The sequence below is a fragment of the Rattus norvegicus genome, chromosome 2 (genome assembly GCF_021556685.1).
Source record: "Rattus norvegicus strain SHRSP/BbbUtx chromosome 2, alternate assembly SHRSP_T2T, whole genome shotgun sequence".
Classification (NCBI taxonomy): domain Eukaryota; kingdom Metazoa; phylum Chordata; class Mammalia; order Rodentia; family Muridae; genus Rattus; species Rattus norvegicus.
The window spans coordinates 57,895,369-58,017,264 of record NC_141535.1 but is presented as its reverse complement, the minus strand read 5'-3'; the positions used below and the strand labels follow the sequence as shown (position 1 = coordinate 58,017,264).

Here is a 121,896-nt window from a genome sequence, read left to right as displayed (position 1 = left end):
GATTGATCTCCTAAGCAAAAAATCATCTCCAATTTAATCTTGAATCAGTTCAAGTCGTCTCTCATTATCCATTTCCTTGGGTTATAAAGACTGAATGTCTTGAAATTAGTTTTACTGCCGGTCGTGTATGGGAAGGGGACTGGATCAAATATACGGGTCATTTCAAATGGATTCTGTAGTTCTTCTGTAAGGGACTAAGGTTTGCTATCACGACACGCTGTGATGTTGGATATCCCACATTACCACTTCTCATTCATCTCTAGGTTTTCTCTTCCTAATGAGCACATGGTTCTTCTCTTCCCACTTTTTAGCTCCTGAAGGTAACAGTGGTATATATTTTGGCTTCAGAAGTCACCTTCTGGGAACAAGTTCTGCATTGAGAATTCCCCAAAGCGCAGACCATATGTGTGAGCTTTGCTAGCACTTAAATATTAACACGTGTTTCACAACTAATTTACAACTGGCTTGTACTTTTACAGGCTAAAAAGTCAGGCCTATTCATGCTGTGATTGATGTTCGTGGTAAGTCTGAGCTACAAAAGACAAAGACCATTTCTCTAATGCCACTGCGTACCTTTAAACGGCTGGAGTTTTGTTAAGTCCATTACTATATTTCAAAATTAAGTTGAAATTTTACCGCATTCCCAGAAACTCCTGAAATAGTCAGTTCTCTTAGGAGATAATATATTAAAACCCTGGCTTTAAGGATCAGAACTTTTCTCTTTTTTTTTGAGACAGTATGTAGCCCTGGGTGGCCTGGAACTCACAGAGATCCTTCTGCCTCTGCTTCCTTACCGCTGGCTGGGCCTAAAGGTGTGCACACCTGGCAATGATCTTGTTACTTGCTAATGCTGGGTTCTTACTTTGTAAAAATTAATTTTTTTAATTTAAATATAACGATTACTTTTTTTCTCTATAAATATAACAGGGATTTAACAGAGCAAATAGAGGGAGCTATCAAGAGCACAGCAACATCTCCAAGCACTAAAATCACCGGGAAAGCTTCTTGATTGCTTTAGAGTCTCTGTAATTATTATGGAATAACAGTAAAAACAAACAAACAAACAAACAAACAAAGACAAAGCAAGGGCCACATTCCCTAAATGTTTGAGACATAAGGAAAAGCACTCCAAACCAATAAATGTCCCAATTTACTAGAGTAAGACGTAAGAAAATATATTTATTTTTTCATGACAATACTATGATAAAATTGTTAAATACATGCATGTTTTAAAAACAGACATAGGTAACATCTTTATATAATTAACAGCCAAGCGATACTAATTTTATATTTGCAGTGTCTTAGTTATAGGTTATTTACATAATCTATGTTCTTGTGATAATCATGTTTCCCAAAAGGTATGGTAGCTAAATTCTGAAATTATGATATAAAAAGTTCAAATTTCCAATTTTAACAGCGACGTAACATTTCCCAAGGCCGGAAGTGCCCCTGCTGTCAGTCTCTGTGAGTGCTGTTTTATTCCACGCTCAACCCAGAGTCGTTTGAGTTGGGGTGAATCACAGAGACACACACATCAATCTCATTTACTTCCTGTGTGTGCGCCTTGAAAAGATTCCTTATAGGACTGAACATGATTTCAGGTATTGCACATCATAACCGATCTTTTTTTTTTTTTCTTTTTTTCAGACCTGGGGACCGAACCCAGGGCCTTGTGCTTGCTAGGCAAGCACTCTACCACTGAGCTAAATCCCCAGCCCCATAACCGATCTTTTGATTTAACACAACCAGGTCTGTAGTGGTAACTTTACAAGAAATGAAAATGGGAAAAGTTACAGAAACTGCAATTTCTATCCTCTTTCAGCTACATGGACACACACCTGACCAAACAAAGGTTAGTAAACAGGAGCTAGCATTTACAGAGACCTGAAGATATTTAACATAACACCATCTTTAAAACAACATTCATTCTACAAACCTTACAAAAGACAAAGACTTAGATCTGTTCACAGTATGTGTGTCTTGTAAACAGTAATGCACTGTAATGCAAATCTGAAAGGAAAAAAAGGTAATTTCTTAGTGTTACGGGGAAGATGGCTGATGGTCTGCTAATGAAAGATCTGGTAAGATAATTTAAAAAATTTTTTTAGTGGGAACACTGAGTATTTTTAGATAGCTTACTTTATCTTTGAACATGCCTGTAAGTTGGTATCAACTTGCACTTGCATCTCTCTCCATCTAGAACAATCTTTTCGAAGCAACTCTGAATACCAATGTCTTTGAGCAGTTGTGTCCTGGGGAATCCACTAACACCTACCCCACCACACGGAGCCCAACTGGGTTTATTTTTCAGTGCTTCACCATGCTATTCATACTTTGTTAAAGAATACGTTGGGGAAAGAGTCAATGGAAGGAACTGGTGCTTATAACTGACCTAATGGGGAAAGACGGTGAAAATGTTTGGATCAAACAGGGACAGTATCATCTGAAATCCAGCCTTCTAGCAGGGACAGTATCATCTGAAAACCAGCCTTCTAGCAGGGACAGTATCATCTGAAAACCAGCCTTCTAGCAGGGACAGTATCATCTGAAAACCAGCCTTCTAGCAGGGACAGTATCATCTGAAAACCAGCCTTCAGCGTTTTGTTCTTTGACCACCTGCGGAAGGACTAAGCTGCTCATGACTTAACCTAAAGATATTTTAATCTCTAGGACATGCTACCGGATCTTGAAGTTAGTTGTGAAGTTGAAACTGCCCACTTAAAATGGAATAATTAAAAATAAGAGCGCAGGCAAGGAAACAAAATAAATTTAAGTAGGCAGCCAATTATATGTACCAAATCACCTAGGCATAACTACAGCAAAACAGTCTGATTCCTTCTAATGTTGATTGTCTAGTACAATGAAGACGCATATGAATCAAATAACATTAATTTTCTTATCTTTTTTCCTCGGCATGTTTTTTTTTTCATCTTTAAAGTATTCGGTTCCAGCAACCAAAAACGGCACCCTTGTTTAATGTGCAATCAGATGTGGTTTGTTTATAATAAAAGTATGCCATGGTTAGAATTGGACTAAAGAAATTCTATTTACACGTTGGATACAAACTGTCCAATAATGCAGGAGAACAAGCACTACTCTGGTTAAGGACAACGGGATCCAGCCACAATCTCATACCATAATTAGAAGCATGTGGATACGCTCGACCAAATGACAACCCCGGAAACTCTAACAAGAGGAAAACCAAAATGAAACAAAACTTGGTACTGCTCAGCTGTTCCTGATCCTTTATGCAATCAGCATGAATTTGATCATGCAATTATTAAGATTTAATTATTATTAAATCGAGAGGGAGTAGAGATCTAACTACCCTAGAAAACTATGAGGCTTAAACAGTAAGAATAGCGCTGGGCAGAGCCCATGATTCAAGTTATATGAATCTGAAGAATATTCTAGGGTTATACCTGAAAGATTCATGTTCTGTAAGCTTGGCCACAAGTTTTCCGTCCCCCGCCCCTTTCGGAAAATTTTTTGTTCTGGACACAGAGCTAAGACAGGTATGACAGCATGAAACTTTCAGCAGAAAATATCAATTCAAAGGAAATGTCTTGAACTGTCTTACAAAGACGATGAGTTCTTCTACTGATCAACTAAGCTCACACACGTTGCTTGGCATAACGTACACCAGATCCATGCAAAAGCATCTCCAAACTGAGTACTGATTAGATAACAGCAAACAACTCTGTGGTTAAAAGTGTGCTGACAGTGTCTAGTGAAAGGCCTGAAGAGTCTTCGCAGTTTCCCCTCACACTGTGGGGCTGTTTCCACAGTATATCCAAACCTTTCAATCATTTCTTACCGATGCGAGTCACATCTGAATCGCTACCATCCTTCAAGACAGCTCTGCTGAATCTGTCACACTCTAGAAAGGGCCTCCATCAATCCAGCCACCGGACTCTCACCGTGTGCCTGGCATTAGCAGCTACACGGCCCTTCCCCCACACTTCACTTGAGATGCCAACTACTGCACTTTCGAGATCCTTTAAAGGGCCATTTCACTAATTCCAACTCAGTTCCAAACAGGAAACAGCAGAAATTACCTTAGTGCAAAAGAAAAGAAAAGAAGAGAAAAAGAAAAAGCAAAGAAAAAACCAACAAAAACCCCAAGTAGTAAGAGAGTTTGAGATAATACTTTCTGCATATTGATATATTGAGGGGTACTTCAAATGTAAAATACTATGACATTGACTTCAAATTTCTATCAGGAGGAAACATTCTCTACCCTTTCACTAAAGTAGGCTTATTGAGCACGGAAAGGGCTGTGGTATCCGATAAACACAGACAGGATTGCTGACAGGAGAGGTTTCTAACAAGGGTTCAGTTTGTTAAGAACTTCTAAAACTGTGACCTCCTACCATCCTGTCTGAGTGCGATGGTGCCGGGTTTGGAATGCAATCCTTCCAGTTCCCTGAACCAGGAACGCAAGGCTAACTGTGAAAACTGTGGCTGACAGTTCCTCCCTCGAGCTTCCCAATGAATGGCGGCTTCTGTTGCCAGCCTCAGGAACAAAAGCACCTCTATCTATCAACAGCTCAGAAATAACCCAACTTTCCAGATACGCAGGGCTGCCCGCTCAAGTCCAGGACACTACAGGTTCAACCAATGTGAGGATCATGGAGGTACACGTGCACTAATTAAGGTAGCATGGAACTCATAAAAAGCCTAGTTAAATACTTGAGAATGTCCTTTTAAATTAAATATAATTAAAAATGGCCACTCATAAGTATTGGGATACCCTCAATCTCCATTTCTCTCAGGGGAAGTCTGAATGAAACTGGCTTACAAGTAAGGGTGGCCACAAGTGCATGTGGTTCTGTCCAACAAATAGAAAGGAACCTAATTGAGGTATCTGTAGTTGTTTGGCCAAGGACTGGGCTCTTCTTAGGAAGGAACAACCTTTCTCCTTTTCCTAAGGGCTGGGAACACATGTAGCCTCCTCTCTCACAGCTACCTTGACTTCGGCATATCCATTGTGAGGCCCACAGCAGGGCACGAATGGCCCTTGCACTGATCCTGCAGCTCAGACTTACCAAAGTCCCAAACCAAGAGGCAGGTGATAAGAGCTTGCCAAAGTTTCTCTCCTGTCCTCTGCCTGCTTAGGTTACTCCTATACACACAACTCAGGGGGCGCTGCAGAGCTAAGATCACCGCCCAGGGATGCAGCCATATTCAGTTCAATGGGAAAAGACAAAAGACGCTTGCCTTGGCCTTCCCCAAGACACATTCTCCTACAATCATCCAGGGCTACCCCGCTTCTCCACAGTTCAGTGGTCCTTGAGAATGGACTTCAGAGGCGGGGTGGGATGAGCAGCATTCTAAACTTCCAAGGCTCTAGACACATGTCCAGGGGACATCGTTTGGACGGGCTGAGTCCATTTCTTCTGAGCTTTCCCTGTGTTCCCAGATTAGTGCAGTTCAGAACTATGAATCCTTCGCAGACACTCACCCCAGTTAGATGGGAATGTGAAACTGATCAGCTTCACTGGGGAACAAGGCCTGAGCTGAGGGCAAACAGAGTATTGCAGTAACAAGATGTGGCAGGGCGGAGGGGGAGGGGAAGGGGAGGGAAGGGGGGGGGGTACAGGGCTCACAGTGGCTGGGTGGAGGGAGCCAAAGAGGGTACAAGTAAGACAAGACTCTTTGGTTATGGCTCTGATTTGGAATATTTTTCAGTACAGACAATTTCTAAGAGCTACTCTCTACCTTTTATACACTACACAGTTGCATAATTAATTGTATTTCCTTCCACATACCATCATATCATGAAGCTCCAAAATGTAGCTGAATCCTAGGGTTAAAAAACAGGATCATGATTTTATCTCTTGTCATCCTGTATTTTTTCCCCCCACATGATCCTTTAAAAGATAAAATAAGAGGTCGGGCATGGTGGCACACACACCAGCGCTTGGGAGACAGAGCCGGGTAGATCTCTGAGTCTGAGGCCAGCCTCATCTACATAGTGAGTTCCAGGACAGCCAGGGCTACATAACGAGACCCAGCCTCAAAAAATAATAATAATAAAGTAAATGGATAAAATTTGAACTGAAAGAGCAATCCAATATTGAAAAATTTGGGGGACTTCAGACGATACAAAGGTCGTCTACCCCTCAGGTGTTTCAAACTGTCATGTACTTTGGCAACCAAAGACAGAACAAATACATGACATACACTTCAGGTTTTTACTGCTTTTCTAAGAATGGCATTCACTCTACCCATTCTGCTGATGAGAAACCAGGGTGTTTTGAGGGTGCTGTGCTCAGGACCTGCCTCTTCATTGCTGACAGAACAATCATAGGCCACCACCTACCAATCCCGTAAGTTTTATGACCTCTATTACAAAATCACTAACTGCTGCAAGGCGAGTTTGAAGGTAGGGTCTGAGACTCTGGACCCCCAACTGCTTGAGGGAGGAGGGCTGTGACCCATGAGCAGTAGAGAAAGCTACAGGGAAGAGATCATCCCAGCCATCGGTTAGGCTTCACGGCCTATCCCCAGGGGGAACTGAGCCTAATTGGACCTATGGAGTCAGCACACACCATCAGCTATTTCTTAGTAGTCATCTTACGTAGTAACCCATTACAATTATATACCTGTAAATAATGTGGAATTTGCTCTCACAAAGCAGACCCTATAACACAACACGGAGCAAATAGAGAGAATCTGGATACAGTTCTAGAGATTTCCAACATTAGGGCAATAGACTGTACTAACGGAAGCTATCATGCAAGCTATGAGATAGAAGAAAGGTTTGTCACACCTCTCGAAAGTGATGTGATGCTGATTTGGGCTGGTCAGTGTCACACTTGTTTTTTCCAAGTTTGTACCCCTGAGACGACTGTTTGATAACCACTATACAGTAGGCACAGAAATCAGCACGCTTTATCAAACAGAACACCAGACAGCTGCTGCTACATGAAAAACTGGACTCGGCCTTTGTGAACGCTGTGGGTAGAGACATCATAAAGGTTTTAAAATCTGTGCTTGGTTTTCCTCTAGACCGCAGTAAATGTCAGACAAATTAACGTTGTTTTGACTTGGATGGTTTTCTCCCTTGCCTGTAAATCCACTTGCAATTCCATAACATACAAAGAGGAGAAAACCTTAACAACAGAAAACAGTTGTGAGATTTGTTTTGTATGTATGTACGAGACAGAGTTAGTCAGTCTTGAGATCCTTCGGGAGGATTCTTTGGCTCAATCAAAAACAGCTTCAAATCTTGAGTTTCTGGGGCTGAGGGCTGAGTCACTGCACTCTGGCTTTTAGGATACATTAAAAGCACATTAACACTTCTAGTGTCACTTGCCCAGAGTGAAGGTCCCTGGCTATCAACATTTGCAGGGTCCTTCCAGAAATGCCCCAGCTGCTGCCGTGACAGCGGCAGGGAGGGCTTTACTGAGATGGCAGACTGAAGTGGCAAAGGGTGACCTGGTTAGTCATTTGGTTTGTTCTGGAAGAAGTTTGTAAAGGACCACCCTCCTCCATTAGATTTAGGAGAGTCTTCATCCTTAGGAGGAATCAAAAATTGCCTGGAATTGATGGAGCACGGACTTCCAAATGAGACAACTTCACTGTTGCTGTCTGTGGACCTTGGGGAATCTGGGGAGACCAAATTCCAAGTATTTACGTTGGCCTGAGGTCTGTAACCTGCGGTCTTGTCCGCTTCATCTTCTGCTGTTGTGTCTTCCGCTGTGGGGTTAATGGGGAGGCGCATCTGTGGCTTATAGCCTGCCACCATCACGGGGTCAGTGTCCTGCTCGTCCTCTGCTTTGGCTTGTGGCTGATACATGGACTGCACATCAATGTACACGACCTGGGAAGCCCCTCCCGCCTCATCTGCTGCTGGGTTTGTTATTTCCTCCTCAATGATGGGTGGGCAGTAAGACACGGCCGCCTGGTTCTCGGGGTCTGTCTCAGAGCTTTCGCCAGGACGCTCAGAAACTGGGGACGTTATTTCTGTGTCTTCTATTTTAGGGGGTATTGACCGAGATTCCAGGACTTCGACGTGATTTGGGGTGCATGGATTCATTTCCAATGTCTTAAGAGCGTTGCTTCCCTGGAAATAAATGTGGAACCGTGGTTAAGACAGCAACGTTGCACGCTGTGGGGCCCCTCTTACAGAAAGACTCGTAATTTTTTTTCCAACATCTGTTTATAAACATTTGCCTCTGCAGCTCTGGAGTTCACATCCAGAGCGAGGCTACTTTTTTTCCCCCTCCATGTCAATATTTTCCTTGCTATTAATAGCAGCGAAAGAAGCATGGTGTAAACGCGGAACCTCTGGACACCAGACAGAGTTAAGCATGCGTGCTCTGTTCTCCATGGTGAAACCCACACCTCCCAAAGCTCACAACAAACAGAGGAAGGAGGCCCTTTGTCCTCACAGACAAACAGAGAGAGGGAAGGATTACCTCACAGACGCTCTTCTGAAACTGTAACGCCTTACAGTTTTCTGGATTGGGAATATCAGGGTAGAATGTTTCTTTAATCCTTCAAAGAAAGAATGAACTAGGTTTAATAACTATCACTCAGCAACCACGGGACAGAATGCAGGAGTCATCTAGCTTGGCTGGAGACCTTTTGTGACAATGTCAACGAGCACCTGAGGCACAAATGGAAGCTCTTTACCACGGGACCACACGCTAGAGCCTCCGACACAGGGCTCCAGTGTGGACGCTGTGAGCCACCACTCTATGCTCTAACTAGAAGGCCTTATTTGGCTCAAAGAAAAAGTAAATAATTTACAATGATGGCTGTGATCATGTCTCACATGAAGTGTAGCCAAGTTTTCACCATGAACCGGATTGAGCAGGGTCAGTTACTCAAAGGGCCTGTCTGCATATGCAGGACTCTGGTCATCACAGGGTGTGGCCTGCACAAGGGGCAACTCCAGTGAATGGAAATGCTCAACCAAGTTGGATAAGTCCATGAGCATTTACATTAAAACAATTCTATTTTCATTTGTGTGTGTGTGTGTGTGTGTGTGTGTGTGTGTGTGTGTGTGTGTGTACATGCACACTTTTTGGTTTGTTTTTCTTTGGAGGTAGACACTCACTATGGTAGCCCAGGCTGCCCTTGAATTTGTGGCACTCACCTGCCTCAGCCCTCCAAGTGCTGGAATTGCAGTGAGTCACCATACCAGGTTAAAAAAGTAACAGAAAATATTAAAGTTGACAGCCATGAGTGGCAAGGAAACTGCCTGCTCAGGGGAAGCGGGGAAACAGTTTCAATCTTAGAAATTCAACATCAGTGAAAAGATTCGTTCACACTGTGTTCTTATTATACTTGAAAGTACTAAGGACGCTATTGTTTGGAATTCCTCAAGGACAGTGACTGTGTGGACCTGAGTCTGAATGTTCCAGCTTCCGAACTTCTCTGGCTTTTTGTTTCTTGTACTGAAATAGTTGTTTTAAAGTTAGAATTAGTGGCCAAAATAGGTTATTTTATTTACAAGTATTACTGGCTTCATGTAGGAGCCAGGATTGTTCAGAATATTCTCTTCTGTCACAAATGATAGCATTTTAAAGAATAGTGGAGCCCTTTCTATGATGACAGCAGCTGTTTGTCCTGTCCTAGCCAGGATAGTTCCTGGCAGTCACCCCAGAGCCCACTGCTTTCCTCTGAACCCCTGTCCACTTTAGCCCCACTCCCACCCCCCAGCTATACAGTGTCTCCAGTTTTAGACTCTCACTGAAACCACTCTCTATAGAATTTTTTCCGCCCCTGACCAACGTTACCCTAACCAGGGTTCTCCACAGGGCAGCCTTCTGCTTGCCTCTTCCTTCCCTGGCCCCTGTTCCTCTCACACTCTGTAGGCACATGTTGACAGATGCTCATGTGTCCCTCACGCTGTGCTGGGAGACTCTTAAGAACCAGGCTTGCTTTACTCACAACTATAACCCCATCCTCATGGAAGGGGCATTCCCATGGAATAAACAAATGGACAAAAGAACCAATTCTAATGGGTCCTCAGGACCTTTAGATCATAAACTTGCATTTAATCTTGCAGATAGCCATTGTCAATTTATATGTGAAAATATCTTTGAAGTAAATACGGCATTGTGATAAATTATTAGTAAAGACAGTAGGGAGAATGAACACTTTTACTCTATGAGTCCTTAAAAGTATTCAATAAAAATGTCATCTTCTTTCTTGATAGTGAAGGCCAATATTCTAAGTGAAAAAAAAATGTCCAATTTGTACGACATAACTGCACAATGAAGCTTGTCAAAACAAGACAGGGAGAACATACACAGGTACCATTACCATTCTCGCTTCCGATAGCAGAGGATGCTTGTTACCACGCCAACAATGACAGCCACAGCCACTGGGATGAGGATGGCAATAATCAATCCCACGGCTGAAAAGAAACAGTTATCAATATTGAAAACCACCACCTGAAGCACTGCGTACAGAAGACACTTATTATTTGAAGGGACAAAAACCTAACTGATCTAGGGGCACTGAAAAATAGAGGACGGTTACTCAATCCTGCCGCTGGTGACATGTAGGCCAGCTGCTTCTGGTGTGAGGAGGGGTGGGAAGGGCTGTTCTGTGCTCTCTGGGAGGCTCAGCCACATCCTGGTCACTAACCATGAGTTAGGTGCCAGTAGTACTCCAGTTACGAGAGTCAGAAACATCACAGGACACTGCCAAGTTGTCTTCGATGGGACAAAATCAGGTCTCATTGGAACAATGTTTTAATGCTCCAGACCTGGACATGAACTCTGTCCTGGTAGAGAGGAAGCCTGAAGCCAAATGGAAGTGCGAGCGCTCCCCACCCTCATGGTGAAGCAAAAGCTACCGCCCTTGTCTACTGCTATCTCAGACCTTTACGTGTGGCGTCTCACGGAAGTTTAGGGAGTGTCTCTTACGCAATTCCCTAGACCTATTCACCTCAAACTAGCATGGAAAATATTTAAACTGCACTTAAAAAAAAACCCAACTATACATTTAGGATTGTAGATTTTGGGTGTATCCCTAAATTAATTAATTTCTGACGTACTCCTAGGGAAGCAGCTTGAAATAATTGACAGCAAAAACAAAAACAAAAACGCCTTCTCATGGCCTTTAACACTCTGTTCTTCTGGACACGAAAAAGCAATGAACTGTGAAACCAGTGGCTCTCCGCCCATCTGGCCAACATCTACCTCTAAAAATATTAGCGTTACAATTCATAACATAGTAGCAAAATTACAGTTATGAAGTGGCAATGAGAACGGTTTTGTGGTTGGGGGTCACCATGACATGAGGAACTACATTTAAGGGGCTCAGCGTTGGGAAGGTAGAGAACTGCAGGCTCAGAGCTTGGAACAAAGACACCCGCATAGACCCCAGACACTAAGGACACTGTCACTTCGGTGGCAAAGGTGTTTCTAGGGCAGTGTTGAACTTACAGTTCTCCTTGGTCACCACAAACATGCTCTTCTCTGGGCCTAGTCCACCATGTGTATAAGCCCGCAGGACCAGGTGGTAACTGGTTTTACCCTGAAGGTCGGCAATCCGCAGTGTCTTCTGGGATATGTCAGTGATATTCTTTAGCTTGATGTCAGAGTGACCTAAAGCAAAGGATATTCTCACTCATTGCAAGGTCACTTTAGACTCAGGGACACAAGGCCTTAGGGAAAACACTTCCTGCTGGCCACGCCCAGCCAAGGCCCTGCAACCACACTCAAGTTCTTTCCCTGACGGTCACACCGCCTAAACTACTCTAAACTCTGGCTTCTCTGACTCTGCGAGGGGATAGACAGCGTGGCTTGGCTCCTGGTGTCCTGTAAAATTTTCATGTACATTTGTTACAACTTTGATCCCTGGCATACAACAGGCAATTCATAAAAATCACTTCCCTGAAACTCAGAGGCAGTCGGAACAGATCCCACGGAAAGCAGCAGAGGCTGGACAGGGCAAAGGTGCAGAGCGGTCAACACAACCTCAGTCCTGACGTAAGGACACAGAAGGACACACGGAAGGACACACGTGGTGGGAATTCTCAAGGCAAAGTGGACAGGGTGCCTTTGGGTTGCTTTGATGGGAGCGGTGAAGACCGTTTAACTGTTTGATTCATAAAAATCACCACCAAAATGATGCAAGATGAGAGTTTAACGAGCCAAGCCGTGACAAACAGTGGGCAACAAAAACAAAGCGAAGCGCTGTCCTTCTGTCCCTTCCCCTGTACTCTACAGCAACTTCAAATTCTTGATTTCAAACCAGCAAGCTTGGGCAGCCAGTTCTTGGCCAGTTCTTAGCCTTCGCGTCTTACACCCTGTCTGTTTGTGTTTGAAAGGATGGGTGAGGATTTAGCTCTTTTAGATGATCCCTGCCCCTCCCCCACCATACCATTCACATGGAAACATCACTATGCTGGGTGGGTGAACTCAGGGCTCGCACTGCTATGATCAGATAAATATTGGCCATTGGTTTATAAGAAAGAAGAAGATGCTTGCTAAATCTCTGTTTTCCTTCTCCTATTGTAAAAAGCCCTGCTTTTGCTTAATTTTCTTAAAATTTCTAAGCACTGATTTCTCAGTTCTTCCCGGTGAATGCTCAGGACATTTCCCATGTGTGGAACCAACCATTCCCCAGCCCCACACTCTCCCGCTGCCCCCCAATGGGAGCTGCTTCCCTAGACACCGGCCAACACCATCCCTCTCAACTGGCCCTGCCCCTAGCCCCAGATCCTTTCTCACTTCTTCCCCACATGCAAGGCCTTCTTTCTTCGAGCAGATTCCAGAGAAAGGAGAGGAGGAAAACACAGCCTTGTATGCCTAGAAAAGTCTTCATTCTATTCTGTACTGAGCTGCAGAGTACCAGGGCACAGAACTTTACACTGAGGATAACGGCATTTTAAAGACATTTCTGTGGTTTCTCTTAGTTATCTGTTGACAGCGAAGTCTGCCACCATTTTGATTCCAGGTCATAACTGGGACTCTGAACCCATTTTTTGTATTTTTTTCTTGCCTCTTTAGTTATTAAATATAAAACCATATTAAAATGAATAATATGCTATGGTGTGGATCATGTGACACTGGTAAGAAGTGGCCACCATTCGGTGGGGCTTATAAGGAAAGGATTCTTAAGTGATTTTGACTTTTAAAGAACTTAAGTACTATTCATTGTATACGTTTTCAGATAGTTTTTTGGAAACTCTGTTTAGCCTTTTCTTCCTGGCATGGCCAGCTTCGGAAGTCTTTTCTCTTTACACAGCACTAGAACCCAAGCGGTCATCTACTCACTTGTCTCTAAGCTCCGTGTCTTGGGTGTGTCTCTCTCTCCTTTCTGGAAGTAGAATAAATACCCTCGAAGGAAGCCTCGGAGCTCCTCCACGGGGATGTCGTCCCACTTCACTAATATCGAATCTGCAGATGTGTCTTCCACAGTAAAGTTTGGTGCGACAATTGGAGCTGTCAAGACAAGCAGTCAACTGCTGAAGGCAGGGGAGTAACCACTTGGGAGACTTCTAGCCTCAGAAACACCCAATCTTGGAGTTAAACTGCGCTCTTTACTCAAGCATGAACTCCTCAGATGATTCAACGACATTTCTACGCTAATAACCAGGCAGACCTCAGGGAGGAATCAGCCTGTACCCAAAACAGGCATCCAGGGATAACCTGTGCCATGTCTTTTAAGTGACCTCTCAAACAGACTTCAGGAATACTCCCCCTCTTTGCTGTTGGTCCTGTACATTTCTAAGTTTTTAAGCTTCTGTAAACACAAATCAAGTATGACTGCCATGATATAACTTTCCCAGTGTCAAGACTAAAACTGTGAAATCAACCAGCAGTGGAGAATAAGTGGTAGTAATTTTGACAAATTTGTGATAGAAATTATTTTATCTTCTTTGATCTAAACAACTAAATTCGGCATGTTTTGGAGAGTAACTCTTGGCCACTTCCCTATTTATATATAACTTCTCATGTTAGCCAAACTTTAAAAGAACTCACCCAACTAACTTACCTAATTCTTCTATGTATCCAATTGTAGAACGTAACAGTTGATATCCCTGGTTAGTACACCCATAGAGGTAAAAGTTATACCTCACTCCTGGCTGAAACTGATCTGTAGGATAAACACATCAGTGAACTTTCAGAAGCCTATGTGGGTAAGCAAGAATATTTATCTTAGAAGCATAAAATTTATATCATGCTAAAATTTCCAAAGCTAACTACATATTTATTATAAAAATATATTGTTTTTTTAAAAAAATTGGCAAACATTTAGGAGTATTAAGAAAACCATGAATACCCTCACATCTATAACAATTCTTTGAAGACACAAAGGAGGCTGAGTCTGACATCTTCTTCCTGCCTCCCAGGCACCACCATCAGTCAGCTCACTGTGCTACTGCATGGTCACGGCATGCTAACCAATGCTTTCCCTTCCCTATGTGTCACTGTTTTGGGGTGGTTAGAAATGAGGTTTCCCCTAGTTCCAGCACTAGAAACCCTGCTCAGCTTGAAGCTTCAGGGACAAAGGAACCAGGCCTTCAGTGTTTGCTTCTCTTTGCAACACTCACTGAGGAAGAGATACAGAAGACATATCTGAAGGTTTTTAAATTACTTTAGGTTAGCATACAAAGTAGTGAGCTTCATCCTGGCCTTTTCACACAAGTGTCCTTACACTCTGGTCCTTTGCTGCCCCTCTTCCTTCTGTGCCCCACTTCTAGTTGATTCTCTTTAAGTCATGAAGCACTCTTTAATGTCTCATCAAATATGTAAGATGAGACATGAGAAACCCAGAAATGCACAAAGCTTTTCTCAGCACAGAGAAGCTAGCCAAGCGTTGGAAAACACGGGACAAGAGTAACCACGATTGTCATGTAGTAAGTCCAGGATCTTAAGACAAACACAGAAAAGGCCCCTCAAAGCGCTCTTTGAAGAGGACTGTGGAAAGCAGGAGGAGGCTCATCTTGGAGGAAGACAAGGGCTTTGTGAGGTCCTAACCGTGCAGGAGGTATCCGTTTCTGGGTGGAACATATTCCGGTGTGGCTAATACAGTGCTTCTTTAAGCCATACCAAAGGACACCTGAACCCCAGAGGCCAAAGTGAGGAGGTCAGCCTAAAGTCACGTGCTCTAAAGGAAACCTGAGCTTCTGTCTCCAGCTACCGTTCCTCCCTACCCTATTTGTTCTAAAGTGTTTGCTAAGTGCTTCCAGGTACTAAGTAAATATTGATGGCAAGTCCAACTCAGCCAAGGGCATCCAATTCTGTGCCTTTCTTCACCTGGGGGGGGGGGGGGGACACGACACACTTGAGTTTATGATTTCATACTGCACGTGAACCCATACCTCCTATGTTAAAACTGCCTATTATGCCTATTATCAATATTGAAATGGAGTGTGTCACTCAGAAGGGCCTGGTGGGTGATACAAATACCCTCAACCGGGGTGGAGAGCTGAAGGAGAGGAAGACTGCACAAAGGGAAGACTGAGAGAAGGGTCAGCACAAGCTCAGAAGGGAATACCAAGATCCCCAGCCTGGGCCTTGTGACCCAGAGCACTTCCCCAAGTCCTTGGTGCCTTTGTTTTTCTCAGCTACTACAGAGAGTCCGCTCACACGCAGTGGCAGCCATTACAGCAGCTTCTCCCCACCCTGAGGGATTCCAGCCTGGACTTGTTCTCCCAGAGACACTGCAATGTGAATTTTCCTGACCTAGGGCATCCCACTCATTCTGCAAAGCCAGGAGGGAAAGAAGAAACCATAGGCTCAGGCTCAGCCAGTCCCCCATGAGAGGGCAGGCGTAGGAAGAGAAAGATGGAGGTGACCAGAGGAGGAAGGGAGCGACTGAGAAGACCACCAGCACATTAGTCGACTGCACAAGTGTTGTGGCAGAGGGGAAAGATGGCTGAACGCTGTGATTGATCACCACACACGCAATCCTTCACCCTTTAACAGTGGAAACAGCAAATGAGCAGAACCCAACGTAGGGAGAGGAGCAACTGGGGGCCCTGTACCCTCCAGCTTGCTTCACCAGCACAGAGGGTAGAGCCAGCAGCTGATGTCTCTAGAAGTATCATGACCTACAGGCCCACTACTGGCTCAAGAAAAACCCCAAAGGTGTAGGCTCACATTTAGTTCAGCAGAAGGCAGGGCAGCACTGCTGGGAAGTGCTGCCCTGGAAGGGGAAGCGCAGTGGGTCCTTAGCACCAGTCAGGACTGGCTCACTTGCCAAGACTCACAGCCTCACTGGCTGACATGCACGCAATCACAAAGCTGAAGCCATTCCACACCCACTTCCAGAGTTACCCTGTGTCCTCTTACCAGGGAAGTGTTGGTGGTGGCTTCGAGGCGTCAAGGACCCAAGTCAAGGACAAACTAAAGGGGCAACAGGGCAGAAACCACACTGTGTCTGTTGTTCAGAAGTGTGTTCCTGAACTGTTGCCTCTTTGATGTAACTTTTACTCCTATTGAAGTCTATTTTATCAATGTGCCACCACTCACGTGCTCCCTTGTCTGCTATTTATGAATTTTCAGAGTACAGACAAAGCTATCAAGAGCATTTTCAGAGCTGGGTGCGGGGAAGCACACCTTTCATTTCTGCAGAAGCAGTAGCCAGACCTCTGAGTTTGAGGTCCTACTTCAAACGACAACACCACCAACAACAAAACCCACAATTACTCAGATACAAATCTATGCTGCTCTCTGATGACCTATCGGAGTGGGTTTCTGGACAAGGAATAACTGCAGTTCCAAGGTTTAGTCTTTTCCATACACATGCCACGGTTATAGCAAATGAAACTAAAGCAGGTCACGCCTGCCACGGCATGTAGTCACATCTGTGTGGCTTTTCAAAAGCCCCCTTGGAGGTCTCAGAGAGCCACGGATTCTTACCAGACTCGATGACAGTCCCCGTGCTGTTTGAGGGAACCTTTATCCAGTCCAGGAGGCAGGGCTCAGACCATGACGAGTTGCACCATTTAATCACGTAGTCACAGGTCATGTTGGGGTTGTGCTGCCAGCTGAGGAAGATCCTGTTTCCTATTCCAACCGCTTGCTCTACCGTGATGTCATCTTCAGCAAGAAGAAGGAGGAGGAGGAGGAGGAGGAGGAGGAGGAGGAAGAGGAGGAGGAGGAAGAAGAAGGAGAAGGAGGAGGAAGAGGAAGAGGAAGAAGAGGAGGAAGAGAAGGAGGAGGAAGGGGGGAGAAGGAGGAAGAAGAGGAGGAGGAAGAAGAGGAGGAAGAAGAGGAGGAGGAGAAGGAGGAGGAAGAGGAGGAGGAGGAAGAAGAGGAGGAGGAGGAAGAGGAGGAGGAGAAGGAGGAAGAAGAGGAGGAGGAGAAGGAGGAGGAAGAGGAGGAGGAGAAGGAGGAGGAAGAGGAGGAGGAGGAAGAAGAGGAGGAGGAAGAGGAGGAGGAGAAGGAGGAGGAAGAAGAGGAGGAGAAGGAGGAGGAAGAGGAGGGGGAGAAGGAGGAGGAAGAGGAGGAAGAGAAGGAGGAGGAGGAAGAGAAAGAGGAGGAAGAGGAGGAGGAGAAGGAGGAAGAAGAGGAGGGGGAGAAGGAGGAGGAAGAGGAGGAGGAGGAAGAAGAGGAGGAGGAGGAAGAGGAGGAGGAGGAGGGGGGAGAGAGAGAGAGAGAGAGAGAGAGAGAGAGAGAGAGAAAGAAAAATTAATTTTACTGGCAGTCAAAGCAATACCAGACGGCAAGCCTCAAGAAAATGGGCAGTAGTTATAAAAGCTATTTCACCGTACACAAATTTTAAAATAGTGGTTGAACTAGATAGCAATGCTTAGCAAATACAGTGTTAGTTACTCTCTTACTGGAATAACTATAGCACTTACCTTTATTCAGAAAATAAATCACAAAGAAGCTGAGGAGAAAATATAGAAGCTTCTAGAATCCAGTAGACACAGAGTGGGGTCTAGACTGGCTCTGGGGTGAGGGACCCCTTGAGTGTTCAGCATGGCCATGTGGAGAGAAGAAGGCAGGAGTCTGGGAAGGACCAGGGGACAACTAGCTCTTGCTCTCTCCATTCAAAGTGAGCAGACGAAGCATCCAAACCTGGAAGAGCTAAGCATCTGCTTTCCAGGACTCCTGCATCCCAGACCCAAACACTGGGCTCGAGGGACTCTCCAGGGGTGATGTGGAGAATGCAGAGGGGCTGGCGTGGCCAAGCCATGAGGTGGGATGAGCAGTGTGGCCAGAGGCATTTTCCAGAGACCATGGGAGACTGGGTGGGTGGGTGGGGGGTGTGCACACCCTGGGAAGTGAGAGCAAGCACTGTGGCTATGGGAGGTTCACTTGCCTGTTCTCCTAGAACTGGGCCTAAGATAAGTGAGGATGGAGGTGAGGTGGGGGGGACCAGAGTAGAGGGCAGCCCAACATGCCAAGAAAAACAGGAGTCTCCCACGAGGACAGGAGACAAGAATGACTTCTTCAATTAATCTATACTTAAGAGTTTGGTTTAGAAAAAAAAGAACAGCACTGGGTACAAATGAGGGGCCATTAGACAGACGCCCTGCTCTGACCCCTGCTTCCCTGCACCGCCACACCATCCATTGCTTCGCTTCAAGCTGTGCTGAGGTCTGGGTGTATCCAGTCTTTGAAACAAACCTGCTACATTCCTGCCTCACAATTCTCCGTGGGCACTGCCTAGGACGGATGAACAAACCAGGTCAGTACCAAGAAATAAGAAACCACTTCAACACAGCGCTGAGAGACACTCGGAAGACCTAACAAGACTTTTCCTTTCTGTCACAGTGCACTTGTAAAGAGTTCTTTCCATACTGAAGAAGCCACTGGAAGAGGAGAGGGAAATAGTCATTTTTTTTTTTAAAGATTTATTCATTTATTATATATATGTATACTGTAGCTGTCTTCAGATACACCAGAAGAGGGTATCAGATCTCTTTACAGATGGTTGTGAGCCACCATGTGGTTGCTGGGAATCGAACTCAGGACCTCTGGAAGAGTAGTCGGGTACTCTTAACCGCTGAGCCATCTCTCCAGCCCCCGAAATAGTCATTTAAAGCCCCTGCTCTCCAGCTCTGGGAAGGGGAAAGGTTAGCAGGTGGGAGTGGGAATAAGTGAAGGTCATCCTCAGATAAAGATGTTATATATGCCTGTGTACAAATAACCAGTTAAATCACTAGTTTGTACACTGAATGAAGACTAATAAAGTCTGTGAAAAGCTGAGAAGGAACGTGGTAAGTCATCGACTGGCAACCTGCACAATTTAGAGGAAAACACAAGAAATTTCAAATTTCATGTGGATTTTTGTTTTTTGAGAACCCCTATTAAAAATCTAATTTAGTTTTTAGAAAGGCTTTTATTATTATTATCATCATTAATGAATTTCTATGCTGGGCTTGGAGACTGGAAAATCAGGAGTTCAATGTTATCCAGGCAAATTCTAGGTCAATTTGGATTATATAGACCTAAACAAAAACAAAAACAAAAACAACCCCCTCCAAACAAAACACAAACAGAAGGGAAAAATTCACCACAAAGCTGTCAATTAAAACACATATCTTCGGGGGTTGGGGATTTAGCTCAGTGGTAGAGCGCTTGCCTAGGAAGCGCAAGGCCCTGGGTTCGGTCCCCAGCTCCGGAAAAAAAAGAACCAAAAAAACCAAAAAAAACCCACATATCTTCTTTTGCTGCCCAACAGGCTGCACAACTAGAATGACAACAAAACCTCTTACTACTGAAAAGAAACTTTTAAACAGTCTTTGACCAAACATTTAAGTACTTCTTCCTAAGAGTACTGTTGGCACCCAGAGCTTTTCATACTCTGTGTCAAAATAAATGGATACAGTCATTTTTACCTACCACACACTCTAGGCTTCAAATCAATCCTGAGGACATCTGGGCAGTAGAGGCAGGAGACTGCCTATTCAAGTCCAGCCTGGTTATCTAGTGTATTCAAGGCTAGCCTGAATCACATAACAAAATCTTGTCTCAAAACAAATTAAAAAAAAAAAAATACTACTGGCTGCATCTTTCATTGGGCAGCAGACTTTCAAGGACTTGGTTCCCTATTTGCATATTATGCAAATAGAATGGGAGGAGCAGGAGACTCCTCCCATCAGGAAATCGGGGACCACTGGGTTTCTGCTTCCCTGCTCTCCCAAGCACTCACCATTTGGGATTTCCATACTGGCTATTTTTGAAGGTGGAGATGAACCGGCAGAATTTCTTGCCACCACACTGATGATGTAGTCATTTTTATTAACCTTTATCTCTGCTTTGTGTTGTGGATCGAGGATCTCGGAAAGGGACTGTGTCTCCTCGCTTGATGAACAGGACACATTGTAGGAAAGTATTTTTCCATTAGCTTCATTGATGGGTAAAGGCTATGAAAAACAGAGAAGCAAATTCTGTCACTAAACTCAAGGAAAGTTCTGAGGCCCACGGCTGAGTTCACATTAAATGGGGACAGCAGGATATGAAGCCGTCAGTGCAGGGTGAGACTCAGATTCTATAATCCTGACACAAGGTTAAGCAGAAATGGGAGGAAATACTTTAGAGTTAAAAGCTTGTTGTTAAGTATTGAAAACACACAAAATTTGAAACATTAAGTAATACAAAACAATGTTTATTTTATTTTCCAAAAGCAAAAATGTAAGACACGTGGCCTAAAGGAGTAAACTACTGAGCAAAAGCAGCAGTGTGGGGAGAAACATGATGTTAGGAGATGGTAAACTTAGCCAGACTGGGGAGCCTCAGCTCCTTGTACACATTTCATATATCACTTATCAGTATTGCTAAATAAGCAAGTAAAATCGGAAATACTCACCAAATCCAAGCTACTGTTCGTACATTAAGCACTTGGGCAAAATAAAAATTTTAAGCATCCCAGAAAACAATAGATATTTACCTTCCAGTAGATGATTAAGTTTTTCCCATCAGAACTCCACTCTCGCCAAGTATCTGGTCCCTTTGAAGGAGCTAGGAAAGAGAATCCTAAGTTAGACTTTGAAGATGCAAACTGCACGGCAGGGGACAGTATCGGTGACCTAAATGGAGGTGCTTGAAATATGGGTATCTGGAATTCCCCATAAAAGGTGGCTTCCACTTGGAAAGTGCTTCAGCAGGGAAATGCTAAAGTGAAGCTGGCCTTTCAGCATCTACAGAGCACAGGGGCCCAGAGATCAGGTAAAATGACCCTGAGGGCCAGGCAGCTGTCCCTCCCTGTCATCCATCCCTTCTCCCCACTCCTCATCAGCCAGGGCACCATGGCTTCACTTACTGGCTTCAGTGGTTAAATATCGCTTTTCATTACTCCACTTGCTCCATTTCCAGAAAGTTTCGGAAGAACAACGAACCCGGAAAGTATAGATAGTATATGGGTTTAGTTTGTCCACAGCAACATGGTAGGTTGAATCCTCAGCTCCTCTCATTGTGACATTCCGCTGTTGGAAAACAAGTAAATATACATGGGCTCTTATGCGTATGAATATGTGATATGCCATACAGTCTGGGGTATAAAACTTGTGACACAAATCAACTGAGTGCCGTACTTAATGCTTGCAATTACAACAGCAGAGTTCATCGTGTTTAAGTCGTATGAACTAATACGCTAAGAGAGTTAGGCTTCGTAGTGAATGAAGATGAGTATAAGACCACGCTTGGGTACAGTTAAGGAAAAGGCTTTTATTATAGAGATGAGGGAGAGAAGAGCTAGAGGCATCTGGAAGAGTCCAGACTGAACATGGCCAGCAGAATAGGCCGAGCTATAGACGGGGTATGAGTGGAGCAAGAGAGGGAGAGAAGACAGGGGGAGCAAAGAGAGTAAAAAGCCTGTAGCCAAAATGGCTGAGTTACACAGGAATCAGAGAAGCTTGGGGAAGGGACAGACGGGAAGGGAAGGTAGGGGTGGGTGAGGTGTAGAAATTTAGAGTAGGGGTAGAGTATGCCAGCCAGGAACACAATAGCAGGTACTTGGAGTACAGTCAGAGGGAACCTAGAGGCTAGCATAAACCTTGATATGCTAATAGGAACCGAAAGTATAGGTTAATGGGAGAGCCCTATGTCCCTTCTTGCCAGAAATCAGGAGAATGACTGAGCAAGTGAGGACTATCTTACTATCTTAAGTCCCTGAGAGAATGCCGGCTTTCGTCTAAAAGCCAGACTTCAGGAAAAGGAGGACTTACACATAGCAGTAGTCAATAAAATATTGGTATGCTTTTAAATCTGATTATTAGATCTAAATGATTACAGTCAGTTAAATTATACAGATGTTATTATTTTGATAATTGGTGAATAGCGAGTGACCATTAAACTTTAACATGATTTGGTAATTAGAGACGAGCTTGAAGATTAAGTGTGTTATTGCAAGGATACTGGGAATCATCCTGAGGGCAGTGGCATGGTTTGCGCATGCGTCACCTAAGGCCTCTGGTATGTGCTGAATGTGTAGTAAATAGACCAAAATAACTTAATCCATCTAAATAAAGTTAAAATGAATCAGTTTTACACAAATCTGAGGGTGAATGTGCCAGGAGAGCCTCTGAGCACCCAGCTGCTCGTTGCAAAGTGGCTTCTCAGGTCAAACTGTGCCCTTCTGAATGCTTTCACAGACACCAGTGAGTTTCCAAATTAACGTTCAACTACAGTACCATTTACTTCAGGGTTACCACAAATTACAGAAGGGTACAGTATAAGTCAATCTGATTATTTAAAATGTATTAAAAAGTCCTGTTTTGACTTATAATTGCCTATTTCAGCTTGCTTCCACTGATGCACTTAATAATTTAAAATTCCCTCCTACTCTCTTGCGCCAGTTAGTCAAAGCCTACAGTAAAAGACACTTTTTCATTCACAAACTTAACGAGCACTACATACATGCAGCTATTACACACCTACATACATGCAGCTATTACACACCAGGCCTGAGAACATTCTGAACAGTGACAGTTCAATTTATACTCTTTACTGTCTAGTAACAAATGCCCAAACATAAATTACAATGATGCCATTTCTTTGCAATTGTAAGGTCTTTCTTGGCTTGGTGACTCTGTAATAAATGTTTGGATGGTTTATATTTATATACATATATACGTGTGTATGTGCATAAACACACACACATATTTGCTTATTTTTGAAACTGGGTGTTTTATTCAGAATAACCAAAAAGAAAGCTATGGGAGCATTTTACTTACCACTTCTTTCTTGGAATTAGCTTTACAAATTTCAATCTGACATACAAGATTAATCTTTGTAAAATTTCCTGGCAAGTACCAAGAAAGTGTAACGACTGTTGAATTGACGTCCTTCACTTTCAATGAAATAGGAACATGAAGAGCAACTGTGAACAGAATTACAAAGATTAATGCCTTTAAACGTTGAAGAACGAGAAAGGTCTCTCTAGTAAGATAAACTAGAAGCAAAGTATATGTGTATATGGTGGGGTAGAGAGGAGCAGGGAGGTATTATTAATGACAAAAGCCAATACAGTCTGGGTGGACCTTTTTGTTACTGTTGACATATCATACCGTGATCTTAAAGAACCAACTGTGCTCAAGGTTCTTGACCTTGTGTTGAGGATGGTAAGAGGTGGTAAAATCAAGGTACCTTTAAGAGGTTTGTAGTGCACACTGGGAATGACAGATAAAGAGTAACTGACAGCCATATGTACTAGGTGTGTGTGTGTGTGTGTGTGTGTGTGTGTGTGTGTGTGTGTGTGTGTAAATGATGCTGACTACTACAGGAATTCAGTGTGGCTCGGGAGGGGGAGTCTTACAATGGCTGTAGACTCTGAGGTTCAAAGGAAGAGCCATGTACATAGGAACGGAGGGAAAGACTCAGGTCAGACAAACACAAACAAAACCTTCAGCTCCGGTGTCACTTCTGACTCTGGGATGAAAAAGAAATGAGGACAACAGGACGGGGTGACAGGATAAAAAGTAGGGGCTGGAGATGGCTCAGAGCACTTCATACTCTTTCAGCCAACCTGATGTGAGTTCCCAATGCCCACACAAGGCAGCTCAAAGCTACAGGGATTGGGCCCCTCCTTCTGGCCTCTGCAGGTACCTACATAAGGGGCACACTTAGCACATACATACCCACATAAAATAATATAAAATGAAAATTCCGTTTATAAAGTGATGGAAAAAGAACGAAGCAGTAGTACCCTCTACTGTCCACTTGTCGGACTGGGGACAAAGGCCTGGCTTGTTGTACCCATGAGGTCTCAAGGAGGTGTCAGAGCCTAGCATGGAGTTAGTACATTGGGCTGATGGAAGGACAACCACAAAAAGACTACGCGTGTCTTATTTCTATTCTGAGCTGTTACATATTCTCCAAAAGAAAAAAATATCAGAGATCTGGCACACTAAGAAACGGACGATTTAGATGTCCTTCAAGGATACCATCCTAAAAAATGCCAGCCTAGAATGGTTACACCGTGTGGTTTCATTTATAATATACTCCAAATGACAAAATGGGGGTGAAGGACAGATAGAGCTGGTGCAATCTGACAGAGACAGAGACAGTGGTGGGATTCATCTGTGTAAAGGTTCAGGTGACGGCCATCACAGCTAAGATATATACCGCTCTGACAGAACAAAGGAACTTCTCTGTTGTCCCTTCCACATGTTTAAACATTCTAGTGAGTACATGCGACACGGAGCAGGCCACCCCTCTAGATTACTGGCCTGGTGAACAACATTCGCCAGGGTCACTGTCCTGGTTTTGGTGTCATCGCTGAGGAAAGACTGAGTTGTGAGTCATTATTTTTGCAATGACTTGTGAGTCAGTAAGGTGTTTTAAAATGAATGTTTTCAAGAACTGGGCAGGAAAAAAAAAGTTCAGAAATCAAGAATGAGTAGACAAAGCCATATATCTGGATGAATCAAATTTTTAACTCAACTAAAAAAAAAAAAAGGTCAGATTTGAGATAATTCATTTTAATTCTTTAAAACAAAACTATAAATAAATATACTAATCAATTAAAAAATTGAAAAAAAAAACTCCAAAGAAAATAAACAGTAACCACTAATCCGTACAGTCACTTCTCAGGCGTGCCACGGCGTGCCACGCGTTATTCTTACTATGGTTATTGACAGGTGTGGGCTGGTAACAGCGGCCCGCTCACCTCTTTCAGTTGCGTTGATGACTATCGCTGATTCTGTCTGGCCCAGTGGATTGCGAGCAGTCAGGGTGAAGTTATGAATTTCTTGGTCAGGAGCCATTTTCAAGGTTAACCAATAGGTTTCATTTGCAAGTTCTTCAAACCTGTGGAACACTGCCGATTTTCCTGAAATGCTGTCAGTTAGCAAAGAAGAATTTCAAGATAGTAAGATGTAAATATTGTGGGGGGAAAAAAGAAGAGATTTCTACTGATCTTTCTTTATAAAAGTCTGTTCTTCGTTAAAGGCTGATTGTAATAAAACTGTGCGTGACATGTGGCCCGCCTGGGCCAACTATCTGGGGCTCTTCCTTTTAGGCATTGGAGAGAGGAGGCACAGAAGTAGAGATGCATGCAGGTCAATTGCAGCTATTACAGTATTTACAGTACCCATACTCCCCTGTGTCACTCAAATGGGCCCTTCCAAAGTTTTTGCCACCAGCACTCTTTCCTGGTTAACATTACCTTTCAAATAAGGTGTATTCTGTGTTGCGTGGGCCCACCAGTCCCGTTATCCTTCCTGGATTCCAGCTACATATAATCTCTTTCAAGTCATGTGTCTCACAGCTCAGTTTCTGAGGAACATCGGGTGGATCTAGTAGGAGAAAGAAAGACAAAGGGGTGATTTCTGTCTTCTCCCAATCTACAGTTTTACGATTGAGTGAGATCTTGCATAACTCCCGTAAAACAATTTGCTGTTTACACATCTCTGCACTTTGGAATAGTGCAGAAATTATCACTGTTTCTGCAAGATGTGTTTGTTACAGTTTGCACTGCATTCGAAACAGTGTATTACGTAAGGCACTCTGGGTTCTCAACTCAGCCTCTGTGCAAAATTCCCAACAGCAATTCGGGAGATGAACCTAATTGCTTTTTCCTTAAACTTGACTTCCAAGTCTTCTAAGTTAAACCCTCAGAATCTACAGTTTGAAATTGCTACCATGTCCCATCCATTTGCACAGTGTGGCTGAGAAAGAAGTATCAGGATGCTTAAAGTCATACAGTCACTCACAGGAAACATTCGCTCTAGCGTTACTTTTGGGCAGAGGGTAAAGGTCAATTTCTGGGGAGGGCGGTGTAAAAACATTAAAATGGTATCTAAAGCCATTACAGTCTGGCACCTGATTATACAATCATGTATAACCAAACACATAGAGGTGGTGATCTAGCCTAAAGTAATATTTATACAAATATTTTTCATTTTCCCTTTTTAAAAAAAATTATTTATTTTATGTGAGTACACTGTTGCTTTCCTCAGTCAAGCACACCAGAAGAGGGCATCAGATCCCATTAACGATGGTTGTGAGCCACCGTGTGGTTGCTGGGAATTGAACTCAGGACCTCTGGAAGAGCAATCAGTGCTCTTAACCACTGAACCATCTCTCCAGCCCTTTCATTCTCTATAAAAGTTAAAAACAATTTATCTGCCTGTTAAAATATCCTGTAGAAATAATACTATTTCTGAGGGAACTGAATTTTTCCAATAGGACCTAGATGTCAACCAAAATGCAAACTGTTCTATAAGCTCCCAAGAGATCCCAGTCACAGTTTACTCAGTTTAAGTTTTTTTATTTGTTAATATTGGATGTGTGCACGGCATGTGGTTGGGGGGGGGGTGTACCACAGAGCGCATGTGGAGGTCAGAGGACAATTAAGCGGAGTTCCCTCCCCTTCTGTCTTATGTGAGTTCCGAGGGTCACACTGAAGCCGTGGGACAGTGGGGCAGAGATTTCCCAGGCTCCTCTAATGGCATTTTCCCTGACACTGAGGATGATGAGTGAATGTTTTGATGGCAGTTTTACAATTAGACAATTAATTAAACATTGACATGTTTATTTTTAAAGTTATTGTAAACCTAAGGCAAAATTATCTACCACTTTTATTACACTCTTATTACACTCTTATTACATGCTGAAACTTGGAATACATTTATAGTGATGATTATTTTAGAATATACACATTAATTTAAGTTCAATTCATAAGAATGAATTGAAAAGGAACAGGAGTGTAATGAGAGGAAAAAAAGAGGACAATGTTTGGAATGTAATGGTTTGCTTTTCAAAGAAGTTAACTTAGAGAAGAATTCAACTGGAATTGGTAAGTCTTGATTCAGATCATCTGTTTTTAATACACCAGTAAACATAAGATATAATTTTTTTTTAAAAAGCTAGTAAGTGGTGCCGTGGTGACACACACCTTTAATCCTACCATCTAGCAAAAGAAGACTGACTTCTGTGAGTTTGAGGCCAGTCTGGCCAACCAGAGCTACATAGTGAGACCCTGTCTCCGGAAACCAAAACCAAACGGACATCAGAAAACACCAAGTTGCTAGGAATAAATTCAACCAAAGACACTCAAGACCTTGTATTGCTACAATAGTTACTAAGTGGTTCTGCAAGACTCGTAAGAATAAAAGTCTTGCATTGATCTACATTTGAGTCTGAATGTGTTCAGGTCAGGGAAAACAATTTTAAAGGTCTTTTTTTTTTCTTTTAAGGGAAAGCAAAATAGAACAACAACAAAAACAAAATACCAATCTTAATCTGTACTTTAAACTAAAACTTGTTCTGGAGGTTTCTGACTTGCTCTCTCTGTCGGTAAAGGCTACTATGGCACTGCCCTGAGCTGATGAACACCAAGCCATATTCCCACCTTCCAATGTTGCATGCAAAGGTTAAGTTATGACTTTAAGAGGCTTATTCCAGGGGGGTTGGGGATTTAGCTCAGTGGTAGAGCACTTGCCTAGCAAGCACAAGGCCCTGGGTTTGGTCCCCAGCTCCGAAAAAAAAGAATAAAAAAAAAAAGAAGAAGAAGAAAAAGAGGTTTATTCCAGTGCCATGATGATTAAAAGGTTGTCTGAAATAACAGAGATGGAAGGCATACATCTATAGTGTGTACTCTCATGTTTTAACTTTTCTTTGTTGGGAGACAGTGTCTAATGTAGACCAGGTGAGCCTGAAACTGGCTGAGGAGGAGGGCGAGCTTGAAGTCCTGAGCCTTCTGCTTGTACAGTGGAGAGGAGAGGGTCGTATGACAAGCCTGTGTGTCTGCCACTGCCTAACCCCATTTAGCCAGTCCTAGGAAATGACCCCAAGGCCAGTGGTCTCCCCACTGGGTTACTTTACAGCACCATTGTCTCATTTTTAAAAAGTTTTTGTTTTTCGTGTGTGTGTGTGGGGGGGGTTATATTAAAATTGTATTAGTTTTTGTTTTATGTATAGCAGTGCTTTGTTTGAATATATGCTACATGTGTGCCTGGTGCCCGTAGGTGTCAGAAGACGGCATTAGATCCCCGGAACCTGAGTTACAGATGGTTGTGAGCCACCACGTGCATGCTGGGAAGGGATCTGAATCCTCTGGAAGAGCTGCAAATATTGTGAATCCTGGGACCCTCTCCAGCCCTCCTTTTACATTTGTAAGTGGGTGTGTCACTTCGTTGTCACCTCTGAAGTGACTTCACTACATTCCTGCTGCCTCTCATGTCAGGCTCCCTTTCACTTGGAAAACTGTTACAAAGAATTCCCCCACATCCCGTGAGGAAGAAAAGGCAATCTGAAAAACTTAAACCTGATCCTAAGCTGTCTGTGCTTTGGGTTCCAAAAGGAAATGCTGCCAAGACAAAAGGAGGACCAGGCTGATAGGCAGCCAACTCTCTCAGGTCTTGGAGACATCCTGGTTCTTCACTCAGTGTCCTAAAGGGATAAAATCCCTAAAACAGAAGAAACATCACAACATCCGCTCAAACCGCCACACCCACCTTTATTCCTGAGTCCCAGAGACCAACCTCAGAACCTATACGTTCTCAGCTCAGGATACAACGGTATCATCGTTGCAGGTAGCCCCATCGGGAAGTAGAAAGTTCAATGTCAAAACTAAAAGCCCTAAACACGTAATTACCTACAGATTATGTACGAGCAGCCCAATACCACAACTTCTAGACCTATTTTAGGACACAGGAGTGAGCAGTCACCTCCGGGAGGGAGGACACCCACACTACAGGCAGAATGCGTGAAGAATGAGACTTCTCACCCCGTGTCTTCCACTGCCCTCAAATATGCTACTTCAAACTGGATAACCGATACAGTGTGCAATGTTTAAGCAAATATTAAAATAAAATATTAATTTAAAATTTCAATATTAAAACAAATGCGTATGAAATCATTCCTAAGCAATGTCCAACTAGGAAATTCTCTGTACACTGAGGACTTCGAATCAATCCTGAGGTTAAGAATTTAAACTCAACTAAATCCTAGTTGCTAGGTGTCTCAACCATATTATGAAACTTAGGACTGGTATAGGAACAGGTATGAAAGAAATAAGTTCCGGGCTCCTATGCAGACTTTGGAGACTTTGTATAGTATTTTTACTAAACAAGGAAATAGAGAATCGGCTTACAGAGAAGAAATTAAGGTTGGAAAGGGACAACGTGGGTGAGAGGAACCATCTGACATACTTACAGCCTGCGAAGACGACCGTTCCATACACATCATCGACTGTGCTGAAAATCACATTTGAGCCGCTGTTTTCAGAAACAGGTATGTTCAGGATGTGGATGGCGACAGTCTCCCCATAAAGATGGATAAGAGGGCGGAACGTATTTCCAATCTGTCCTGAAAGCACCTTCGTTGTACTTATACAACAAATTGTCATGTTTGAGCCTGCAAGTACCACTTTGTCTTGAGGAAAAACGTTAGTCTCGGTATTACGCGTCCCTAGAAAGGAACAAGAGGAATCACAAACACTTCAGACATCTTTTACACACCTGTCTCCTGACAGCATCCTTCTTATCTCCTGAGAGGATTTTTATATTCACTTATTTACTTACTTAATTTCTTTCTATTTCTTTTTGTATGAGTGTATGAGATACATGAACGTGCCTGTTTACGTGTATGGAACTAAAGGTTGACGTGGAGTGTCTTTCCCGACGTCTCTCCACTCTACATTTTGAGATGGGGACTCTCGCTGAACCTGGATCTCACTAATGTAGCTAGACTGGACAGAAGTCGAAGCTCTGTTATCTACCCACCCTAGAGACTTAGGGTTGTGGACGTTACCATACCCAGCTCTGAGGGAGGGGCCGAGGATCCAAACTTGGGGCCACAGAAACTGCTTGAGTGGAGGGCACTTTTCCAACAGAGCTCCTCACTTTTGTAATTTTTAAACAAGGTGTTACCCCGTAACCCAGAATGGCTTGGATTTCACCATGGAGCCAAGGCTGGCCTAAAGCTCTCAGTAATCCTGTCCTGCTGCATGCTGGGATTACAGGCATAAACCACCACATAGGAGAACTTAAAATAGTTGAGTGTCTACAAAACACACTGTGGATGTTGTGAACTAACGCAGACCCAAATGCTAAGCACAACACTCAGGTTTTAAAGGAGCAGGGCACAAATAAGAAGCAAACTGGTGGCCTTATTTACTTATGCAGGGACAGAACCAGATCACAGGCCGTCGCCGAAGGTCACGGGTTAATTTTTAAGGGTTTATAGACACATGCAGAGGATGCACACAGTATCACTCAATAAGTTTCTTTTGAAACTCTCCCGTGTTCTTAGAGCAGGTGTACTTTTCATCAGCAAACTAGTGGGGAGCACTCCACACCCTGACTCACAGCTGCTGCTTTAATCGAACCCTTGCAGGTCAAGGTCATGCACCCCAGCTCTGCTCCTAACAGCTGGTGTTTACAGTGACCTCTGGTCCCCTTTGTCCCTCACTCTTCCCTGACATCTCGCTTCTATGTCCACCATTCTACTAAAGGGACTCACCGGGCCCATGTTTGATCCAAGGGCCCCTTTGATTTACCGCCCAAGTACCTCTTCAAACTCCTTCCTCTCTTGGGTTCCACCATATGGAACTTTCCCTCTCAGTCCTCAGGCCACTGGCCCTCTGTCAGTATTTCTACAGACAGGAGATGTTCCAAGGGGAAGCTTCCATGTGTCCTGATTCCCTCTCCCAAAGACACATTGGCCTTCATTCACCATTTGAGCACTTCCCATCGCATACATCTTTGTGACCCAAAGGGATGTCTCCAGCTACACCCATAACTCTGGATGCCAGACTGCCTCAAGCTCAGAGTATTAAGGATGAAACTGTCATTTCCTAACCAACCGGTTCCTGTATTTTGCATCTCTGTGGACGGCCTACCCCTCAGCCAACCCAAGTAACAGACACTGTTGGGAGACACAAGCACCCCAACCCCAAGTCTGATTCTGCAGCTCCCCTCTCGTTCCTCCCTCCCTCCCTAAACTCAGCTTCCCGGGTTATATTTACAATGTCTTGCTCAACTGCCCCACAGTCTCCTTATTTATTCAGCTGCTTCCGGCCCTTCCTTATCTGATGTTGCTCCACGGACTGTCCACCTGTAATGATCGCTGGTTTCTGGACTTCATTTTATTGACCCTGAAGACCCAGGGCCCCTGCTGACTCTGCCAGAATTTTTTTTTTTTTTTTGGTTCTTTTTTTCAGAGCTGGGGACCAAACCCAGGGCCTTGCGCTTCCTAGGTAAGCGCTCTACCACTGAGCTAAATCCCCAGCCCCGACTCTGCCAGAATTTTACATCTCCCTGTTAGAGGAGTTGTATTTAATAGACACGTGGTTTTCAGCACAGCCTTCTGGAGTAGGTCTCAGCTTTCTTTAACCCACAGTTCTGGGGTGAGCACTTTTGGAAGACAGCTACCCACCCGGATTCAAAGAACCAAGGGCACATCTGAACCCTTACTCTTAAGCAAACTAAGCCATGTGAAACAAGGGTCTGTGTAGGTGAGCTTACAGGAAATGTTCTTCAGCGGGCTCCACTCACTCCACTCTTTGTACCCAGAGAAACGAGGGTAGTCAATGTGCCATCTAATGCTCACAGAGTGAGTGGCACACTGCAAGGGCAGCTCTGAGGTCCAGTTCCAGTGGTGAACTTTATCTTTACCACTCAGCACTGTGTTGAGTGACACCTAAAAAACAAACACAAAATTATGCTCCCAAATAACGCTAAGGTTCTGCCTTTCTCCAGGATAAATTGACAGAAAGGCCTCACGGAGCAGCCATGGGGTACGGTGAATGAATGGTCTGTACCACTGCACAACGGTCTGTTTCTACATAGTGTAACAAGGAAGTTAGACCAACACAACCATTACCCGATTATATGCCCTTGTCGACAACTGGTCCTACGGGATTCCCCTCTGTTCCCTTTCAGGAGTTGATACTCGTCAAAACGGTCAATAAAGCAACTAAGAAAATACACTGCTGTAGAAATGATTTCCATACTCTCATGGAGGGAAAAAAAAACCACGAGATCTACTATATTAAAAAAAAGTAAAGTTAAAGAGGGAGTGGACAAAAAGAAGACAGAGCAAGGGCGGATGGGAAAAATAAGACAGTCTGAAAACCAGTGGTCCAGTTTCTCAAGAAGAAATGTTCTAAGAAAAAAAAGGGGGGGTGTGGAGAATCAAAGAAATTGAACAAGTTCTGGGGGTGACAGATTAGACTCTGATGAGCCACTCCGTGTTTAGCAGTATGGATGAAGCTAAAACCCACAATTAAGGAACATGGAGCACCCCCTTCAAAACCTTGATGAAACTGTCCAACATGTAAACTACATCTAGTTAAACCAGCAACTCTGCCATAGACATGCTGTGCCTTGCTCCCAATGCTAGCCTTTCGTGCTTCCAAAAATAAGAGAGGAAGCTTCTAACTGTCCTCGTCAAGCTTCTGATAGTTAAAGTTAGGCTCTCTCAGCAGTGTACCGCTCTGCCATCCACGTCTATAGAGAAGGGTCAGCCTCGGGGCCACAGAGAGAGTTACACACAACGGTAAACAGAAAAAAACAAACAAACAAACAAAAAATACCTGATACGTTGGAACATTTTGAGGAGATTCATTTGGCCCAGAGAGGAATTAGTATTGAACTAATTAAATGCAAAGATGAAACTTAGTAAGGCCTAAGAAGCTCCATTAAAAAAAGAGGAGGTTGAAGCTGGTATTGTGCTAGTTCAACTACATTTAAAGAAGGTAAGAAATTGGGAGGGGAATGAAGAGGGGAAGGGAGCAGGGAGCCGGAGGATAGTGAGTTAGGAAAGAAGAAAAAGCCTCCCATCTTCCACTGCGGGAGTTAATAAAACACTGCTGGGGACTATAAAGGAACAACTGTGGCGTGAGCCTGCCACTGCCTGGGGAATGGAGTTACAGAACAGGAGTGAGCTGAAGGAGTTAACAGAGCTGCTGCAGTCCTATCACTGGGAGGGCTGAGACCAGATTGCTGCACTACAGTGAGGCCTTGTCTCCAGACACAGTGCAAGCTTGTTCCCAAGGAGCGACAAGTGGGAGCTAGAGGGCCACTTCAGGACAGCTCAGGGGCTCCCTGTGTCCACCTTCAGCTGTGAGAGCATTTCCCATGGCTCTGCACCTTAAATGCAACACTACTGCCTAGCATCCCTCTTGTCCCAGGATCCACATGGCCCCTGTCCAACTTCTCACACCTGCTCCTCATGTCTTAGAACAGTGGGAAGTAATGTGAGTTACAGAAACCCATGGGGACTGAGTAGGGAGAGGGAGAGACATACTGTATATGCCAATGCCACTCCAGACTGCTAAGTTAAAGCTTACTGGTATCTCAATTATTGTTTTATTATTATTACTATGGTTAAACATGTTTCAAATACTCATCTTATGTACAGTAATGGACAAAGAAAAATAACAGGTTGGATAAAACAAACTTTTATTTAATTTATATAAAGGTATGCTTAAACGAAAGGCTGGGCAGTTACTATATCCAAGTAGGAGAATTAGGGAATAGCTCTCCCCTTAATTTCTTAAATCTTGCTTTATTGTTTCGAGTCATTTTTTTATTTTATTGCTAATTATTCTGTCATTGTCTGTGTGTGTGTGTGTGTGTGTGTGTGTGTGTGTGTGTGTGTGTGTGAGAGAGAGAGAGAGAGAGCGCACACATGCCACAGTACACAGAGAGGTCGGAGGAGAACTTTCAGAACTCCATTCTCTCCTCCCACCAGGATTCCAGGATCAAACTCAGGCAGTCAGGCTTGAATGGCCACCCCATCAGCCTGTGAGTGAGTGATCTTTAAGTTAATCATAGAGTTCTTAAAGAACCCCTAAGGATGGGCTGGAGAGATGGCTCACTGGTTAAGAGCACGGACTGCTCTTCCAGAGGACCTGAGTTCAAATCCCAGCAACTACATGCTGGCTCACAACCATCTGTAATGATGCCCTCTTTTGGTGTGTCTGAAGACAGCTACAGTGTACTTATATATAATAAATAAATCTTAAAAAAAAAAAAAACCAAAAAACCAAAAACAAAACAAACAAACAAACAAAAAAACCCTAAGGACACACAATCTATTTCTTCCATAATCCCAACACTCAGCGATGCTACCTTGAAAGCTTTAAGAGCTGTGTGATTTCGTTGTACCACAGGGAAATGTATTTTTTTTACCCAAACTTACTAGTGCTACGGGCTCCGTCCTCGGATTCTGCAGAACCTTAACCTCCCAGGTGGCATTGGAGGGGTAAGGGAGAGCAGACCCTTTGTCATTCCACTTCAGTTGTAATGTGGAGGTCGAGAAGTCAGCAGACAAACTCAAGATCTCAGGGGTATCCGGAACTAAAGCTTAAAACAGGAAAGAAAGTAAAGGCGTGTAGTTAAATAAGTATTTTCCACAGTGTGCTCCAATTTATCAGTAATTCTAAACTCCATACATAAATAATGTGGCCTGCAAACAAGCCCTTGTGGGGGGAAAACTTGTCACTGGGAAAACACACAAACAAACAAAAAAGGAACAGATCGGGGTTTTTATTTGTACAGGCAGCTCCCGGTAATTAAAGGGACAAACTTGAGAAAACTGTCAGCTGCTCATTTCAAATACATGACACATTTCCTACTGCAGGCAGCGGCAGCGTTCCCACAATAACAGTGTCACCTGGCTGGGGACCTGAAAGGAAGCAGCAGAAGAGCTTGCTTAGGGTGGCAGCGGCGGTGGCAGCGGCGGTGGCGGCGGCGGCGGCGGCGGCGGCGGCGGTGGCCTGAGCCTAAGAAAAGGATAGCATCCGGGAAAGGGCTTATGTGCTTTCACAGAGCGCCTGTGTCTTCCGGCAGCAGAGCCCCTCATATGAGGGGACGCCACCCACTTAAGGAATTCAAAGAGCTGCTCCAAGCTGTGGGTGTCATTAAACGACAGAGACTGTTCTAATGATTTTGGTACTGAGTGAGAAGCCAAAGGCTAACTCTGAAGGGTGGGAGAGAAGAGGCCTACAAAGGCTGGTTCAGCAGGGTATGCAGGAGGTTGAGAAGCAGCAAGTGCCAAAGAAAGTCCAAGTAAGACGGAGTCCGGGCAGAGGAAAGGAGAGCACAGAGAGGAGCCGAGGCTGTGGTCCTTTTGGTTACTTTGCTATTGCTGTGTTGAAACACCATGGACAAGGCAACGCATAGAAGGAAGGACTTGCCCCGGCCTTACCGCAGGAGGTTGGGACAGCTGTGGCTCTCACACTGAATTGTAGACCGTAAGAGAGAAACCTTGCTTGAGAATTCGGGCGTGTGTGGAGAGAAGCTGGAACCTGACATGGGATGGCAGGAGGGGAGATGTTTATGTTTGCTGGTGTCCCTGCCCACGACACATGGTCAGAGCCTCGGTGGGAAACAGGGCACACGTGTGACCTTGCAGGTGCCAGTGGCAGAAACAGACACAGCCGTTCCCGCAAGATTCTTCCTCAAATGATAGGCGCGTGAGGATAAGTTAGAGGAAATCCAAAGGTGTGCCCTCTCTTTTCTTTCTTCTATTTATTTCTTAAGGAATTCCAGGGCCATTAAAATAAAGTCATGGTAAGTGAGAAACTTCGAGAGTAAATCAATGTTCGGGGGTAAGTCAGCTGACTGTCAAATACACACAGAATAGCCATTATCACCTGTTAGTCTTGGAACCTAAAAATAATTTGTAAAGTTTGGTTTTAATAAAATTTACTGAACACAGTGTTTTTATACTAGATTTAATAGTAAGAGTTGTACATGACCTGGAATGTGTGGATTTAAAGTCTGAGCTACAGAGCCGAGTCAGTTACAAGTCAACTATATGAGGGCACGGAGCACGCATGCGTCACAGAGAACCCTGAAGTGGTAGCTGCGTGCGAAAGCAAGGATAAGTGAGAAACACAAAGTAGACCTGGTGCCTGGAGAGAGCTGGTTCAGGTGCCAGCACAACCAGGGCAGAGCCAGCAGCAGTCAAGGCTGGGATTCATGACATCAAAGCGCAGTGAGTTAAACATGATGACACAGGCACTCTGCAGCAATGCTTAACCCAATAGGAAGGCCTCCCTCCTACAACTAACACTGGAGCCTTTTGATCAGCCATAGAGCCCCACTAGTGCAGGAGCTCTCTAAAACACACATATGAATGGAATTCAAAGGAATGGAGTCACCATATAAAGGGGGGAGACAATGCCCCAACTAGACATATTGTGCCAACAAGTAACACCTCCAATACTAAAAATTGGCTTATATCTTATTGAGTCATTGCCAAAGAAGTCACATATCACCACCACCACCACCAGCAAACATCCCAGATGATTGCCAACTCTGCAGTTTTTCTCTATAACTTAATGGTAAGGCCCTATCTGCTAAAGACATGACGTCCTTGTGCCATTGAACATGGGGAAACTGAGTTGTACCCAACTAGCACCTTCCTCCCCACTGACTAGCATTTATGCTACTGCAGGAGACGTTTGCACACTACTGGAGGAGAAAAGTTATCGTAAATTTCCAAATACAAGCCCTGTGACTTACCAGCAACCTACCTGTATGGTAGACTGGTGCAGTAGGGCATGAATCTAACCAACCCTATTTTGATTGGATTTTTAAGGCCTATCCCATGAGAGGGAACCCATATGTGACATTCTAGAGTAGCCACTAACCTGAGACTAGTAGGCCGTGGGCCCTAGGGGAAACCTGCTGCTACTGTTCTACTAAAGGATCACAGCAGTGAGATGACTCCTAACGATGTATTGCTATACCCACAGACCACAGCGCTGCTTGATTGATACTCATCAGGAAGCTCATTCTTGCAGTAGACAGTACTTAATACAGACACCCACAACTGGACAACGTTCACAGAGTGAGACAGTTTAGAGCACTCAGTCATAAATGGGATGTCTAAACCCTCCCAACAAGGACTGTGGATCTGTGAAAAAGAAGAGGTGAGAAGACCGTAAGAACCAGGGGTGGTGGTGCCCTGACTTGAAGGGAACATGTCCTTCAGACACACCTGACTTATGTGAACTCAGAGGCTGTGGCAGCAAGCACAGGACCTGTACAGGTTCAAAGCAGACAAAATCCCAGCACTGAGAAGGTGAAGTGGACACAAAGTTCCACCTTAACCAAGAAACCATTTGCAATTGATGAAATCGGAAATGGGTGTCCTTCAGTAGAGTGTCACTGGGCGTATCAACTATACCCCAGGGCAGGCCCCAAGCCCGGGAGCAGCTGTCTAAAACAAAATGAACTCCATGGGGTTTTTTGTGCGTGCTTTTTTGGTTTTTGTTTTTTTGTTTTTTTCTTGATTTTCTTTTTCTTTATTTTTTCCAGTTTGTTTTAATTTTAGGGTTTTTTTTTTTTTTTTTTTTTTTTTTTTTTTGTTGGTTCACATGAACTGACTAAGTAGGGAACTGGGGATCTGGGAGAATTTAGGAGAGAGAAAAGATGTGATCAAAATACACTGTATGATTTTATCATTGGATTTACTTTTAAATAAAACGTTTATATATATATATATATATACACATATATATATGGAACATGAAAGAAAGAAAGAAAGAAAGAAAGAAAGAAAGAAAGAAAGAAAGAAAGAAAGAAAAAGAAAGAAAGACAAGATACTCCCTTCCCTAAGAAATCCATGTAATTTACTCTTTAGCAGGTGGGTCATCATCCCTATCTTCACTGAGAGACAAGGAAGGCCATGATTACAAATGAAAGTATCTAAAAGACAAAAACCCACTTGTCTTTTCCTTCTCTTTGTAATGGCAAAGCAAGCTGCCCAGGGGGGCCGTGAACTGCCATCTTTTGGACTAAAAGGACTAAAATGTACATCCGGGAACAGTTTTAACCTGCTCTTTAGAAGCTCAGAACTTTCCAGATAGAAAGGAATTTGCAATGACAAAATGGCTCAGCTAGCACCCCACCCCCACCCGTGTGCAGGGCAGAAGACAAGCTGTGGGATCTATTCTCTCCTTCCACCTATGTGTGAGCTCTGGGGACTGAACACCACCACCACCACCACCACCACCACCACCCCAGCAATCAGGAAAGACTGTCTGACATAGATCTTTTCAATACATACACTCCACGGAAGTGGACAAATCAGAGTTAACTATATCTTCTTCCCCCTGCCAAACAGTCTTACACAGCTCACCACGTTACCATGACGCCAACCTCTCAATGGTGAAAAGCTCACAGACCTCTTTGCTGCAATGAGAGAAACCTGTGAAATTCAAGTTCTAAGCCTGTCTGCCGGAGTTGCCTCTGTTTGTCCTCTACACTAGTGGCCAGTCAGTGTCCTAGGTGTTCATGTAGGAGACCCTTGCCAATTGCCTGTACACAGTACAAAACACAAGGTCCCTGTCCCTTCCCTCACAGAACACACTTCCTATGACGAAGACACATAGTAAGCACCGAACTACACAATGGACGGACTATGAATTCAACTGAGGGAACTTGCCACGAAGGACTACAGCACTCGCAAGTGTGAGTGGACAGTGGGCCAGGATCACCGCTGGGGCGGTCAGTGACTACTCCTAGAACAAAGTACACCCAAGAAATGCTACGTGCAGGCATCGAGGCTAAGGGAGCTAGGATAGCGACAGAGAGAGGGAAGGACCTCCACTTCTTCTACTTTGACTGGAAGATACATTTGTTCCCTTCCCCAGCAAGGATGCAGAGTGAACGGCAGCAGTAACATAATTCAACGAATCACAGCGACCCAGCACCACAGCATCAACGGTGACTTTGTTCACTTAAGATTAATTTCCAGCCGGTGTGTGTCACCACACCGCTGAGCCCGATCCTCTGGGCCTGAGGCTGGAAATCACAAGTTCAAGGCTAGCCTGAGCTACATGGCAAGCTCCTGTGTCCGGAGGGAAAAAAGCAAAAGCGGATGATGATAATGAATAGAACAGAGCTTTCTTTTAAATACTTACAAACATCTTTTTCATTCAGTGTGAATTTACTCTGAAAGCCGTTTTGGTAATTTATTGTTACTTCGTGATCACCGGGTGAAAGAGCTGGGATCTTAACGTTTGTTGTCTCTAGTCGATGGCAGGAATGGGGCCTGTAATGAAGAAAGGGGGCTTTAAACGGCAGATAAAAACAGTGCCACGCTCACAAAAGCCTGGTAAACATTAGAAGCGCTAAGGAAAATGCCCTACGCTTCTGTGTAATGTTGGCTCGTATGTACTGTATGCAACAAGCAAGCAGTAACATGAGGAAGAGTTAACTGGCCCGCCAGAACGCACAGAGCAAGCAGGCGTGGCTCAGAGGAACCTCGAGGTTCGCACGCTGTTCAAATCCTACCTCAACCTCGCCAGTTCCCTTTAGCACAGAATATGAAGGGCACATCACCTAGTGCCTCATAGTGGAAGCAGGGCTCATCAGAGGCCATAGTGGAAGTGAAACTGGCCCTGTGCACACACCCTCTCTTCTTACCCACTGGGCTCACAGTTAACTTCAACAAGGCCTTATCCATTCGGATGTGGAAGACTTCCGACCCCTTCTGAGTCTCACAGACAACCGCTGTTTTTCCTCTCTGGTTTCACCGCCCTTTGAATCTCTATGGGGCACACTCACATTCACAATGTTTTTTACTAATAAGAACTTTCAGGTCTCCTGCATCTCTCATCCAGCACGGGGCACAGCCCTCTCTCTTCATTGCTTAGGACTTTGGACTTGATGCCCTGGGCTTACTTCTTATAACCGGAGACCATTAGAATTCTCCAAATCACACTGGTTCATTAGTTTATCCTGGGTACAAGGTCTCACTCTCTTCCTGCGCGGGTGTCTTCTAACATATTCCATGGTTTCTGCTCCTTTCTAAGTCACTTTACACCTCGGCCAGCAAGCCACCCACAGTGCTGCTGGGATCTGTTGTGAGCCACTGGTGAGCAGGACCTAACTTTCTCCCCAGTGTACCACAGCCAGCATTCATTTACCCAAAGTTCCAGATCTCCTCCCTAGGACTCAAGATAAGACCATCCTCTGTCCCTTGGAAAACAAGGAGTGGCCATGTGACAGTATGTGGCCAGAAAAATCTGAAGCAAATTCAGTTACCCACTCAATGAAGAAAGTTCTAAAAGCCAACACAGGCTATGTCCTTTTTTGTCCCCTTCCAATGACCTCATAATAAGAAGAGGTTCAAGGTGAAAATCACAGCTGACACCAGAACTTGAGCAGAAAACAGCCCTTCATTCTCATAAGCAAAACATAAAGGTTTGAAGGCTCTTTCTGCAATGTACTCTAACGTGTCTTAACGGACACGCCATCCTGGTGTCTGCATCAGTGCTTGGTAAATGTCCAAAGGGGGATGTCTGGCTCTGCTTAAACATGTTTCCATTTATGTCAGGACCACTTGTTCATAAACTGGGACTTGGAAATAAGCCTGCTAAACCTGTGGGGCTTTGCTAAGTAATTCACTGTCCTGCTGGGATTCGGGAAAAGCAAGAGACACTGTGTGGGCCTCCCCTCTAGGAAGCAATGTGTGAAGCCCACCCAAGGTTACCTGAGCTATGAGGTGATGTTGAGAGCCTTCCCCTACTACCCAAGGCCCATTCACCCTCCTTCTTAATAATGTGGACTCAGTGCCTGCTGAACTTTGTCGTCCGCCAAGGAGAAGTCATCTCCAAGCCTCTAGAGGAGCCAGTAGTATCAGCCATCTGACTAGATCTGGCCAGGGTAGGTGTTTTATGAGACTTCTTATGAGCCTTTTAAATACAAAGTCATCCTTCCTTTTCCTTCTTGCTTCTTCAAATGCAGACCTAAGGGCTGTTCCTCATGTAGCATGAGATTCCTAAGCCATTAGACTCCAGACAAGAGATGGCAAAGAAACCTGATGAGAAGGACAGGCTCACTGACAACCGCACCAGCCCGAGACTGCCCATAGCCAGCCCACTTCCCCCTAGAGTCAACGCCGATGTGTGTAGCTGCTGTTTCTGGCGTATTCTATAAGGCACAGACGAACCTGCTACAGGCAGACAATGGCTTGGGGTAGCCCTGTAAACCCCCCTGAGCAGATCAGAACATGGTGGGTGGTACCCCGCCTTCACACTGTACACAGCGAAAGAAAAGCGCTTCTGGCTAGAAGATCGAGTTTCTGTCTGGACTAAAGCAAGACTTGGAATTTTTAAAAGAGGACTGAGTGCAAACGTCCTTTAAAAAGTCCAAGAACAAAACTGTTGCACTAAAAAATAGCTGGGAAAGAAGCTCCCGGTTACAGCTTCAGGGGAACCCCAGGACTTCATACCTGTCTTTAATGCAAATGTCTTTAACAGTTCCAGGGCTGACCCCGAGGGGTGCTGGCCATGAGCAGTCCCACACTCGCATATTGTTGGTTGTGCATTTCAGATCTTGTTGTACCCCTAAAGAAGGAAAAATGACATGTACATGCATGATACAGAGCACACGTGGTGACTCTCCGGCACGCTGAGGGGCAGTGTCTCAGTGGTGAGACAAGTACTGGCCCCCAGAGGGCCACTCTCTAGGAAGAAAGGCCTCAGTCACTAGATATTACTTTATGGGTGCTTTTCTAAACTTTTGTGGGTTTTTAAAAATACTTTTCAAAACTTAAGATTATAATACAACCACATCACTTTCCCTTTCCTCCCTCCAAACCTTCCTGTGTATACCTCCCAACACCTGCTCTCTCTTTCATGGCCTTTCTCTCTTCAATTGTTGTTAATTGTTGTTACATTTACATGTGTGTATGCATCTGAATGTGTGTATGCCTATATGCATATACATATTTTTGAATCCTTAAATACAACCAAACCTGTGTAGTCCACATAATATTACTTTTATGTGGTTTTCAGGGCTCACCATTTGCTCCTGGTTAACCGACTGGTATGCTCTTCCCTGGGCAAAACTATTTCTCCCACTCTCAGCTACCTTGGCAGTAACCAACAGCTCTCTAACTAGTCTTCAGACCCACTCAACCAGAGGGAAGCCATGCCTGCCACTGGGAATCTAACCAACGACCTGGGCTACCAAAGTCAAGGATATTGTAGGAGAACCTACAACTGTCACTAAGCCAGCACAATCCCTAACTGCACTGTAAACATCTGTCCTTATGCCCACGGGTAAATGTAGTCCTCATCCCTCATCAAGAAACCTTCTCTTTGTGACAGTGACCATTGCATCGAATTGCAACAGATCCAAAGGAAGAACTCAGGAGACCAGGGCTAATGGATATGTCTACAACACAACTCTGGCACCTAGGCTCAGGGCCCACTGGAGAAATGAGGGTGGAAAGAGTGTAAGAGATGGGGGAACAGGGAGTTTGCTGTGGGACTGCATCTCCCAGAAATGTCAGAGGCTACAGCCTGGAGGTCTCACCATGGCTGGCTAGGCATGATGGAACAAGGAAGATACGGATAGATATGTTAGCATGGGAGACCGCTCAGGAAGGAGGCCCCACCCCTAGACAAAGAACTGCAGTCAACTAAGAAGTGTGTGTGTGTGTGTGTGTGTGTGTGTGTGTGTGTGTGTGTGAGAGAGAGAGAGAGAGAGAGAGAGAGAGAGAGAGAGAGAGAGAGAGAGAATGTTCTGTTTTTGAAATTAAAAAGCCAACTATAATGGGGTAGTGGAATAGTAGCTCATACTATAAGCAAACACTTCACCTCTAAGGAAAAAAAATATCGCAGAAAACCTCGAGGTCTATCCCACATCTGCAGACCCACCTATCTGGGGCTGCTACACTGCTCGCAGCAGACCGCAGCTCCATGGGAAGCCACGGTCAATCTTTTCGTTATTGCAAAGCCCATTACATCCAAATAGTGAACTCCCACTGACCTACAGAAAGTATTCTTTTATGTGTGGCTTAAACAATGGGGAAGAAACAACTCAGGAGATTACGTCCTGAGAGTCTTTATCCACACTGTGCCATGACGGGCAGTCACGGAATGTGTGCGCATAAGAATGATGCAATGAAAAGTCACCCTGGAATAAGGAGAAAGGAAGAGAACACAGAGAGTGGGAAAGGGGAGGGAAAGGGGAGGGAAAGGGGAGGGGCACAGACTGAAAGAGGAACAAGAGACAGGGAAGAGGAGCAAAAGGAGGAAGGAGAAAACTAGACATTATCTTATACTCTGTAATATCTATGGAAGAGCCAACCCTAACCCTAAATAAGAGAAGCGTGTTATTTGCGCTTCACATGTGAATTACAGGCATGATATTCACTGTTGCCATAAATTACAAATCCAAATAAGGCAAAAAAAAAAAAAAAAAAAAAAAAAGCAGAGATGCCTTAGAAATGCTAGCATTAGGAGCCAGCAGTTAATCACAATCAAGTTATTTACTCAATAACCTTGGGGGAAGCGGTCTGCTTCACTGTGTAAATCCCATGAGGACAAAGTCAGTGGGCAGCCGGATGACACCCCTCACAGAAATAAGCCAGGTGGTATCTGCAGAAACATTCTTAAAGTTTTAAAATAAGACACAAGGGGCACAGGAAGGGATTTTCGATTCCATTTAGAAAACTTTCTTAAAACACATTTGAGACAGACCAGAGCATGGCTGGCTGGGCAGGGCGGGGCAGGGCGGAAAGAGCTGGCGACTGGGACACAGTGGGCATTTTCTGTGTTCTGGAACAGAGCCAGATCTTGATGGTGCCTGTGGTGAGCCGATGTGTATTGTCAAAACTCAGAGAACTGTATCCTAAAGGAATGGCAGCCCTGTACAAGAATTATGCTTTATTATTTGTATAGGGTAAAGGAATATTTTGATTGCCCTTTAATAAAGGGGCTTTTAAAAAGCAACCAGAAACACACGGGAAAAGAAATGCAGAGAAATGGATGGTGAGCAGTACCCAGAAGAGGTCAGCAGAGAAACAGGGCTACTCTCTGGTTTGCTGTGAGGATCACTTACCTCTCTTAAGACCATTCACGTGCATCATCAGATGCAGAAGAGTCAGAGCCGACAGGAGCCATGGCAGGCTTGGAGTCATCCTCCCTCTTTTATTGTCCGCCATCCAAGATGGCTGTCTCCACCATGAGAAAGCTCCCATTGTCCGTGCTATTCAGTCAGTCCTAGGATGAGAGAGAAGGAATACAGAGGCTGTTCAAATGGCCCAGAAGACACACCTCACTCTGGGTGCACAACAGCAGATGGAGTCATGACACGACACACAGCGAAGCATGCCGCACACTCCTGAGTAGAGAAGCCAAACTCTGCTACTCTGGCTGTCGGATATCAAAAGCTGCTTAGAGATGCTGTCGCCACAGTCAACAGTCCAACATCCGGCTTCCCATTTGAGATTATACCTGAACACTCATGCATCCACTCTACCCTAATACTGCTAATAGAGGAAGTTAGCACAGATTGGGAGGGAGGCCTAGCTCTCCACTTACTAGGTAGCCCCAAATATATTGCACAGGACCCCAGCCAATCGATAACTGGGCACTCCTCTGCAAACCTGAGGTGCAACTGTAGTGATTAAACACACGAGAAGCAGTTGAAATGTGCAAAGCCCGTGGTCAGGGCTATATGCTTAGAGTACCGTGTGAGGGAATCAAGAGTGACCAGATTAGTGGCTAACCGATGGTGGATGGATGATGTAAGTCATCCCCGGGCACATGAAGAAGCAGGCAACGAGATAGGAGGTGCAAACTAAAGGGTTCAAAGATCTGTTTCCAGCCAAGTGTTAATGTGCTTCCACGACACGTCCCAAAGAGAGGCCTCCTTCTACAGAACTTAAAACATTGCCCAGGAGAACCAAGGAGCTCACACAGACACAGGTGGTTCTGCTACTGAACCCAGATCCCCTAGAATAACTGCACCCCTCCCACAGCCCAGCCACAGCCACAGCTAACAAAGCCTTCCACTGCACTGACATCCTGTCAGACCTAACAGTGCCTGGCTTCACACTGCACAGAGAACCAAGGGCCACAAAACACACGAATGTCTAAAGTGTGAGGGATACTCGAGATAAACAAGGAAACGGAGTAACAACATGGCTAGAACCTTCCAATGTACTTCCCAGATAAGAGTGATGCTAAGAAACGTCTCCCAGAACACGTCCCAGACCACGACCAACATGGAGAACTGCAAAATTCTGAAGATCACATTTTTCTTTAGAGCTGAATAGTATTCCATTACACACACACGCACCCCAAATTTTCATTATTAATTCATCTGTTGATGTACAACTAAGCTGATTATCATTTTTTGCTATGGTAAATAAAGCAGCAACACAACGTTACAAATATTTCTACAGTAGGGTATGGAGAACTATACAGACATTCGCTGAGACTTAGAGACCTGAGGGCTGCTTTAATCTCAGTATGTGGTAGTTTTTGTTTGCATGGATATTTTTTTTATTAGAAAGTTAATAAAAGAGAAAAGCCAAAAACTACACAGAGTTTCCTATAAGCCCAGGGACAGCCATAAAAGCAAGACGGCCTTGTCATAACTAGAGCAATTGGAAACAGAAATAGCTCTACAAAGGTAAGTGTATTGGCTGATGTCACATTTTAAAAGACGTTACATTTAAAAGTGTGTGTGTGTGTGTGTGTGTGTGTGTGTGCGCGCGCGCGCGCACATGTGCAAGCATGTGTGTGTGCGTGTGTACCTCCACATGTCTCTGCATGCATATGGCTACCTGAGGATGCCAGAAGATGATGTCAGACCTGCAGGAGTTACAGTCACATGCAGTTTTAAGCTGCATCCCATGGGTGCTGGGATGGGAACTCAGATTCTCTACAAGAGTGGCAGACGCTCTTAACCACTGAGTGATTTCTCCACCTCCCTTTGAAAATATAAAATACTGGATAACCATGAAACAAAAATAGGAACTGGATGAGAGATGGAGACTTGATAATAAAAAAAGATCCAACATCTGAGTAACTAAAGTCCAAGAGAGAAGACATGTGTCACTGACAGAACAAGGAACTCTCTTCTTGGCTACTGTCGAGTGAAAAGGCACAGAAGTGAATCTTAGATACCTCATGACATTATAACCCACAAGTACACACTTCTGGAGGGTTTGCTTATTTTCTAGATGAGCGAGCGAGTTCTTGTCAATCCCAATGTCCCTGAGCACACTTATTAGCATGAAAATGTATTCACAGAATGTCCACTGTGCCTGTTGCCGAGGTTACAGAATTACCCGGCTGTGCAGAATGGCTTGAATGACCACAAACTATACCACCAACTGGCGGAACGTATGTTGAAAGAATGCCTCAGTAGCAGCTTACGGTTACTCTAGAAGGAAAACTCAGGTTCCATTGCAATGCCAGGAAGAAGGGATGAGAGGGGCTGGGAGGAGGTGGCCAAGGACGGGCTCAGGACCAGGTGCTGCCAGACAGGGACTCTAATCTTGGCTCCATTACTAATTAGCAGTGTGACTGAGGGCAAATCACTTAATCCTTCTGGCTTCGGCCTCCACCAGTGCAGCCCAGAGGCAAGTTCTGTTTACTGGCCCCAGCAGGCTCGGAATGCAGTGCCCCATTCCTGCCAGCAGGAGCAGGCAGTGCAGAATGCTGGGTTGGGTAGCCAGCTGGCTGCTACAGACCAAGCACAGGTAGAGCACTGTGCGTTAGGATTAGGTGATCCAGCAGAAGGAAACCAATGTGCAGGTAAGGCCTGCTCAACTTAAGATAGGCAGGCAATACAGAAGATGGTGCTTTGTCTTAAGGTTTACTTAGTTAGAACACTGGGACCAAGTCCTTTGGGCGAGCATCACAACATAATAATAACACATTCAACTTCTCTTCCAACCTGGACTTTCAAATGAACTCATTCGAGGATCGGAGTAACAACATGGCTAGAACCTTCCAATGTACCTCCCAGATAAGAGTGGTGCTAGGAAACATCTCTCTCCTCACTTCTGGCAGAACCCAACACATTAAGGATTTATTCTGTGACCGGTGTTCTAACATCCCACCATATCCCCGACCCCACTGCTATTTCTTGAAGCAGCCACAGAGCTACTACAAATATCTGGTGGCCAAAACAAATAGCATACGGCAGGTGGGAACCACAGTCCCCAGCCAGTTAAAGGAGGGAGCCAGCAGGTATGCTTTGCTAAGTTCATTAGATTTTCAAGATGACACAGCAACCTGGGATTTCTTAAGGAACACTCAGATTTTTAAACACGGGCAACCGATCCCTAACTTTTAAGTGTTCTGGACTCCAAGCAAAGGACACCTTCAGACTGAATACCTGGCAAGATTATTTCCTATGTTTGGTTATCTTAAAAGATTTTAAAGTGTGCTCTTAAACCCTTCTGTTGAAGCCAAGTTACTATATAGAACCAACGTATCCAACTGTTACATGGAAAGAAGAAAGTCTGGCTTTGTCCTTAATGTACACTCTGACATCAAGTTCAGGGGTCTTGATGCCCAGGGCGGGGTTGGATGGAGCCTGGCCCCAGGTGGCTCGGCACTTGTCTGTCCATAGTGTGACCGGAAGCCTGGAGTTCCTTCCAGAGAGGCGGTGCATCTGTGCATATACTCTGCCTTGGTTTGTACTCAGCAGCTCAGATTCTGGCTCCAGGACCATGAGGTTTTGGATTCTCTGCCGAGGCTAATCAGAAAAATGAGCCGAGAAAAGTGAAGCTTGAGCCAGAAGCTATGGTCCTAATAGAGTTTGTTTAGTCGGTTTCTGGTTTTCCTATTTTTATTTGGGGGGAGGGGGGAGGGGAGAGAGGAAGCTGGAGGAAGGGAGGACCTAACGGGATCAGAGTGTTCCCGTACCTTTCAGGATGTGAGCCTTGGGCATATAGGCCTTTAACCCTGGTACGGCAGGAAGAGTCTGAGGGAGTCTGCTGCCCAGAGCATCTTCTAGCTCCACCTCGGTGAGACACCCTCTTGTGATTCACAGGAAAAACTACACCTAGTTAGAAACTTGGGAGAGCAGCCCTAACCCACTGGAAAGCAGAGGAGCACGTCACAGAGGTCACAAGGCACCCAAGCAATGGGAGGATACCTTCCCGCTCCACTCCAGGATTCTCCGTCCAGAAGCACAACTCTGGGGAGCTCGCCAAGTGCATCTGTACATACACCCAACCCTGCACCGCAGGGGCCTGACGGTACCATCAGTACCATCACCTCAGCTGGTGACACTGTGCAGGAGACACCCGCACCGGTTCCCACTAGAATTCTTTACTGGGCAATGCACACCAGACTTCTTAACACTGGAAAATTGAAAGGAACATTTTCGAAATATAAATAACTGTTTTCAGACTTGATGAAAACACAGAATGAGCGGCTGATAAGATAAAATGCATTCAATTATCAAGACCCTTAAGACCGCCAGAGGTGTATCCCCCGTTGTTTGTTCTTTGGAGGGTTCTGAAGAACCAGGCTTACAGAAACAAGGCAGGGAGTATGAAAGACAAGAGCTGGGGGAGGAGAAGAAATAGGGGAAAGGAAGGAGGAGGGGGCTGAGGAAAACAGGACTCCAAACTGCACTCCAAGTCCAGCAGGGATCTCCTTCCAGACTGTACCAGAAGGGAAACTGTGCCTCCCCATGCCTTCTGCCTGTTCCTCTTTGGAAAGTTCCCTCTGCATCCATTTCTATAAACTCCTCAGGCTGCTGTACCAAAAATCTAGCAGGAGGAATGATGTGCTCATGGCCGCTGTGGAGGCTCTACAAAAAGGCCAGTGCTGATGTCTGCACAGTCGCATCTCCGCCAGAGCGGCGCAGGGGCTGGCCCACAAGCATAAGACCAGGTCCACACACTGCTCTTCTCGTTCAGCCATATCACATCCCAAGTGTTGCCCGCACTTGGAATGGAAGTTAGAGGTATGGCTTACTGCGCATGCACTGAGGCAAGCCCAGGTACCAAAGCAAACTGACAGGGTTATCACGGGGTTGGCTGACTTTCTGGAAAAGCAGTTATCTACCCAATGCTTCTAAGAGCCTTGGCCCGGTGCTACTGGGCTTCCACATTTGGTCGTGTTAGATGTCCTTCAGTGACAGTATATCTTTGGTGACTGATGGAATAAACCCAAAGGATCATCCCCAAAGATGTACGTGCCAATGGAAAAGAGGGTAGTGTGAAGTCTGTTTCCGAAGTCTGAGAAACTGTGCTGTGCCCAACGGGTTCACATGTCACCTCAGTGAGTGTGGCCCTGGGAGAAGGAAACAGGGACATTATTTTCCCTTTTGAGGTAACACACATGGATTTCTCCAATCAGTGTTGATGGTCTAGGTCATCGATGACCTATTAACATGGTTTGACTTGGCAATTTCAGATTGTTGGGTAACTCTTCTGACTAGGATACTATGAAAACATTAATACAGAACTCTGGGCACGAGAGTGCTGAGGGATTCCACTGCATCAGACTTTAACCAGCATTCTGCAGAAAAGGACAACAGTGAAATTCAACCTTTGCAATATTTTAAAAGCACATATCACTGTGAATGAATATTATAGGATATTCAGTCCCTGAAAGAACGTGTTGGTCTATGATTTAAATAGAATATTTTTGTTTATTTTTTGCTTCAGTTTATCTCAGTTTTCAAGAACTAGCACACACGTCTTTGAGATTTTTTTTGTTGTTGTTGTTTTTTCAAGATCTTTCACGTCAGGTTGGCTAATTTTCATTCTGTTGAGGCTTTTTGGCTCATTCAAAAGCCTGTCTGTTATCCATTCCAGAATATCAAAACAAGAATGAAAATCCTTTAAGGCTTCCCCTGGTCTCTACATACAGCTCGTTACATGTGGTGAACAAGGCCCTTCTGGATGGTTGACTGTGGGCCTCCTCCAGACCAAAACAAGACACACGCCAATTGGTCTCAGCACCTCCCGCACACCCTAGCTCCTATGGGCTGTTCCTTGCGATGTCTCCCAGTCAGTGTTCAGTGCCTGAAATACTTCCCACCCTTCAGGGCTGGAAGCTCCAACACCCCCACCCCCAAGCTTCAGCCAAGCTGTAAGGGTGACTGGCATGCAAGTGCCTCAATGAATATTACTGCATCTCTTATGAAATATAACATGGCGAGGGGGTACCTCTGGTGGGCCCATGCCAGGTGTACCCCCCTGAGAAATTACGCCATGCAGCAGATCTGGTGTAAAGGGGGTTTACTGAGAAAAGGGAGAGAAGTGAGGACAGCAGATAAAAAAGGACCTCCCGACATCCTAGCTCTCTCTCCGTTCTCCACACATGGCCCTCCTCTCTCTCCTTCTCTGCCCCCTCTGTCTGTTCTCATGGCTCTGCTCCCTACCTGTCTCCATTCCTTCCCCTGGTCCTAGGCAGCAGGCCAGTGGAATTGCCTGTACACCAACACTATCACTACCAAACAAATGAACTGCAAGAGCGAAACACTCTATTATTATTATACTACCTAGCTAGGGAGATAGCTCAGCCGGTGAAGTGTGTGCAGTGCAAGTATGAGGCCCTGAGTTCAATCCTTGCCATCCATGTAAATCCATGGTCACGGTGAGGCACTCTTACGCTCTCAATGCTGGACAGGCGGATATACTAGGGCTCTTGGGCATCTGAGAGGATCAGGTCCCACTGAGAGACATTGTTGTCAAAATTCCAGGTAGACAGCTCCCGAGGGACACGCCAGAGGTTGACCTCTGACCTCCACACATGCATATTCATGCATGTGCACTGGTGCTCATTATCACAGATATAAAGTTAAGGAAAATAAGTGAATAAGTAACCCGGAGGACATTCCTGTGTGATTAAGCATGAACAAAGCTTACATCCAAAACAATTGAGGATATTCCCATTCCTCAGAACGGGTCACATCCACGGCATCCAACCGGGTAGAAGCTGAAATGTTTCAGGGTCTGGGCTGGTCTTCTTTCGCAGCTTGGCAGCACTCGTGTATAATGAACTATCTCAGAGAAGGGAGTCCAGATACAGACCTGAGGTTCTTTCACATCTCATACTGAGTATGAAATGGGAATCTTACCCAAGGTTTTTGGTGACTCTGCATTTTGACTGTAGCCTGCCAGGTGCAGCCTTCCCCACTGTGGCGGCGTGCTGGCATTTCAAGTTCCCAAGTTAAAAGGTTGCAGCTTTCTGACTTTTGGATTACAGAGAGCTAACATGGCTGTTTCTGTTCCCCCACCAATACCAAGGATCATGTCTTTCCAAATCTCACCTAACGCTTGGGTTGTGAAGGTAGCAATTCCTTGAGTAAAAATACTTCTTCACCTGTAATTGAAAATGTTCCCTTTTGAATCACTCATTCTGGATGAATTTGTTTTCAGTAGCTGGGTGTTAATCATCTTCCTGGTACATGGCTAGAATCCTTTGCTTCAGCCCCATGGGTTACATACAACACACGTGAAGATTGTGTTAAATAATCTGAAGCACTCCTCAGCGTGGTGATGGCTGGCTCTTCTCACCCTTTTCCCCCCTCCAGGAATATTATCCGCTCTTGTGGCTTCCACCACCACTCAGACACTAATGACTTCCAAATCTGTTTCACGGAATTGGCCCCCGCCCAGTTACGGACTAACCATTTACCAGACTAGTGTGTGCTTATCTACACAAATCCACTCAAGTCGGCTCCCAAACCCATGTGGAAATTCTTGGATGCTGCATGTGTACTTGGATGCCTCGGAGCCCCTAAAAGTCCAAAAGGAAGCAGGAAATTCACTTTCCCCTCTAGGCCCCGGCCAATTCAAGATTACTCAAGACACTCATCATGTCTTCATCCTTCCCACCTGACCGACAATCCTACCACAGACGACCCTTGTTTTTCCTGTCCTCTCTCTCCTTTGCTATGACCCACATCACTTCTGACACAGGTAACTTAAGCCATCACTTAATTCATTTCAGACTGCAGCAAGGACTTCAGCAAGCCACCTTCCCTGTGAGACTCCGGGCTTTACAAAGCAGCCACACCCCATCCTCCCACCCTCTCCTTACTAAAGGCATGGATGCTTCTTGAATCTGACCCTCAATTGGAAGGACATTACCAGTACTTTAATTTGCATTTCCACATTTATCATAAAATAAGGAGATAATAGTCCCTCTTTCCACTTGCTTTTTAAAGTCTTTTAACAGAACATTGCCTTTAAGAGCACGTTATACCCTCGGTATACTCAAGATTTACTTGACAATTGGACCAAACTTATTAAAATGAACATCTTAGGGAGGAGATACAATAGCTTGTCTGCCCCCAACCCCAACCCCCCACAGTTCCTTTATATCCCCAAGAGTAAGGTAAATGCATTCATTTAGAGATGAACCAGCAACTTGGCTCAAGTTGCTGTAAGTTTCTTTTTTAAATATGCAGATCAAACCCTCATCTAAAGGCCCGCTTTAATTGAGGGAGGGAAAATGCTAGGTATGCAATCATTTCTTGGGTTTCAAATGCTGACTCTGGCTAACTCTATCAGACAATAAGCAATTAACATTTTCAGAGAACACGCACTGTATGTGCATTTGGGTCTAATCCTCATGCCAACTCTACGAAGCCAGAGTCTATGAAGCCTTTACAGTAAGGTGCTGAGGCACAGAGAGCTCATCTGAGGCAGAGCTGGGGACCTGAACTCAGCACCACCTACCAATCTCAGCTCCGGAATAATGCATTTAACTGAATTCACAACAGAAGACCCCCGAGACCTGAGGAGTCCAGGGCTCCAGCACCCCTTCCGGTGCTAACATGATGACAGCAGAACAGCATCAGTGACAAACAGCCGCGGTGTTAGGCTTAGCTCTCAACTGACCCGACTCTGACTCAGAGTAGTCCTTCCTTACATGGCATCAAACTAAAAAAGACAAACACAATCATACAGCCATTGTACTTTCAGGATACCTCAAGCAACCAGCAGCAGTGGAACGTTCTCTCCTTCCACCCTGTCAGGTGAATGCTGTCCTAGGAAACATCACTTGCTACTGTGGGCACGAGATAATCATATCCTGATCTGACGGTCTGCGCCAAGGGGACAGCATGGAAAATAACTGCCATCTTCCAGTCCTCCTTCCAACGCTAAGTATACTTTTGATTAGCTGAGCTCTTAACTGAGCAGGTGCAAACTCAAACGCAGTCCAAATGCCAGACAGAAAGTGGCTGAGACTTGCCAAGGATAGTGGGGCGCTAGGTGGCCAGCAGCTAACAAGCCAGAGCCTCTGTCTGTTTTATACAGGAGATAGACAGGGCATCCCACAGCCACTGGGCTTCTGACTGAACTGCTGTTTTGTGTTACACAGACCCAGAAAGAAGAGGGAGGAAGAGCTGCCTCCCACAGGGCAGGCACCTTCACCTGCATGCACTGCAGATCTATCCAGGCCTTTCTTCTCACTCTCAGAAGAAGGCCTTGCTATCTTTTAAAAACAAAAAAAGCCCGGAAAAACATGTGAAATCTCAATTTAAAATGCTAGCAGCTAATTTAGAGGGGGTGGAAATACCACAACAGCGTACAAGCCAAACAAAACACATTTCTACGCCAAAACACTTCTTAGGGAGCCAACTAAGAAGTCTGCTTTAAAAATGAAAAAACAAAACAAAAAAAACAGACAAACAAAAAACCCCACAAAACAAACCAAAACTGTCTTAAAATACAAATGGTTCTAACATTTGCATTTCAATGCATGCATAATAACTTAAATGTGCCCTAATGGTACATTTTAGAGTTATAATCTGAAGCTATTATGTCAACCCCCCCCCCCCAATCTCAGAAATCAAAGTCCTAGGTATCAGTTTAGACGACTACAGCTGCTTTTCAAAAGAAAAGGAGGTAGACAGAGGAAGAGGACTCTCCCCACTGTCAACCAAAGAATGGAACAGAAAAAAAGAAATGTTTGGAAATAATTGGCATTTGGCAGAAATAGTTCAGTCTTCTTTGTCGAGAAGTGAGAAGTAGACTGTATTCGATGTTTGTGACAGGCAGCTGACAAGAAGCCATTTAAGGAAGGGAGGGTTTATTCTGCCCATTTCAGGGATCAGGCCAGCAAGGGGGGGGAAAGGCAAGAGTCACTGGTGGCAGTGACTCTTCCGGTCGCTCATTAGCATAAAGGCTCATTAGCATAAAGCTGAAGGTCGCTCATTAGCATGAAGCTGAAGCTCCAGTTCTGCCCCCTTTCTCCTTCAGACCAGCCTGACTGGACCCCAAGGCATGGTTGTACCCTGCAGGGTGGGTCTCCCCCCATCACTAGCACTTCTCTGGAAAAGCCCTCATGCACACACCCAGAGATTTGCTTCCTCCTCGAGGATCCAGAAGAAGCATCAGCATGGGCACAGCTGTGATCTACATTCCCAGAGATCGATGGGCCTGGCACTGCTCCCGGATCCGAAAAGTATTGAGAAAGGGATCTGGAAGGGAGGTCAGGTCAGTGCGGCCAGCTGCACCCCTGACCTGATCAACTGTTGGACTGGGAGAGGATGAACCTTCTATCAGCTGACTGGTTCGCACAAGATGCTACTCAATGGTGACAACAGGGACAAAAGTGACAGAGGACAACTGTGCCAGTTGTCTGTGAGTCACTTTTCACGAATGTGCCAGATAGAGGAATGCCAGGCATTAAATGTGTGGAAGGAAAAAACAAAAAAGGGACCTGGCAGCAAATCCACTGAGTGTGGCGATGGAGATGCTAACAGACCAGTGCAACCGATCTGCAAACTCACAAAAACAGATGTACCACTGGTCATTTCACGGTCCTGATGAAAATAGTGGAAACGAACAGGTACAGGCTGGGGAGAAAAATATAACTTAGCAACACTATGTGGGAAAACGCTGTGAAGAAAAAAAGTTGACCCATGTTGTAATATGGCGGCCGAAGTAACGATGTAAGTAGCATTTGTGAACCCTGTCCTCAAGGGGTATTGAAATCGGAAGGTTTATTTTTAGTCTTAAAAAAAAAAACCACACAGCAACAGATAAAATACACAAAATGATTCCTCGAATTATTAGCAATTCTTAGCAACCTTACCCTTACCCTTACATACTCTCATCCCATCTCTGCCCAGGGACGAGCTCCTCCCTCCCTACAGGACTCCTCTATCCTAGGGACTGAGGGTGAGCAAGCTCCAAAAATCTCCAGTCACACGCCAAATGCTTCTCGATGCTCCAGCCCCGAGAGGCTTTATATAAAGGACATGGTAAAGTGAGCACACAGGGACATCATAGTCCCTCTCTCCTTTGAGGCCGCAGTGGTACAGGGGAGATAAAGTCAGGATGGCTGAGTCCTTCTCAGTCCTCACTTACCACAATGATCCCAGCCAATTCCCCAGGGCTGGAGGTCAGCCATACTATGCTGAAATCGTTCATGGCTCTCCCTGGCCTGCGGGAGTCCCAATCTGAACAAGGCACAAGTTCTTTGCCATTTCCTGCCAGCTGCACCCCTGAACCCCATGTTTGTTCTACCCCTTCCTCCACGGCCTGTGGCTCAAGTCCAGTAAATGTGCAGGGCTCTGCCATTGCTCCACCCACGATATCCTTTTCTTATTCTCCCAAATCTTCTCCTTTTTTCCTGTCTCTAACAAATGTCAACTTGTGCAACAGATCCCAGCTCATACCCTCCAAATCTGACTCCCGTGTGCCCATCCCTTTAAGGCATACTATTGGAAGGCAGAAATAGCTCACGGAACTATCTTGCTCAGCAAGGTGGATACAATCATTTTCCCCTTAAGGAAAAGGCCATGCAACAAATATGACAGCTTTAATAGGCAAAAACACGGAGGGGGACAAACAAAAATTAAAAAGCTACCAAAGCAAGATGGCTGCCTTCAACAGCGGTAAAGACACACAGTTCAAACGCGAAAACATCGATGGACAGGGAGTTGTGAGCGTGGTGTGAGATACAGTTCCATGATGGTTTAGCTAGGGTTAGAAAGAATGAGGCCAACAGTCACTGGGTGACTGTATGACCATCTCTGGTGCCATCGCAGTGCTTGGGGGCAATGAGGGGCTGGGTGCCCTTCATATGACACCAATGAGGAAACAAAGGAGCTGAGTGACTTGCCCAGAGTCTCGTGACCTGTAAAGGACAAAGCCAGAACAAAGCTTCTGAGCATGACTCCAAGGTCTGAGTCATGTTATGATGTAATTTTATTTGATGTTGATGGTGGTGATGATGATGGTGGTGGTGTTGATGGTGATGATGGTGGTGGTGGTGACAATGACAGACCAACCTCAAAAATCTGATAAGCATTTATTGAGCATTCGCCATCTGCTCAGTCAGCACCAGATGTGCTTTAGTCAGAGCAGTAAAGAGGCAAAGAGGCAAGAGAATATTTGTGAGTTTGAGGAGGCCAATATCCTAGTTCTCGGATATCCAGGACTGTGTAAACAGACCTTGTCTCAAAACAAAACAGAACAAAACACAACCACAACAAGCCCCACATACTTCTAGAAACTGTTCTGCAAGAGATACTAGACAAGACTGCACGTCCCAAAAATGGCTCCCAGAAACCGTAAGCCAGGTATGGTGCTTCATGCCTCTACCCTCGGTATCCGGGAGGGCAGAACAGGAGGATCACCTTAGTGAGCACAGTTCAACCAACGAGGATCCCGTCTCAGCCTCCCCCCAAAGCAGAGGCAGCAAATCTCCGAGGGCAGACCTTGATTCAGCCCTTCCTGCACGGCAGCCTTCGCCTCCTCTGCATGTCTGGCGGCTACAGCTTCCTCAGCTCTCAAAGGAGACACTGCCCACTATCCCTGCTGCTAGCCCCAGTTGGCCACCTCTCGCCTGCACAGCTATTAGTCAGCGAAGCATCCTCTTGCCTCCATCCTTGCTCCCCACACACTTTCCACAGGGCAGACACAGTCACCATCCAAAAATATCCGTCAGACCCTGTCACTGTGCACGTAAAAGTGGGGTCAATTCTTATAAACACCCTCTACTTTCTCTCCCATGTTCCTGAGCAATCCCATTCCCCTTCCAACATCTCACTCTCCTTTCAGCCACCATGGGGTCCTTCTGTTCCTCCTATTCACCAGGTCTGGACCCCCTCAGGAGCATCCTTCCCTGACCTCTCCTCCAGTCCTATGTGCCATTTGGGTTTTGGGTTAGAACTTACTTGCTCAGGGAGTCCTCTCCCATCACCCAGGGAAAGAAGGAGTGTCCCCTACTGACCTCCCAGAAGCCCTGGCACCTCCCCTCCTCGCTCTACACTACCGCACCCAGCTTCCTATCCTTAGAGCACTCACTGAGATCTGGACATGCAATTCTTGTTTACTGCCTGCTGCTCCCTAAGAGGCAGGAAAGCTTCCGGGGTAAGACCCACCCCTCCTCCTCAGTGCCATAGCCCCCAGCAGGTATGGAGGAGGTACGCCCAACACAATGACTTTATAAAAGAAACGTTATGCATAACTGTGAATCATGGAGGATGATTAACTCAAGTTACATTTTTAAGTCATATTACAAGAGCCATGTAACTGTGTATGTTCCAACCACAGCTTAAAATACCCAGAGGCATGGTATACTAAATATATACGTACCATAGTGAAGGTCACTATTGCTGTGATGAAATGCCATGACCAAAAGCAACCTGGGAAGAAGGAGTTAATTTCACTCACTGTTCCATACAACAGATCATCATCAAAACTCACCCAGGGAACGATCCTGGAAGCAGGAGCTGATGCAGAGGCCATGGAGGAGTGCTGCTTGCTGGCTTGCTACTGGAGGCTGACTTGCTCAGCTTGCTCTCTTATAGAACCCAGAACCACACGGTCCAGGTGGCACCGCCCACAAATGGGCTGGGCCGTCCCCCATTGGTTACTGATTAAGTTGCCTTACAGCTGGATCTTACAGAGGTGTTTTCTCAACTGAGGCACCTGCCTCTCTGATAACCCTAGCTTGTGTCAAGTTGACATAAAACTGGCCAGTACAAAGGTCTGATTATGCCCAGAAATTAATCTATCATATATAATATCATACCATATGCAGTTACCTCTAAAGGTTGAGACTAAAACTTTAAAAGGATTAGTCTCCAAGCTTTCTCAAATTGTATAAAGTATTTTACCCATGTAATTTTAAAAGATAGTTCCCTTATTTATTTATTTATTTATTTATCTATATCGAGACAGAGTCTCACTATACAGCCGTGACTACCCTAGAACTCACTATGCAAACCAAACTCAGAGCCGCACTAATCTACCTTCCTGATACCCAAGCACTGGAATTAATACTGTATCTATTGTATCTAAAGATAGTTCAAATTCTAAAAATGTACAGATGTAGATGCAGAATTTAAAAAAAAATCCCAGTAAAGAAATGGCATCTAATAAAACGAACAAGTATTTTTCTGACTACTTGGTTGGAACAAAATGATAAAAACTATACCAACGTCTTTAATTTCTGGCTTAGGAAAGTCACCAGAAGCTGTGGTTTGAGGGCTAACATCCCCCAGGGGTCGGCCGTGACTGGCTGCCAAGGTCTTGGGGCTGGTAGTATTAGAAAATGGAACTTTTGAGAGGTGAGATTCGCGAGTCTGCCAGTCATTTTAGGTGTGTGCTCAGAAGGGATCATGATATCCCAATCTTTCTGATTTCCAGTTGGAGGATGGGAGCTTCCCCATCCATCAACACCTCAGTGATGATTAGAGCAGAGGGTCCTCACCTGAACTCTGTCAATGCCAGCACCACACCCTTCCCTGGCAAAACCAGGAGCTAACTACAGGGAACGTTACTGGAGGCCGTGTTACTAAATGGGGGGGAGGAAACTGAATGTCCAACATGACCCACATTATGGGATGTGGGAAAATATAGATGAGGAAATCCTATAGTTTAATGCTAGTCCTTCATGACCTTGCCTCTTGATATTTAAAAACGAACCCTGCATCCAGACACCCTGTAAATATTGGCCCCAAATCCTCGGGCCGACAATCAGCTGTGCTGCTCTGGAGTTTTCCAGAGTCCATCTTTCCTTACAGGTTCCTGTGTTAACTTTCTGTCAGTCACAAAACATCAAAGGAAACCAACGCATGACGTTGGTTTACTGCCACCGTTTTAAAGGTCTGTGTCCATAGGACCCTTTGCTATATGTGTACAATGAGGCAAAACACTATGGTGGGGGGCATGTGGAGGGGCAAACCAACTCACATCACATCGGGAAGCAGAAGAGTAAAGGGGAACCACTGCCCCACAAGACAGTGACCTAAGGACCTCTCACAAGTATCGACCCCAACAATACAGCCTTTGCCACACGCTGACAGCATGCGTGGCTTTGCCCGCTCTGAGCTGGAAAGTTCCAGAACAGAGCCCTCTGTGATTTCATTGATCCTGGCCTTGAGGACAGCGTTGCTCCATCCTATACTTGGCCAACAGTCTGCGTCTTCGTGCCAGCACAGTGCAGCTGCCGTCTATGCACCATCGCACACGCCTCGCCTCTCACCAGGAGAAATTCTGGAAAGTAGCCCGCACCCCAGGAGAAAGAAGCATGCTAGGTCCACCATAGGAGCAGGGACTGCGGTGGGCTGTGGGAAGCAATGCCATAGATGGGAGCATGACGTACGATAAAACGTGGACCTTGCTGCTGTCCCCTACCTATGTCTATGACCTCCCATGGGGGGACACAACGTCCACGATTCATGACATTGTCTTCTTTTACTTAGCCTTAGGAGGGAATGAAATGTAAGGTCAGCATTTGTCACGCAGGTACCTTTTGTGAGGACTGACTCTCCACTTTTATCATAGAGCCTGACATGTATACTGCAGATCCACAGATCGTGTGCGGTCCACAACTGTTACCGACGTTGAAGTCTCTTGTCCCTCCACAGTTCATTAAAGCTAGGCAGCTGCACATACTCTCAGGTGCAGGCACCATTGCCCTTGTCCCCTGGGAAGATACATGCTGGAATTTCTCACTCAAAAGATGCATAAATGCCACACATCCTGGATTTATTAGGAAGGGCTCGGAGACTTTACAAAAGATAAATTTCAAAACAGCACGAGCCCTCCCTCCCCGTTGCAGAAGCGTGCCCTTCGCAGAAGATGCAATAGCAGTTTTCAGCCTAGAAGCCTGAGAGAGTGTCCCCGAAGTTTCAATAGATGTCATCTGTCAGTGTCAACAAGGTGAAGTAACGGAGCTGAGGCTCATCCAGCAGGTTGAACAGGCAGATGGCAGTGTTTGTGTTCACTGGAAAGTAACATCGCATGCTTTCTTTTGAAAGTACAGGACAGGAGGCCAGGATCGGCTGCTTGCTACCTTACCTTAGTGACCTCCTGGCTCTGCAGTGCCCGTGGTTGCTCCTGGGGTCATTCAAGGGGCAAGGGCACCTGTACCTGGGGCACTGTGGCCTGTCCAGTGCTTGGCAAAACAGACACACCCACCACTGAATGAGTCACACAGACCTAACCTTGAAAAATGTATTGCTGGACTACTCAAGACAACAACAGAAGGGGAAAAAAGACTTCCAAAGAGGAAAAAAAAAAAAAAAAAACACACAATGAGCATTTGCATCTAAGCAGGCAAAGGCAGGTGCCACCAAGCCTGAGCATCTGAGTTCAATCCCTGGAACCGCAATGATGGAAGGAGAAGACTCTCCTGAGAGTCGGCCTCTGACCTCCGCGCATGCGCTGTGGCATGCACCCAACATGTGCATGCTCACGCACAAATAAATGGATGATTTTTCTTTTAAAACCTCAAATTATTTCCCAAGGACAAGAAACAATGCTCTGTCAGGGTACCCTGGAATTTTTTCCCCCGACCCATATAATTTATAAAACAAAACTCTTAAGGACGTTTAGTCTCCGTCATTCTACGATCTCCGGGTATGTCTAGCAAGCCACCTCTGCCGGTAAGCAGCAGGCAGGCATCGTCCCCCACTCAACGGGACCGAAACAGACACGGAACTTACTCAAGTTCACACAACCGCTGGGAACGGAACTGGAACTTCCTCCCAGCCCCTGCCCTGCACCACATGCTTTTTAGATATTGGGAATTGGGGGAGGGGCGGGGGTTGAAAGAGCAGTAGAGCTATTGTTACTCCACACAGAAATAATCTCACCTAGTGTCTAGAGAGTGTAATCTTGGCAGCGCCCTACGCAGTGTTCTGAACACATGTGTCCACGCACATGCACACTCCAGAAACAAAGCTTAGATCAGCCTACACACGCCGCCTGGCCCTCCCGCTTGTCAAATGCTAAGTTTTGTGTACCTCCTCTACCAGCGGGCATCCCCCTGCAGTACTTTGCCTTCCTTACTCATGAATACCATGATCCATTCCTATTACTGCGCACCGAAGCGGTTTCCACTGTGTAACTGGTGCTTTAGAAAGTTACGAGAATGGCTTTGTCAAGTTGCAGGGGTGGTTTTAATATGTGCATTGTAGGGGGGCAGCCCTCAGCATCTGCAGACAACTTTTTCCCCTGATCTCCCTTCCTGATTCTCATATATGCCACTAAGTAGAATTCCCACCAAGTTGGTCATCCCTGTGGGAAGGACCCGTCTCACGTCAGGAGACCCACACACTGGTGCTGTGGGGCCAGTCCACAGCTGTACGCTGGTTTCTACACACACGTCCCCCACCCCCTAGTTTAAATTCCTAGGGGTAGAAATGCCTGACTAAGGGACAGGGCACATTTTTGAGGCTTCTGATGAGTAATATACAAAATTGCTCTCCTGGAAAGTTACCACAATTCAAACATCCGCCGGGCATCTCGAAGGGACAATTTCCAGAGCTTGTGGGGCTTGCTAGATTTGATTTCAAGCACCCAAATTCCAACGAGGCCGTAAGGTTTCGAAATTTCGAAATCCCTGACTGATAAAGACACATGTAGAAGAAAGGCAAACAATTCAAGGCACCGTTCAATCTTGAAAGTAAATACATTTTCAAACAGCAAAGATAAAACGTTAAGGATACCAGGTATTAGTGGGTTCACAGGGTGACTCCTGGAAAAGTCACTGCACGGTCAGTAAGGGACACGAGGCAGCCACACCTGCCCAGTTGGCTAGTGCTAGAGTTAGGAATTTGGGTTTCAAAAGTAGCATACTGGTTTGGTTTTTTTTGTAAATGAGAAATTATATATAAATTATATATTATATATATATATATCATATTATATAAACACCCTCTCACAGATAATGTGCCAATAGGACAGTCTCAAAACTTTTATAACTTTTATTTATTAACAACTAGGGGGTGCCTGCTGTGGGCTGAACACTGGCCAGTGCTGAGGACACATGGAAGGCCACAGTGGTGAACCCCTCAGGGAGACGCTACTCTAGACTCCTATAGGTAGCCGTCAGTACAAGAGCGTCAGGATGCCAGTCAGTCATCACCAGCAAATGGTGACCTCCTCAGATCTCAGTTTCTTTACACATTAAACCCTAGAAGCTGAGCTGGTGAACCGAACTGGTCCTCTGCCTCTCGAGCTCCACGGTGTGGCTACGTTGTTTGAATTTTCCTAAGAGCTTCCATGTTCATCTCTGTCTAGACCTTGCATATGTCCTCCCCTAAAACTCCTTAAAACAAACAAACAAACAAACAAACAAAAAACTACAGTAAAACTGCTGATCATGGCACCTTTAGGAGTAAAGACCGGGTAAAGTTCCAGTCAGATGACTTACGCTCCCAACTTTAACTGTTTCTTTGGAGAAGTTTCTCGAATGTTCTCACCTTATTCACTTTTATGCTCTAAAGAAGGGCATAGAGGTGGATCTCAGGCCGGCTGTGTGGAAACAGCAGGCATTTTATCATCGTGCCCTAATGTTCACAGTGGCACTTGACTAGCTAGCCCCGGGGTCACAGCATGTCACTCTGGGCCACAGTCTCACCTTCACCACCACCTACCATCACCACCAACGGGCTCAACCAACTCATCACACGTTTCTGTCCACAGGACAATTACAACCCATCTGCCCCGTTAGCATTTTCTAATATTAGAAGCGGGAAGCTCTCCTCTGTCAGCACTTGTTATTTTCCACCAGATGTTCCTGCTACCACCATGTCGACTGTCCTTGGATCTAGGGACTTCTTACAGAAGTGTGCTTTGGGAATGAAGGCATAACCCAAGCACACACGGACCTTCAGAAAGAAATATCGCCTCCTAGTGGCCCTTCAAGATACCACCACCTAGCAAGATTATGCTTGATTCTAGACATGCTAATTCCAATTTGTTCGGCCTTATAAGCCAAAAGAATGAAAAATAGAGAAAAACCTCCCACCATGCAAAAGTACACTAGAAAACAAAAACATACGCCAGAAATTTCTCCTTGCCTCCCAACACTGAGTGGCAAGGCTGCTACTTCAGCCTCCTTCAGCAGCAGCAGCAGGGGCAGCGGCAGCACCACATGTGTCTAAAAGGAACCCATGCGGTATCACTCAAGACAATGTAAGACAACTGGAATTCCTGTCTTTCGGCAATCTGTACAAGGACTGCAAAACAACTGCTTGGAAGTGCTTGCATTTCTAAGCTTCGAAACTCCCTACAACTGCTCCCTGGCTTCAGCTACTTGCCGGAAGTAAGACCGACCAGTAAGACCGACCGTGAAAAGGAAAAAGGCAACTCACTCAGGGAGCGGTGGAAGAATCCACTCTTTTCTTAGTGTCTGCACAGGCTGTTTCATGCCCAGTTGGGAGATACAATTATTTTACATGGAAGCAAGTCACTACCATCAGGTATCAACCAGTCAGAATAGGAAATTAAAAAGAAAGGGGTGGTGGGGGTGGGGGGTGGAGGGATCAAGCTCTCATTCTGCAAGATTACAGAACTCCTAGTACAGGAGCTCCTAATAGGAGCCCAACAGTCGATCAGCAAAGAGACTCTTATTACACAGCTGTAACACTTGCTTGGCATGAGACCCATTTCCCAAGCTTTCAATTAATATAAAGGAGCATATATTTAGAATAACAAACAGATTAGGAGTTGGGAAAAGGAAATACCACAGTTCCTGCTATTTCCTAAAATAGAGCAGGCACACACACACTTCTCCTGGGAGAATAACATACCTGAGTTTGGCACAACTCATTGGTCAGCCACACGCCCAAAGACCCAAACCATCACATACAAAAAAAGCATCTGAATTATTCACTCCCATGTAAACGACTGCTCCACTGGAACCAGAAGTGAAAATTGGGACTAAATATCTCTCGGAAATCACTATGATTTACTAAAAAGGGGCTGTGTTAATGTTTTGTTTGTTTTTAGCACTTCCGACTTGAATCTCATGGCAGAAGAATGAGACCTAAGGCAACAATCTGAGAGTGTGTTAACTCTAACACACATGGTAAGGCCATGCAAGCGCCAGAGGCAAGGTGGAGGATTCAGATAAAAAGACTCCGAAGAATTCTGACCAGAAATCAGGCAAGATTATTTCTTAAGGTTTTTATTTATTTGTTCATCTATTCAACAAATAAGGCAGGGCAGAGGTGGAGCCTCTCCTGTGCTTGCAACAGGAAACAGCAAGATCTGTCCCTGAGCTCCTGGAGCCAGCACAGAGGCCTCTCTCTGTTCTTCTCCACAGTAGCACCCAAATCCAAGCACATGCCCGCAGCCTCCCCCTTTCCTCAGCATCGGCATAGCACAGTGGTGGCCCTGCCTGGGTGTTGACGCCTGAAGTGCCTTCTACCTGAGCTACACTTTCTGGTTCTCTAGAATCACAGGCTGTTTCTTCCCAAAGTCAGTGCTCCGCAGTCTACCCTAGAGAAGCTTCTCTGAGGTGGCGCTCTACCTTAGTTAGCTACAGCCACGCCCCCACCCCAGCCACGCCCCTCTTCCTTAGCCGCGCCCCTCTCTAGCTCGGCCACGCCCTTCTCTGACTAAAACACGCCTGCCTCTCTACCTGAGCCACACAGGTTAGTTGTTTCCTGGTCCTTAACCCGATACCATCTTTCTTCACCTCTTCCTCACTTTTTTTATCCATCTCCACAATTCAGATGGGAACTCATGACAGCCTGTCTGTGTCCTGTATCAGCTGGATCTCAGGTTCCCGAAAATTGACCGGAATAAAAAGACTGATAAACACCTCTTTCTGAAGAACAAATATGGACAGTGTTAACACTTTTGTACGGACACCACAATGTTAGGTCCCATGTAACAAAGGGAAAAAAAATACAATACTCTAAATGCTAAGCATGGATTGGGTTTTAATTAGATGTTTAAAAGGTTCCTTACAGCTTATAGAAGGAGGAAAAAGAGGAAGAGGAGGATGAGGAGAAGAGGAGCCTCCACATAGACCACATCAGGCTACATAATGCAGCATGCTCAAATGCTCGCATCTGCACCACCTAACCTCTACGATTTATTCTGCTTCCAAAATCACTGTAAGAGATGCCAAGGACAAATATTTTTAAAAGCATCTTTCCCCTAAGAGTTGGCAGCAATCCTTTCCCTAACTATAAAGGTGTGAAAGCAATTTATTCGCATTGAAGTACAAGCCAGTGGTGACCAACCACAGAAAGCAGACTTTATCCTAATGACAAGCAAATCTTCTGAAACACAAAATACCTATCCTGTCTATATTCAAAAACATTTAAACGATTAAGATTTTTTTTTTAAAGACAGGGTCCCATAATATAGCCTTGGCTTGGAACTCAGGGCGTAGCCTAGGCTAGCGTAGAACTCACAGAGACGCACCTGCCCCTGCCTCGCACCTGCCCCTGCCTCGGGAGTGATGGGATTAAAGGCTCCACAGGGGGCCTGGTAGATTATTCTTATAACTGCACAATTGTTATTTTCTGTTGTCATTAGGAGGGTCACTTTAGGCCTCATTTCACAGCAGAGATGCCACAAATCCCCACGGGTCACTTTGGAGTCCTGGGAGGGAAGAATGTGCACTGGGCAGGGCAGTCTCCACTTCCCTGAGATGTGAAGACCCAAGTTACTGCTGTCTGTGGGCCCTGGGAACGACTGAAATCCACCTAAAAGCCTCAAAAAAAGTGCTTTACGATAACCTCACAGCAAGAATATATATATATGTATATATATATATATATATATATATATATATATATATATATATAGAGAGAGAGAGAGAGAGAGAGAGAAGCTTAAGTAAAGTATGGTTCATCCTTAATGGAGTTCTCGGAGGGTGGGTCGGAGAGAGAGGGAAGCAGCTCCCTTGGGGGACGAGAGACTTAGGACTTTGTGGAGAGGAGAAGCTGGTACAGAACAGGGCACAAAAGTATCCCAGTCAGTAGGAAGACAAAAAAGAGCAAGGCGTTTACCAAGCATCAGGCTACATTCGAGAGAGACAGGAGCCAGTAAGCTGGATGCCTTAGGGCTGTGGTGGGAGATGTGCCCTTTACTCTGAACTCTAGCTACTGAATTGTCTCTAACGTGAAGAGGCGTCCCACAAATTAACATGGTGACATCCTCACCCGATCGGTTACCCTGTTCCTAGCACTGTCCTCCAAAGTGAGTCTTCAGTAGCAGACGTTTTTAAATCTCGGGAAATTTTCATTTGGTTTTCACAGCACAGTCCCTGATTCTCATCTCCCGGAGGGAGACGCCAAGTCTCCTCTAATTGGAGCAGAGCCGCTCGTGATCTCACCTATTACAAAGCAAATACACCTCGGTTCAACTCTGGCAGAGCAAACAGCTGCTCTGGCCTCCTTGATAGATACAGTGTTCGTATTGAAACCGAGCTTAAGGTTGGTTCTTCAAGGATGCCTTCCCATGGGAACAGTCTCCACCTGGCTGTAAGACAGAAAAGTCAGGGAAAGAAACAAAGAATACAGCCCAGTGTTTTTAAAAGTACAGGCTATCCTGAGATTTGCTTCCCTATACCAGGCTTACCCTAGGAGCCTCTGCTCCTAGTGGAGGATGACTTCAGATCTGTGTCAAGATAATCCTGTGAGGGGAGGGGACAGCATCAATTGCAGTAAACAAATGCTTTAGTTTTTCATTGGGAGGGTGCTTTAAATAATATAATTTAGGCACCACTTTTGAACTCCTGATTCTAAGCAAATATTATTTGCTGAATTAAATATGCAAGCGAGGACATTGGATGGCAAAGTTTAAACTGGAAAGCTCTGCTGAAAAAAAGTTCTTTAAAGAAACACAAAGTAAATGTAAAGAATGTCTTCCCATAAAACTGTCAGTCAATTAACAGCGCACGCACGTGTCCTATTAGTATCTGACTGCATTAAACACACATACAAAGAGGGTCGCAAAGATAACCCTAGCGTAAATGAAAGACTCCTCGTGTGTTTTGGCAGCTGAAGGTGGGGGCCAGAATCACATTACTCGAGCTCCCGTGTTAAGTTCACAACACTTGCTGTGCAGTTTTCTGTGCGTCTGGATTCACGATCCCAGCTTTGTGCTTTAGACAACACATCAGGAAAGCCATCCATCACGAAGCCTAACTTGCTCGCCTTACACTTTAACTTGGAGTTTAGTAAGTTTAGCGCCTTTGGACATAAGCACTTAGAAATGCAGACAGGTCAGTCAAATGCACCATCAAAACAGAAAGGACGAGGAACTACTTTTCTGAAGCTCTGAGGTTTAGGGACAAGAAACCATCTGGCAGGTCGCAGCTCCGAAAGGGAAATTAAAGGTCCTGCCCATCCCCCTGGTAACCTCTGGCCTTGGAACTCACTGCCTCCGCGCCGCACAAGTTTCGCGCGGTGCAGCCCGCGTGGGCGCGGACTGTAGGGTTGACCCTCGGCTGGCGCGGACCGCGCGAGCCCGAGCGGCGCTGCCCCAGAGCCGGGGACGCGCCCCCCCGCACGCGCTCCGGGCTGCCGCGCCGCGCCCCCGCACTCACCGGCCGCTCCCGCGCCGCTATCTTGCCATCCCAGTCGGCCGCCGCCCGGGGCAGCCGGGACCCTGCAGCACCGGACTGCAGTCGGGAAGAAGCAGTCCAGCAGCAGCCGCCGTCCTGGCGCCGCTGTCCCCTTGCAGGCCGGCTCTAGCGGCCACCGACGACGGGCCACCGCTGCCTTCTCACAACCCCGAGAGCCACCGCAGCGCCAGGCGACGATAACGGCCCCGGCCACAGCCGAGACGCTCAGGCGCGGACTGCGCGCCCGGAGGCGGCGCCTGCAAGAAGCTTGGCGGGGGGCGCAGCACCCAGGCCCCGCCCAGGCCCCGCCCCGCGCGCCCCCGTAGCCCTCCCCGCGGCCCTGCCGCGCGCACGGGGCGGCGCGCCCGCGAGGCCGCGCGTGAGTCCGAGGCGCTCGGTCGCGCGCGGGCTCGGCGCCCAGGGAGGTGCCTCTGCTGAGACTCGGGTCGCGCGGCCAGCCTTGCAAGGTCACGGAGCGGCGGGCTAGAGCGCGGCGGCCCTGCCGGTGTAAAGCTTCTGGAAAGGCCAGCGGAACCCAGGCGGCCCTGCGGGAAGCAGCGCAGCTCCCAAACCGCTGTCACTGCTCTTTGCAAGCCTTACATGGAGGAGGAAACTCTGGTCGCTCTGAAAAGGCACACGGATTCCGATTTCTGCGTTAGGCACGCCTGTTTGCTTAGATTTTTTTTTTCTTTCTGATGTTGTGAATTACCTAAACTGCTCCAAGGCCGTGGTGCTGCCACTCAGTTCCCCTACCTTCTTGGTGAGGGGACCTCTCAGCTCCTGAGGGCCTGCGGGGGCATCTGAGAACATCCTGGAGCCATCTAGTCGTGCCTCCGAGGCGTGGTGGGCTTATTTGTGCAGAGAAGAAACGGATCCCTTAATGGGGTGAGATTTTTCCTCCGTGCATTGTTCCCGTTTCCGCAGTTTCACTTGGCCTCGGTGTTCCTCCAGAGTAATGCACCAAATGAAATTGGTAGGAGTGTTTTATGGCGCAGAGTCGTGGTTTGAAGATGTTTACGCTCTGTGCCGGACGCGTTTGATGGTGTTCTCTTTAGCACAATTAATTTTGCGAAGTTCAGAAATGTGCCAGACAGAGCCACTGGCACGCAGTAACACGGCTGTGCAGACACACCTTCCATAGGGAGCCGCTTGTTTGTTTTCAGATGTGATTTATCTGGTGAGCTAAGGCCAAGGAGTTTGTGAGAGAACTTTGACTGAAATTCTAGACTCTAGAATCTACAGCAATATGCAAATTGGCAGGATGGAGACTATTTTCTAAAATAAATATCCCCCGATAATAACATGACTCCAAAATGGTCAACAAGACACCTGAAAATACACTGCGTGAAAAATAGATTCTTAATACTATCTTTCAAAATTAAGCCACTAAGGTTATCTGAGTGGCCAACTACATTGAAGTCCATGGTTTGAACACTAAGTGCCTCCTGCCGTCCATATGACTGTTTCCGGGCTGTGCACTGAACCCTCCCCCATTTAAGTTGAACCATATTGCTGTTTCTTTCTCCTCCTTCTTTGCCACAGCTTGAGAAACTATTGTTCGCACTGGAGAATTCTGTCTTCTTCATTAGATACCGCACCTATGGCTTACAGAACTTTTAGGAGCCAACAAAGGTGTTTTGACTTGTTTTCAAGTCAGAAGAAAAAAAATAGACTCAAGTGTTTAAATATAAATTAATATTGCTGCCTTTGCACCTAAGGTAAACAAAGTAAGAATGCTTAATCCTTAATAACTAAAGAGACTCAGACTTTTCTAGAGTCCATGAAAATTATGGCACAGCCTCTCTGCCCCGGACCTAGCATCCTTTTGCATGGAAAAACAAATTAAGCAAGACAACATGATTTTCACCTTGCGTAGAACACTGACCTTGGCCGGTGGCCTTGCTCTCTGACATGCATTTACTATTTAATCCTCATAACGCACCTGTGAACTGGGTTCTGTTCCCACATGTAGGAACAGATGCAAGTTTCCCGGGGGCCTAAAATGTATGCAGTTTGGGTGGCCCCCTTAAAGGAGAAAACAAAACAAGTGAGAATGCCCTACGTGATCCAGCACCACTTACCACACGGTGGAACAGAGGCCATGCAGATGGAAAGAGACCTCTGTGTCCACCATAGTGGTTACGTTACCTTACTCTTACAGACTGTACAAAGCACATGAGCCTATAAACGCATCACCTAGGTTTTCTTGTGTGGGGACGGAGAAAAGCTACCTGGAAGCTTTCGAATCACAAAAAAACCCACTTATGTGGGCCCATTTCACAGGGAAAAAATTGGGGATTTGTCACAACCTGTTGAATTCCGAAATACCTCCATGACACCGTAGAATGGCTAGAGGAGTTGCAATATGCACATTTCTCCATGAGAAAGTATGGGTTTCATATTTACGTGCAAATTGATATTATTTGTTATAAAGAAACTGCTTTAAAAATAACACTAGTGGGGTTGGGGATTTAGCTCAGTGGTAGAGCGCTTACCTAGGAAGCGCAAGGCCCTGGGTTCGGTCCCCAGCTCTGAAAAAAAGAACCAAAAATAAATAAATAAATAAATAACACTAGCAATATTGGATGTGACCAGTCCGTACATAACTCATGGGAAGGCATTTGCTAAGATCTGCAATAAATGATGGCTAGCGTAAATTCTTTCTATCCCTTGCATAAAAATGTAAATTAACCAGTATGGATTCTTAAAGGAGGTACAGCAAGTGCCGTGGATGGAGCCCATTTTTATATACTTTCACCGGAGTCAGTTTGTTTTTAAGTACCACTCTATCTAATCCCTACAAATTGCATTTTCGTGAGATGCTATGATGTTTGTTTGCTATTTAAACTGTGTAATACAAAGAGCCTGACACATCTTCATAAATGTCTATCAGATAAATAATAAGTCACATCATTAGAGGTAAAAGTGTAAGTTACTGGTAAGTGGAAATTGAAGAGGCATGAGGCAGTGAGACACCGAAGCATAATACTCGATGATTTCTTCTTAATTAATTACTTTGTGTTTAAGACACACACTCTTCTGCCCAGCAATTGTCTAGTCTCCCTGACTTTCTGTTTTGTTTACTCCTCCTCCTCCTCCTCTTCTTCCTCTTCTTCTACTCTTCTGTATAGGAATTTTTAAAAATCATCATGATAACCCATAATAAACATTCTGGGATTAAAAGGCTTTGTCCTTCTCAGGACAAAAAAACAGCAGCAGAACAGAACTGACAGGAGGTTTGTTTTTGAATCTCAACGTCTCGGCCCTTCAGACAGCTTCTCTTGATGAATGACCTCATAAGTATAGAGCTTGTCAATCAGCAAGACAAGGAAGGTAGGCTGTACTCCTGAAGAAACGGTGGAAGCAGATAAGAATCTACAAATTAAGCATAGTTATTCACTGGCAGATGGTTGGAGTGGGTGAAACCACTCCTCATTTTAAGTCTGACTGATGAATGTAGTTTTAAATTGGTTTATTTCAGAGCACAGCTTTGGACAGGATTCAAAACTTTAATTAGATCCCTGTAAGAAGACATATGAGAGTAATCAGCTCATTCGCTCTAGATTTGATATTCTTTCCCCAAAGTGCTTCAGAATGCTATTTAAGGGACATTTAAAAAAAAAAAGCGATAAACACTATGAAACAAAGTATCTTCCCAGAATCCTGTCTCAAATATATTCTCGTTCAGATAAAATGATTTCAGGAGTATCACAGAAAATACATAGGACACTCATTACATCTCTAGCACAGGGCAGTGGCTGAACTGTATTTTGTTTTTCCTTTGATTGTTTGTACTGTGCTTTCTTTCAAAAAAGAGTTTATATAGAAAGACAGACATTAAAAAGAAATAATAATAATAATAATAATAATAATAATAAACTTTGTTGAGGCAAATAATAAGATATAAATACAAAATTAAACTCCAAGCTTCCCTATAGCCATGAAGTAGGGAGTGGGAGTTTCCGTAGCTCTCATTGTCTAGGAAAAGAAGCCATAGCCTCATTTAGGAGAAGTTATTCCTGGGCCAAACTCTGTAAGGAACCTTGTCTAAAGAGTATTTATATGAGGAATACACAGAAGTCTAAGGTAAGAGAGACTCAACCCAGGATTTTGGGGCAGTGTTTTATTCAAGCAGAACACACACACACACACACACACACACTCTCTCTCTCTCTCTCTCTCTCTCTCTCTCTCTCTCTCTCTCTCTCTCTCTCTCTTCTGGTAAATAGCTTAAAATTGAGATTGTTGAAAGTCAGCTAGAGTTTTGCTTTGTTTTCTCACTGGCCACTGAAACCCAATCAAACACAGCAGCAAATCTTTTTGCCCGATTTCCTCCTCTAAAATGGGAGTAACGAAAAGCAGTGAGTTTGGAGAGTTGGGGGCGGGGAGGGGGGGAATCAAGTGAATTAACTGCTACAAAACCACACACCACTATGTCAACTGTGCTATAGTTTCCTTGGCTGGGCATTTTTCTCTACCCACCATGCATTGTCTTTAGTGCACACTGCAACAACTTCCTTTTGTGAAGATGCCTGGCATGTTGGCATCATACGTGAGTGACCTATGCTATGAATCTCAGTGTCCTTTTCTCTTTAGATAAAGGCACCATCTGAGTGCAGAGGTGCTAGGTGCAGTGTGAGAACAGCCAGCTGTGCGCAGAGGGCAAAGTCTGAGGGTAAGTGAGCCTGAGTATAGGTAAGGCCTGAGTGGGTATGGCTGAGACAGCTACAGAATATCCCTCCCACACTTCCCTGTACTGCTTGCTCTCACCCCGAGGCACCTAGAGACCAGTCTAGTAGGTCAAGTATGGGGAAAGTTGACTGCCTCGGGTTGTTAAGGCTAAGTAAGTTCCTGAGCCGGAAGCCTAGGCTTACGATTCATTGGGGGAAAGTAGCAAGATGAGGAAGCCTCGGAAAGGGAGGCAGGGATAACCTTGGGGAATAAACCCTGCCTGTCTTTCCTCATCCCCCTTCCTTTCCTCCAGGGTCCCAGTGAGCTCTGATCTGATTGGAATCTTCCTTTCACATCCTTCCTGTTCTTCTTAGCAACAGGCTTGATTTCTAGCCTGCCCCTCCGGCTGCCCTTCCTTCCTTCCTTCTTTTCTTCCTTCCTCCCTTCCTTCCTCCCTTCCTTCCTCCCCCTCTCTCATTCCTCCTCCCCCTCCTCCTCCTCCTCCTCCTCCTCTTCCTCCTCCTCCTTCTTTCCTTCTGTTGTCTCCATACCTCTCTCACCCTTAGCCCATACCCTCCATCCCTTCCCTATGGCCCTCCTCTTTCTCATTACCAAGCGCTCCTCTGTTCCTCCTTTCTCCATCCACCTTCATATTTATCTGTTACCAATGTCATTTCAGGGCAAGGCACAGAATGAAAATGGATGCTTTCTTACTTCTTACATCAATCATACACTCAGGGTCCTGTGCTAATATTCTCAGTTGAGCTAATGGATCCCACAAAAGAGCAATTTGCTCCATTCTCGGTGGTTACATTAAGTCCATTATTTAATTTATTCCTACAGCTACTGCACTCAGTGCCTTGCCAGAGGCATCTCTCTTACAGATGGAGCAAGGAGCCAGAAGATTAAAGGATTGAGCTGAGGTCCAGCAAGAGGTAGTGGGGTTGATATAAAACCTGACCCAAATTCCTTAAATCCCTGAATATATTATTCTAACTAATGCACTTAATTCACAGACTTCACTATTCTGTGTAAAACCAAAAACAACAGTAAGAACCTGTGCTTCGGTTTGCAGTTTCTGACTGTGAAGACTTTTCAATGGTTACACATTTGCCAGAAGGCATAACTCAAGGTCACCGAAACACTGGGTGGTTGGAAAATAGGGCTGAGTTAAATAATTAAATAGCAGGAATGTCCCCCAGGATTTCTTCAGGTACCTAAACTAGTACACCGCCTGGTCCCCTATCGGAAAACAAAAGTGGCCATCACTATGACAGCTCTGGTAAACAGGGACATTTGCGTGGTGGTTCGTTTTCCCACTGGCACATAAGGTAACTGAGGTCACTGCTCTCCGAGGAGAAGTCTGTAGCTTGGAATTTCTTTTCCCCCGACATAACCAAGATATTTTGTTTAATCACCAAATCTTATGCTCAAATTGTGGACCAAGCCCGACTGCGCAAAGAATGCCACTAGAATCCACACGTTTAACCTCACTGGCTTTAATTTAGGAAAGAAAAACAGCCTCGTGGGGGTCCTCAGGGTGAGAGGTCACATTCTTGGCTTAGTAACCCAGTATTCTCTTTTTGTCATAGTTTTTTTTTTTTGTTTTTTTGTTTGTTTGTTTGTTTTTTGCCAGAGTCACTTTTCTCTTCCAACAGATAGTCAAGAGCTCAAAGAAACAGATTGTCTAAGACTTAGATACATAGCAATAGAATTCTGACATCACCAATACCTACAGTGATTTAGAAGACATTAGCTAAAAGCAGGTCTCAGACTCCTTAGTCACTGGATAATAATAACAAAAACTTAATAACAGTAATGAGCATTCATATTACCTATTAGGTACCAATTCCTCTTGATAGCTCTGGGGTCAGTTGTAGGAACGGATGTCCTCTCTTTTGGGGTTTTGTTTATTTGGGCTTTATGAGTTGTTGTTGTTGGTAGTGGTGGTGGTAGTGGTGTGGGTGGGTATGGGTGTGGGTGTTTATTTTTATTTTTTACAAAGGCAAAGATGTTCAGTAATTTGCCTGAGGCCACACAACCATTCAAACCACTGCGTTTGGGCTTCCAGCTCACTCTCCCAGTGCCTTCTGGACTCTGCCCCAGGAGGTAGGGTTGTGGTTGTTATGGCTGGCCACTGACTCCGCCTAACACATCTAGCTTCTCCAGGCTCTCACAAGGAGCTACCTGTTCAGTTCAAGCTTTAATGCAGTTGGGTTCTAGCTTTGCTGTTCCCAAAGGCTATGCTCAGAATCCCTTTGTTTCCCTCTAGTCCATGTGTTGGTTACAAGCTCAGTGACTAGCTCAGTGTGTGCACATGTGAATGTATGTCTTTGTGGCACATGTCCATCGTGCAAAGGACAGAGCTCAACCTTGGGTATCATCCTGTCCACCATACTTTTTGAAGCCACTGTGATGTGGGGGCTTGTCAATGAGGCCACAGTTGTTAACTATTGAGTCCCAGGAATCCTTCTGTCTTGCTTTCTCAGCACAGGATTACAAGTATATACCACCATGCCCAATTGTTATAACTTGGGGAGTTTTATTGTTGTTATTGTTGTTGTTGCTATGTGAATGCTAGGACTCTGACTGAGGTCCCTACATAGGCATGGCAAGTACTTCACAGACTGACCTATCCCCCTCACTCTGGCTCAAATATCATTTAATGTTAACCTAGATGGGCTGCTATCTCTTTGAGCTCAGCAGTGTTTCTCTATAGAACCCCATCTGTGATTCTCTCACACTATTATGCACCTTTGGTGGAACCCAAGGCTTTCTTTTTTTCAACTTGAAAACATCTTTGTACTTTAGACTCAAAATCTGCTAGAGCCAGGAGCCTCCCTTCATGCTTCACTGGGCTTAGTGAAGAAGTTTGTATTTATGTCTTAGTTTCACACCAAGTGATTTAGCAGCAGGGGAGTTTGACAGAATTACCCTAGGGTTGTTTGCCTTGATGGTTAACTGGTTTTCAATACTCAGGTTTTGCTGAGTATTGAAAAACTAAAGGTCTGCTCACTTTTGGAAAGTAAAAAGACTTGCAGTTGAAGAATAATGCCCTACCGGGATTCTATCAGTGTAGCTTTCAATACATCTGCTGGACCGGTGAAGATTCCTCTGGTGTGCTGGCAGAAACACTACCCTGATTTATCAATACAGACAGAGAATGGAGAAAGATTTTAAAAGAATTGAAAAGTCCTCAAAGGCTACATGGCTATAAGGAAAGGCAAAGGAAGGTCAGTTTCCAACCACAAGAAACTGTGATGGGCAGGAAATGCCTTCAAATGTCACAAAAGGAAGAACCGATAATGTTCATGGGGAAACAAAGGTTAAATCATTGTCATTAGACTTCTAAATTCAGTATTCAACAAATTCATTGACTTTGTTGATGCTATCCACATGACAATAAATAAGACAGACCAGGACCCCACTTACATTGCAATCCATTCAAGTGACCAGCAAGTGATGTGCTAGGACACAAGTTCTCCAAGGGGGAAATATCCTTGATTTGATGCACTGACCAATTTCCACAGTGTAAATATTCTGGCCATGGCTAATTATAAGCCACAACAGTGAAACCACTGGGGAAATTGGAAAGACCATTGATCATCCCTTGATCAGAAACAGTGGTGCCCAAAGTTAGAAGCACTGGGTCTGTGGATGAAGAAATTCCAACATTTACTAATGAACCACTTGTCACAGGGCTCCTCCTTATAAGAGTCTTCCTTACAATTTAGTCATCTCAGAGCAGAGAAGAGCAGAGGAGAGGAGTGAAAAGCTAAACTATGGGGTCATCATTTGGCTCCTTGGAGATGGCCCAGCGTGATCCTGCACACTGCAGTTAGACAAGACAGTGAATCCTTTCTGCTCCTTCTCTCCTTCCTCTTTTAGCTGTCAGTTTTACTGTTGTTTTGATTTTTGGTTTTTGCTGTTGTTGTTGTTCAAGACAAGGGTTTGTTTGTTTGTTTTCTGTGTAGCATTAGCTGTCCTGGAAGTCACTCTGTAGACTGAGCAAGATTCAAACTCCCAAGTGCTGGGATTAGAGGCGAGTGCCTCTGCCACCCAGCTTTGAGCCACTGTTTTTTAATCAGTCATTAATTTTCCTTTTATTAGTCTTGCCTATACTGGCTTTTGTTTTATTGAAAGAATACAATCTTTTTTTTTTTTTTTAAATTCACAAAGCTTTTCAAAAGAACAGGCCAGCAATGGCAGTCAGGGTGTATTATCTCCTTACATGTTCCACAATTCACTCACTCTAAGGAGCTTTACACCTCTCTGTCTTTCCCAAGGAAACTGAATTCGTAACTGTCTTGTAAACATCAGCTCTGTCTGCTGTACTGTAAAGACTGTTTAGATTCAACACATTCAAAGTGGGAATCGCATTCTCTACTGAAAACACACTCTTCTTATGCCCCCACTTTTCATTCACTCATGAACCCAATGTGTGCCTAACTAGGGTTATGAAAGCTGAGGGGTTCACATGGTTCTGCCACTCATGACCTTGTGTTCTGAAGAGAGACACTGACAACGCATAAACACAAAGATGAAGGGCAGATAATGATCAACAAGCATTTTCGGAGAAGAAATTAAGTACATTTAAAGAATAATGACAGATTTGCTGTCTCAAATGAGATAGTTTGGGGCACAGAGGGCTACACAGCATGAGAGCAGCAGCCCTGGGACTATCTGGAGCGTAAGCGAACATGTGCTGAGGGCTTTCCAGACCTGACAGAAGAGCATAGCCAGAGCCGAGCAGACATGAGGAGGTTGAAGGATATCCAGGGTCTAGAGTAGGTAGAACATTGTTAGCCTCGAGGATTTTTAATTTTCTCTGTACATAATGGGGGTGTTTGGAAGATAAATCCCCCTGGTCCATCCATGGAGAATGGATTGTAAGAGCCAGATTGTAAGAGAAACTGTTAAGTGCCTGTTGCAGTTGTCTGGGTGAGAGATCTCAATGGTTTTGATGAGCATCGTTCTGGGTTCTGAGGAGGAGCACCATTACTACTTAAGCCTGTCCTGCACTTGCTGGATCCCAGTCTAGATGCCTGTCTGCCTGTGCTTTTTTTTTTTTTTTCTTTTTTTTCGGAGCTGGGGACCGAACCCAGGGCCTTGCGCTTGCTAGGCAAGCGCTCTACCACTGAGCTAAATCCCCAACCCCTTGCCTGTGCTTTAGTTTCTGTGGTATATACTATAGCTCTTCCTGGGCAGATGAGATGTCTTATGACATAGTCTCCCAGGCAGAAGCTTGTGTAGAGGTCTTTTTTTTAGAAATATTCCCAGTAGAGTTTGTCATGGAGAAGGGAACGAGACAAGATCTGGCAAAGAAAGGTCATCAGCAACCCGCAGAATCTTGAGTTTTATAGCTGGGATGACCCCCTAGGTTGTGATGAAAGACAGAGTCCTCCATACCCCAAACAGTAATCAATCATCCAGCAAAACGCTCAGAGGACGAAGGCGTGGCCTTGGGTGAAGGGAGTTGACAGCTGAGGGATCTTTGCTGGCAGCCTTCCCAGTGACTTGAATAGGAAGACCATTATTCTTGAAGGGGAACTCTTGGCACCCATATCATGGCATCTGCCACACTGCCACTTTCTGAATTTGTCACTGGAACTATGCTGGTTTAATTTCTCATTCCTCTCACTTAGCCTACTGTCTGATATTCCATCACCAGAGTGGCACCCCATGGTCAAAGCCAAGTGGTTCCTTATTGCCTACAGAAACGCAGAACCTTCTAATAATCACATGCCATCTACCTAGTGCTTGTCTTATAATCTGGCAGGCAATCTGATTAGCACAGCCTATATTCCATCCAACCTGAGACTCTTCCTCCTACTTTACCTACCAAAGTCTTATTCTTTAAGACATGTTCAAATGCTACCTTCCTCTTTTGCCTCTGCCTCTATTAAAGTCCCCATTACATTCTACCCAGAGTGACTCATTAGTTGGGTAAGTCAGTGTTATTTAATCTCCCTTAGTCCCTCATCTCATAGCGCACAGCAGCCCCTCAGTATGTCAGCTTGCCTTGGGTCATGCCAATTTTTTCCAGTCCTAGAGGACACCCCGAGGAATGATTGAAAGGAAAGATTCTAGATCCAAACCATTTATAGTCAAAGTTGGCTCCATCATTTAATAGGTCTAGAACTCTAAGCAAATGAAACATGTTATGTTTCAAGTCTCTCACCTTTTAGGCTATGGTAATGAGAATAGTTGGTATCAAATGAATAAGTCTAAGTAAATACTGAGAGCAGTGGCTGCCCTTCAGAAGCATACAGACAAGCCTTGGAGCATACCTAAAGATTACTAAAGGCATGTTAGTTATATAAAGGGCCGCCCACTTCACCAACTCCTATAGTTGGCTACAGTCTCTCCCAGAGTGCTGTTGTTTCTGAGATTCATGACCTCAATGAAGGGCCCTTTCACAGCTGCTCTGTGGGGAAATCTGTTCACAGGGCTCTTGTTTTCTCTCAGGAACATTCTTTAATGAGTGAAGATATTCTTGCAAAACACTCTGGAATTCTGTGCTTTCCTGGGGCTCTTTCAATCTGGACGGAGACCTGGTTTTATAATGAAGATTATGCAGTTTTCCAATGTGGAAATTTTTTTTGAAAAGCACAAAGCATCATATTTATAAATGAATAGATTCACAGACACTTGCAAACTGAAAATAACCCTAGAGATTTCTTAGTCCAGGGGACAAGAAAACAAGGAGATTAAGTGACTTGCCTAATTTTCACTAACATATCCAAGTTCTTGAAGGACAAAATTACTCAATAACATTACCCATTTCAGCCAAAAGATGCTATTTCCTTCAGGATGTACAATTTGGACCAAAATAGATCTAACTTGTTAAATCTTGTCAGAAAAAAAAAAGGAATTTTGTTTATGTCTAAGACATTGTTTTACATAAAATTTATCCTGATTTGGCATAACATCTTCTTTGTCTTTATAATTAACTTTTTAATATGAGGAAAAATAATTACCACAAGTATCTATGCAATTATACCTTTAATAATGTACTCAAAAGATATTTAATTAAATTATCTTTTAAGCACCACACTGTGAACCAAGACTTGGAAACTTTAAATGAATGAGCCCTGGTGTTTTCTGATTGGGCCACATCTATAGACGCTGTGTGTCTACTGAATTGTTCAGGTTCAAGCCACTTCAGAACATGGATTCAGAGTATCCTCAAAGGCTAAGTGTTAAATATTGATAGTCACAAAATCTGTGATAAGTTCTAGAGCCTACTGACTATGTCCACAGTCAGCTGCCGTGGCGTGAGGAATGTTCTCAAGAAACATAAACAGTAGGCTCCAATCCCTACTCTCTTTTGCCTGTAGAGTTGAGTTAGACACGATTCAGTGTCAAATATGAGGCATCACAAATTTTGTAGCACAGGATTATGTTATGATAGAATTTTAATGTATGAATGCAAGTGTTACAATGATTTGTTAGTGTTGGGTGGGGAAAAAATGTCACAATGAAACAACTCTGGAAAGTTTGGGGGCAGACACAACATTAAGATTTCTTTCACTGTGTTTCTCTTCCTGAAACTTTAACATCTCAAAAGTGAGACAAAGCATTGGACAAGGTCAAAGTCACTTCCCCTGTGCCTGAAGGGCATTGTCCATGAATGCTTCAGACAAAGTTCAATTCAGTGTCTGTAGTCTATCATAAACAAAGTATTGTTTTATTTACTAACACATTATTGTATTGCTATAGTTTAAACCTCCCTTATCTCTCTCTCTATTATTAAAGAGAGTAAATTATTCAAGCCATCTATGTAAAACCCTTATCTGTACTCAATGACCATTATTAAAGTACCCCTCAGCATCACTTTCTAAGCAGGTCTACTTTTTGCCTTAGGAAACAATTCAGTATGTCTATGCGCTATCAAGACCAGCTCAGCCTAGTTTCTGCTTCCTTTCGGATCTCCTCTCCCACCGTCCTCCTTGTGGTCTAGCCCTTGATGCACAGATGGCTTTGCAGTTTGGATTATTTTATTAGTTCACTGGAAGAGAATGAAACCCTAGAGAGTGGAGTCATGCAGACCAACTCACGAGAGATTAATGCGTAATGCATAATTGATTTATCCATTCAGACTAGCCAGATGTTTGTGTTGGTTGTGACCTTGTTTTGGAAAAGGAGCCATTGAGAACTTGTGAGCTGGAATGTGCACCCAACTATAAATCTTGATTCTGCTTGCTAACTGGGTGATCCCAGATCAGGAGACCAGGAGACTTTCTAGTATCTATTCTTCTCAAAAAAAAACAAAAACAAAAACAAACAGAAACAAAAACAAAAACAAACAAACAAACAAAAAACCTGGGGATAAAGTTAAGCTTTAGATCTCTGGGTCATTGTGATGACAACTAAGTGAGAGAGACTATGCCTCTTGCATAGCATGTAGTCCACACTCCAGTGCACAGTCAGCCTTCAGCCCATAATAGCTATTGTTTCTAGAATGGGGGCCTACCAAAATAAGTGTAAAGGGAGTTAGTGTCAGACACCTTATTTCTCAAGATGTATCAATTGTGAAAGTTCCTGTTGATAGCTCCATCCATTCAATAGTTACACTGAAATGGCTTCAACCATTGCTGAAGTTCCACCACAGTCCCTATCCTGTTATTTGCATATGCAAATGAATGCATGGAAACGTAAATTCGCAAATCAGCCTCTATTGTCATGCTTCACCCAGTGTGGTCACCACTCCCCTCCATTCCCAGATCCTCCACTGAAACTGCTTACTAGGTCGTCAAGCAGAGTCCTCACCTCTGAGCTCTGCCTGTTTCTGCTGTCTCGGCTCCCCTACTCTGCTTTACACGGTTCCAACCGGTGTTGTCTTCCTTCATTGTTTACAGCCTCACTTTTGAGACGGGGTCTGTCTTTGAAACCACACCTCACTGATTCTGCTAAGACGGCCTCAGGAGCCCCCCTCTCGGTCTCCACTGCTGTGGGGTTAGAACTGCAAGCCACTCCCCGTGACTATCACATCCCTCACCACACACTCTGAACTCCTCATCTGCACAGGATTCCATCAAGCTAGTCCATTGCCTAGAATCCCTCTCCACCTCCTTAGTCTTTGTCCTGACTCCAATCTCCTGGCCTTAGAAATTCCTCCCAGATCCCCCAGGCTGTCATATTTAGAATCACATGCTCCTTCTTTACTGTGTTCTTCCTTGGTCAAATCATGCTGAGGGACCAACAGGCAAAGGCTTTTCTCTGTCGTTTTCTCCGGGGCCCTACACATAGGCAGTTAGTCAATCTCTACTTCAATGAGTAGATTTAACCTGCTTAACAGCCTGGGTCTCCTGGGATGTAAAGTTCAGGCTCTGAGCTGCCAGGCGACACATTCTGTTGCACAGTCACCTTTAGCAGAGGGAGAGATAAACTGTTCCTCTGAGATAAACAGTGATAGCCCTTCCTATCCCTAGCTCTGTAGTTGCCTTTCTGAAAAAAGATTTATTTATTTATTATAGATAAGTACACTGTAGCTGTCTTCAGACACACCAGAAGAGGGCGTCAGATCTCATTACAGATGGTTGTGAGCCACCATGTGGGTGCTGGGATTTGAACTCAGGACCGCTGGAAGAGCAGTCAGTGGCCTTAACCGCTGAGCCACCTCTCCAGCCTTCTGTAGTTGCCTTTTATTCTTGAATCTATTTAAACCTTCATTTTCATCATATCTATATACATTGTTTTACTATTACCTGTAATAATTTATTTTTCATCTTTTTTTTTATCAAGACAGCCCGTGTCTTTCTGTCTTAGATATATATGCTCAACAAAAAAGTAAACCTTCATCTTTTGGTATCTCAGAGGAATTGGTTCCCAGACCCCCTATAGAATCCTAAATCTCTTCCATAAAATGGCATAGAACTTGAAGTTTAAATCTACCTCTTGATTGCTTTAATGCCTAAGGCAGTGTAAATTCTACAAAGATAGCTCCCATTTTATTGTTGTTTAAGTAAAAATGATCAGTAAAAAGTCTATATATTTTCACTTCTTCACAAAATAATTTGAGGCCCTTGAGATGGATCAATATATTGGGCGAGAAAATGCAGTGTAGTGCACGCTTCTTACATATCATCTCTACTTAAACATTCCCTCCAACTACAGGCTCATCCTGTTGCGGGTTCAAGGACAGCGATGTCCTTAGGAAAAGGTTACAGCTTGGTATGGATGACTTGAGCGGCCCAGTACCATCACTTTCCCCCAAACATTCAGAATAGTAGAACTGAAGGGGAGCTTGACTAAGTCCCGTTTGTCATCTCTCTGGCCTGTTCTAATCTCTGTGCTACTAGGTTTTCACTTCAATGGACACAGAAGTTCTGAGGAACATGAAACGGGAAGATATTTGGGGGACACACCCTAACTCTGCTCTCTCAGCTATGCTACCCTGTTAACTTCCCCTCTGAGCCTGCTTCCCCTTCTCTGCCTGAGGAATAGACTTTGAAGCTTAAGGTCGTGAGTGTCAAAGAACCTCTTACCGGCCTATGTCACCATCACCATCCGCTCTGACTATTCCCATAATGACCTATGACCTTCTGCTTCCACTCAATAAAAACTTGAACAGATGAATGGGTAAGCTCAATATGATAGCTCAGGCCCATTAGGCATGCAGGAGGCAGTGGATGAGCACAGGGCCCCTCTCCTGCCTTTAGCACAAACATAGTTGTAATGGATTGCCTCAGGATTTAACAACTGTCCTTTCATATTTGTAATGGATTGCCTCAGGATTTAACAACTGTCCTTTCATATTTACAGCTTTTTAAAATTATGTGTTTGTCCGTCTGTCAGTCCATCTATCTATCTATCTATCTATCTATCTATCTATCTATCTATCTATCTCTATCTATCTATCTATCTATCTATCTATCTATCTATCTATCTATCTATCTATCTATCTATGCATCTTTCTATTATTTTACAGCTCTTTTAGGTCCCTATAAGGTCAGTGCCCAGGATAGGATGTTCCATTTTTATCAGATAATGTCATGACTTCCATTGATTACACTTTTAAATTTTTAGAAAAGTTTTTATTAGCGTTAAAGTTCCATTATTGTTATTGTTGTTGTTATTATTAGTGTGTGTGTGTGTGTGTGTGTGTGTGTGTGTGTGTGTGTGTGTGTGTGTGTTACCTAGGCCTTGTGCTAGCCAGATAAGTACTCTGTCGCTGAGCTCAATGACCTCTTTAAATAAAAACTAAAAAAATTCTTAAGTACAACACAATGGGTTTTATTATGGCATTTAAACTATTATTATTATTATTATTATCATTATTATTATTTTACATTTATTTACTTGTAAAGGGAGCAGTACCTGTGTGCTAGAGGAAACGTAGATATTTGAAGACAACTTTCAGGAGTCAGTTTTCTCCCTCCATTCTGTGGGTCCTGGAGTTCAAACTCAGGTTATCCAGTTTGGTAACAAGTGCTTTAACCTGTTGCAAGTCTCAGTAGCTCTCATTATGACATTTAATATATACATATATTATATATTTATATGTGATACATATATAGTTCATATCTACATATACAATTCATATATATAATATATAATTTTGCTAATGAGGCTGACTACCTAACTCCTTCCCACTACTCTGTAGCCACATTCAGTCTATGAACCAAGACATTCCTTGGCCTAGAGTTATCTAGAATTCCTGGAGCTGATTGCATGTATTGGCATGCTACTTACCTATGCCATATCGCACAGTTGTTGATAACCTCTGCTGTCTTTCCCCACTCTCTCTGGGTCGGCATACCACCTTTCAGCCTCTTCTTTCACGCAGAACAGTGCCGCCGCACAGCTTCTCCCCAGTGTCAAGGGTCACATGACCTCTAGTTCTAACATGATGGGTCTACATCCCTATCTTTACTACTGCCTTCTATCAAAGCCCCAGGAAGGGCAGAAGAGCTTGTACCTTACTGTGCTCTGTTTGTCTGCAAAGAAAACTGAAATTGCATCAGCTATGTTTTTGATGCAGAGCTTGCTTGAATTTTCTTGCTTCCACTTGACTGTAATGTGAGCCAGCACTTGGAGCCATAGAAACAGGACACCATTCAGTAAGCAAACAGCTGTAAGTGCCAAGAGTGACAGGCAGCACAGCCTCCAGTGAAGGAGGCTGGGTGTCCAGGTTAGCCATCATTTTTAACACATTGACATGACACCAGACAGCTTTTTGGGCAAGTACCACAGCACATCCTGTTGACAGAGACTTACCTGGATACAATGGTTAGTTGTCTCTGGTATGTGCCTGCTGGGGGAGGGATTTGAAGTAAAATCCAGATGTAGCTCAGGTTGACGCTTGTGCAAATTAGTAAAGCAGATCTCTGGTAACTCAGTCTTTAACTAGAGATGGATCTCTGGACAGAGGCCCGAAGTGCTTCCATAAGCAAAACCACGGGTGAACGACGATGCATTTGTCTGAGATAAAGTTGAGATAAAGCTCACTCCTCAGGCTGACAGAGGAATCAATGAATCGAACTGACACTAATGAGATAAACAGATACTCAAGGTTATAAGAGTTTTCTGAAAAGCTCGAAGCATTCAAAAATACCAGTTAAAAAGAGTAGACTATTGTGATTTGGACATCTGGTCATGGTATCTAGCCAGCTCTCTCACCTTCCTCTCTTTTCTTCCAATTCTGACTTCTAGAAGTTTTTGTTCCAAGCTAAAGAAAGCAAAGCAAACAACAGAGTCTACCATTGATGGCGCCCTCATATCTCTGAAAGAGTCTACCATCAATGACCCTTTCTTGTCTTTGAAAGAGTCTACCACTGACGACCCCCTCACATCTCTGAAAGAGTCTACCATTGATGATCCCCTCATATCTTGCAAAGAGTCTACCATTGATGACCCTCTCATATCTCTGAAAGAGTTCACCACTGATTACCCCCTCATATCTTTGAAAGAGTCTACTATTGATGACACACTCATGTCTCTGAAAAGTTTCTAGTGCATGATGGTAGTAACCTTTTCTCACTTCCACAGAGCCAGTAGGCTGGAGAAGGACATGGCAAAATTCTTAGTTCCCTCTATGCTGGACAGTTTTATGTCAACTTGACACAAGCTAAAGTCAACTGAGAGGAGGGAACCTCAAATGAGAAAATACCTCCCTAAAATAGGCTGCAGTGAGCTTGTGAAAGCATTTTTTCTGAATTAATGATTGATGGGAAGAAAAGGCTCAGCCCATTGTGGATACTGCCATCCCTGGGCTGGTGGGCCTGGGTGAGCAAGCTAGGAAAGCAAGCCAGTGAGCAGCATCCCTCTATGGCTTCTTCATCAGCTCCCACCTCCAGGTTCCTGCCCTGTCTGAGTTTCTGTTCTAGCTCTCTTTCAGTGATGGACTACAATGCCCAATTTGCTTTTTGGTCAAAGCATTTAATTGCAACAATAGAAATCCTAATGAAGTCACTCTGTAATGCTTTCTGCACTAATCTGGACATGAGATGAGTGCTTGTGACCCCATCAACTTTACAAAGGGAAAAATGGGAAAGGGCAAAGATCTTTTTTGATGTGCATGGACTGTATATATTCCAGAGTTATTTCCAGACATTCATATGCTTAAAATTAAGCTACAACCACAACTAAGGTGGGTTTAACATACAGCTAAATAAACCACAATTGTGTTTCGCCTTATCTTTTGATCATCGACAAAAGCAGCTATTAGATTTAAAAAGAGGAAATCACACTGTTTTCCAAGAGAGCTGTACTAATTTATGTTCCTATCAAAACAATGTACAAAGGTACCTCTTTCATCATTAAACTCACTATGTAGCTGTAGTGGCTTGAATAAGAATGACCTCCAGTAGACTCATATATTTGAATGTTTGTTCCTCACTTAGTGGAATTGTTTGGGCAGGATTGGGAGCTGTGGCCTTGTTGGAGAAGGCACCATGCCATTTCCAGTTAGCTCTCTTTCTCTGACTCATGCTCTTGGGGCAGGATGTAAGTTCTCAGCTCGTACTCCAATGTATGCCTGCCTGTCTGCGACTCCAGGCACGATAGTCATGGATTCACCCTCTGATAGTCATGGATTCACCCTCTGATAGTCATGCATTCACCCTCTGAAACTGTAAGCTACAAAATCAGAAGCTTTCTTTTGAAAGTTGCTTTGGTCATGGCGATTAGTCAAGGCAATAGACAAGAACTAAAATGTAGCCAAGGCTGTCCTAGAACTCTCAGTCTCTGGTGTCCACTCGCCAAATGCTGGAATGAGATGCTGTATCATTGGGGGTCTTAATTTCCATTGCTTCTCTGTTTGTTTACAGAAAGACTGTTTTACATTTTGAAAATGTACTTTCCTTATTTATTTATTCTTCATGTGAGTATATGTGGGGAGGGGTGTGGTATGTGGGGGGAGGGTTTGGGGGTGTGTGTGTCCAGGATAGCTGGACCATGAGCTTATGGATAGTTCTCCCATTTCCACTGGCCTCCACTCTCACCATAAGAATGCTAGGAATACATATGAAAGCCATCACATCCAGCTGTTCATATGGGTTCACAGGCTTGAACTCTAGTGGTCAGGCTTGTGTAGCAAGCCCAGTGAGCCTTTCCTCAGGCCCATAGTCTACAGTTCACTGATGATTGATGATGTTGAAAATATATTTTCATATACTTGGACATTGCTCTGTGTACTTTGAGAAGTGTTTGTTTAGATCATTTGTCTCATTTATTTAAAAAAAGGAAAAACTATACACATAATTATCTATATATTATATAGATATATAGTTATATATCTATATAATTAACTATACACATATAGAATTATCAGTGTCAATTAAACCTTTGAAAATACTTTCAGAACAAAAATCTTTTTAAAAAAATCTCATTTTGTGAAATTTCCCAAATTATTGATAAAATTCCTCAAATATCTAGATCTTTATAGAGCCCCAAGCTGCATCAAGAATGACCCCAGGGTGAAATCTCAGCCCACATCATGTTGCTCGTTAATTAACCACTACTTAGGAGACAAACTTACTTGTCCCCACTTACCCTAAATTTGTTCCACTGTGACAAGTGAGAGAAGAGTGAGCTACAGATGGAAAGAATGGGAAAAATTATAAATGTAAAGAGATGTGGTTGAGAGGATCCCGGTGTAAAGGACGAAATCAATAGAAACCATAATGAAAACTGCTCTGCCTTTCGTTGCAGTATTTTTAGAACTCTTGGTGGCAAATAGCTCTGTTTCTGACCTTTAGTAATTGACTTATAGGGACAAGAAGTTGCCAGCATTTTTCTCCTTAGCATTTATACATCTGCAGAAAATCTGGCTTCTATATGAACCAATCTTGGTGAACCTAAAGCAAGGCTATTATATATAAGTATATATATAATATACACTTATCTTCAGACACACTAGAAGAGGGCATCAGATCCCATTACAGATGGTTGTGAGCCACCCTGTGGTTGCTGGGATTTGAACTCAGGACCTCTGGAAGAACAGTCAGTGCTCTTAACCACTGAGCCATCTCTCCAGCCCATAACTTCAGTCTTTAATAGTACATTTTTCTCTGCCATTTTTCCAGAAAGGATGATCATTCTCTTTCTTTTTTCTTTTATTTTCTCATTTCTTTCTTTTTTGAGATTATAATGCAATTACATCATTTTTCTCTTCCCTTTTCTTCTCTCTAAACCCTCTCATATGTCCCTCTTTGATCTTTTTCAAATTCAATGCTTCTTTTAAAATTCATTCCTGTTATATGCATATATATGTATGTACACACACAACACATATACACATGTACACATATATACATGTACTCATGTATACATATACAATATATACATATACACAAATAAATAAATACATGTATACATGAATACATACATATATTCCTAGTTATAATGGGCTCAGTCTGTATAACATTACTCATATGTATTGGCAAAGTGGATAGGGGAAAGCACACAAGGCCTCAGCCTCACACAAAGAACTACTAAACAGAGGAATGCTCTATCTAGGGAAGAGTACACAAATTAGTTATCCTGTACCAAACAGCCAGCCCTGAAAACATGCAGGTGAGATCATTCTCTTACTTCAAGGAATTTGGAATAACTTTTAAAGTTTTATCTTAGGAGGGATTTTTCTCGGAAAAACGGCATATGAGTTTCCTTTCCTGTCACATTGTTGATCTTGATAGACGGTGTGCCGTCAAGTCTACAACAAGAACACGAGTCACTTTTCTCTCTTACCTCCTAACGTAATCCATTTTCTGTTGCTATGATAGCGTACATACTCAAGATTGGGTGACTGTGTTGTTGTAAAAATATACAAAATTAAAAAAGTATGGAGGTCTTTTATCCCTACTAGGTCCGGCACTGCAGTACCCCAAGATATCTGCTAGATAAATCTTAAGTCTCAGTCAGCAAAGCCTCTCACCCACTTTGCTCCATCCCATATCACACTGTCAAAGGCCTCTCTCTGAGCCTGGTAGCAATCTCTCTGCCTATCTAGTTCCCAAGGCAGGTTTCCATGCCAAAAACACACATCCCAACTCTGTGGTGGCCCAGACCAGCCGCTCCACACTTTCTTACACTTAAATCACTACATGAAAGAACACACAACACAATAACCTTTGGCCCAATTGATAAGATATAATTGCCCACCTAAACATACAGAGCCCAATACACATCCATCCCTTAAAAACATTTGTAACAACCTGTAAAGGTACAGCATGTAATCTTAATGTCACCCGCCATATTGTCCTACCACAGCTTCTCTCCCTGTCCCTCCTGTCTCTTCCTCCATTCCGTTCCAGTCTCCTCCTCTTCCTTCAAACTTTTCTCCTGCCCCTCCTTCCTTCTTGTCCAATGACAGGCCTCCCTCTATCTTGTACCTGCCTCACCTGTGACATCATCCCACATGACTGGAAGAAGAAAAAGACCAGAGGAATAAGAGTTTGCTTGACTTCTAATTCTGGAGACTGGAAAGTCTAAGATAATGAATGGTACCAGCATTTGCTTGGGATTAGTGAGGTCCTTTGTCCTGCATCATAGCATGCACGAGGCAGCATGTGAGATCCAACCTGCCAGCTTGGTTCTCTCTTCCTCTTATAAAGCCATTAGTATCTCCTGGTGAAACTATCTTCATGGCCTCTTCTTATCCTGATTACTTCCCAAACACTCTGCCTCCAATAGCTAGTGAAATTGGAGAATGTTTCTAATAGATCTGGAAGCTTGCATTCAAACTATAGGAGTCTTCTTTACTGAAAAAGTCACCATGGGACACCTTATCTTTGTTATTCACATTCCTATAACCATACTTCTGTGTCTACAGCTAGCATTTGACCCAGTTCTTGTCGTTATATAGAGTATTCCTCGCCTTGGTGATTTGGTCAAGATTACTTTTGGTCTGAGCCAAAACAGTGAGACCTTCTTCAGGATTTCTTCATTGGTCCCTACAATGCCACCTTGCTCCTCATGGTCTACGGAGGACAACACTCATGGAAGAATGTGGCTCTAATAGAAATACTTGAAGCCATCTTTTGACTATTTAGATTCAGCTGTAAGTGAATCAGTTGATTTCATCTGGATAACTTTACTCTGTCTTACCTCCCTGGCCCTAAACCTCTGGTCATTTCCCAAAGAGCTTCTCAGACTTCCCTGGATCATACCTTCCTAACACTTCCTAGTACAAATCACTTGCCAAGGTAACCATTTTCCCTGTCCTCAGACGATCCAGGTAGTGCAATGCCTGCCTGGCTTCTCTTGTGTGAGGACTTTAAGCAACATTGATATATGTGTGTGTGTGTGTGTGTGTGTGTGTGTGTGTGTGTGTGTGTGTGTTGTATGTGTGTGTGTATATATATATATAAATATATATAAATATTTATATATCTATAAATATATATTTATATATATAGTATATTTATTCTTTCCCTTTTAGTTTACCTTAAAGTGTCTGATTTAGTTTAATTCTGTTGCTTTGAATAAATACCCTTGACAAAAGCAATTGAGAGAGGAAAGGGCTTGTTTCAGCTTACTGGTTACAGCAAATCATTGAGGAAAATCTGGACAGGATTTAGAGGCTGTGCTGTTAACTATTCTACATCGTATCACCTCTGACCAAGGAACTCACTTAATTAAGAGGTACAGCAAGAATGATGGAAGATGATGTTTCTTGATTGGCTTGATGGTCAGCATGTACTCAACTAGCCTTCTTATACAGATCAGGACCATCCACCTAGGGATGATGCTGCCCACAGTGGGTTGGACCCTCCTACATCATTAATAACAAAGATAATCCACAGCAGATGTGTCCATAGGACACTTTAATGTAAGCAACTTCTCAAAGGAGGTTTCTTCTCTCAGATGTCTCTAGACTATGTCAAATGAAGTGGAAACTTAAGAGTTCTTTGGAAAGTTGGTTGGATGGTGTTTTGCTGGGACAAATACGTGAAGGAGCGTTTTGTTAAAGTGGACACAGGTGTGAAAGGCTAAGGCCGACTTGAACAGAAACGTTTCACTGAAGCAGACACAGGAAAGAGGATGGCCTGCTTAAGCAAGTATTTGAAAGGACACATGACAAAGGAGTCTTTGCTAACATGCATGCACTGGTTTGCCTTCCATTGTGTAGTTGAGCAGCATTTGTCAGGACTCCACAGAGAGAAACGGCACCAAAACAACTCTGGTGGCGTACTGCAGTTTCTTGTTGCTTCCATGAACTCAAGCTGATTACATGCACTTGCTGAGGCAAGAGCCATACTGAGGCAAGGCATGTGGAGGACACATGTTTGGAGGGTATAAATAGGACTCCATGGAGTGAAGGAGACAAAGCTTGGTTTGCTGATACAGCTAGCTGTGCAATGCTTGTGGGTCTTACCTGTTTTTACTTCCCTGAGAGAGGCACAGCCGAGAACTTCTCCTGGAATCTCCAAGTCCCTCCTGCTGAGCCCTGGTTGTCTCTGCTAGGTTGTGTCACCTCTGTTGTTAACCCAACTCTGTTGAACTGGACTCCTGGTGTATTCACGAAGTGTTTGCAAATGGATCGAGCTGCCGCTGCCTGCTGACCTGTAAACGGAACTGCCAATTTCCAGACAACACAGAAGGGAGTTGCTCCAAAGAACCTTTCTAAACAGGTCCCCTTCTCCCCCTTCAACCCCCACGTCCTTTCTTTTTCACTACTTCTGAGGGTGGTGGACTACAAGGGAGGTTAAAGCATTTAAGAATCGTCCTTAAAAGTTAAAGTTACAGCCAAGTAACAGTTAAAGCTAACCAAGATACTATCCTAGTGTAAAGAAAGAACATTTCATCATTTCGAAATCCGAGACAGAAGGTAAACAGCTCAGGTAATTCAGAGGCCATGTGTACTCGCCAGTGTTGGCTAATGTACTCAACAACTGACTCAAAATATTAATAATCAACAGGTTCCAATATTAATAAAAATATTAATAATCAACAAGTCCCAATGCTTCTTTCTCAGGCATTCTGATTTCCATTGCTCGATGTACCAATTCTGGATTAAAAACAGAACAAAAAGCCAAAACTACTCCTCCACAGGGCTAGCTCTAGAGTAGAAGATAAAAAGAATAGGTAGACAATGGGTGGCTTTTGAGTTGTCTACTCAGAACTAGCGAAGGTTGCCTACAGCCACCTTACGTAGACTAAATCAGTCAGATGGCCCTCACGGTCAATGCTCCAGGAGGGACAGATAATTTAACTACAGAAAAGGTTATTCCAGAGAACAGCAAATATTTTGAAGAGAAATAGAATCAGCCTCATGAGAATTTTGATAGAGCAAGAGGAGAGAAGCAATGGTCAGATAAGTATACATGTTATATCATCTCTAGAGCTGGAACGTATAAACTAATACAAAAGGCACTGATTCTGCAATGGAGAAAAGGATCATTGGGGTTGGGGATCATCTCAATGTACCCCCACCAATATGAGCTGCCTCAGCTAGGGGAGGCTCTGTGTTACAGACATGATGCTATCTTCTACATGAAAGTGTGGATATGAGAAATTCCCAGTAGAATATCTCATCACTTACTGTAGCTTTCAGTTACTAACATCTTTAAACAGTCAAACCAACAAAGCAAGCAAACAAAATCGAGTATCCCAATAGGTGTTCTAAAAAAGCCCTGGGAATTCTATGCAAATATCTTTAATATTCTGCTAACTGATTACAGGCTGTTGAAATTTAATAGTATTCATGGAGAGCCCCGATGAGGTGAATCTAAAAAGCCGGTTCTTCCAGGTAGGTGAGAGTTCCAGAAAAGATTTTACTTTTAAACCCTTTTCATCACTCTGTTTGGAATTAGGCGATTCCTGTAAGTTAAAGCAGTGCACCTTTGTTTCCCCATTTATGGGAAACTTGACTTTGAAATCCACAAGCAACTCTGTAGTTATGAATAGGCACAGAACCCACTGGAGTCTGCAGTTGACATCATTGGAGCTGGTATTCTGCTTTCTTCTCCCTCCGCTCAAGGACCTTTTCAAACCCCTTTTTCCTAACTCGCTCAAGGACCTTTTCACACCCCTTTTTCCTAACTCAGTGATGCTATGAGTGTTTCCACTGCTGTTTCTTGTTCCAAATTCGCAGCCCCTCAGGCAAAGTCTTCCTCGTGTTCCTCCAATGTCTGCCCCTGATGCTCGTAGGTTACCCTGCCTTTGCCATAGTGAGGGAATCCACTCTCTGGCCTTCTTCCTCAGCTGGATCTGTCTACTACTGCTTATTGATCCTGAGCTATGTGGCCATATTCCACAGTCACCTTCACCTGATGCCTCAGTGTTTTCCAAATGCAATCCTTCCTTCTCCCGTTACCGTAGTCTTACTTACGGTGCCTCTTACACGAAAGAGTGGTGATTGTCTCTAGTCTCTCCATGTCTGTCCTTCCTAAGAGCTAACGTATGCCCAATAGCCCATTGTGGTCTTGGAAACATGAGAGTTGACTCTTTTCCATCTCCACATGCAGTACAAAGGTTACAAGGACAGTGTGCTACTCACTTCTTAGCTGTGGCCTAGCTGAGTTAGTGAACTTCTAGTCAGGTATGGTGATGAACCACCTCTAATCTCAGTACTTGGCAAGAGTATGGTGTTGGGGTTTGAGTTAGGATGGCCCCCATAGTCTCATAGTTTTGAGTGCTTGGTCACCAGGAAGCGGCACTATTATTAGCAAGTGTGTCACTGGGGCTTTGCGGTTTCAAAACTCAAGCCAGGCCCAGTCTTCCTGCTGCCTGTGAATTCAGATGTAGAACTCACAGCTACCATGTTGGTCTGTGCACCACTATGCTCTCTACCATAAGGACAACGAGCTAAGCCTCTGACCCTGTAAGCCACTCCCAATTAAATGCTTTTCTTATAAGAGTTGCTGTGGTCATAGTGTCTCTTCACAGCAATGAAACAATGACTAAGTCCGAAGGCAGACTTGAGGTCAGGCCTGAGGTTACAGAATGAAACCTTGTCTTAGAAAGAACGTCAGTCAATTTCTCTGTGCCTCAGTTTCCTTCTCTCTTAAGAAATAAACCACTTGCCCACCAGAACTCGATAAGTCCCTATTGCTCAATACACCACCTATGGCAATGACAGAACATGGATAAAGTTGATATTGACGAGAAATCCTTTCCCCTGCTGGCTAGCCTTCAAAGTACTAGAAGGTGCTATGCAGGCACCCAGAGTTGGGAGGAAGGGAGTCATGTGCCTTCCACAGCTATGAATTCTGGGTGCTAAAATAAAGACTGGTATGGCAAGATATGTCTAGGTGTAACAGCTGCATGAATCTTATAGAGGTAGGTAACTGGTCTCTGATTGAATTTTAGGCTCACTGTGTGAAAGGAGGCACAACCCATGGTTGAAGAGCTCAGAGGACCCAGGAGCAAAACTACTTCTACTATTCTGGTAAATGGGCATCTAACTGCCTTCTGCAGCCTTGTCTCTATATCCACAAAATAGAGCATCCCTTAGATCTCATCAGAGGAGTTTTTTTTTTCACCAGATAGTGGTTAATGCAGAAACTTACAGCAGGTTAAAGTGCAGATAATAAGTGTCTGTGGAGGCTCAGCTGTAAGTGGAACATCTACATCACATTGCTTTCCCAAGGCTCAGTGCCCTGGAGGAAGAGGGTTAGAAAGATGATATGCAATAGGTATTAGTGAAGATCAGGGCAAAAACAATGTCTTCTACACAGGGCAGGGCACGCCACCCATGGACTTACACAGCAGCTGTCATTGCCTGCCATGATCAAGACAGCCAATATATGGAAGAGGAAGGGGTTTATGAGCCCCAAACCCTAACTGGGGGTCTATGGACAGCTAATAGCTTCTGGGTAAGGGAGAAGACTGATTTCTTTAGGGGTATGGCTCCTGATAGGTTGAGCATACTCCAGTGGATGGTCCTATCCCCTAGGAGCTTGTGGAGAACACAAATTAGAGTTGATGAAGTTGATGGGTTATTTAAAAGAAAGCCATGAAGTTACAAAGTGTGGGGTAGTAGAGAGGCAGGGTATAGACAGAAGAGTCAGGGAATGAATGTAATCTAAATACAGTCAATTAAATTTTCAAAGAATTCATAAAAACATTAAAAGGAAAGGAAACATTATGGTATCTCACTCCTGGGGCCATTGGGAGGATTGCTTTGGTGAATATATACGAGATGCCTGCCTATATAATATGTGTGTGGTACATGGTAGTTATTAATATTGTAACAATGTTTTGGCTCATTCAGCTATCTTTGTGTCTTTCACCCCTGTTAGAGTTGTCATCCTAAGAAACAAACCCTGTTATGTCACTGCTTGGCTTCTGCTAGGTTTCTACCATGTAAAGACAAAAGTTCAAAGTTTTCAGAGGAGTCTTTAAGATCCTTTAACATTCTACCCATTTCATATGTTTGTTTTATATCTAACTGTCTATTCACTACAAATCTACTCCCTGGCCTACAATCAGATTTCTTACTGCATCCAGCCACTTTATGCCCTGCCCTTGCTGTGTGCCTCTGTATTTATTACACCTCTTTCAGTCTGCTTTCTTGAGGCATGCTGCTATAACAATGATCCCCACTTTTCATGTGGCTTCAACAGTGTGAGTTTAGTTCCTACTGTATTACTTACACGATTCCTGCAGGCTTCCCTTAGCTGTACTTCAGAGTATTTCTTCCTGGAGCAAAACTGAGCCACCTCTTTCTGAAATGGATTTCTCCACTGGAATGAATCGATAGACTGTAAGGTGTTGCTTGGAAATGCACAACACTCTTTTAAGCAGTATTTTATTGTCCTAAGCTAGTCACAGGACCAACTTGGCCTTGATCAGGGGTGGGAAATCTAAACCTATCACAGAGGTGTAGAAGAAATAATTAGCAATAACAATATAATAATTCTCCCAAGTTCCCTGTGTTTGAAATGCCCCTGCATCTCCCTCCTGCTTCATTCACACTAGGTTTTCCTGTTGCCAGCAAGTACTGTCATTTCACTTGTCTGTGTTTGCTCAGGGTTCTGGCCCCACTTTTAATAAAGTGCTTATCATGCTCTGCTAAGAGTATCTGTTTACATCTCTCTTGTGGGCAAGGATCACTTCTTGGTTTCCCTCTTCCCAGTTCCAAGCTTCTCAGAACATGTTGACAGAATGCATGAATAAAGCGGGTTGTTACTTTATCAGACAGGACTGGAAACACTTTTCTGTGTAAGCAGACGTTTGTGACATTGTACATCACTATTCAGGCAGACAGAGATATGAAGGCCAGCGGGGAAGGCAGTCACTTCGTTTTCTCCACTCCAGCAAACATATGTGTCCTTTCCATATTTTCCCTTTGGTCTGTTGCTATGTACCAAGAGCAAACACCTTTGAAAGGTACTGTTTATGCATATAGCCATGGGCTATAAGTATACACTCTTCAAATGAAGACAGATCATGCCTTACAACATTTGTTAAAACTTGGCTATAAATCAGAGGATTTATGAAACAGACAAGACCATAAAAGTTATCTCAATGAATCACCAGTGCTTTGTTTTGGCAACTGTCCCCCCCACCCCTTGAAAATACTACAGGAAGTTGCTGAGTTTTGCCTCCAGTCTAGTGCAAATCCAGCTCTATAAAGTCCTCATTGGAACTGCCTCCACTTAGTACCTGTTACTCCTCCCTTAACTGTACTCTAAGGCTCCCTTTAATATAGTAAATTTTTGTACTACAATGTAATGGTTTGTATATGCTTAGCCCAGGGGGTAGCACTATTAGAAGGTATGACCCTGTTGGAGTATGTGTGGCCCTGTTGGTGTAGGTGTGTCACTGTGGGTGTGGGCTTTAAGACCCTTATCCTAGCTGCCTGGAAGCCAGTATTCTGCTAGCAGCCTACAGAAGAAGATGTAGAACTCTCAGCTCCTCCTGTATCATGTCTGCCTAGGTGCTGCCATGCTCCCACCTTGATGATAATGAACTGAGTCTCTGAACTTGTAAGCAGCCCCAATTAAATGTTGTCCTGTAAGAGTTGCCTTGGTCATGATGTCTGTTCACAGCAGTAAAACCCTAACTAAGACACAGGCACTATCTAACTCCTCTCTCCTGCCCTTTGGTCATGTTCTCCCAACAGAATACAAGTCTCTTCCAACAGACAATCCCAGATTTATGATTACTTGTCTAAAAAGCTTTCGACTTTATGATTATGTAAAAGTGATAAATATTCTAGAGTAACCACACCCCAAATTTTAAACTCTGACCTCCCTCCCCCCAACCTTTAGAGGAGAAATACTCAGCATGGCACTATGACAGTGCAGGGCAGTGGTGATGAACCATAGCTTCCAAGTCCGAATGGATCACAGGGTCAAGAGCAGCGGTTCTATACATTCTATGTAGTTAATGCATGAGGTTGGAGAGTTGCATGTATTTTCAGTTTAATGTGCACTTATGAGGACATTACCCTATTGTGTGCTGAAAAAAATCACCTATATTTGTTTATGTATCTGTTTCTTCTTAATGGAACTAGAGTCCCCTTACACCATGTGCTTTATAATCTAATTCTCTTTACTTGCAGCTGTGGCCAGCATTGAAGTAAGATTTTCAATTAATGGTTAATATATCAACCTGCTGTTAAACTGAAGGCAAGACTTTGCTACTGGTAAATTTTGTGGTCTGTAGTATACTTTTAAGCATATTTTGATCTGATACAATGTATGCTTATCTTTCCGTGCGTTGTACAGAGTGGATTGTTTCTGGTAGACTCTGTATGTAAATTTCAATAGTCAAATAGGTTCCATACAGGAGTTTTTGGAACATATGTAAATAACTTATAATACAAATGCAGGAAAACAAAAACGATTAAAAATGACAGGCAAAGTACCTGAGCAGACAGTTCTTCAAAGAAGATGCATGTAAAAGTGGTCACCATCATTAACATCACATTCTTCATCAGAAAATTGCAAATTCAAGCCACTATGAGACAACAGTTTACACTTGTTAGGAAGGCTACTGCCAAGTATTAGCAAAGGTAAGAAGAAGAAAAGGAAGTACTAACAAACAGTGGGTCTAGGTGGGCATGCTTGTTGGTACAGCTATTATGTAAATTAGTAGGTGATTCCTAAAGAAATTTAAAAAATGGGACTGTGTTATGGCCCGGCAGTGCCCCTTATGTAGGGAGACCAACTTGCGGCGAGATCTGTACTCCTGTGCGCCTTACAATGTTGTTCGTAATAGCCAAGATGGAGGAACAATCAACATACCCACCAATAGACAAATCTAAGGAAACCGTGACCTATAGAAACATTATTCAGCATTTAAAGAGGAGATTCTGCCATTTATTATGGCATGAATGGAACTGATTGACATTCTGATAGATGAAGCATACAAAACCAGAGAGAAGATATCACACACTCACTTATTCATGGAATCTGAGGAATGAAGATCACAAGTGTACACACAAGTTAACACTTACCACTAGGAATGGAATTAGGGATGAGGTAGGAGGCGGAGAGATAGGTCAACGGACACAATGGAGCAGATGTAGATGAACCAGTATCAAGAGCTAATGTTCAACGTGATAACTGTTGCTAGTAAATCATACTATACATGAGAACTGTAGATGATAAATATGCTAAATTTGTTTCATTGAAGCAACTATCTCACCATTACATATGTATCACCTAACACCATGTTGTAAACCTCAAACATAAATGATAACATTTATTTTAAAAAAAGAAACAAATACCTTAAGAGGAGAATCTTTTTTCCAGGACAGACATAATGGTGCCTTATCTGTAATTCCAGAATTCTGCTAGTAGAGGCAAGAAGATCAAGAGCTAAAGATGCCCTCAACCACATAGTAAGAAGCTGACCTGACTAGAATTGCATCTCAACAAACAAACAAACAAACAAACAAACAAACATCAATCAAAACCCAACAACAAGAAACATTAGCAACATCTCACAAATATTGGAGGTCAAAGGAAAACATTTACGTTTTCTTAATGTTGGTACAGAAAAGCAAACATGTCACTCAGGTCTACAGCTCCAGGAGAATTTTAAGTTTATAGCTTAGAAAAACTATTCCACATGCTGATTTAACCAGAATTGTCTAAAAGAAAGGAAGCCAAACGCAAATTGCTCTAATTATCTCAAGAAGGAAAATTTCAGTTAGGGAACTGTACTACATGTTACGTAAGAGGCCATGAGTGTCAGAGAGTGAAGGGTGAAAGAGGTTGCAATTAAAGTCAACCTTCTCAGAGCCCTTGATCACATGGGGGACATGGTCAGAATAGGCAAAGCTACTGACTTTTGCCAGGGTCATGTTTGAAGGTTGTTTTTTATCATAGCCCTTACTTAAAAATCATAGTTTAAGCACATAAGGACTGCGAACGCTCAATGATCTCCATGTGCTTCCCATTAGGGGCAGAGGAAGAAATGCTGTGGTGGCCCTGGAAATTGGATACGGATTTTTAGATCCTGTTCCAACTTGGTAGAATGGTTCTGTGCCAACCTAGACATCAGGAAGACCCAGGTCATTCATTCCAAAGCACAGGGACATGGTCACACGGACAGTCACTCAATTAATTACTCTTATCCTTCTGCACCTAGCTGGCCTTAAAATGACTCTCTACCTTATCCAACATAGCAACATATTTCCCAAGAGATCTCTAGCTGATCTACTGTGGATTAGAAGTCCCCAGAAGAGTCCGTTAATTCTCTTGTGCATCTACTCTCTACCAAGAAATCATGTTTGATTCACTCAGTTCAATGGGTCCTTTTCTGGACCTCCTATCTATAAGCAGGAGAGTATAGTAGTGCCAAGCACCAAGGCAAATACAGCATCACTGTTGTGTATGTGCCCAATATAACTCCCCTTTCCTCACTAAACAGCTAAATATTCACTTGGTCAGCCACAATGACCTATAGATATGTGCCCAGTGGCTCTGGCATAAGCCCTTTACTTCCTGTCCGAATGAGCAAGTATCAGGAAACAAACTGCAATAGTGGACACTGTGGAAGGCACAGCAGAAAGCTAGACTTAACCATGATCTATAACAATGCTTGCAACCATCGTTCCCTCTCCACACCACGTCAAAGACCATCGCTGCTTGCTGAAGCCATGGTTATTTGTATCTTCTACTGTCAAGCATATCCCCCTCCCATCCACCAAATCTACCAATGGAGGCTTAATCGAGCCAGGGTTGTGGCCTACCAGAGGAAAGGACTGGAGTTTGAGAGCGATTGAAGGAATTCAGATTTTCTTGTCATTTAAAAATGCCCCCTTATCATCCACCTCTCATAAAGCTCCAGGTGAGGTTCAGAAAATGGAATTCGGGACTTCCATGTCAAGACATCAGGGCTCACACAAGGACACACCAACATGATAACTTCATTCCTTTGAATTATGAAAGTTCTTCCAAAACTAGGAATTTTTGCCAGTTATCCTATCTTGGTTTTTCAGTAAAGTTTATCATGTAAGAGAAAGTTCAGTTGAGAAAAAAATATCCCAATGGTTTAAGAGTATTTTGCAGGATAGACCTATCATCTGAGCTACCCAGAAGACTCGAAAGGTCAAGGAGGACTGAAAGATCAAGAGCTCCCTCGCTGGGCACTATGTTACACACATAGTCTTTAATTCCAGAGGTAAATGGATCTCTAAGTTCAAGGCCAGCCTGGTCTACAGAATCAGTTCCAGGATAGCCAGGAAACTCTGTCTACAAAAAACAAAAACAAAACTAAAAACAGTACAAATCCCTGTCTAAAAAGTAAATTAGAGAGCTTACCAGCATGCATGAAGTCCTAGGCTCAATTTCACTGCTATTAAAAAAAAAGTTAATGACATAGGATAGACTTTATTGCACCAAGATTTGTATAACCTGGCTCCTCTTATGAAAGTTGTACTCTAGAATTCCAGTTGTAGGCTACTTGCCCCTGATTACTCAGGTAGAAGATTTAAACAAGGTGTTCAAGTGGGTTTCATGATTACCCTTTGCAAATTGGGCTTTATGTGATATCTTCTGGAACCATTTTCCAAGTGCTATCGTGCATGTTCCTATAGACATAGCCCATACTTCTGTTAAAAAACAAAAGCTCTCCAAAGTGGTACCATGTGACTGATGGATGGGTTATGAAGGCTTGCTCCTGGAGTACATCCAGACCCCAGGCTCCTGCAAACATGCAATTACACCAGGCCCATTACATCAAAGCCGTTCTCTGTGCTGATCCAATTTTAGACTGGGTATGTTGTTTTATCTCCTCCTCCATCAAAATGCAAATAGTTCAGAAGAATTGGGCACTGTAAAAGACAGTGCATTAATCTTCCTTTAACTTTCTCACTTAGAAATATGCCCACCAAGTAGAATAGAAAGGGAACAGATTCATCACGTAAGCATTTGTACCATTGGCAACAGACCAGGAGTGAGTTATTTCTGAGCACTGTGTGCACATCATCTCTGTTCGTCTTCACCATTCTATTAGCTTGCCTATTAGGGCCTGGTGAGAGAACCGCAAACATTTGGTGATTTCTAGGGTCATCTAAGAGCCAGGCTCTGGGACTTGTCACAAAAGTTGTAAACTTCATGATTCCCAGTGGAGGCCAGCTTCTACTTCTTATGGACATTGACGTCTCACAACATCTGATGGAATACATGTCATTATAATACAGTAAGAGTTATTAAAGGGGACTGAGGTACATAGAGCAGGCCCTGGCCTAGATATGGATGGAAGAAAAGGCCAAAGGAAAAGATGCTAATGTTCGCTAGTGAGAGTTGTAAAGGGGAATACGGAGCCCGAAGTGGCCACCTCCTTTAACCAGGCAGAACTTCCAGTGGACAGAGGGGGAAACCAACCTACAAAGTCTTCTACCCCAAATTAGCCCTGCCTACAAGATATGCAGGGATAAAGATGGAGTGCGTGTTGGCAACAGCCAGTGAAAGACCGGCCCAACTTGAGACCCACCCCATGGAAGAAAGCCAACCCCTGACACTATTAATGATACTCTGCTATGCTTGCAGACAGGAGCCTAGCGTAACCGTCTCCCAGAGGCTTCATTCCGTAGGAGATGGAAACAGATGCGGAGTCCCACAGTCAAATACCAGGCAGAGCTAGGGAAGTCTGTGGAAGAGTAAGGAATAAAACTGAGCAAGCTGGAGGGGTCAAGGACACCATAAGAAGACACAGAGTCAACTAACCTGGACCCATGGGGCCTCACAGAGACCAAAACCCCATGAGCAACCAAAGAGCATGCACTGACTGGAACTAAATGTAGTTCCAACGCATATGTAGCAGATGTGCAGCTTGGTCTTTCTGTGTGTCCCCTAACAATTGGAGCAGGGCTGTCTCTGTTTCTGTTGCCTGCTTTTGGATCCTTTTCCTTTAGTTGGACTGACTGCTTGGACCTCAGTGGGAGAGGATGCATTTAGTCTTGCTTTGACTGGATGTCCCAGGGCAGGCAAGGCTTCCCTTTCTCTGAGGAGAAGGGGAGTGGGTAATTGGGAGAGGGAAATGTGACAGTAGGGCTTGGAGGAGAGGATGGACAAGGTGCCACGACCAGGTTGTAAAGTGAATGAATGAATGAGTAAACAAACAAACAAACAAATGGGGCAGGGGGAAATGTTGGGAAGGCAAAAACAAAGGAGCTGACACAGCTGATGTGTTGCTTGCTAGGCAAGCATAAGGAAGTAAGTTCATCCACACACATCCACACACACACGCACATCCACCCACACATTCACAAATCTAGACACATACACACACGCATACACACATACCCACATATAACCACATATCCACACATATCTACACATACACATCTACACACACACACATATCCACACACATCCATATATTTACACACACACACACACACATACACACATACCCACACACAACCACATATCCACACACATCTACACATTTACACACATTCACATTCATCCACACACATATACACATCCATACACACCGACAAATAGCCACACATCCACACAAACACATGTCCACTTTACAAACATCACACTTGCACAAAAAGAGATGTCAGGCAAATAGGATTTGGTGCTGTGGACATAGTAAAAATCCTCACTGGAGGAGCAGTAAGATGCTCTAGATATCAGCTGACGCCTCTGAAGGATTGAATCAAGAGTTATCGTATACAGCTAAGAGAAGCAATGGGAAACTGGTGAGAGAAGAGCAGACTAGGCCTCAGGCTTTGTCTAAAAGACAATGCAAAGCCATTAGGGTTGATGGTGGCTAGTGAGCTAGTGGGAAGAAAAGAGTACCCAGAGATTTTGAGAAATTTAACTTTGAGAAATTAAGTAACTTTACATGAAGACCCTTTAAAGTGTCTGAAATTTGAAGCATAAGGGCTTGATTCTTTCCAATCATTTTCTTTTAATCCACAGACCTTCACCAGTATCCTCCTGTGTGTGTGTGTGTGTGTGTGTGTGTGTGTGTGTGTGTGTGTGTGTGTGTAGATGCACACATACTTATGGGGGCCAGAATGTTGAGTATTTTTCTGTGTAGCTTTCTCCCTGACTCCCTCCCTTCCTCTCTCCTTCCTCCCCTCCCTTCCTCCTTCTATTCCTTTATTCTTTCCTTCCTTCCTATCTCTCATTGAAACTTAACCTCACTCATCCAGCAAGACTCCCTAGCCAGGAAGCTTCAGGAATCTTTCTGCTTCCACTTCCCCAGTGCTAGGATTATAGACAGGGTCATATACTTTTTATATGAGTGTTAGGGATTTGAACTCAGGTCCTCATGGTTGCATGACCAGCATGTCACTGATCAAGCCATCTTTCCATGTAAGGAATCTGTTTCTCTGACCCATTTCCACATCATGGGCTCATTTTACTTTCCATCTAAAGCAATATTGCATACAAGTGAATTTCCTTGCAAGTAGAAGCTGTAGGTAAAGCTGTCCTGTTAAGAAATCTCCATTGCCCCCTTGAGTGCTGGTAGCATTAACCAGATGTTAGCATCTGGGTATAGATGAGCAGTCTGAAGTTCTGAGGAAAAAGACACTAGTCCAAAGTTATGTAGATACAAAGTTCTAAGCTGGAAGGCAAGAGTCTGTTCCCTGGAAGGGAAACTGTTAAGGCTTCCCAGTTATGCAGTTTCCTCTAATTGGGTTCATGCTCCCAGAAAGAAGAGATAGAAAACAGATTGAGAAAGGGAAGATACCAGAAGGAAACAACCTTAACACACAGACAACTTCTCCTGGGGTGATATGGGACTGTGCCATAATTCCTCAGGGTTTAAACGTTCTTCTGGCAATTGACAGACACCATTGTACATGGAGGTGGCTTCATCCAGACATGAGTTTTGACCATAGTCAACCCATTTGACCAAAGGCCTCTCATTTTCTCTCTCTCTCTCTCTCTCTCTCTCTCTCTCTCTCTCTCTCTCTCTCCACTTTACTACACTCAGTCTCAATTTTCTTTTCATGTCACATGTGTGTACACATGTGTGCCTTGACCTATGTTATTTATATAAAACCTGGGTTCTGTAAATGAGAGATGATGTGGTCTCTGTCTTTCTGAACATGGCTTATTTCACCCACAGGACCGCTTCCATCCATTTTCCTGTAGATGGCAAGTGTCATTCTTCTCTCACAGCTGAGTTGTACATATACAGCACATTTTTTTCATCTAGGCTAAGTTGCCCAGTGTTAACAGGGCAACAGGGAACATGGATGGGTAGGTATCGCTAACATGCTGACCTAGATTTCCTTGGGTGTTTTCCCAGGAGTGGTTACCTACCTCGCTATTAAGAAGCCCCATAAAAGTCAATGTTTCAGCAAGAGGAAATACATTTTTCAGTTCCAACTAAATCCCATTTCTCTCCTCTACTTTTTTCATTATGTTTTCTACATCTGATTAGTGCTTTTATTAAAATATCTAAATTTTACTTAGATAAAGAAACTAAGAAACAACTATAGCAGAAGATCTAATTTCTATGACTTTAGTTCCTTTAGATGAAATTATTATATTTATATATTCTTTGTGTTTTGTTGCGAAAGGGTTGTGTCATGGTGCATGTATGGAAGTCAGAGGACAAGTTTTGGAAGTTGGTTTTTTCCTTCCACCATGCAAAACCTGGGATCAAATTCTGCCTCTTAGAATTAGCAGAATTGGGCTGGAGAGATGGCTCAGCAGTTAAGAGCACTGACTGCTCTTCTGGAGGTCATGAGTTCAAATCCCAGCAACCACATGGTGGCTCACAACCATCTGTAACGAGATTCGATGCACTCTTTTGGTGTGTCTGAAGACAGTGACAGTGTACTCGTCATATATAAAATGAATAAATAAAATCTTTAAAAAATTAATTAAAAAAATAATTAGCAGAATTGTTAGAGATAGCTATATATTCATGTTCCCTGTGCCCTACTACCAGTTGGCAAGTTAGGGAATTAGCCCAAAAATATAGCATAAGTGTACAGCTCAGCTGTGATGAATGAGATTTGCCATCTATAGGAAAATGAGTAGAAGTGGTTGTGTTAGGTGACACAATACCGCATTTTCTCTCACTTGCACATCTATATTTTTATGTACATAAATAAAATCACTATCAGTAAAGGCAGCAAAAGCCTTTACCTGCTCAGCCATCTTAACAGTCTGGAGTTTCTCCTTTCAGTGCTCAGAAAAGAGACTCTCTCAACAGGACAAGAGGCACATTGAAACCTTTCATGAGATTTTGACAGTTTCCCTTAGAACTAGAAAGCATTGCTTTAGGCCTGGAGAGATGGCTCAGTGGTTGGGAGCGCTGACTGCTCTTCCAGAGGTCCTGAGTTCGATTCCCAGCAACCACATGGTGACTTACAACCATCTGTAATGGGATCTTGGTGCCCTTTGCTGGTGTATGAGCATATATTCAGGCAGACTACTATATATAATAAATAAATCTTTAGAAAGCATTGCTTTAAAAGGCACCAGAAAGAGCTCTGATCTTTGTGTTTGCTTTCAGATAATCTAACTACAGTTTCTAAGGCATCTGTATGGTCTATCTATGGGATAGGATAAATCAAATTATGCAATAGTTCCTTATATGTTTATATTTCTTGATAGGTATTATCTGTTATCGCTGGAGGCCTCCTTGAGCTTGATCTCAGTGTTTGAAATTGTATTAGTTGGGATTTGACTCTTTAACTGTACTTTCAATTTTTCCTCTCATCTTTATTTTAGAAGTTAGCTCTTAATCCTATTAGATAATGTTTAACCAAGAAATAGCAATGCATATAATTATATTTCAAAGAACTGTGGACATAGTGCCAGTCCCTTAACTGTAAAACACAATTAAATGGGTTAAGTAATTCTGTATGATAGATAATTTAATTTTACAACAGTCAGTTTTCAAATAAATGACAAATTATTCAATTTCAACAGGCCCAAAAAAAAATCTATTCCTGAAAATGCTATAAAATTCAAGTCTGGTGTCATTAAATTTTTAAAAAGTGAGGCCAGGGTTAAGGATAAGATATCACAACCTTATTCCATTAAACAATAATATCTGGCAAACACTGCAGTAGAATTGTGGTTCTATTAAACTTAATTCACAAATTAAAGTAGGCATATCAAAGGGTCAGAAGGCAAAAGAGAGACAGGAGAGGAGAAGGGTAGAGCCAGAAATAGAGGTCCACTTTCTTTTCCTGCATCTGCGGGTGAAAGGTAGACCCATCAGTCCATAAGGAACTCGCAAAGAGAGGAAAAGACCCTGTGCTAAGTCTCTTAGAACAACCTGGATCCTGGGATGAAAGTTTTGGGAACAAGTGTTTCAGTGCCTTTTCTTGATGCTGTGACAAAATGTCAGACAGGCACGCAATATAAGTAGAGAAGAGTTTGGGGGCAGGCACAGCTGCAGGAGCTTAAGGCCATATCGCACCTGCAGGCAGGAAGCAGAAGAAATAAATACTGGTGCTCAGCTGCTCTCCCTGCCTCTCCCCTCCTCTCCCCTCCCCTCCCCTCCTCTTCCCTTCTCTCCCCTCCTCTCTTCTCTCTTCTCCTTTTCTTCCTCTGCCCAGGACTACAGCTGGTGTAGTACCACCTTGATATAGGATGTCTTCTCTCCTCTGTTAAACTTCTCTAGAAATGATACACCAAGAAGACTGTTTCTTAAGCAATTCAAAATTAAGTCTAGTTAACGAAGTTTAACTCTCATGGTACAACTGGAGAAACTATCACTTGTCACAGTTTACCAATTCTTTTAACTGGTTCTTTTCATCAAATTCTCACAAGCTCAGAGGGTAGCCCTCACACTAATGATTTCCCCCGATACTGGTAATCTTTGGTGACACAATTCATCAATTAACCAGAGGTGACTATAAATGTGATATCTAGAACTAGCCAGAATGACTTCTGATGACTTTTTTTCCTTCCGGTACTCAAGACAGAAGGATGGGTGTCAGATGTTCATTTCCTATTACTGAGTTATGTACACATGAGAACGGATTGCATCCTTCACCTGTGATGCTTGGAGGCAGATCTTGCAGGGGACTTATGAACTGTGGAAGTTCAAAAAGGACTGGCCACAGAGTGGGAAGAGCACACAGGCAAGAGGAGAGACATGAGACATTAACAGAGGAATCAGAAGGGAGAGAAAAGCCCTCGAAATACCATCTGTATCTCATTACCCTTTTTTCCACCCCACCCTGCCCTTAAGATCTCTTCCACCCTCTCAAGATCCTCTTTCTAGTTTCAAAACCTAAATACACACACGCATGCACACATATATGCACACATACTATACATGCACATACATGCACACACATACATTTTAATCTAGGTTCTGCATGCGAGAGTAAACATGCAGTATTTGTCTTTCTGGGTCCTGCTTATTTTGCCCAGTGGCTTCCAATTCCATCTATGACATTTCAATTCCTACAAATGTCTATTTTATTGTTCCTTATGACTGTATAAAGTTCCATCGTTTATGCATACCCTATTTTCTTTATCCATTCATCCGTTGACAGATTTGTAGGCCAGTTGCACTTTTGGTGTGTTATTATTGTGAACAGCTTAACAATAAACATGGATTCACACTACGTTTATGATAAGAGTCCTTTGAGTGTTTATGACTGATCTTACGTCAACTTGACACAAGCTAGAGTTATGTGAAAGGAGAGAGCCTCAACTGAGAAAATACCTCCATTAGATCTAGTTTTAAGGCATTTTCTTAATTAGTGATTGACGGGGGGAGGGCCCAGCACATTATGGGTAGAACCGTCCCTGAGCTGGTGGTCCTGAGTTCTGTGAGAAAGCAGCTGAGCAAGCCATGAGTGACAAGCACACTTCCGCATCCTCTGTATCAGCTCCTGCCTCCAGGTTCCAGCCTTGCTTGAATTCCTGTCCTGACTTCCTTCAGTGAGCAAAGGTGATGTGGAAGTGTACGCCAAATAAAGCCTTTCCTCCCCTACTTGCTTTTTGGCCATGGTGTTTCATCACAGCAATAGAAGCCGTAAGTAAGACAGGGTGTGTAACCAGGTGGGTGTGTAACCAGGTGGGTGTGTAACCAGGTGGGTCTTACCACAGTTCTGTTTAGAAGGACTTTTTTGAGAAACCTCCATGTTGATCTCAATAGTACCAACAACAGCTCACACTCCTACCAACAGTTTATAAAGGGTCCCTCTTTCTCTACATCCTCACCAATGTTATCTCAGTGATAGCCCTTCCGGCTGCTGTGAGATGGAGCTGCAAAGCAGTTCCACTTGCATTCCCCTCTGGCCTTAGGATATTGAACCCTTCTCAAGTATGTTTTGGCCATTTGTGCTCATATTCTCCTTTCCACTCGTACTTTCTAACTCCATATTTGACAGTGGTTGTGTTTGGGATTCACGAAGGACTGCAAAGCTAAACTACATACAAGTCAATAAAATGGGTTAACAGACAGATGAGACAACTTTACAGTACCACCACCACCCACAACCCCACCTCCCCATGGAGTAGGTGGGGAACCTGGTCTGGTTCATGATATCTTCACATTAACACTGTCCCTATTTTACAGGGACCGGAGGAGCAAGTGGTTAAGGAGAGGTCCCCTCAAACCCTCCAAAGTTAGGGATCAATTATTTCATGTTTGTCTGTCCCATTTTAGCTGCTCTTAGGGAAACATTTGGATAAACAGTCTAAGTGGCAGTCGTGGGCACAGTGAAGGCCGTGGAATACTGTCTCCTTGAGCTCAGCTCCCACGTGTCCTGTGCACAGGCTTCCTCCTCTATGTATAAGTCAGAGAGCTGACAGCTCACAGAGGCACGCTGGCCAGAACCCGGCAGCTTGGGCTGCGACTCTAGTTCATGCTTCACCCTCTCATTTGCTCTGTGGAATGGGGCGCTTGGCTCACCGACCAAGTTTATTTCCGTTCGAAGCACTGGAAATAAAAGGTTTGTGCAGATGTGTCCAGAGCAGCCTATAGACCCTTCACCAGCGTCTGTGGTCAGCGTGGCCACCAGAGTGAGGAGCCATGACTCACCCTAAACTGGATGTTGCCGCTTCTTAAAATATTGTTTTGGTCTCAGCCTTGGAAAAGTGACTGTGTTCCTCACAAACACTGCTAGGCAGGCGAGGGGGTGGTGAGCGTGGGCGGGATTATGTGAACTCTTCTGTGTGACCAAAGTTTGTTTTAACTAGTTTTGTTTAGCTCGTTATTTTTAAGACTACCGTTGACCTCAGGGGAATTTCTAAGCTACAATGTATCTGGCCAGAACTTTTGCATTTTTATAAAGGATAAAGCTGAATCCTGGAGTGATTAAGAGTCATGACCCTTATCAGTTGACCAGTGGTGTGTTTAAAACTAATGCCAGCTCTCTGAGTTACAACCCGTAGCCCCTTCACTCTACTCCATGCCAAATCTTAGATTTAAGTCTAGAATTTCTTTTGCTATTCGTTGATTTTTTTCCCTTCTTTTCCCTTCTTTTCCCTCCTTTTTCTGTGTCATTACAGTGCCCTGCCATCTAAGGTGAAATGTTGTAGTAGCCCATTAACCTCTGCTTTGCACACATTGCCCCCCAAGATAGTTATGTAACTCTATGGTGACACAGTATTTTGAACAGAAATGTTCAACAGAAGTGAACACAAGACAAACGTAGATGAATAACTTTGGCCTCACAAATTAAAGAAATCTTATAAGTCACATAGGCATGTGTAAGAGAGGGGTAGCAACTCAGTGACTATCAAACAAGTCCCATGTTGGGTGTTGCTGCTACACTGGTCTGCACCCATATAGAAAAGCTTCAGCCTTGAAAGAAGTCAGCTAGATGAGGCATTAGAGACAAGCATAAGGTAATTGTTGTCTCCCCAAAGCACACGCTGGAAACCTAACCCCCAAAATGTAATAGAGTTAAGAGGTGTGATCTTTGGATGGTGGTCAAGTGAGAAGCAGGGAATGCCCATGATGGTATTAATTCTCTCGTAAAAAGACTCTTCGGAGAGCACCTTACTCCCTTTTCCATGAGTTTTAACAGAGGGAGAAAATGACTATCTATGAACCTGGGAACTGTCCTTACTAGACACTGAATCTGCCTGGCACCTTGATCTTGGACTTCCAATCCTCAGTACTGTGAATACTGAGTGGTTATTGTTTAAGTCATTAAACTGATGTTTTATTTATACCAAGCATTACAGACTTGGACAGCAATGTTTAGCAAGAAAGTTTGTACTTGGCAAAGGAAACAAGAGATGTGGTATACTGGATTGATGCCAGGGACGATTCTGAATTGGGATGGTTGTTGGAATCAAGGCCTTGGCTATCTATCTGCTATAAGCCTTTGTGCAAATCCTTGGGGTTTTTTGTTTGTTTGTTTGTTTGTTTGTTTGTTTTTGTAAGGTTTCTCTATGTAGCCCTGGGTGTCCTGAAACTAACTCTGTAGATCAGATTGGCCTTGAACTCAGAGAGACCTACCTGCCTCTGCTTCCCAAGTACTGGGATTTAAGGCATGTGCCACCATCTTTGTGTAAATCTTTAAAAGTGCTGCCTTTCCAGGCAGAAGCATCCCTGAGATAAGGCTGGCAGATGCTGTTTTTGAAAAACAGAAAAGTGTCCCTTTCTGAAAACAATGGCAATATTACACAGACTGGTGACTGGGGAGGAGAGAAGAGGAAGGCATGACTAAGAGGAACACCGGGCTCCTTAGGATATGAACTATTGCATGTGATTCATTAGAGGTGCATACCTGCCATCATCATACACAGAAAGTATATCACAGATGAACTCTAATATGTACCATATACTATGTGACCATTATTTCTAACCATCTAATATTGACGTATCAACTGCAATGACTGTATCATGCTAATGCAAGCTAATGAATGGTTAGAGGACCTAGAGGTCAAGGGCAGGCATGGACATATGGACCTTTCTATGCTTTTTCTTATGATTTGTTGTTGTTAAAGCTAAAACTGCTCCAAGTAATACATTAATCATACACGGCTTAACTATTTACCATCAAACATTTTCAGACACTCAAAATGCACACTTTTGCATAAGCAGGAGCAAGATGTCAAGATGTAGTCAACCTCACCATGTGATCCAGATTTGCATAAGTATTTGTCCTAGAAAACAAAACAGAGTAGTGTACCTTTTCCCAGGTATCCAGAGCACACCGCCATTCATCATCCCTGGTGAGCAGAACTCATGCTGAATTGTTACTCCCATTTCCTTCTTGTCTTGAGCTCACTGTGCACTGCACAGACTATACCACTGTACATAGACCCCATCCACATATTACTATTGAGGGTCTCTACCCCAGAGCTGTCATTACAGGGATGGAGGGCAAAGTAGGACAATCTCAGTAGGAGACCAAGGGATGACTAGAGAGTCTGTCTAACAACACTTACCCCACAAAGAATACTGTTGTATGAGACAAACAATGAGGAACCACGGGCAGAGCTCCCAGACATTCTCAAGGAGCATGAAAGTGTAGACAGAAGCAGAGGCCAGTTATACCATACCTAGAAGGTCACATCTTCAAGGCTGAGTTCCCTGATCTGGGCTCTGGAGTTGCTAGGGGTCTGAGCTAGTCGAGTTCTGTGCAGCAAAAGGCCAGGATTCTGCAGGACAGACAAATCTGGGGAGAGAATGAGGACTGAATATCTCAGGGGCAGGCTGTATATATGGCACAGTCCAGAGGCTGGAGGGAAAGAGGAGAAGAGGAACACATTCCAGCAATGACTGGAATGTATCAGCTATGCAAAACAAAACTCCTGGGAAAACCAAGCTGAGTCTTGCATTGTGGTTCAAGGATAAAGAGCTTTGCCTTCCAGACCATCGGCTAGCACCCAGCCCAGGTTAGGAGTTAGTAATGTGCCTCAGATGTCATTGTTAGAGGAATGGCTGGGGCCAGCCTAGCCTTCTAGTAATCCCGAAAAGAATCACCTGCCACAATAGGTAATATTAGCAGCCTGCTTCACAGAACAAGTGGGAAGTGAGCTCGGAACCGTGATACCAGCTCAACCGCAACCATGCAATGGAGTCAATCCAGAAAGGCACTGAAGCAATATGGAAAATTTCTACTACTTTCTGGATAGACCAGGGCTTCTCAAACTTGCTCTTTGACCACCTGCCTCTGAGTCACCTTGGGATCTTGTTACCCATATAGAATGCTGAGGTCCACCTTAGACCAAGTGAATCTGTGTCTTTCGAATGGGGTCTGGGAGCCTGAGGACCCTAGGCATATGAGGACCTTGGAAGTCTGAAGACTATAGGAGTCTGAGCACTATGGGAGTCTGAGGACCATGGGAGTCTGAGCGCTATTGTCCTCTGAACACCATGAGTGTCTGAGGACCATGGGAGTCTGAGGACCATGGGAGCAGAACTGCTGTTTGCATCGCCGTTTCTGGGCTGGGGGAAGAGCATTGGTATCATGTACAGGACTTGCTCAAGCATGCCTATCTTACTGTGTCTTATTGTAATTGGCCTGGCAAGAATGAAGATATTCTAAGGAGACACTCCTGCCTTTCGTTTTGGTTATCAGACTATTGAAACAATAGAAACCAAGAAACTGAAATCTCCCGCTGTGCCTACCAGGAATCTCTTGTATAGAGAAGAGAAGTCTAAATCCTGGGGCCAGAGGGAAAACTTTCTCAGAAAGAGATTTATGAATTGTTCGAACACCTTACACAGGAGACAATGGGTCAGTGGTGGTTGGGACTGCATCTTAACTGGGTCCACTCAGCTATAGTAACCCTGCCCCTCTACTTTAGAGTTTCCAATTTAGCATCTAGGGTGAGGTCTGGGACCCACACTTCTGATGAATTCCCAGGTCTTACTGTTGACCCAGGAGCCGCACTTTGGGAAACACTTAATTTAGAACGCTTCCCTTTACCCAGTAATGTCTTAAATGCTAAACTTCTACTTCTTGCTCACACGCATCATTGAATTGGGTCCCACCCGCCCTGTTCCTCAGATGACTAACAGTCATGACCTCTCTCTTACCTTGTTAGATAACCTGTCACTTTAAATGGACAATACCCAAGGGGATTTCGCTTTGCCAGGGCAGTGCTAATCGAGTGTATTGTTCTGGTTCCAAATGTTTACATTATATCAGCCCTGTCCTCCTATTTGGCAGTGATAGCAACCCGTGCTGTGACTTCCAGCTTCAAAAACTAAAAGCAAACCCTTCCTTTGCTCCGCCTAAGAGATAGTGTGCAAGGAAAGAAAATGCTTACGAAGAAAGAGGAACCTGTGGATATTCTGAAATTTAGAAAGTGTTATTTTGGGGAGGCCTTCTGGGACAGGATGTCCCCACATCAGCTAGAGGAAGCTGAGCTTTTGATAAACACTATTTTGCCCTGCACAGATCAAAGGGGAACCATTTATTCAAGGAAGGGATGGAAGTATTTGATGAGATCCTTCTGCAGACGCCCTGTAAACAGGATAAACCCTATCAGCGAAAGCTTAACCCATGGCCAGGCCAGAGCCCCAGGAACAATGGAGCAACCAGAACTGTGGGTGGCAAGGAAAGAGGTTCAGTCCTGACAATATTTTTTTCTGCCAAGGGAATGACTGTAAACAGGATTAGTCCTAATGAGATTATCAACTCAGGACCAACAGGCCAGGGATGGAGACTTTAATGTTTTAGAAGGAAAAGACACAGAAGTAGCTAGTGGGGTGAAAGGATTGTAATACAAGAGGCAAGAACTTTCCAGCCAGGGACGCATCTCTCCTTAGATTAGTACTTCTCAACCTGGGGGGGTCATGACCTCTTTGGGTCATATCTCAGATATCCTGCATAAATATCAGGTATTTATAAGACGATTCATAACAGTAGCAAAATTACAGTGATGAAGTAGTAACCAAATGATTGTGTGGTTGGGGTCACCACAACAGGAGGAACCATATTGAAGAGTTGCAGTCTTAGGAAGGTTGAGAACCATTGTCCTAGATAAAAAGGTATGACAAATATTGCCTGATAAAAGTAGGAGACCCAGGGTCTTAAAGCGCTCCATCAGGGGCACGGCAAAGCCTGGACACACTTTGTTTCAACGGAATAGGAGGGAGTTACTGGTACCTAAGAGCACACTGCAAAGGCGTTCTTTCATAGCCTAGGATTTCTCCAGCATCCCCACTCGCTAGGGGTAAAGAAGGAATCCAGCTAGAAAGTAGTATATAACAAGTTGGGTACCAAGCACAGCAAGTGGTAGGTGGGAATAGGCCAGAATCCTTGGTCTTCATTCTGAAGGGGTGTTGTCATGTCGTAACACCAAAGAAGGTAAAAATTGGAACCTAGACTCAGGTGAGTGGAATAAAGGATGTATGCTGTAACTACACAGAAATGGATAGTATGGTAGACAGCTTTAATTATCAACTTGACGCAACTAAGAATTACTTGAAAATAGTCTCAGGGATGGATCGTCTGCTGTGGGTATACCTTTAGGAGATGTATCCACAGGCAGTGGCTTCTCCTGGCTTCTCAGAAGGTGTCTTTGGTCATCTTCTTCACCCCTGGCTGCTTGCAGGTCATGGGCCACTTTGGAACACCATGTGGCTTACTCCTGGGACACAATGCTGTCACTCTGCAGAAGTAACCCGTTGCCTTTCTCCCGGAGAACTCTTGAGCAGGCATTTCTCCTCAACAACTTTTAGTACATGCTGGCTCATCACGAAACATTTGCCAAAAGCTTAAGGGAATGTGTAGTTCCAACCAAACCCAGTCCCTCTAGGATAGCTATTGATCCTCCCTGCCGTTTGAAAAAGAATGTTGGTTCCTCAGGGGAGTAAGAACAGGGTCTCTTTGTGTTTTCTCTCTTCTGGGTCATGAAGCTTACCTTGACTATGACTAAGGAGTGGACAGACATCCCCCAGGAGCTGAGATTCCAGGAGAGCACGCTGTGAGCAAAGAAAAAGTAGCAGCAAATGTGTTGGTGGCAAGGTAATGCATTTTAAGTAATTGAGAGTCACCATCATGTTTTCTGGAATGAGATTTCCTACCACCTTTGAACTGTGACAATGCCGTACTCATCATGTGGCTGCAGTGTCTAGTTAGTAAGCTCCCAGAGAATCCACAGCCCTGTACCCACCCGGGCTGCTGTGCCATTTAAGTGACATCTAGCACTTTGGAAACCACCTTCAATTCACACTGTCATCTTCTATCTAGGGGTCTGTAGCTCTTGGATTGTCACGGGCTTCTTGAAGACGCCTTTTGGAGTCCTTGCTGCCTTGTGTTCCTTTTTGAGTTCCCTCAGATTTTTGCTGTTTTCTCTGAAACCCTCTCTTCCTCCTCAAATTCTACGTTGGCCACCTCAATAATGAGCCCAAATCTAACACTAAGGTCAGGAAACCTTTCTAGATTTTTGGGGCTTAGTCTACAGAAGTTTGGGAAGGAATATGTGCCAGCTCTCCCTTGGACAAAGTAACAAAGGGCCCTGGGTCAATGTGTGACAGAAACATCAATTGGTGTGAAAAGTAGCATGGGAACCTGGAGGAAAAACTGAACTCAAAAGTGAGTTACGGACTTGTGTTCTTCCTCTCTCCAATTCACGTGTGGTGTGGAAACCAAACACCTTCAGTCGGTGGCATTATGGACTGGATGCTTTCGTGTTTGCTGCGATTGAATGAAACCATGAGGGAAATCCCCCATGAATCCTACGAGAGCTTGCTTCCTCTCCTGCCACAGACACAGAGGACACTATGTACCCTTAGAGGCAAGTCTACATCTGTCTGCCAGAGACTTGATTTTGGACTTCCAATCTGCAGAACTTTGTTTAAGCTACTCAGCCCATGGTTGTGTGTGTGTGTGTGTGTGTGTGTGTGTGTGTGTTGCGGTGTGTAGCTGTGCAGGGGAGCAGAGCCAAGACCTTGTACATACTACACAAGGAATGCTACCACTGAGCTCTACTCCCAGCCCTTGTGGCTTTTAGATCTAGCAGCCTGTGTTAAGATCAGGGAAGATTCAAGTAGGATACAGTCTTAAAGGACTGGGGCCAGTTTGGGAGAGACAGGGGCCAGGTATGGGAAGATCTGCTGGCATCTCATGAAGTCTCTCCTGTCCCTGGTTCTGACAGATACAAGGCCCTTGCCTGGATCCACACATTCCATACGGGGTCAGGCTTGAAATGTATGTGCTGATTTCCAGACAGTACCTCTGTGAGGCTTTGCTAGATTCTTCCAGGGGACCTTCTGGTTCCTTCTTCTGGGTTCCGTTGAGATTTGCTCAGGATGGTTCTGCCCCTGATTCATTCTTTGCATTGCCATAGGTCATCTGACTTGATCCTTGGGCTTGAGACGATCCTTTCAGACTGATAACTCCCAAGTTGGGAATCTCTACTCCTAAAAGTATGAACCTGAAAGTACATCGGATACCTCCCTGAAACCAGCCTCTTCACCCACATCCTGCTGCTCTACTCTCCCTGCTCGATTATAACACCACTCTCTATTCTGTCACCCCAAACAGAAACCGAACTGCGGCTCTTCTTTACCACACCTACTTTCTTTCATGTGAAAGTGAATTTTTTTTGTTCATCTCTCACCTGGACACACCATTAGTGTCCTGCTAACTTATATTCAGTGTTAGAGCCTCCCCATTGCTCTTCCAGGCTATTCTAGAATTTTCTTTCACAAGGGACAAGCTGAGGATCTTACTTACTGGCTCAATGCCTTCTCATCAGCTGTGACCAGATACAGTTCAAACACATTCCCGGTACACACCCCTCTTTGCTATTTGTCTTCTGACCCCTTGGCCTATGTTGTTTGCCGAAGTTTCCAAGTACTACCTCAGGCTTCACTACCAGTGCCTGACTCCTGAACACACAAGCTGCTTTTACAATCAAGCCATTTTCCTTATGCCCTGCCCCTTCCTTTATCCTGGACGGCAGAATCTGATGTTCCTCTTTTTCTCGGCTCCTCCAGTGATCACTGAGCATAACTGAACACTTCCTATTTTATCTGCAGCTGCAGATGAGCAGCTGCAAGTAGGGACCACCCTGTGCACCGAGACACTGGAGTTTTCCTGCGGCTTCAGAGGCTGACCACTCACTGCCTCTTTCCAGAAATCAAAGGGTAATCTAGTTCCTCTTTTGTTCTCACGGCCATGGACAGGAGACAGGGGTGGGCAGCATCTCTGATGCATACACCCGACACATTCCCCCACAGAGAGCCAATTGCCTGGGGGATGTTGGACTGTGTTTCTAGTTTTCCAGGTTCTGTATGAGGAGTGACTGTCCTTATTGTATGGGCTGGAATCCTGGCTTCACTCCTGAATGGCTTTGTGACCTGAGCAAATTGTTGGACCTCTGCAGGCCTCAGCTCTCTCGTTTGTACAGTGGGGGAGTTACGACCTGCAGGGCATATCTCTTAGGATTCTTACAAGGTACAGGAGTCACTGTTATGTAGAATTTGGAACAATGCCTGACATGCGGCAAATATATAAGTGTTTATGGAATTGATCAATCAGTGGATCCCTATTAGTTTGGGTGTTGGAGCAGAGCCAGGAGGTAAAGACATGGTGTCCTGTCTCCCTCCCTCCCTTCCTTCCTCCCTCCCTCCCTCCCTTCCTCCCTCCCTCCCTCCCTCTCCTGTCCCCACCAACTGGTTCCCTCTCTTCTTTCAGTTCATCCCAACTTCTGCTTTCTTAATATAAATATTTCCATCTCTCTCCATCTCTCACCTCCCTTAGAATCTCTTCCTCCACCCTCAAGCCTTTCTAGTTTACTGAATATTTATCCAGTTTATTTTATGTTCAAATGCATCAACACACACACACACACACACACACACACACACACACACACACTCACACACACTCACACTCACTTTTAAACCTAGGTCCCTCCTATAAGAGAACACATTATATTTATCTTTCCAATAAATGTTTTTCTTTATTTTGCTCAGCGTAGTTATTTTCAGTCGCATCCATTTTCTTATGGATGTCACAATTTTACTTTTCTTTATGGTTGGTCAGAATTCCACGTGAGTACGCAGCACATCCTTCGTATCCATCCAAGCCAGTTCTACTCCCGGGCTAGTGTGGATGAACAGGATAGCCACAAGCATGGGTGTGCAGATATCTTTTTGGTGGAGTCCTTTGGGTACTGAAGAACCAGCCTGCTTCCAGGTTAGGCTTAAAAGCCATTTACACAAAAGACTAACAGGTTTATTCCTGTTTATGATTAAACCTCTGTTTCCCCACCCCCGCCCCAGCCTTAACTACAAATGAGTCTGTACCACCTACTCTAGGAATAACAATCATGCTTTTGTTTCAAAAAGCTGTTTATAATCGTCTTGCAACTCTACCTTTGTTTCAAAAGGTCATTTGAACACCTAGGACGACCTTGTGATGACTACCTGTTATGATTACCTTGTTTGACCACTGGTTGTGTTCTGCTCCTGTTAACCCATCCATTTTGCCAGTCAAATCCCCCATTTGGAAACCCCCTACCCCTGAGCCATAAATCCTTGTCTTCCTCAGACCCAACGCTGATCTCTGGAACCCCACCGTAGGGGGAGGCAGCTCGTGTATACAAACAAAAAAGCTTGCTTTAATTATTTGCTTATCTTAATGAATTTGGCCATAATGATTTGGGTCAGTGGTCTTTCTCCTCCCATCTTTAGGTTTAACATATATGTCCAGTGGTGGAGGTGAATCTTATGGTATTTCTATTTTTAGCCTTTCTAACAAAACTACACACTGATTTCCATAGCGGCTACATCAGTTTATAGTCCCATCTGCAGTGAATAGAGGTTCCTCTCTCCCCACATTCTAGTCATAATTTCTTTTCTTGATGTCAGTCATTCTGACTGAGTGAGATGGAATCTCAACAAATGCTATCCCTCCTCTTATCTGGATCCGTCCTGTAATGCAACAACAAAGTGAGCATTGTCTACGTGCTTTGCTGGGAAAAACAGGATCCAGGACTAAAACGCTCAGTGCTACAGAGCTTCACTTTAAATATGGAGCCAGGCTCAAGATCGGGGCCTATCCATCTGCCACACACAACCCTTCCCTAGGGGAGCGTGTTCTTCCACAGAGCAAGCGTGACTTAGAAGCAGCCAAGGGTATGCCCATGACTTACTGGTTGGAGAGTTCACACACCTCATACCACAGCTCATACGACAGCCAGCACCACGTGTGTTCACAAACCTTAGAAAATGAAACTGATGCGATTCTCTTTCTAACTGCAGCAAACAATGGGTCTCTTTCCCACTTTGTCCTCTCAGAACAACTTCTACTTCGCAAACTGCCTGCTAACATTTCAGAAACAATCTGTGGAAACGTGTTCTTAGAACTAATAGATAGGCATTTCCCCCAGGATATGTATACTTCTGGATGCTTTTTTTTTTTTGATTGTTTAACATGTATCCAAGCATTCAAATTCAAATGCGGTTTTTTGAGCCACTTGGGAATGTCTAATGACAGAACCCATGGCTGCCCTGTGCTTCATGCCCTCATCTAAGGATCAGCTAGCTCTGTAGGACCTACAGGGTCAGAGAGGGTCTGTGGCCAGCCACACCTGTCTTTTCACTATCAGGACGCCAATTCAGACAAGGCCCTCAGCAGTCTTCATAAGTCCCTACCTCCACCCACACTGTTTCACTGTCTTCCCCTATGCATTTTTTACTCCTAGCAGAATAGAGACTTTATTTGAAGGGAGTAGAATAGTGGGTTAACACATACAACTCATTCATTTTGACTACTGAATGCTCTGGCAGAAGGCCTCACAGGTGACTTACTTCCTCCTGTGCCTTTGACAGACAAAAGAAACAGTGCCCAGTAAAGACCTGCAACTTTCCCTAAACTTCATTGACTGCCAGCGTTAAAGAGCACGTTGGCTGAAGACAAGTAAGGTCAAGTATGCAAGGTCATATGCAGGACTGGGATGGCAGTGAGCTTGGAATCGCAGCGGAGGGTTTAATGTGGCTGCGTATGCTAGTTTCCCGCCTGCCTCTCAAGATGTGGCCTGTATGTGGGTTGTGTTCATCCAGCTGGACTGCCTTGTCTGGCCTCGGTGGGAGAGGGTGCACCTAGCCTTGCAGAGACTTGAATTGTCAGGGTTGGGGTTACCCAGGGAGGCCCTACCTGCTCAGAAGAGAAGGGGGAATGGAAGAAGGATTGTGGGAGATGGTGATTGGGAGGGGGACAGTGAGTGGAATGTACTGTAAAGTGAATAAGTTTATATATGTGTATATATATATGTTATATATGATACATGATATATATGATATATATGTTATAATATATGATACGCCTTTGTCTTGAAAGGATGCATCTTTCAGAGATAACCTATGTGTTTGTAAAGTTTTTTTAAATATATAAAAACAGCATATTGTCACTGCCCACCTCCCCAGTGCACAGACAAGGAAAGGAAGGCAGGGAGAATGAGGCAGAACCTTCTGGATGTCTGCCAGAACCCCTGCCCACGTCACTCTGTTGCATTTCTATTCAGTATTATTACAGAGATCTCACTGTTAAAGAGAGCATTCTTTGGGTTTCCTGCTTATCGCTAAGCTGAAGAAAACATGGTCTGGTTTTTTTCCCCTCTTTTCTATTTGCTTTTCCAACCTTCAGCTTCCATGACCTTAAAAAAAGCACATGAAAGTTGAGCTGGTCCAAAAGCAGCCTGATTGCAACCCGATAAGAGAGCTGGAGTGGCACCAGCTAGACAGAGGTGCGGGGCTCTCTGAGCACCGTTCAACAATTTTTCCGAGTGGCAACTGGTTCATTTCCATTGAAACACCTGAAGTCGCTGGGTGAGCTGTGCACTTCCTAAGCTGGTAAAAGAGTCAGGTCAGTTACTTACGTCAGCAGTGGAAACAGGGAGCTTAGAGAGTCTTTCTTGATTCATGTTAAATTCACACTCCAAGTCCCTGGTGTTTAGATGCTTGCACAATTAAAGTTGAGATTGAACCGTGTCCCCTGCACAGAGGCCACAGTTCTTATTAAAGCAGATGTTTGGTGGGGCAGATATCATCTGATATCACTTTTGGTTTTAACATTTATGATCCTGTATAAAAGGGACAGTTGCATGCGAACCAACTCCGGAATGTATGTTGGTATTGTTTTCAGAGACACTGCTATACAGATGCTTAGAAAAGATTTCGTATCTATTGTTTTCCCAGGAACCTTAACACCTTTTGTTCGGGTAGACATAGCCAGCCTGTAGGGCACACTGTACAGAAACAGGTGGAATGCTGGCCCCTTCCAAACCGAAATGCAAGAATAACATGACTTAGGTTGTGGAGTAATAACTAACCTCAGAGACTTCAGAAACTACACTCTCTCATCCTTTTTACCCTTCCTTTCTGCTTCTATCGAGGAAGAAGGGAAAGGTAGGTAAATATGACTGGTTTCACGAGAGTGCAAGGAAATGCAGCCTAGCTTTGAAAGTCCCGTCTTAACATCTATAACCAATAAGCTGTTATGTATATTGTTAAATAGATCTCTGAGAAGAGCTGGATTTGCCTGTGTTTCCTCCTGTTGATGTAAAGGTTTACTTTGGTTTAAGAGTTGTTTGTGTTGGG

The 121,896-nt window shown here is 44.1% G+C and overlaps 1 protein-coding gene across 2 annotated transcripts; it reads right to left on the bottom strand.

The window, feature by feature from the left end:
* Positions 1-1,159: 1,159 nt before the first annotated feature.
* Lifr (LIF receptor subunit alpha) lies at positions 1,160-68,140 on the bottom strand. Of its 2 annotated transcripts, none has more exon segments than NM_001439418.1 (20): positions 1,160-8,071; positions 8,427-8,505; positions 10,282-10,375; positions 11,412-11,573; positions 13,248-13,415; positions 13,969-14,070; positions 16,842-17,021; positions 20,086-20,299; positions 20,824-20,894; positions 21,196-21,358; positions 23,108-23,253; positions 25,042-25,211; positions 25,540-25,669; positions 29,532-29,786; positions 31,844-32,018; positions 34,524-34,687; positions 39,259-39,389; positions 41,574-41,688; positions 44,192-44,352; positions 67,885-68,140. In NM_001439418.1, coding segments are annotated over 19 exon segments (3,282 nt in total). In that variant the 5' UTR covers positions 44,331-44,352; positions 67,885-68,140; the 3' UTR covers positions 1,160-7,447.
* Positions 68,141-121,896: the final 53,756 nt, after the last annotated feature.